The 107,418-nt window shown below is 40.6% G+C and overlaps 3 protein-coding genes across 3 annotated transcripts; 2 read left to right on the top strand and 1 right to left on the bottom strand.

Annotated features, from left to right (window-relative positions):
- Positions 1-20,026: 20,026 nt before the first annotated feature.
- LOC310960188 (sphingosine kinase 1-like) lies at positions 20,027-58,541 on the top strand (the record flags this gene model as incomplete). The annotated part of the gene is made up of 5 exons (XM_083931812.1): positions 20,027-20,456; positions 36,333-36,482; positions 48,594-48,688; positions 50,064-50,179; positions 55,108-58,541. The coding sequence occupies 5 exons, from the start codon at positions 20,027-20,029 to the stop codon at positions 55,985-55,987; spliced, it is 1,671 nt and encodes a 556-aa protein (XP_083787938.1). The 3' UTR covers positions 55,988-58,541.
- Positions 58,542-62,449: 3,908 nt separating this feature from the next.
- ube2o (ubiquitin-conjugating enzyme E2O) lies at positions 62,450-99,938 on the bottom strand. The gene is made up of 22 exons (XM_083921802.1): positions 99,507-99,938; positions 82,228-82,287; positions 81,711-81,821; positions 80,506-80,603; positions 80,265-80,328; positions 78,829-78,972; positions 78,609-78,718; positions 78,346-78,496; positions 77,914-77,971; positions 76,380-76,548; positions 74,543-74,698; positions 73,493-73,647; positions 72,709-72,821; positions 72,386-72,514; positions 71,086-71,175; positions 70,672-70,996; positions 68,969-69,333; positions 68,663-68,843; positions 68,300-68,436; positions 67,333-67,536; positions 66,695-66,752; positions 62,450-66,107 (listed from the first exon to the last, which is right to left on the bottom strand). Exons 1-22 carry the CDS (start codon positions 99,927-99,929, stop codon positions 65,287-65,289), a joined length of 4,122 nt encoding a protein of 1,373 aa, XP_083777928.1. The 5' UTR covers positions 99,930-99,938; the 3' UTR covers positions 62,450-65,286.
- A 3,373-nt stretch (positions 99,939-103,311) lies between these two features.
- aanat1 (arylalkylamine N-acetyltransferase 1) lies at positions 103,312-106,454 on the top strand (the record flags this gene model as incomplete). Its single annotated transcript, XM_083933686.1, has 3 exons — positions 103,312-103,459; positions 104,091-104,245; positions 106,149-106,454. 3 exons carry the CDS (start codon positions 103,312-103,314, stop codon positions 106,452-106,454), a joined length of 609 nt encoding a protein of 202 aa, XP_083789812.1.
- Between the last annotated feature and the right edge of the window lie 964 nt (positions 106,455-107,418).

The following is a 107,418-nucleotide window of genomic DNA, read 5'->3' as shown; positions in this document are numbered from 1 at the left end:
GCTTGTTTTCTCCCCACTGCAGTCAATACTAAGTCATTTAGACAGTCTGTTATGTGTTCTTTGTACAATGCCCCTGGGTATTGTCCAGCAGATCGCTCAAAGCCACTGCTCCTTTCCTTCTAATCTCCAAACTGTGCTGATCTGTAATAGCTCCATTACTGTACGTCTTTGTATGTTTTACAAAATGAAATCATGCCTTACTTGAGTTTAAATAATAACAGTAAAGTCTGATCGGCTTGTAAGATATTGAGCTTGTTAGTTTTATACATTTCCTTATATATCGTATGACCCTATTTGTGTGGAACATCATGTAATGAAAAGAAAATCAATACATGAAAAGACTTTGACAGCAGAGCTTCTCCCTGTAGGGCAGGTGATCTGCAGCTCCTTGATGCTTTCTGATAGAGTTCATGTTAAACTGACATAAAAATCTGTACTAATTAATGTATTAATTAACTTTTTAATGAACTCATTAACACAGACGCATTACATTAACAGTCATTATGAAGCACCCTGCTGTGCTGCTCACAGTAAATCTAACAGAAAGAACTTGTCTCAAGCTGTGTGTGCATTTTTTATTAATCTGGAAAGTAAATATCCAAAACAAACTTAATAACGAATAAACAGCCAGCTGTCATGTTATTCATCAGATGATTTGGCTACCACATCTTTCCAAATAACCACAAAGCCACAGAGGATCTTTCGAGTATTTTTCCAGGCGTTAATGTGTCTGCCTGCGGACATTGTTTAGCTTCAAAACTGTGCAAGATGCAGTCACGAAAGGCTACAGGTGTGTAGTTGGGCTCAGAATGATGGTTGAGTTCGAAGATGGTGGCGTGGTCTGATTAATGGCGCCAGAAGCAGGGGGGCAGAAAATAGGGAAGGGGCCAACAACGCTTTTGCTGTATGATTTCTCTGACTTTTACAATATGTCCGTTAACATGGAGTCAGGAAAGCTGGGATTATTTTAAGCATGTGCCCTTGGTTCTAACCATGGTTTGGGGTTTCTGATCATAATAATAATGATCATAACGTCTGTTCAATGTCTGGCTTCACAGTTGGGTGTGGTTAGCTGCACTGCAGGCTGTAGCATCTTTCTACTACATGTGGAAATTGTTTTTCTAATGGGTTTCGACTGACCTGCACACTTACTTTCTTACTCCCGTTGGCCTCTCTCATCAAAAGCATATAGTCCTGAGGATGGATGACGCAATTCTGACAGTCAACAACGATGGTTCAGAGTCCTACTCAGTGACACACGAACATGATGATTTATAGGGGCTTGAAACTCAACCCTGCCGCCTACAAATGCCTGCATGTTTATAGTTTAGTGGCAGTGTGCAGTGCAGGAAGTAGAGTAAGTTGGCAAGACATGTTTTGAACAAACGACCCACCAACTCAACTGTCTTCTGATATTGATTCAAATGTTGTCAAACTTTTCCTTCTTCTTTTGACATGAACTAACAAATGACTTCATACCATGCAATGACCATAAACAAAGTACACACTAAGTTACGATTCATATGAAGCTTTTAAACAAAAAAACAAACAGATACATTTTTACAGTCTTTGGATCAATAGAAAAACAAGTCTTTGTAAACCAAGATGTTGTAAAAACCAAGGTGTTTTACCTGTACTTTTAAATGAATGCAATGAAATGAGATTTAAATGAATAGAAACGCAGATGTTTCCAAATGCAACATTTTCGATATGACTGTCGATGAAAATACAAAAGTTATTGGAAGTTATCGCCAAACTCTCATTGGTGCACGAGGAACCACATTTTCACCTTTTTCCAACATTACCACACCCACTTCAAACCAGAGAGAAGCAAAGACAATAAGGACAAATACAGAAACCCCTCATGTAAAAGAAAATAGTGAAAATAGTATACTCATACAGTACAACCTCATCAGCCACGATAAGAAGCTGATTGAGAAAATAAGCGTAAGGGTCTGTAATTTTATTTTATTTAGGGTTCCTTCGAATATCTGCCCAGAATGTGTCTGTGTCTTCAAGGCTAAATCTGTGCTGTTGATCAATGAGACCTGAAAAACAAAAAAGAAACCTGTGAGACATCCAGTAAGGCTGAGCACTTCCTGTAGCCTGCTTAATATTTCTAAAATATGAGACTACTCTCTTGGCTCTGAGGTGCTGTGATCAAAGGTGCCAAATCCAATTCCGCTTCGCAATATCTCTCTCTGAATGATGAAACACTTGTCGCGCTCTCTCTCTCGTTTCCACACAGATGTGGGTTGCAGATGTGGAAGGTGTCCTCGGGTCCCTGGCGAGACAGCTGGTGAGTCTTCTTTTAAAGGATACTGATTAATATTATTGGTCAATTATCTACAAACTGGATATGATATTTAAATGATGCTTGTGTATTTGATTGTTCATAGCCCATTGTGAGCAGTGGAGTGTCAAAATAACTTTCCTTCTCCTGTTCCCAGAACGCTTCCCTGGAGAAATATCCTCGTTGCAAAAGTGGAAACAGCCCAGAGTGTCGTCCCTATTTGAACGACAGCAGGTCTCTCCACGGTCAACCGGCTGATCCACAGAGGCGGCTTTAGATGCTCTTAAAGTGGTCATATCATGTTCATTATAGGATCATTCTTGTACTTTGAGTTTCGGCTAGAACATGTTTACATACCTTGATATTCAAAAGCTCATTATTTTATATACATACTATACATATCTTCCACATATGTGCTCCATCTCTCTGCACCATTATTGCAGCCAAGGAAAGACTATAGTTGTGACATCACAACCGTTCAAAAGTCCTGGCGGCTCATTTAGAGGCACATTCTAAATACGGGCTGTGTGCATTTCTCTGTCGATTGAGTGTTTTGATACTTTAACAGTATTTATTCAGCACCTCAACTTGCTTTTTAATTATAAAAAAAGACAGAAATATCAATCTTTACAATATGGGACCTTTAAGCCTTACTTGAAGGCAGAACTCAAGACAAATCACACAATCAGACAGGCTTTAAACTGCTTCTATTGATTGATTGATTGAGTCCGGGCAAACTAGGGATGTCACCAGAGATCAGTTGCCTACAGTACTGTGATTTGTGTCATGCACTAAAATTGCAACACATATTTGCTTGAACCCAGTTTTCTTAGCAAACCTGACCGCTCCAGCAATAATCTCTCTTCTTAAGCTGTTGTTTGACATTCAGGAGAGGAACTTAATTTCACACCCGAGTGTATCACTACACTCAACTGTCCTACAAGCGATGAAAAGTAGTTTCCAACTTGAAGTTCTCCTAGAACGACTGCTAACTTTTTGTCATTACTCTGCCTACCAGACCAAAAAATAAACAAGTGTTTTCCGTGATGTTTACGGCGTGTTACGTCTTGATTTGAAGGAGAAACCCATGCCCAGAACAAAACCAAGCTTCCAGGGATTCTTTTATACCATTTGACATTTTACTCTCTGCATGAGGACTCTCTAGAATATCGAATGATGCCTGAATCATATACAGTAATGATTTAGCCCTACATATGTACAGATGATTTTCATCTTTTTATAAGCTGGACCATTTCCTTTGCCGACAAATGAGATCTTGTTATTTCCTCTCTGATTACATAAATGATTGAATCCTTGTTGATATTATTATATGGTTTGTTTTCCTGTTTGTTGTCCCGTGGCTACCAGTGTGCATTCAATTTATGTCCCACTGGGACCAACAGGCCACAGTGTTATTTTGAAAAGGGGCCAAAACCACCACAGTGGCAGGGAAAAGACAGTGTTGTGCATCTACTCTATTGCGGACTCTGTTATCGTAAATGTCTCTGTTTGCCATTGTGACAACTGTGTACCAAATCCCTCCAGCCGTGGTGCACTACTGAGAGGGCTAATGTGCCTAATATGTCCCCAGGAACATCGCCTCTGCCAAGCGTGCACTCTGAATCCGCCTGTGTAATCAACAGGACATGAATATCTGCCGATAGTGGCGGCAGCGCTTCCATATCTCACTGCTGCCTCCTGCCCTGATGAGCCCGTCTGACTCAAATTACAAGGTGAAAGTGGGGCTTTTGTAGAGCAGCTTGGGTAATGAGTGTGGTCTTCCTGCACGCTCTGGCAGACCATGGCAGTTAATCTAATGATGGGAGAGAGAGCCATGATTCCTAATGGCCACAGAGAGACAGAAGCATAGAGCTAGGGACTGATGGAGACTTACACAGAGCCCCTTTTTCATCCCCAATCAGTGGGACACACTTGTACTGCAGACTTAATCATATCTCCACTAGACTTTGAGATTCAATATAGAAAAAACCTGGAGGAATCAAAGTCAAACAGAGGGGAACTTATTGGTTCTTGTGAAGCTGATTGTTGTTGCGTTGTTGAATATGGCAGTAAAAGGATGCAGGGCATTTAGACATCAAGTCAATATTGTGACCTGTTTTGAAGCTATTTGTCATGAATCACAGTAGCCTGCAGGCTTTGCTTAATGCACTGTTTGTGTACATGTTATTATACCATAAAGCACGGCTCAGAAATTATGTTCAACCACAGGCCAGTTTTTTCAACGTACTGTATTCACGATTAGGCATAACAGCAACACTAACCGACAGATGTTTTCAGTATGTTTTGTTTCTTTTACATTTAAGAATAAATTAATCTTATAACGGAATAACAGTTATAAAACGATTCATCTTTGGTTTGTATCTGAGGGGCAGATTTAATTTCTCCAATTAGCAAGTGAATGCAGCAGCTTAAGTTATAATGTATATTCTGTGTTGCACTACAAGTTTGGAGATAAAGTGATGTAGGCTAAATGACATGAGCGGTCTGGTTTAGTTATGGTTAAATGAACGTACAGTTGTTTATGTTGTTGAATAGAAACGATTCTAAGAGCCCTTTAACACCTACATTGTTTTATCTGGATTTTTGGATTTTTTAGCTTGATACGGAAAGAGGTCTCTGGATTAAACTGAGCCATGGTTCATTTCTATTGTAAACATTTTTTTGTATTGTTCAGACTTGGGACCAATTACAAGAAGTTCTGGCAGGTTATCCTTAGCACCGGGAAAAGTGAAAAACAATGCCACGAAACAAAATAAGTCACAGAATCACATATGGAGAGTAGGTGTTAAATGACATTTGAGGAATTTTTTTGGAAGAAATTTGGAAAATCACAAAAATTCTGACCCAGAATTCTCTCTACAAGAGCACATGATCCTCAAACCAATCAATGTCAAGTAGGGAGACGTAGCTCATGTTGGTGACATGATGTAGTTATGTCATGCATAGTTCTTTCATGTGCTTGTATTATTGCAATTTTGATTTTGTCCTGATGATGGAGATGATAAGTCAGTCACTACTATTATTACTACTCATCCTGAGGGACACATGAACCAAATTTCACACCAACCCATTCAATAGTTGTTGAGATATAACACAAAACCACAAATGTGAACCTCTTGTGGCTCTACAGGAAAAGCCAAGGGATCACCATTTCATGGAAATCCATTCAATAGTTGTTGAGATATTCAAGTCTCGACCAACAGACAGACAGATATTGCCGTCCCAAGAGCCATGACAGAAGCATGACTAAAACAGCATAATATTTCTATCATTACCCATAGTCACTGTGAGATAATCATTAAGTGTTAATTAATTACATAGTGACTTGGTAAGCAACAAGAATTAACGATACATCCTGCATTAATTAATCCATGAATCGTGCAGTAACTGAGTATCACAGTAACACATTTTAATGGTATACAACACATGCAGGTGTAAGGTGAATGCATTTAATGCTGCACATTAAATTTTGATCTTAATTTGATATTCAGTAATTAAATGATTGAGCATATTTGTTTCACATATTTACTATGAATGAATAATGAGTTGTTGTCACAGCTCATCTTTACAGTGTAACCACATGTGCACACAACTTCTACTTTACTGGGAGAAGACCATTTGTGGTCACAGTCTGGTCATGAATGTGTGTGTGTGTGTGTGTGTGTGTGTGTGTGTGTGTGTGTGTGTGTGTGTGTGTGTGTGTGTGTGTGTGTGTGTGTGTGTGTGTGTGTTGTGTGTGTGTGTGTGTGTGTGTGCGTTTGAAAATGCCTGCAAATAAATGTGCTTCTGGGGTAATCCACAAAGTGATGAGAACATCTCATAATCAGCAGCATGTTGATACAGCGAGCAGAAGCCTCCTGCAGTGAGAGCAAAAGTCTGATAAGATGCCACTCACAGCAATTAGCACACAGTAGCAACAATAACTCTCCTCAAAACTCGCCTACACACACTCTTTCTCTCCTTCACTGCCGTTTTATAGGTGGGTTTTTTTCAAAGGGCTTGAGTGGGTGCTACTGGAGAGGTTGTGAGAATGGCAAGGTGGCCCCTCAGCCGGCATAATACAGTTTGCTTGTTCTCTTCTCTCAGCCCCATCAGGGTGCCACTTCAGGGTATGAGCAGCAACATACAGATGAGCTTCTGTATTAGGTCACGTATGAGCATCATGAGAGCTGAACCTGTGATTGACACCGTGATGGAAGAAATGAGATGATGGAGAACCACAGCAGTGAGCGGCCCGATAGCAGACATTGCCATACGTAACTGATGATGAGTTAAAAGACTCAGCAGACAAACCAAATGTAACTCATAAAAAAAAACAGAGCTTAGTAATAATAATAATAATAAACTTTATTTACCTTTCAAAATACAGTTACAAAGCGCTTTACGATAAGTACAGTTTTTAGAAAAGACTTAAAGTGTAATTCCGGCGTAAAATCATCTCATGGTCTATTTCGGCACTTACGTAAATCAAATAAGCCATCGAGACAGTTTTTTTGGTGTATTATTAACAGAGAAATCCTGGAGAGTCGCTAACAGACGGACATAGCTAACACTGATTAGCTCGGGGCAGTACGGTGAAGGCATTAAAGCGGCTTTTTTAACCACTAATACTGCTCAAAATTACACCAAACCTCTGCAGTAGCATGATAAGAGTCCCTACACAGAAAACAAAGCACCAATGGGCTCCTTCCTTTAGAATTGCATTTGGTAATCGACTTGAATGGACTTTACTATGAAAGGAGCTGGTAGTAGGTAAGTCTTTCAAAACACTCTTTTAACTCTGGGCTAGCTAACTGTGTTGTTGTAGCTTTGTTTTATGTGTAGGGACTCTTATCATGCTACTGCTGAGGTTTGGTGTGATTTTGAGCAGTATTAGTGGTTAAAAAGCTGTTTTAATGCCTTCACCGTACTGCCCCAAGCTAATCAGTGTTAGCCACGTCCATCTGTTAGCGCCTCTCCAGGATTTCTATGTTAATAGATGTTACACACACGAAAGACCATGGGATGATATCGCGCCGGAATTACACTTTTAGAGAAAACACAGACTCAGGCAGCCTTATTTCCTCGGGCGGGTTGTTCCAGGGCCTCAGGGCCATGATTGTAAAAGCTCTGTCCCCATATATATACTTTCATTTGAAAGTGTATGTGCAGAGGTTTGACTGCTGCCTGCCAACAGCTCTATAACACACACGAATGAATCTCAGTGAACGCACCCTCAGGACATGGCAGTAATGCCCACTGGCCGAAGCATTTCTACAACAACATTTCAAGAGTAACATGGACTCCCTCTAATCAAGTCAGGCAAGTGGCTTCACTCATTTTGCAAGACTGAATATCACCCCTGTGACACAGTGCTCATACCATCATGCTAATCCAGTTGCCTCTGTTAAAATCCCCCGCAACCATGCTCCAACAACCAGGCCACGAGAATGGAGGTGACCTAATAAACCACGTCCACATATAATGATGAGTGATTCCCCCACTGCAGAGGGAGAGACCTGGGCTTTCCCCTGTCTGTTCGTCTTGGCATATCTTCGCTTCAGAAAGTGACTCAGGCCGTTGGATGCTCACTGGCTGACGGGCGTCAGCTGAGTTGGGTTAAAGAGGGCCCGGTGGGCTCTTCAAGTAGCTTCTGCTCCCCTGGTTTTGTCAAGATGCTGGACTTGATCCCTCTGGTTGAGTTGCAGGTGAAACTAACTTCTAAAAAGAGAGATGCTCTCTTAATATCACCAGTGACTCAAAAATAAATACATTAAAACATAATGGCAACATTGGCTTGCTAAAATTCCAATATGCAACATAAATAAAGCTGAAACAATTAGTCAACTAACAGATAAGTTGGTTGAAGGAAAATTAATTTGCAAAATGTTTTCCAATCAATCAATCAACCAATTTTTCCTAAACAAAGTTGAAGTTAAATGAATGAATGCTCTGCAGAATCACAAACGGCTTTTTTTTTCTTTTTACTATTTTCTGACTTTTCTTTAGTTATAATTTGAGCTTGTTTTTTTTTTTATAAAATTTTACAGTGATTTTACAGAGACAGAGAGTAGTAAGTACTTCCTGGAGTCCTGACAACACTGTGAAGTTGCCAGGCAACCACAGAGACCTTAATGTGCCCGCCTAAGAAATAGTCCAGCATATATCCCCACGTGAAAAAGGAATTGTCTTTGCACTTGTAAAGACTAAAAAAAGAGAGACCTTTAGAAGAGCTGGTAAGCAGGTTTTGTGACCATGAACAGAGCCTGGCTAGCGTTTCCACTCTTTATGCTTAACTAAGCTAATCAGACACTGGTCATGGTTTTAAAAGCAAACATGAGCTTGCCCCCCACCAGGGGTTTGTAAAACAAATGATTGATGTCCTTTTTTGAAATCCCATTTTCAGTTTTCACAGTAGTGAAAGTAGAGGATAGAGAGGGATTTGCGCAGTGATACAAAGTGGTAATTCTCCTCACAGCATCCGGGCAGCCTCAACTTTATTAGTTTCAAATGATAAATTATCACAATAAGTAGCTGTGTATTTCTCACGATATCACCATCATTTCAGAGCTCCAAATGTTTCATTGTTTTCCAGCGAGAGACAGGTTTGCATAACACTTATACAATAATGGCAACGCCTTGACAAAAGGGGATGGGAATCTGAAGAAACAGAGCAGAATTAAGGGGCAAGTGAAGGAGAGCCAGGCAGACAGGCAAACCTTTTCTGCAAGCAGACGGGGAATCTGTCATGTCGGATACCAATGCTAACAAAATGCTGAGGCATATGACATTCCTTCCTCCCACTCAGTTATCAGTGTGTGTGTGTGTGTGTGTGTGTGTGTGTGTGTGTGTGTGTGTGTGTGTGTGTGTGTGTGCGTGTGCGTGTGTGTGTGTGTGTGTGAAGGGTGTGGGCTGCTAATAGGGCAGAGGCAGCCTCAGTGAGTGTTATATAAGCAATAATTGAGTTAATGTATTGACTGTATTGATATGCACTAAGTTGACATCTGCGCTACATTACCCTAACACGGATAATGGTCGGTTATCAGTTATTAAGCTTGTGTCAATGGTCTCATGTTCAGAAACCAGATGGCGAGGGATGCCAGTTGATGGCAATTACTGCAAACTGGGGCATGTATGCAGTGAAAACAAGGTTGTTTTCATCACCCTTTTGAGATGAAGCCTCTCAGAACTGTATAAGCGCATATGGGGAGTGACAGCACTGTGTCTTCATCCCATGAAAAACACCATATGCAAGGACGGCCCTCTTCCCCCTCTTCAAGGCCAGGCAGCAATAGAGCTCACAGCTGGAGAATGGTGGAAGTGAGGATCTACTGTCTCCATTCATTGGCTCCTATCCCGCTCCTCAGCTGTGCCATTTTCAATCAATAGCTTTTAGGAAATCAGCATCTACCCTGCAGTTTGAAATGAAAGGCCTCTTTTGTTGTGAAGCCCATAGTGTGTATAATGATCTCAAGCTGAAGAAACATGCAGGTTTTTTTTCAGAGGCATTTTCTCCCCCGTTGCAGCAAATTACATAATGTGTTCATGTTCAAAGTAAAGCCGGAATGGCTTTCGGGGAGATAACTGCATTCACAGCCAAAGTAGGAATTAAGGTGATGCCTACCTATCTTCTGGTGCGAAGTGGATGAAAATCAGCGCGTTTTTGCAGCAGTGTGGCACAAGACATGCATGTGAATGAGATTGTCTCGTTTCCCCTCTGGCTCCAGGTGTTTACTGGGACCACTAATTCCCATCTGCATATATGCTTACCTCCTCCTCCCACTCCTCCTGTTTCCCCCTTGTGGACCACGTGCCGGTGCCTGAAGCAGAACAAGAACGCAAGAATGACTTTGATTTGTAGGAGAAGTCAGACAACTTCTTTATTATATTTTCCCAAGGCGATATACTCCTCAGATACATCACTGTTGCAATTATGAAGATGAAGTAAGCTGGAAGTAATGGATTTTATAGTGGCACTGTTGAATATAATATATGAAGAAGAAAGAAAATGTGAAGGTAGGGATGCAGTGCATGTCGTGCCAGTTCTGGAAAATAAACAAATCCTTTACTCAGAGAATTATGTCCGTGAAGTAAAACATAATGTAAGGTTAAGACACAATAACAGCTTGACAGCCCTCATCCCCTCCTTGAAGAGCTGTGGCACATGGGCAGCTCATTCAGCCGCCACTTCGTCTCACCCAGGTGCAAAAATGAGCGCTTCAGGCGCTCCTTTGTACCTGCTGCCATCCGACTGTACGACAGCACTGTGAGGCACGGACTATGACAACACACACTGAGCCAATTTCTCCACACGAAACATTCGACTGTTGGATCTCAGATGGTCTGCCGGACTGATTATTGTTATATACCTCCATACTGATGATATTTTTTATTGTTCTTTTCTGTATTATACATTTCTGTAACATACATTCCTGTACCATAATAATACTATAACATGCTAACATAATCTATTGATTACTGCACTGTATTAACAGAGAGTTAAATGACTTAGTCCTATCATATATCAGTCTGTGAACAGTGGTTACATAAACCTGCTACCTCGGCAGCTGTTAATCACATCACTGTCACTGTTTCAGCTACAATCACTTTAACATGTCACTTGTGTAGTTTGTAGTTTCTATTTTAGTTAATGTACCTGTTATCATGTATGCCTGTTACTTCTACAAGTATGGTATATCGTATGTATTCTTGAAACATTTATTCTTCTGTCGTGGAAGAAGAAGGGGGTCCCTATGGTCAAACAGTCAGTGGCTTAATAAGTTGATTTATGCACTTATTGTTGTATTTTTATGTTTGTTTTTTGCTGCCGTTGGGTCGTGTGAGTGAAGTGAGTGAGTGAATGTAACTAAGTATATCGACTCAAGTGTAATTTTGCAATACTTGTAGTTTACGTGAGTGAACACTACATCTCAGAGGGAAATATTGTACTTTTTACTGCACTACATTTATCTGACAGTTTTATTCTCTCGTTACATCACTGATTTAGAATATTAGTACAAATGTTAAATCAACTAATACGTTAGAATATTATAGGTTAAGATAAGCAGCAGTATATAAAGTAGAACTATTAACAGAGTATTTGTACATCGTGATTTTGTTACTTTAAGTAAAATATCTGAGAAGCCTACTTCTTCCACCACTGTGAGCTACGAGGGTTGACTGCAGATAATGGATCCTTCATGTTTCTTGTCTTTTTGTTATTCTCTTTTAAACAAACTACAAATGACACTTCATAATATGTCCCTTTTTCAAGAAACACATTTGTTTATTTTTCAATCATACTGCATGCACTTCAACCTTATACTATAACATGTAAATTATCACACGTTTGGAGTAACGTAACAACTGAAATGCGGGGAAGTTAAGTTAAGTATAAAGTCTCAAAATAGAAGTCATTTTTTACTGTATTGCTTGCTGTTAGGTTACTCTGAACAAACAGTGAGCAAAAAGGTTTGAGTAACCCAACAGCAACCTTTATTGTGAAAATTAAACTGCAGACTGAGGTGCACTAATGGACGTCTTTTATATGATATTTGTACAAGCAGAAGTGGAAAGTAACTGGCATGGTAATCATCAGCTGCCTCTTTCTGAATCCAACAACGCCATCTGTTGTTTGAATAAAGTAACTGCTCCGCTCTGCAGATGTGCTGAATGAGTGAATCTTCACTTCCAGTTGTTCTTGAATACGGTACGGAGGGAGAGGAAGGGTAAAGAAGAAGGCACAAAACACTTCACGGAGCCCACAGGTTTGCTGCTCTCACAAACTTATTGTAACTTATTTTACCAACACAGTAACTATACAAAACCTGTAGACATGATGTTATAAATGGTAAATGGACTTATTTAGCGCCTTTCTAGTCTTCTGACTACTCAAGGCACTTTCACACTTCTTGTCACATTCACCCATTCACACTGATGGCAGTGGACATCTACATACCATTTAATCTAATCATTCACATCACATTTACACACCCATGCGCAGCACGGGGAGCAATTTGGGGTTCAGTGTCTTGCCCAAGGACACTTCGACATGTGGACCGGGGGAGCTGGGGATCAAACCGCCAAACGTCGTTGGAGGATGACCCACTCAATCACTGAGCCACAGCCGCCCAGTAGGATAAATAGTGTGGTCTCACATTAAAAAACATGTTTTGACTACTTTATTATTGTGAGCCATCATATTTTAATTTGTACGTGAACAAAATGTTTAGACAACAAAAAGCAAAGTTATTTCTAAGATCAATAGAATAATGACTACATGCTGCATATCACATTCTTCATGGACATTATATGTCATCCTTAAATAAAGAAAATGATTCAGTATATACAAAAGAGAACCAATGACTTTGTGTAGATACAAACAATTAGTACTATACATAAATTATGATACTTGCTTGCAGGATCTGTGTAAATGAAGGAAACCTACCGAAGCAAAGCTTTACAGAGTCAACACAAAGTTTATTTATTTTGGCCATGAAGATTGAATTCTCCACAATGTGATGATGGGATGCATAAAACATGCATACATATATTAACCGTCATGTACTGTATGGTGAGATGGTAGCAGTGGTATATTCATACATATTTAAAGTAGAAACTGTTGTGATTGGTTCTGGACAGTCTCTCTCTCTCCTCTTTAATCGTTGTGTTTTTGTCTCCCTCTGTCGGTGTTTTTCTGTATGTGCTTTCTTTCTGTTTTCTGGTTTGAGTTTGTGTCCTGGCAGGTGATTCTTGTTGGCACTAATCACCTGCCACTCTGTATGTCAACCCGGTACTGAGCCTCACTCAGTGCCGGATCATACCTTCTACCTACCCTGATGTCTCCCTGTGTACCTGTTCCTCTTGTGTCCATTCATCTCGTCAGTTTGTATCTAGTTCTTCGTGTTTTTCCTTTGTGTTAGTGCACCTTTTTGTAAATAAGTTTTATTAAATTTGTTAATACCGTCTCCTGAGTTCCGTGTCTGCATTTGGGTTCCCTCCTCCGTGTATTCTCCGTCGTCACACATGACAGAAACACTACAATGAAAAAATACTCCATTACAATTCATGCATTCAAAGAAGAAAAATGAATAGTATCATAAAATATACTTGGACGGACCACTATATACAGTATCTACTGGGTAGTTTAATGTATAACAACATCATCATGTTTTTCATTTATGGAAATACTCAAAATTGTGCTTACTGGTCACTATTCATGGATTTTGGGATTTACTGAAAAGCATTTGTTCTGTGGAGTTTATATTTCTCTCAATCATTCTTCATTCATCCACAGTTGCTCAACACACAAGAGAGAAGTAGAAAAATGAGCTAAAATAAGAACGGTATAAAAAACAAGAAAGTAAAACCATGAATCGCTGTAAATGCTCGTTAACAAATCAATCAATCTGTTTTCTCCATTTGCAGTCGTCCTACTGGAGTGTGTGCGCAGACTTTCACTGATGTATTCAATGACACAGAGACAAGGAATGGCACATTTTTAATCACTCTTTTCTTTGCTTGATTAAATTAATTAAAGTGCATTTGTATGCATGTAAAGAATCTAATTAAATACCGCGGGCTACACTTTGCCTCCAGTCCTTTTAGATCATTTGTTGCTGCAGTTTTTGCTGAACGTTTGTGCAGGGAAAACCCATTAGTGAAGGGTTTCTGAAAAATGGCATTTGTTCATTCTTAATGTACGGATTTAATATGTTGTTATATCCAAGCATGCAAATACAGAACATTTATTATATGGATTATGTACAGGTGTTTGAAGTGAAATAAAGTATAACTTAAACTTACTCAGAATCAAGTACTCCTCATGTAAGTATACTAATATACACTTAGCAAAATTTAAGTACACGGAATAACCAATTATAGTTTTTTTATATAGTATGCTTTAACAAAGTACACTGAAAAACAGTTTAAGATAAACTCATATTAACGTACACTTGTTGTAATACTTAAATACACTTATGTATACTTAATGAAGTATAAAGCATGCTAATAGTGAATTAAAAATGACTTGAATATAAGAATATTTTTCATAAATTCACTTAATTACCGCATAAGTATTTGCAATTTAGTATACTTTTTAAAAGTGTACTTACACTACACGCTTACAATAAAATGCACCTTTTACTTTTTTCAAGTATACTGAAATACTACTTTAAGTATTTCAAAATGAGTACATTTACTTTTATTACATTGAAGTCTAACATAACGTCATCTGTTTTGAAGTCCGCTTTTTAAAAGTAAATGTTAAATATATTTTAAATTATTAATTAAATGAAAGTAATTATACTTGGAATAAACTTTGCATACATAACTTTTAATTTTAAATTAAAATACACTATGATTCCTTTATTGGTGCTGCTTGTATTAAAATTGAATAAATATCTCCTGGTTTGGTTGCTTGGCGTTGTCTTTTCTTTTTAGCGTGCAACTTCTGCATAAACTATTTTACACTCAACTCAAAATCTCACCCCTTTGTTTTGTAAATAATTGTATTTTTAAGAAATTGTTTCATTTTTAACTCCCACACCGTTTTGTCTGAACCATGAGCCAGTTCACGTCACTATTTTGTCAAGAAAGAATATTTAGAGAGCATACACAGCATATAATAAATACAACAGTAAATACAGACTATAGACTATTTTTTTGTTTTACAGTCTGAAATGATAAAACATAAAAATGTATATTTTCCAGCATGATTTACACATTTTGCTTTACAACAGTCAAGTCTTTTTTTTCAAAATTTCTGAAAATTAATAAAAATGAAAAACTAGAATAGCATTGTTGGAAAAGTGAGGAGTCCCCAGATTTAATACTTTGTGGAGGCACCTTTTGTTTTAATTACAGCCATCAGTCTGTTTGGATATGTCTCTACCAGCTTTGTGCAGCTAGACTGGGAAATATTTCCCCATTCTTCCTGCAGAACTGTTCGAGTTCAGTCAGATTCTGTGGTGAGCGTTGATGGACTGCACTCTTCAGGTCCATCTACAGATGTTCTGTAGGATTCAGGTCAGGGCTCTGACTGGGCCACTCTAGGACATTCACCTTTCTCTCCTTTAGCCACTGTGTTGTTTTTATGGCGGTGTGTTTTGGGTCGTTGTCATGCTGCAGGTGAACCAGCTGCGCATTTTCAAGTGTCTAACAGAGGGCCGCAGGTTTTCCTCAAAAACGTGAGTGTACTTGGCAGCATCCATTTTCCCTTCAATCCTGACCAATTGCCCAGTCCCTGCTGAAGAGAAACAAGACCACAACACATGCCTCACTGTAGGGATGGTGTGTTTCGGGTGGTGTGCTGTGTTTGGTTTCTGCCAAACATAGCGCTTGGAGTTCAGCCCAAAAAGTTAAATTTTGATCTCATCTGACCATAAAACCCTTTGCCACATGGCATCAGGATCTCCAATATGTTTTTTTTACAAGTGTGACATTTTTCAGAAGAGGCCTCTTTCTTGCCACCCTGCCATACATGTGGAACTACATGAAGACTACACAGATCAACCATTATCAACCTCTGCCATTAAGACTTGTAACTCCTTCAAGGCCACCGTGGTCTTCCAGTTTGGAGGGGTTGCCTGAACGGTACTATAATATAATATAATATTTAAAGCCTTTGAAATCATTTTATATCCTTCTCCTAACTTGTGCCTATCCACAACTTTATCCCAGAGCTCCTTTGAAAGCATCTTTCCAACCATGGTGAATTATTTGAGTTACCCTACTAGGGGTGAAATCCTCAAGGAACAGCTGATTTCATTCTGAAGTAAAATCAAATCCACCACATCTGATGTCAGGTGGAGGCCAATTAACTTGGTTTGTAATCTGAAAGGTGATGAGAATCTTTATAATGGTTATTCTAAAGGGACTGAGCACTTTTCCAACAATGCTTTTCTAGTTTTTCATTTTGTATTAATTTTCAGAAATGTTGAAAAAAACAATTTTACTGAAATGTTGTAAAGCAAAATGTGTAAATCACGCTGGAGAAATTTTAGAAATAGTCACTCTTTGGTGTTTTATAGCCTGGAATGATAACACATAATATATATATATATATATATATATATATATTTATATATATATATATATATATATATATATTATATTATACATAATATATATATATATATATATATATATATATATATATATATATATATATATATATATTTATATATATATATATATATATATATATATATATTATATTATACATAATATATATATATATATATATATATATATATATATATTATATTATACATAATATATATATATATATATATATATATATATATATATATATTTATATATATATATATATATTTTTTTTTTATATATATATATATATATATATATATATATATATTTATATATATATATATTTTATGTGTTATCATTCCAGATTATAAAACACCAAAGAGTGACTATTTCAAAAGGGTGTCATGACTTTCTATAGGCACCGTACATTGATAGATGCAACAAACTACAAAGTAAAGCAGTTGACAAACTTTAATGAAAAGGCCTTCTACACAGAAGAGGTGTTGACATTTCACAGTAAGAACAGTACAGCTGTAAATAATAAAATGAAGGAAAGCTGCATTATATTTGCCTCATTGCCTGGGTCCTCGTATTGTACATGCGGGCCCACTGTCACACTGTCAGTGGTGGAAGAAGTACTGAGAGCTTTTAATGGGGCAAAGTAGTAATACCACACTGTATAAATACTCTGTTACAAGTAAAGGTCCTGCATTTATAATGTATCTTAGTAAAGGTAAAAAAATAAATAAAAAAAAAATAAAATATATATATATATATATATATATATATATATATATATATATATATATATATATATATATATATATATCAGCATCAAATATTATTTAAAGTACACAAAGTAAAAGTATTCATTATGCAGAATGGCCCATTTCAGAATATTAAAAATATCTGTGTATTATATATTCTTCATGTGGGGCTGCATTTATTTCCTTTATACCTTATATAAAGTATATGTAGCTTAATCCGTAACAATATATGTAATTTCATTGTTGATAATAGTTTTAATTTATAATCTGAATCCTGAATGTAACTATTAGATAAAGTTACCAAATAAATATACTGGAGTAAAAAGTACATTTCTTCTGAAATGTAGTGCAGAAGTATAAAGAATCGGTAGCATAAAGTGGAAATACTCAAGTAAAGTACACGTACCTCACAATTGTACTTAAGTGCAGTACTTGAGTAAATGTACTTAGTTACTTTCCACCACTGCACACTCACCTGACTGATTGGATTCATGAAAAGAGCAGATCAATTGTTAAACTTAAATATTATCAATTAGACCGCTGTGACCCCACATCTCACTCTCTCTGTCTTCATCCACTTATAAACAACAGTTACATAGCGTCTCCTCAGTCAGTTTCCTGTGTAGAATATCATGTTAATATAGCCTAGTGAAGAGTTAATTATTGCAAAATTATTTTTATTCTAACGCTTTTGATTATGAAGTTTGCAACCTTGCCTTTCCCTGACTGCACCACCAGGGCGCAGCATCCCGCTTCTGTTTAACGAGCAAAACTATTGAACAGCAAAGTTCAACATGAACTGAGAGATGAGTCAAGTCACCAGACACCCACAACAACTCAGAGGAAGCGGGCGGTTATGAGTCGACCTTAAAAATAAAAGCAGGAATTGATTCATTGCTGTATTACGTCAGAAAATAAACTCAGTGCACTGATGGTGACCAGGTCAAAGTGGGGACCTTAAAAGCTCAAGGGCTTACTGTGTATCAGCTGGTTTCTGCTTATTTAATTTAAATTTGTTTGGGAACATGCACCACCTAATTACAATATCTAATATAAATATATATAACTAATTCAACTCCATGTTTGCCACCATAATTATTATATTTGCCATGTTCTGTCACCCTGGCTCTGCCTGTTTCTTGTTGTACTGCTGTATTAACTGCCATATTTGTACGCCATATTCACATTGCTTTAGCTATCACTATAGTCACTGTTACTTTTGTGGTTGCTTGCACCTCTGGAAGTGTCTCTTTGTCTGTTTTTTTCTCTCTCTGTACATATGTCTGTCTTTTCTCTCTTTCTCTCTTCCTCCCCAACCGGTCAACACAGATGTCCGTCCTCCATAGAGCTGGGTCTGTCTGACGTTCCTGCCTGTTAAAGGGAAGGTTTTCACTGTGTACGCAAGGGGGGATTGTTGGGTTTATGTAAATCACAAATAAGTCATAGAGTGTGGTCTTTACCTACTCTGTAAAGTGTCCTGAGATAACTTTTGTTATGATTTGGCACTGTAAATAAAATTGAATTTAATTATATATAGATTGCATAGAAAGTGGGATGATTGGTAAGACATAACAACCATGCATCAGAGCTTGGCGATACACCAAAATTAGACCTACTGTCTTCTTTTCTATTTACTTTATAAAACTATGGCAAATTCAAAGGCTTCTCCATTCATTTTTCGTGGGCCAAACAGTTGTCACATGTGAATATAAATATAAATGAACAGGCATTTTCATGAAAAGAACAAATAAATACAAATAAAATAAAAATATATATAGGCCTATTCAATTTCATTTACACTGAGTAGGCCTACATTCAGAGGCGCTACTTGCCAGCAGGCAAGGCAGGCAACTGCTTGGGGCCCCAGGCCGGTCCCTGAGAGCTGGCAAACTTTAAACTACCCGTAGCTTCCAGGAGACCAGAGTCTGTTTGAGCCTCCGGCAAATTACACCATAAAGCAAGTATTGCGGAGGAGTTTGACTGACAGTTACAGTTACAGCTAAGTAAACATGAAAGTTAGCTTAACAATCAAGGGTAAACATAGCCATGTTGGTGTGCATTTTAATGCCGTTGAACTACTTCTGCGACAAAAAAACCAAGTGCCAGCCTTCAGTAGCTGCACCGAACAACAGACAACGCTGGCAACCCTGCAATGTTGGCAGCTATTGGCTGGTACAATGTTAACAGAATGTGACAGAAAGTCACAGTCAAACCTGTCAAAAAAATGTTTAAATATTAATTCAGACTACATATATTTTAATGTAAAAGCAATACTTTCATTCTGTACCCCTATAAACACCCAGTGGGCGTATTTTTCTTTTAAATACAGCTTTTAATAAAGATTCTACATGTTCAACCTTTAATATGTTTGAATTACAAGATTTGTTTAATGTTTATATTCATATTTTCAAAATGACTAACTTTGAAAATAACTAAAATGTGGACTTTTGGAATAAAAAAAGATTACATCTGGTAGTTTTTTTTGTTGGTGTCAGATTTTTTATAAAAAAAAAATAACGGTGTTGAACGCTGGTTCGAGGGGCCCCCTGTGAATTTTTGCCCAGGGCCCCAACATACTCTAGAATCCCCTCTGCCACCATGTTCATGTTTTTTAATTGCAGAATAAAAAACTCCACTTTGGATTGCAAACATACCTAAATTCTTCGAAAAATAACATGACTTCAGTGTCCTCAATGGCAGCAAAACACACCGTGTGGAGCAAACCTTGGAACAAAGCTCTTACTTTGAAATATAACCGGATGTGGTGGGTTGAATTCCGTCTCCTTGACGCCGGTCCGGGCAGCAGCAGGCTGTCAGTGGCAGGTTAGTCTCCACTCTGCTCGCACCATCCAGGCGGGCGGCTATAATGTGACAGAGCGGCCGCTGACCTGTCCTGGACCCCCCGCGTCCGCTCAGGATGGAGCAGAGGAGAGCTGAACCGGACCGCAACACCACCACCACCAGCAATCCGGTTTCGTTGTACGGGGAATTCACGGTGACCGGTAACCGAAAAGTCAGGTGTGCTGTGAGCCTGACAGAGAGGGACTTCATCATCCAGAGGCTCACTTCGGCAGGTGTCGGGCGGAACAAGGTGGTGCTCAGCCTGAAGGACTGCGTCGGTTGCCGGGCATACCGGGAAGATGACAACGCGGACCCGGCAGCTTACTTGTCGGTGTACTTCTACCCGCTCAGACGCCGCTGGATGAGCTCCGGGGTCTCCCGGCAGAGAGCGGAGCAGGGCTTTCGTCTCTCCGCGCTCCAGGACCCGCGAGCTAACCTGGAGGAGGCGGAGAAGTGGGCTCGCGCTGTCCGAGAACGCTCTGCACGGCAACAGTATCTACGAGACGGTGAGTGTTCGTTAGCAACAGCAGCAAAAGTTACTGTGACTGTTACTGTCACTGACTCCACACAGAAACACTCAGCGGCGGATTAATGCAGTCAGGGGCCCCTAGGCTACTGATTGTGTGGGGCCCCCACATTATTAATCATGCTTTATCAGAAAAAAACAAGCTAGAACAGAGGAAGAGTCCGCAACCTTGAAAAATCCTTTAGTAGATCTCGGTCCCGTTGTTAGGTATTAGTTTATTCAAAAGGGGACAGTGCAATTTCATAAAACAAATGATTACACATAGTTAAAAAAGATAGAATTAGCCAGAAGGCTAGTTGTCATCTGACTGTAGTCCCCTGGCCATGATGTGAAGGGCAATAACAATTACAATTTAAAAAAGAAGAAAAGAGAAGAAAAACTAAAAAAGCACAAGATACATGTACAATATAATACAAAAAAAATATGCAAACACTTACTATATACTTACTATACAATTAAGAAAAAATAGAACATCACAACATAACATTTTATCATAACGTCAAAACATCACAACAGGCTTATCTTTCAGTCATTGCTTTTCTTTTCCGTGCAAAACAGTTTTTTGTAAGTTCAGTAATTCAAAATTCATTGCAGTTCATTGCATGTAGTACAGATAAACAAGTGAATCCATTCTTATTACATGCAGCATGTGGATAAATAAGACAGGCGTAAGAGTTACATAAAAGGTTTAGCAACAAACAAACTAAAAACTAAAAAAACAAACAAAGGGAAATAAAAAATTCATATGCAATGTGTTTCTTTGTAATATGGCATTAATATACTACAGATAATAGTATGAACAAGAATTGTGTCACCGTCTTTTTTCTTCAGAAAAGGGGCTTAATACACGTTTGATAACCTATATTTGAGTATAACATGTTTATTTAAACTGTTGCTTTCTTCTTTGTCATTTTATTTAGAGGATTTTGTATATGTGTTAAATTATCTATTAAATACTAGGAAGTGAGGGAATGTTTTTAAATATCTGTTTTTATGAATACAAAATTCCCCAATACGTATAATCACCACATACACCATGTAAGTTTCTTCTGAATTTCCCCTTGTGGTGCCAAAAGTAATTTCATCAGTTTAAAACTCTGTCCAGAAATTGTTAACCAGTTTTTCACCACTACCCAGAAACTCTACATAACTAAACAGGTACTAAAGGTATTTGTTGTGGTTTCAATTACCCCTGCACACCTGGGGCGCCAAGGATGCAGCCTAGAGCAGCCTGTGCATTATACAGTTACGATTAATTATGTCAACAAAACTATGTAATCTGAGGCAAAGTAGATACCAAAATCACCTTATTATGAGGCTACATATCTGCACGTTTTCCAGATTCTCCCACTGTATTGATTATTAAGTGGTTTGTGGTTACTTTATTATATAAAAGCGTGCCATAACAGCACAATATATACTGAAGTAATACATTCTAGACCCCCAGTTCTGACATATAGCTCTTTTTATTTATTTACTGCTTATACTGCACTGTAAATGCCTTTGATATTCCTGGTTTTATTTTATATTTTTATATTATTTGCTTCTATTTATTTTTTATAATTATGTGTGTCATTTTATATCTAAATGTCATTGTAGACGTGTTTCTTCCCAATGCTTTTAATGTTTTTCGTATAGCACTTTGAATGACCTTGTTGTTGAAAGATGCTATACAAATAAACTTGCCTTGCCTCCTATAACATTGGGCCTTAAGCAGGTGTTTAAAACTCAGATGATCATTTTACCATAGCAGGCTGAAGGGATGTTTAGCTTGACTTTACCAAAATCCAAAATGTATCTTCAGAACTGATAAGCTAGAGTAATCAAACATATATTTAGTCTATAAAAAGTCATAAAATATTCCAAAAGCCGAAGGTTTTCAGTTGATTATCACATACGACAAAGAAAAGCAGCAACTTACCACAAATGAGAAGCTGGGACCTAAACTAGAGTTGGGCGATAATTAAATATGAGAATGAATCCTCTTTCAATGGAATAAATATTGTTATTAAATAATATACAGTTAGGCTGTTCAAACTGATAATAACAAGCACACACAAACTCTGAGAAAATGTGTTCATTTTGAACTATAGTACTTAATAAAATACTGGAAAACTGAGAAAATGCTTGGTACTCGATTAGAACTTAATTAAAGTATTTAATTCACACACAAGTATAAACAGACTTTAACATGTGGTTATTTCATATAGACAATTTATTTACTGAATAGAAAACATGCTGTATCATGATATATTGTTGTCATGGATATGAAATGACTTATATTGGGATATCAGAGTTGTTGATTATCTGACGATGGTTTTATAGATTAATCCTTTCATCTCAACTGTTTCATTAGTCACTAGTGACCTGTAAGGAGAGGTCCCGTGGCTTTGACCTATAGGTGCTACTTTGAAAATGTAATTATATTATAAAAATAGGGGTGATATTGAAACACAAAATCTGTTGATCACAAAATCTGTTGATCACCACATATTTTCTTTTATTTCATGAATGTCTAATACTGATAAAATTGAAGGTAGAAATACTATTGAGTTGCAGTTACAGTCATTTAAAAAAAAAAAACAGTTTTACCTCCATTTAATCGTCATATCTTTTGACCTGGTTCCAGCCTTTGTCTTTTATCAGTTTCAATCATCTGCTTTAACTGGGTAAAAAGCAAAAGAATTGTCCAATTCATTTTCACTTAACTTACATTTTAAGGCGTGGGGATTTTCCCTGGTTTGTCTACTATCAGTTTGCCCTAAAGCTGTTTAAATAGCTATTTGAAGGCTATTCTTTGCCTTTTTTCTGTACACAACTGGTTTCTTGTCATTTTTTAAGATCTGCCTAAAGGCAACTGGTCTGTTACCTTTAACATGTTCCTTAAATGGATACTGACTGGTATGAGTCACATTTCAGAATCATTATTCGAACAAATCCTTTTTTGTATAAAACAGACTTAAAAAACATGAGAATACTGCTATTGAGTTCACATGATGCCAGACATGACTTGAGGTATATCCTGTATAGAACCTGATTCTTATCTCTTATCTGTCACAAGATAGCTTTACCTCTAACCTACTCATTATATAAATAAAACAATAGGACTGGGTTTGTATGGAGAGTCACGTTACAGTAACGTCAGTCAGCAAACAAACCATTTAACATAAAAGACACATTAGAAACATTAAACCGAGTTCATGTAATGCCAAGAGGTATAATCACTCCAGTTGGAACGATAAGTTATCTCTCCTTATTTGTCCTCCTCTCCAAGCTGTAGCTCTATGAAGAAAAAACATAAAATGCATTTTTTTTTCCCTCAAACAAACTTTACTTTTCCTCCAAGCGGGCGCGATATCACAGTACTCTGTGACCCAGATACTGGAGCATTCCCCCATTTGCACAAATGTATTTTTAACGAGACGAAATATGCCGCAATTCTGTACTGTCTGTCATTGTCAGAAGAGGAAAGAACAAACTTTTAGCAACTCAAGACAGTATCATTTGCCTTTTAACATATTGTGAGTCCACTGCCTGGAAGTTAACCTGAGACAGTGACTGAACAAGTTTTCTACCTTGGGAAAGGGAACCGAATACGAGTGTCTCTTTCTTTGGCTTCACTTGCTCTGTAGTCATGTAATACAACTCTACCTCCTCCCAGTTTATCCGCAGTATTTTTGCTGACACTATTTCATTTCCTGCCCATTGTAATTTTTGTAACAATGGCTCCTTCATTTCATACAGTTACAGGATTCTCATTTCTATCAAACGATTGTTTTGCTTACCTTATTTTTCCAGAAATTGATGACTGTCGCCAGCAGATTTTATGAGCTAAGCTAAGTAGCTGATTAACGTCAGCTCCATGAGTTGTTTTAAACCTTAGCTGACTTGTACTGTTGAACTGTACGATTTATTTGATGATGAAAAAAATCATTAGTTACAGCCCTACTGAAAACTTGTGGGTCATATTTTAAGGAGAGCTGGCAGTCCAGACGTTATTGACCAAATGTTCATTTATTATTGTGACTGTATGGAGGTTCAGATTCAATCAGAACCAGATGTGTTGAGCAAAAATACGGGCTATTATCCAACTGTAAGTCTACCTGCCCAAGTGTCACATTTCCGAGCATTTTTGTGGTCAGTAGCACTAATTTCAAACCCCGTTCAGGCCTCAGGGGTCGGTGGTATCTCTGGAATGTGACGACAGGATTCCTGTCTAATAAGCAGTCAACGGTGAGTTACTCCTTACGCCAGAGACCTTATGAACCATATTTAATCATGTTCAGAAGCTCTGCATCAGAACCATTAGTCCAAATGAGGTCAGTGCCTCCTGTCTCTGTCAATATTGGTGCAATGTGTCATTGGCTTGACTTCTGGTGTCCTCGCACAATTATAATTATTGTATCCATCTCTTTTCTCTGGATTCATTTACCTCTGACAGGTAGACAGTGTTATATCAAAAAGGCAAACTCACTTCTTTTCATTTTTCCTTTAATATTAGGCCATTCTTGTATATTGTTCTTTAATGTCCTTGTTCCATGTCTGTTTATATTCCTATTCCTGTTTTGCTAAGAACTAGAATAAAGTGTTTATCGAAGGAAAAAGACCATTCTTGCATATATAATGATCAATACAAACAGGTTTTTATTGTGTTTGCACATTCGCAGGTTGCCCAGCTTTACCTCTCTGTGCTAACAGCTGATACTATTAAACTGTATGGCAAAAGGATCGATCCAGTCGTGTTCATGGCATCAATACTAGTTTGCATGACAATGAACATTTCCTCAAGTCTATTAAGACAACAAGCTGTTAGCGGGCACCTTTGCAATTTTTTGTATTTGATGCAGTTGTTGATAGAGCTGTCTGAGAGTTTTACTAGTTTGTTTTCTTTGTCTTTCTATAATGATTAGGCCTTTGTGGAATGCAACAGAAGTAGTGAGGTGACATGAGGCGGCACTAGTTATTTGCGTATCAGGGCGCTGACTAAAGACCCTAATAAACAAAAATAAATGTCTGCTTTGACAATTCAGACAGTTCAGATGCATTGCCAAGAATCTCCTTAATAGTATTGATCTGACATTGTCAATACATGGATTCAATTCAGCTGTGGACAGAATTCTCATCAAAATAAGTCAGGTGATGGCAGCAGGCAGATGATGCCTTACTTGTATTGATTAAATCAATCCATCTGTGTTGTTGGCTTGAACACTTCGGAGCTGCTGTCCAATGACAATGAGTGACAACACATTACTAGGGCTGGACCCGAATATACTGCGAAAATACTTTGCAGTCCTTCTTTTTTTGCTAAATGTAGGCTAAATGAATGCCTTTAAACCAAAAGACACATGTTGTGCATCTCAGCCGAGAACAGAGAAATGTCCTTCCTGAGTCATGCTCAGCTTTGAATGTTTGAATATAATGCGGTGTTTAGGACAGCCCTACACAATACCAACTTAATTCTTCAGGGTTACCTGTAATTTATCTGGTCTAGCACACAACACTGTCACCCAGCAGCACAGCATATTTTCAAGAATCTGTATCTGGGTCAAACACAGTAACATTCTCAATGCGTAGCACCACTACACCACCTCTATTACTATGCTGATGTGTAGCCACAGTGACACGAGTAAATGCTCGGCTGTCTAGTAGGTTGATGAATTCAGTAGCCGTGTGATGAGGATTAATGAATCTATGAATTAGAATCCATTTAAAATGCTACTATAGCTGATGAGATTAAGTTTGACACTTTATAACTGTGTCAGGGGAACTTTATCACCACAGGGAACATGATTTGTGTTAATGGACTATAAGTGAATAAGGCTGTTGGTAAAAGTGTGAAACCATGGAAACGGCAGTGATGGAAAGTCAGATGAGAAGCACCTTAGTCGACACTCTCAGGGGGGATCGCTGTTGCTCCTTTTAGCAGCAAAATCCAGGACTCTCAGCAAGCCAACGCTATTACTAATACATTACCCCTGGCTGAGAGACAGAGTTGGGATGGTTTGTATGCTCTGTTAAACACAATTTCATAGATGGAAGCAAAAGAAGAGGTTAATTATGTGATAATTTGATGCCTTTTTTACATTAAAAGGGAGCCTGCCCTAACCTCAATGACAAATTTGCTCATTGGATATCGAAAGAAAAGTAATCCACAAAAGTTTGTATATCTTACGAAATATGACGTTCTATTTAATTGCGAAAACCACTGGGTCATTTGTGAGATCCAGATAGGTGAAAGCATAACTTTTGTATGTTTGTTTTACAGAAGTCAGAAAGCAGAAGGCAGTGTCATCATTGGTTATTTGAGAATGCCTTTCCATTAAATGCACAGTTAGTTGGACAGCCTGTTGTTCTTCACCAAGAAGGTAATCTGAACCACACCTACATATTGCAAAACACATTTTGAGAAGGCGAGGTAGTAAAGGACGCTCAAACGAATGGCCAGTCTCCACACAGGCCCACAGATTATGAACTGTAGGAACATGCTGGATTATTGTTAACCGTTTTTGTGAAATTATTTCCCGAATGCCGAGTGGTTGTGATGCTGTTTTTATGGCAAAAGGTGACTTTTGTGAAATTGTTTTGTGAATTCTGCATACATCTTCACACTCTTTATGTTGCAGTTTGTACCTAAGTTTTCTATTTCAGCACACTTTCAATCAAAAACGCCAAATCATTTGATGGTTACAGCCTCTCACATGCAAGACTTTTTTGCTTTTTCTTTCTTGACTTTATAGTTAACAGAATATCTTTAGATTTGGGACTGTTCAAACAAAACGAGACATTTGAAGATATCACCTTGGTTTCTAAGACATTGTGAGAGACATTTTTCATCGACTTTGTGACTGTGAAATCATTGTAAACCACTTAACCACAGTCATTTTCTATCACACACATTTAAATGAAAACACTGACTCACTGTAAGCTGATTTTCCCGTTGGACTTCCCATTTGGGTATTGTTGTACGTGTGAACATACTCACTGTTACGTATTTTCTCATACAGTATGATCAGCATGTTTTCAGAGCTATAGTGTGTCTTTGTGGGTGTGCGAAGATGAAAAGCATGAATAAGCAAAAATAAGGTGCTGATCTTGACAATGACCTCATTTAAAAGAGGATCTTCTTTTCAAATGTGTGAAGCTGATGAACCGTGTGACTGATCCATCCAGTATCACACCCTTGTGATTAATCAGTCTTGAATGGACAAGAATGATGAAACTTCCTGAGAAACCACATTTCATTCATAACAAGTTGTCCCTTTTGCTGCTATAGTTGTAACTGAAAAAAAAAAGATCTGATATTATTTGGTGATAATAAGTATGTCAACACAGTCCCATATGTGTTTTTGTCTGGGATATTATAGGCTTTTGTGTGTGGTCAGACAGTAGTGGCAGCAGCAGTCCTCTCCCTGAGGACTCCTCCTCATTGGATACACGCTGCGATGGAGCTTGATGTGCTGTCGAGCCCTCTGATTCAGCGTCTCTGGAGCTTTCTCGGGCTTGGGGGGCTCACAGCAGCTCTGTGTCTGTAATGACAGTGTCCTGCCCACTCTTACCACGAGCAAATCTAAATGATGGAGTATACTGGTGATATCTGGCAAAATACACTCCAACGTAAACCCCATCAAATAGAATATGGTAGAATATTTACATCTCAAACTGGGGGAGGACTCTCTGTGCATTATACCACCAGGCATAAAAAGCATTTGGTGCTAACCCAGTTTGCTATTCTCAGACACGGCCTCTGGAGTCATTCTGTGATATGCCGACAACAACAACAACCACTAATTGACCATTCATCCTACAGAGCAGCTGGTTCACCTCAGATATAGTCTGTCTTTGCCTGGTAGAAGAACATGTGGTCGTGGGTTTTTTTTATGGTGGGAAGTCCATTTCCTCCGTACGCTAGCACGCAGCACATTAGCAGTTGTTTTTATTTTACAGTTTGCAGTAACGTCATGTTTTGCTCTCGTTTCCTACATGTATGTTTTTATTTAAAACTGACTAATAGATGCAGAAAGGGACCATACTGTACAATCAGAAGTACAGAGTAACTGAGCTTAATTAAAAATGTTAGCTGCAGTTCCCAATAAAAGAAAAGCTTAAACTAAACATTAAATTAGCGGCTATGCAACCGAGTGACTTGCGGAAAGTTTGTTTTCATGCAGCAACCTAACGTCCTCTCCTCAATCCGACCCTGCAGCCTAAAATACCCACATGGGAGAGACAGACAATGGTTGAATCCTCTCTATGCTTTTCTCTGTACACTATATGCATCCCTTTATTATAACAATGCAGGGGACACGGTATATAGACAAGTGGTTGACAGACAGTGCAGGGTGATTTTAATAAAAACCTCAATGCCGTAAACTCGCTGCCTTTCCTAATATAGATCTACAGCGAGCTAACCACTGCCACCACCGCCTTCTCCTCCTTCCACACCCTTTGTGGTTCTTGCTCAGCAGAAAAAAAAGGGCTCTGTGCTCGAGCAGCTTCCCCTCTTTGATTTACAGACAGTATTACGGACAGGAGACATGCCCTCACTGCACCTAATGTTACTGCAGTGAGGCTGTTTAGGTAAACAAGGTTTCCTGGTGTAAAGGTACAGTCTGTGATTCAACTGTGAGTGAAAGCACAGTCCCACCACTAAACATCAAAATACAGGATTGGAGAATAATATCAATCACTATCATATTGATTGACGGGTCTTTTAATACAGCTTTTTAATGTTTGCTGATACATGGGATTTTTAAATCAGTAGGATTTGTTGAACAGCAATAAAACATGCTCACACAGAAATTCAAACCAAATTCTCAACTGTATTTGAATGACTATTTGAATTACTAGTATCTGAATTACTGTCTCCTTAATTAGCAGACCTTTATCGTGACAACGTCATTATTTATAGGACAAGAATGAAGGGGGGGAAATGGTGCATCATGTGTCTCATGGAATAGTTTTAATTACCCATTACCTGTTTGTTTTCTGCTAATGTACAACACTGGATTTATACAGCAGTGAAAGACACATTCTGATGTTTTACTTAAGTAAATTAATCAGTCAATCAAAACACCAACACAATTTTTATCAGCAGAATGTACTTAAAGTATTAAAAGTAAAAGTGCTTATTGTGCGGACAAAATATTTAAATTACTTATTCTACTTTATATTCTCTACTTTGTTAGGTGGTTTAATCTGTAGCAGTGTCATTTATATAGCGATCATACATTGTGTATGTAAAATCTGCATAGTAACTGTAGCTGTCAAATATAAGCAGTTGTGTAAAAAGTACATCTTCCTCTTAAATGCTGTGAAGTCGAAGTACAAAATGGCATATAAATGCGCAGACCTTGAACTTTTTTGTGCTGTCAGTGGACTTTGAATACAGAAAAGCACCATATAAATAAACGTTGTGTCATATAACCAAATTAAAACTACTCACATTCTGATACCATTCATGTGCATGCAGTAATAAGAATATAGATACATTTCAGTGACTTGCGGTTTGGTCGGAGACATACCTTTACGCTCCAAATAAAACTGTATTGTGTTGAATCTCTAAATTGCTGTCATGAGGTTACAGCTGGTATGTAGTTAACTACAGTCGGTTTAGAGCCTGAACAGTGCGCTACCATCCAATGAAATGTCACTTCTGCAAAACAAAGGAATTTTAGAAATTCAGGACAGCCGGCTGAATCCATTTAAAAGATGACAAGGATGCAACTTAAAATTATCTTCCAACAGTTTGTTATGTTGGGCAATATTTAAACATACTTAATAGTTATAGTTTGTGTGTTTACACATTGTTTCATTGCTATTTTGTTTGTTTGTTTCTTAACACAAGATTACAGACTACTGCACATGTTTGTGAGAGAGAATCTGGCTTTTGCCCTCAGCTGCCCTGGGACAAAGCTAACATTTAGTAGATTGTGATTGGACATATCTGTCATATTACAAGGGGAGGGGAGGGGAGGGTATACTGTAAGTACCAGGTCAAAAACATGTTTATCCATTAATCCCTTTAATGTGGAAACTGGATTCTCTCCTAATGGGTGTTTGTGACGGCTTAGAGCCCACATCAATGAGACACAAACCTGCTGGTGGGTACAGTAGGTGACATGGATGGGGTCCTCTGTCATCATGCTCCAGGTCTGTTTTTATATGAGAAAAAAATATACATATTTCTTAGTCTAATATCCATGCCCTGCTGTTATTGGTTGACATTTATGCTAGCATGAAGCGGGACACGTACTCATGCTGCTTTCAAGCTATGTGGGCAAAAAGGGCGGAACAGTAGCACCTCCCGTGATACTGACTTGGGAGTGTTCATTATTCCAAGATTGTGCAAGTGTAGTCACGCCTTTCAAATAGTGTAGATTTTTTCCTTTGTTTTGTTACTTGGAGCGGTTTTGTTACAGCTGCCCTGTGTAAACCAGGCTCTGTTAAGATTGTTACTGAACAAACAAATGCGTTGAATACATTTCCTTCCTTAAACATTTCCAAAGCATTGTTTGCATTCACGTTTACTAGCTTGTCGTTTTCTTCTTCATTCCCTTTGCACGTTGCTACGCTTCTTGGCGCGTTATCGCCATCAGTGAGAAACTACCGTCAGGAGTATGTATTGCATCTCAAAGAACAAAGAAAACAGGGCCTCTCTCACAGAGATGTTGATCCATAAGCCCTACTGGAGGTCCAAAACTCAAAGAAGAGATGTCTTTCAAAATTATATCTTGCACAAAAGGCCACTGATGTACCAGTTTGGTTGGTTTGTACTCCGTCAAAGAAGCCCATTGTCCAGGAAGGATTCACTTTTTGTTGATTTAATTTCCAGTTCGAAAGCAAACAAACATTTCATGTTGCCTCTCTCTCGCTCTGGTAAAAAAAAAAAAGAAAACAAGTCCCTTCTGGTGCATTACCTGACACTAACACACATGCTACTTTTATTAGTACCGAACAAGTGGTTAGTGCCTCTAGTGCCCACAAAAATAAATACAAAATAACCAATAATAATTCAATAATCAAACTAATGAATTGGCTCCTACAGATACCGATCCAGTTATTTCGAACCAGTATCGGTATCTTATATTAAGATCGGTGCATCCCTAAATGAAACACACTTCCAAAACAAAGCGTGTCCTGATGTTTCCTCTCTCCCTCTAAATCCCCAGAGACACTACATCTGGACTGAGTGCGGCCGGTCCCATCTGAGTCGCAAATTTATGCCGGCAGAGTGGTGTTGTGTGGGCTCAGCTAAGTGAGATAAAAGACACTTTTTTAAAATCAAGATTGCTACTTAATTCCTTAATGGCAGATGGTAAATGCTTCGTCATGCTTCACTGCTGACGGGGGCGCTGATTTATGGGAGGTTGAGTGAGACACCAGAACGACTGACTGATGTATGCACAGTCATCACAATGAGTCAGTCGACAGGCAACGATGACGCTTTTGATAGTCAGAGGGGCCATGTAGGGTCATGGATAAGGTGGATGCAAAAGGCTGAGTAATGTTTGCTTTTAACCCTCATTTTATGTAAAATGTATGGGCATTAATTAAGAGAAATGTTGTGGAAGTAGAATCATATCTATATTTATAAATATGATATGATTATATTCTGTCCTATTTTATGGTGCTGAAAATTTCAACCAACCCTTTTTTTCAACACTTTCAACGAAAAAGAGAAAGATTTACATTTGAAGTTTCTAGTTAAACCATCATCTCTGTGTCTGCTTAATAATACCTGACATCCTGCTGAATGTACTGAATAACAGTTGTCAGACAAAGCTGTCTCTTCTCAGACGCCATATGCACCAGATAGCTATTATAGGGAATGTGTCGGCTCCTGGGTTTTTCCCTTTTTTATTTGGGCTGTCATTTCCTCTTGCAAATACCTCAGTAGTGATTATTCCATTAAGATCTGGGACAGTTCCCATGCTCTTGGTTTTGAAGTGAGCAGATGAGACGTCTGTGATCCCAAATCAAGCAAGTGAATGTAGTCGAGATGCAGAGCAGTGTTGTTTTTCATCTTTTTCCGCATGATTTACTCAGGCTGCAGTAGCGCCGTTTACTTAATCGCTTCCTCAAAGAGAGAAATTGACTTTGTTCTGTAATTGTTTTTGCCTGCTTAAGCTCTTTGTCATAATGTGTGATTCAGTTAACAAACTGATAACGTAACAGACTGTTTTGACTACAAGACAGGACAAAAAGATGTGTCTTTGACCTCATATGTTCATCAATAGCAAAGTACTGTTAGTCGACTAATCTGCAGTTTTGGTTTTATTTGACTAAGAGTTCTTTAGTCAGTGAGGCACTTTAATGCTTTTAAACTGAATGAGTTATTTCTGAGAAAAGGATGAGCACATCTCTGATAAACACGAGATTTAAAGTGGTGCTTTTGCATTATTCATTGTGATTCATTGTGGCAATCCTTCTTTAGACCTGATCAGATCAGTCTACTAAGAATTTCTTTAATACAGGAAGGCCCTGTCATCACTCGACAATCAGGATTACTCCCCATTCCTATACAATCGATCAAACATGATCTGCTTTCATAAACCACCAATCCTCAATGAGGAAAATGCCTTAAAGTCTCCTTCCACTCCAAAATGTGTTTTTCTTATTAAACTAAATTGACTTGTATCTATGCGTCACATATCTGTGTCAGAAGAGAGTGAAAACACACTGTACCATCGTAGCAGATATTATTGTATGTATGTTTAACAACGTCTGCAGACTGAGTCTAGAGGCTCAAACATTTATGGCTGAATCCCTCCGATGTTTCCTTTAATGGAGAAAATAAACCAGCAGTGAAACTACTGCTGCAGTCTCGTTCACCTAAATAATATCATTCATAGTAGAGTATCTTCACATACTTTAAAACGTGTCAGGAGGGGGACTTCCACTACATCCACTACAGAGGGTCCAGCTTGTTGGATAAAGGGTAATTATAGATTTCTGTTGATTTGAGTGGGCCTAATTAGACGCATGTCACACTTTGGCTCCGTGCCGCGACGTCGCTGCAGCCGAGCTAATGACAGAGGAGGAAACCCGGAGCGTGGACAGACAGAGATGAGTTGATAGATAGTGACCTCTGGAATGTTTTGAGAAGGGGAGGGGTGGCACACAGGAAGTGGCATGGGGTTGGATTTAACAAGGTCTGCGTGGGTGTCAGGGCACACAGACAGCCAGGTCGGGACCTTCAGTGCCAGCTGTCATGCCAGCTGATTCATGAGGGCACTTCTGTAGCTTTCCCTCAGGAGTCGTTATGATTTGGAGAAACACCATAGAAATATTCAGAGAAAGTGTCCGCGCCTTTTTTAAACCTTCCAAAAGAAATGGGAATTTGCCAAACTCCAGTGACGGGTGAATAAAAAAAAAAGAAGCTGTGTGACTTGTTTCACTGCATTCCAGTAGTATCACTGGGACTCCACAGGAAGTGCCGTATCCATTAAAACCAAACCTGCCAGTCAGGTTTTGAACCAGTTTGATTGGCTCGTCTCTGCACTTCGGCTGTTCTCACCATCATTTTTCAGCTGTCAGACTTGTTTGGATGGTTTCGCTCCCTCCTCGCTCACAGCGTTTTGATCCTTTCAAAAAATAAAAAAAATAAAAATACAGCAGACAGCAAAACAAAGTGGACTGATCTCACTGCGGGGCTTCTTTCTATCCGACTGCTTTAGTGAAACCTTTTGTTCTGTGTATCTGTCGAAAAGGCGAGACATAGAAAGCAGTCTTACCGGAGCGTGCCGTTTCTACAACAGAGAGCAATCTTTACCTACTTGTAAAGTTGTCCCACAGCTGCAGCATGTCAAATGTGGCAGATTTTTTTTTTTACCCTCACACTTCTCGCTCTTTTTATTTGACTTATCTCCCCGCTGAGACGTTACAACAACAACAACAACAACAACAAAAGTAGTTTTAAGGGCGACACGGGAAAAGGAGAGAAAATTCACAAGTAATTTGCTTCCGATTTGTAGGGAGGTAAAGGAAAAAAACTTTTTGGTATAGGAGTTGATTGACCGGAAAAAATTAGCACCTTCCAAATACAGGATAAATGTTGGCTGTGGCAGGGAAAAATTACAAGTCACAAAACTTTAACCCCCTCAACATGAGCACAGTTTTATCATCATTCTCTTCCATCATATCTGTATTTATGTCAGTTCTCCCCATCTTGTCTCATATACCGTATATTAATCTTAAGAGCCAAAACCAGCTTCTTCCAGTTCCTCCCTTCTTTAAGGAGGCCGAAAAAAAGATGTGTGTTTGTGTGTGTGTGTGTGTGTGTGTGTGTGTGTGCGTGTGCGTGCGTGCGTGCGTGCGTGCGTGTGTGTGTGTGTGTGTGTGTGTGTTTTACCCTCTGAAATCTGTTTGATCCCTAAGATATTTTGAACACTACTTTGCATTAACCCTGCAGTTCAAATGTTGCCAAAGATGCTGCTACTTCTGCACTCGTCCTTCTTTAGATGCAAACAGTGTGGGATTCATTTTTTGTATTTGCGTGCGTGTGAGATGGTGTGCAGCTGACCTTTGTTTCGACTTGTATACACAAATATCCTGTCAAGTCTATGCACATTGGCAGCTTTTCTAAAGACAAGATAAAACTGCACCTGGGTTGCAGATTGCTGCACGAATGAGTCCTAAAACCTGGAAATAAGTTTTGCAGACAATAGGTTTTTGGAATGGAAATAAGGTCTGTGGTTCACACAAGCATAAGAGATTTTCTCATTATGTTTCACGATATCAGATACGTCAGTATTAGAAAGCATTTTCTAACAACTGGCTAAATGAGACTGAACATCATCACGCCAAACGTAAAAACAGTTGGAAACAAGTGTTGGTGTTGCCTGCGATCGTGGTGTTTTTTTTTTATAGTTTGTACTTCTGATGACTGAATTGCATGATTCAAAAATCATAAAAGTGGTGTTCATTTGTGAGATTATTTTGCTGAAAAAAAACACACAAGTTTCATAAACTTTTGTTTGCCACAGAGCTTATTTTCTACACTAATATTTCATCTCTGCAGCGCTCTATTGCAACATTAAATATGATAACCACAGCTCCTGGCAGGTGGACACGGGACCTTTGTTGTGTGTCATAACTGTTGATAACAATATCAGAGGGTCAGAAGTGATCCCACATAGTGGTCACATGATCACACTGCAGAACAAAAACACCCAAATGTGCCATTAATTGACATTATCTCAGGAGGTAAAATGCTGTAAATGTGCGTACAACATACAAATAGACAGTGTGTGCTCTGTGACACGCTGTATATTAGTGTGAGTCTTTCCATTGCAGTAGACAGTTCATGGTTCTTCTGGTAGAATATATTCAGCATTTCAGCCCCCATAATGATTGTGCTCCTCTAACTTCTCCTTAACAGGAGCCTCGCCAAAGTCTGTAAGGGGAGATAAGGGTCCAATTTGTGAGTTCATCTCCAAACATCCCAGTACACAGATTCCCATGTCCCCCTAGTGTCTTTCTGTAGGGAACCTGTTTTGTTTTTTTCAACATAAAAGAAAAAGATAATTTCTGTAACTGAGATAAGGGAATACAATAATCAACAGGTTTTCACAGGAGATGACTTGATATCTCACCTCTGTAAGGATGTAAAAGAGTACACATGCATGACAAAGACTGAAGACACAAACGTACAGTTTTCACCGCAGTGCAGTAAGATGAAAGTAATTACTCCTAGTTTTGTGTCTTTGTATCTAAATGTATTCATCAAAGTACCACAAAATCAAGGAATGAAAATATATATATTTTGAGTTTAAGGTTTCCAAAGCCTTACTGCCTTGATTTAAAAATAAGGTTTTGTGTTGTAGAGGAGTGACCTCGTCTCCTCTGTCCTCTGCAGGGGTGCTGATGAACGTGCTGTCTCGTCCGAGCCGGATGATGCTGCTGGTGAACCCACAGAGCGGGAAAGGACAAGCGCTTACCCTCTACAACAATCACATCCAACGAATGCTCAATGAAGCAGGAGTCACACACACTCTGGTCATCACCGGTGAGTCGAAAATGAACTTTTATGCATTTATAAGCCCAGAGTCTGCTCTCACTCTTTGAGTTTGTGCACTGCAGACTGAACTAGTGGTTAGTCAGTCCATCTGTGAAGGCCAGGTTCAGTTCCCTATGTGTCCTATCATGTTCCAGTGTCGTTGAGCAAGATATTTATTTCAGCAAAAGCCACAATAACAACAGCACAATTCTCTCTCTCTCTCTCTCTCTCTCTCACACTCTCTCTCTGGGGACCCTGCACAAGTTTAAATCCTCTTCGTGTTTTCATGCTGTCACCATCATTATGCTGATCAACTGCCTCTGACCCATATGCATGCAAATCTGTTATGTAATAAATATGCGTACACACAGTAAGACACACATATGGATAAAGACACGTCCATGATAAACACGCACATTCGCACAAAATCCTCTTTGGCCATGATTTGATTTGACAGTCTGGATGCATCCATAATCTACACTGGGTGGTAATGATTATATAGTGCATCATATTTGACTCAGTCACTCATCCCACACTGCATCATGCTCTCGGCCCCATCGTTTCAGTAAGTTGCTGGAATTTCCCCTCGTCTTGGTTTGTTCATAAATCAGTAAAGTGTCAGATAAGATAAGTCTTTTATCACTGTGTGAGGTGCACAGACAGAGGGAAGAGGGCAGAGAGAAATCATCTTACTCGTACTGTGCTGTGAAAAAAACCCACTTTTTTTGATTTCCTTTTGTTATGTACTTTCAAACAAGTTAATCCCGGAGAATACATAAGAATATATTTAATCCCCAAGTCTACATTGAAAAGAGCATTACTACTAAAAGGGACTTTGGAGACCGCAGTGATAGACAGTCCCTTCAACAGATAACACTGATAAATTAAAGCTTTGACTCTAATTTCTCCCAAAATGGCCTCAGTAGTATTAGATTTGTTTTTTTACATGCAGTGTAGTACAGTAATTTCTAATTAAGATCCACCGCATGAGAAACTAAGCTATTAACATTTACTGGACTCAGATGATCAGCTGGATTATAGATGAATCCGTAATGTTTTTAATTACTAGTACATTATTACATCCTCTGTATTAGAGATGTAATAATGTACTAGTAATTAGAGACGTTTTAAATTTCCATTTATTCGAGCACATATATTCAATCATTATACAATACTTGATTACTCACAAAAAAAGAATAGGAAAGTAGGGTCCCAAATAAGTGTTTGATAATGTTGTGATGTCATCCACCACAGGGATATAAATAGTAGCCTACTATGTAGTGAGTAACCTTTCGTAGATGTAGCCATCTTGCTTCCTTTTCCGTTTTTGGCCGTTTGTAACTGAAACACTGATAACTCGGGAGTGACGTCGTTCCCAGCTCCGAATTCTGAGGTAAATGGAACGCACCATAACAGAAGTCCTTGATACGTTGAACTAATACTTGTGTCTGAATCAAATACTCGAGTACCTGGCCCATTGTTTACTCTGTACTGTGAGAGCGTGGTCAAACACTTACAGCCCAGAGATGCTCTCCATCTATACTGTTGACAAGTTGAGCAGTGTGTCGGGTCACATTTGTCCACTTGACAAGCCGATCCCTCCGACTTAATTACTTTAATAAATATATTTTGAGTCCACACTTTATCACCTTTTCATCGTAAATCTTTTGAAAAGTTTGCATCACTTTCTAAGTTGTAAATAGTAATAAAGCATAAATAGTAATGTTGAAAAATCCCTTTTAGCTTTCTAGGTCATCTGGAAGATCTATCCAAACGGGCTTTTCAACGTCTGCTGCAACAACATCTGATTCTTTTAATGAAAACGTACAAACATCTACCATGATTAATTAATGCTGAGAAAACTGTGACTTGCAACCGAAACATCACCCAATCCTGAACGTGTGATCATCTGTGATGAAATATGAGTGAACAGAGAGTCCATACTATAGATTGAGACATGGTAGCTGCTGTCTTAACTGTGCAAAGCTGATTCAATGATCAAACATAAAATGACACAAGCACTTAATGTACCTTTAATGAGCCAGACCTGCTGCCGTGTTCAGATGGCTCATGTTTGAATGATCACTTTACATCTGCATGTGATCACACGTTTCTTTCTGGCAGGTGCTTCTTCATCTGACCCAGGCAACAGCATCAATATACTCTAATCTCTCCCTGGTTGCAATTACAATTAATAATGCAGGAAAAAGTATGAGTGGGATGAAACTTTAATCAGAATGGAGTTCATCGGCTCCAATGAAAGATATTTTTATATCTATATCTCTGACTGCCACTACTTGCTACTTTTAAAACATAGCATATTTGTGATGATCGTAAACTAAACAGATCTTTTCTTTCTTAATGCTCTTTTGATACAATGGTAGTAACAAATAGAAAAGCTGTCAGCTGGAAGGTTGTCATATACTGTATATCCCAGCATTTCAAAGAACCAACAGGAGAAGAAGCTAAAGTGTGCCTTACAACTTGCATACAGTGTAGATCTGCTCCAGGTCCCTTTTCCCTTCAACTTGAAGAAGCCAAAACATTTCCACACTCTTCCTTTAAGTCAGGGGGTAGTGCACGGTTGCTCATACTCAGCCATCCTCACCAAAACTCAAGAAGTAGCCTAGCTTATTACATACACATACATACAATGTGACGCGTATGTTTACGTCCGTTACGTTTCACCATCCAGTTGGTTCAGCCATAAGGAACGTACGGTACAGCCCGGTCTTACAAAACTGTGACAGGTGAATATTACAGTACAATGAACGGGTACATACGAGTGAAAAAAAACACAAAATACATTTTCACTTCTCTTTTCTTTTTGTATTAAAGATTTATTATTTCTAAAGTAGGGTACAAACTATGCAAACCAGTGCATATTTTACTTTTTAAAAGTGAAAATCAAAAATATATTCTGTTTTAAATATCACAATTAGATTTTTAAAGCAAATTAAATAAATAAATAAAACAAATACAGAAAATATATTCAAAAACTAGGGCTTTGTTCCCATTCTGTTTTATTCAGCATGTATTCGTATACAAGCAGAAGCTGAGATCTCTGCACAGTGAGCCCTGCTGTCGAACCGTTCACAGGTTCACAGTTTCAGTTTTGGCGACCAGGGTTGCAAATCCGCTCGTCAGCATGGTTTGGCCTCTTAGTAACTTTTTCCACTCAGGCAGCGGAGACCGGGGCTTCTCACTCTGGTGTCGCTGCATCATTTTGGTTGAGCTGTTTGTCTCCTTCATCACTCTGACGCAATATTTGCACATTGGGCCTCATTCACCGACTGTTCTCGAGAAGAAATGTCTTCTTACATCCCACTTACGCAGTTCTCACAAAGATTCTGACATTCACCAATGTTTTCTTACGCGCTTACATGTTTGTGCAAAACAGATGGTTGCTGCATTTTTTTAAGATTATGCAGTTGTATAATATTGAATGATTGCAATTACAATCATACTTTTAGCTTTTATAGTATTTCTTAATAATTATTTTCTTTCTTTAAATAAGCAATATGATTTTTTAAATTAAATATATACTACAGAAAGTAGGTCTGTTTTTTGTTCTGATTTTAAGGCTTTTTTAGTCTTTTATGAAAAGTACAGCTGAAGAGGGACAGAGAAAAGGGATGAGGGAGCAGACAACATGGCAAGAACCCTCGATGCAGCAGTAAGAATAAAACCTCTGCATCTGGGGTGAGCTACAGCTATGGACAATACCACAGACTAGATTTTTTTATGTACAGTATGTCTCTCCACTTTCTATTGAGGCATTCTTGACTCGATTCTCTCAACTTTTCTTTTCCATGTCTGCGTGTGGCTGTTTGCGCTAGGCTCTGTCGGGGCATTTACCTGCTAATTAGGATCATTTAGCACATGCTTTCAACTTACGAGGAAATGGGACTCATCATTATAAGAACAGAGGTAGAAACAGTTCAGGGGTTTAAGAACAAGAATCCGACGTAGACTTTTCTTCTGACTTTTTTTAAGAACAAATTTTTGAAAAAACTCTAGATATTGGTGAATGAGGCTCGCTGGTTTTGTCTGGTCTGGGTAAGGCCAAAATGCTGCTGCACCTCCGATTTAAAACAGGCTGGTGCGTCCTCAATTTTGGCATCTTCTCCTGCTGCAGCCACCGCCCTCTTTTCACCGCTGTCTACTGATGCGCCAAGTCGAAAGTAGATGACTGCCATTCACTGTTTAATCATATTCTGTCATCTTGCCGATATGAATCGTCACATTTGTATCGTGGATTTACTGTCTTGGAGAGTATCGTTACAGGAGATCATCAAGTCAGAAATTGGGTTTTAAATTTCTGATTATTGACTTTTCTGCATGGAAACAATCTATCAAGGGAGTTTCATGCAACTAAGAAATCCATTATTTCCCTCCATCCCTAAATATGAGACAACCCTCTTTCATCTTCCTCAGATTCTCAGTATCTCTGTGAATAGGACTTCATGTTAACCATTAGCTAAGCCATGATTTGACAAGCGTTGTTTGGAGTAAGCCTTTAGCAAACAGCTGGGACAAGTTTCATGATAATATGTGTTCATATCCATCTTGTGTATCATTGCGAACGGCTGGAATTCTCTTGTATGCGGATGTTAACAAAAGTGGACATACTCATTATTGGATCTGTTCGTGTAGCAGCTGTGAGCACTGCCAGGGGTGGAGGACAGATGAAGGATGACTGCACTGCTGTGGGGGTGATGCAAGCCAAAGAGAGAGAGTCAGACAGACAGACAGAGAGAGAAACAGACAGGCAGACAGAGAGAGAGAGTTTGAGGGTTTACTAGTGAGTATCTGCACGTGTGTCTATGTGGTAGTAAAGGCGACACACTGATTCCTCTCAGGCAGTCTCCCTTGTTACTCAGACTTCCTAAGATGTCTGTCACACAGTAGTAATTAAACAACAGCAACATGCAACATCGTCTTCCTTTCATGCTCGGACTCATCTTCTCTACACAAATTAACCAGAGGAGACAGATTATCCCCTTGAACAACTTCTCCATGCTGCTCTTTTATTTCTCTGGCAGTCTTTTGTTCTCACTATTATAGCAACAATCCATATGCTCACTTAAAGAACGTCATGACTCATTTAACAAGGTACCTCACAACACAACACAACAGGGATCTTTGAAAAAACATAGATTTTACAAAATAAGGACAAGAAGCTATTAATAAATATATATATATAACTATAGTGGCTCAAACCAGCAGAGAGTAATAACTTTTCTGAGAAACTTGACCTTAAAATAAAAAAGGGGGATCTATTGGTAGGAATGGAATATAATAATAATAAGTATGTTTTCTTTTGTGTATAATTACCTGAAAATAAGACTTGTGTTTTCAGTAGCTTATAATGAGCAGTTTATATCTACATGAGGAATCCGCCATTTGTTTCTACAGTAGCCCAGAATAAACAAACCAAACACTGGCTCTAGATAAGCCCATTAGCATGCTGATGAAAGTGCAGGGCTGCAGGAGTTGAAAGATGAGGGCATTTTCATGAATGTCCTAGGGAAAGATGATATCTCTATCAAATGTACGGTAGTGTCCAACATTTTTGATGCTTTACTAATACTGGGGGCCAAATGTTATCTCTGCTTCTGCTGCTTTTGGTACATTACTGCATTGAGACAGACCTGTCCCCTGTTTTGAATGATGTACTGTAAAGTATTGGTTTATCCTCAGGTTAAAATCTTACTCCAGGTTAAATCACTTCTGCATTTTGTAGAGCCGTCCCTGTACTGCAGACACGTCTTTCCCCTATGACTCTGTAACCCAAAAGCAATGATTTCCAGGGTTTAATGTGGTTGTTACCACTTCATATAATTGCTGCTCGGTGTAAATATACTTTCTAAAGTTGAACTATATCTTGACTGTTGCTCAGTTTTGGTACTTTTTTTCCCACTGGCAGACCACAAAAATATTTCCCATGTTTAAACTCTTGTTAGCTAAAGGTTGCTCAGGCGTGGCTGGGAAGTGTCTGTCAGCGCTTGTAGCCATCGGTACGACCCGACAGTGTCTCTGGATCTGTCATGAGGTGTGCTTCTAGCTGTCTGTCGAGCTTCACACAGGGAAAACATTGTGTGGTGGTGATTTTGGTTGCATGACTTTACAACATTTAAGAAAGGGCTGATACAGTAAACTTAAAAGTGAGTTGCAATGAGGCTGTGAAAACATGTACACAAGTTTGACTGATGTCATCAACTAAAACACATGTGACAGGCTGTAAACTTACCATTTTGCTTTTGCAAACATAGCAAATACAGACAGTCTATTTACAGTTTAATAGCCTCTGATGTTCATCTGATGTACTTTCTCAAATATGTTTTAAGACGAGAAAAATTGGGGGCAAACAGAAGATCTCAAAAGTCATTAAAAATGTCAGTGTAAAATGTAGCACAGTCCCAGTTGAAGGGCTCCCTTATGTGTGTGTGTGTGTGTGTGTGTGTGTGTGTGTGTGTGTGTGTGTGTGTGAGTTCAAATGTGTGTGTTGATCTGTGAGGCTACGCCCTCAGGCACCTCCCAGAAGCTGAGTTGTCACAGTGTTTATACTGACACACAAATACACATATGTATATACACACATTCACATCTATCACACACACACACACACACACACACACATACACACACACACACACACACACACACACACACACACACACACACACACACACACACACACACAAACACACAAAGGTGTTGCTTGTATACCGGATGGGGATCTGCTGACATTTAGGTGGAGCAGTGCTGCAGTTATTAGACTGTTGTTCGTAGAGAGTCATCTGCAGTCAGGAAGTGTCTGACAGCAGGGTGGAGATTCATCTTCAGTGGGATGATACAAGGTTAGCATGAGGACAGAGCTTTTCGTTACCTTACATGCACCTAAATCATCATGACAGAAGCGTTTGAAATCTGACTGTGAAAAGTATCGCTTAACAGATCTTCACAGCCAATTTCAGCTCATCCAAATAAATAATAATGTCGCTCCATCCGTAAACAACAACCGTCTGCTAAATGTTAACTTGTGTCCACTGCCCCCCAAGTGGCTAAGAAATTAGCAATTTTAAACAATATGCTCATGCTAAATATACTATACATTAAAGTGTAATTCCTGCATGCTTGCATTCCATGCTTTTTCTGCATAAATATACATCAAACAAACCATTGAGACAGTTTTTTTTCGTTGATCAACTATTAATAGAGAAATCCCGGGCAGTCGCTAACAGCCAGACATGGCTAACACTGAGTAGCTCAAGACGGCGGCTGAACGAGCCAGAGGGGCTTATTTTAACCACTAATATTGCTGAAAATAACACCAAGCCTTTGCAGTAGCATGATAAAAGTCTCTACACATAAAACAATGCACCAGCAATGTAGTTAGCAAACCCAGAGTTTATTAAAAAAATACTGTTTTACAATGCTACAAGTCTTAGCAGCCGACTACATCCGTATTGAGAGGCAGTACAAGTTATCGAATGCACTGGAGTTCAGTTCAAGAAAGAAAGTATTGAACTCAACTCCAGTGCATTCGGTAATCAATAAGTGGTTAAAAAAAAAATCTGTTTTGGATGGTTCAGCGCACCGCCCAAGCTACTCAGTGTTAGCCATTTCTGGCTATTAGCAACTGTCCAGGATTTGTCTGTTTATAAGTGATCAACAAAAAAACTGTCTGGCTTATTTGATGTATATTCATGCCGAAAATGACCAGGAAATGCAAGAATGCTGGAATAACACTTTGGAATAGTAGTTGGTCATCGCAATGCTGAGTTCACACCAAGCAAATGTTCTACTACAACATTTCTGTCTCAGCTTGTCCCGGCTCCCGGTGAGTGGTAGTTTCATAACTGGTGTCGAAATCTCCTAAATATTTACTGTATCTAGCAAGTCGCTCATCGGCTGCTTTAATCTGGTTTAGCAGATTAGTATGGACCTGAAATAAACAGATATTGCTGTGATTTAATTGCACAAAACAGATCAAAGGATGCCGAAATGAATACTTAATGATGCCGATTTGTAAAGAATCTGAATTCATGCTTTGTCACGTCAGTAAGACGACAAGCAAGCTCTTAAAACAATTGTTTTTCTGAATGGAGTTCAGGATTATGCTATGCAGGATGCATGGATTTCTCGAGTTAAAAATATGTTCAACGCATAATTGGTATCTTTGCTTTGACTTTGTGTGTAATGACATACGGACACGCGAAAACATCTCTTTGTATTTGGTGTGAACACCCTTCACATACTTCATAATATGACTCCACTTGTAAGAAATTCAGGTTATGATATGAAACTTCCACGGTAGTGATAGACACCAATATTTGCGTTTTTATCTGTATCACACGATGCAGGCTGCTGTGTTCACCGATAGTTTTTTCCCATCAATATTTACAGACAGGCGTCCACAGGCAGCTCCGTGCTACTGGAGACGCTGTTTTTAAGTTCAATAAATGTTCTTTTTTTTTTTTAAATTGAGACTTTTAACAATGGTTGTGTTAATCATTTCAAATCGTTTATCATTGCGTAATTTTTATGATGTAAAGTGACGGAGCAAAAGTAGTATCGGCTCCAAATATCGGCCCGAGAAAATTAGCAGTCCTTATCGGACACCGACTAAGTCTGATGAAAAGAAAAATGGTATTGGCATCGGTCAGAAAAAAATCCACATCGGTCGATCCCTATCCCAGAGTATCAGGTAGTGAAATTAAGTTTGTTTCCACCAAGATGACATTCTCTTTAAGTCAAAACTTTTAACTATACTTTGATGGCTACTTTGCACATTCTGACTGCAGCTAACAATCTGATTACTTGATTGATTGTTTGCTCCAAGCACGTCACACTATTAATAAAAATCAACATAAATTAAAAGACCTCCAGTGCCAAATATGTTTACCCCGTACAAAATCAGAAGATGTTACAGTGCTGGTCCAGGATGCCCCCTAGTGGTTACCATACCATAATCCTCACACTGATCCACAGTTTTACTCATCCCCATTGGAGCTTACTCATCTCTGTATCCTTCAAAAGGACATTTTGAAAACACGCACCACAGCTCAGGCTGTGACCAGAGGCCAGTAGAGATCTGCATCACTGTAACGAGTTAGGCCCAATCCACTGCATCTACCCACAAAGACAAACTCGCTTGCACTCCTCTCTCGACATAACCATAAAAATCATCATGAGCACCGGGTGACTTAGCTCCACCCCTGAAATTTGTTTTCTCTCACTGCTTCGTTTTGCCATTATCAATCTGCCTGACAAGGGGAGTTGCATACTAAAACTGCTCTCCTCCCACCACACTGCAGTGTCCCTGCTCTACGGCTTCGGTGCTGTTGGGTCCTTTCAGTCCTCTTTAGTTCACAGACTCTGCATAGATAAGAAAATGTGATGTGACTGGACTGATAAGGAGGAATTGATTCTGCAGAGTTTAGGGAAGAAGAGAGGCAGAGAAATCAGATCCTTCTCAAGGGAACAGTGTGTGTGTGTGTGTGTGTGTGTGTGTGTGTGTGTGTGTGTGTGTGTGTGTGTGTGTGTGTGTGTGTGTGTGTGTGTGTGTGTGTGTGTGTGTGTGTGTGTGTGTGTGTGTGTGTGTGTGTGTGTGTGTGTGTGTGTGTGTGTGTGTGTGTGTGTGTGTGTGTGTGTGTGTGTGTGTGTGTTAGTGTAGAACAAGGTACACGAAGGAGACACAAAAGAGGACGACTGGTTTTCAGCTCCCTGAAAACTCTCGAAAAAACGGGATGATTTTTGGGCCCGTGAAAATGTAATCATCTAAAGTTTTTCCCATCAAATTAAAGTTCAGTGTTGGTCCATTCGATTATTCTATTGTAGCTGCCTCAACAAATATACACTATATGTATTGATCAGTACTCTACTGCAGCTAATAGCTTTGTTCGGGCAGATCTACTGTATCTTTGAGTTACAGTGTGGCCTGATGTCTGGCTTTGTCCCTCCCTTTAACAAACGGCGTGCTATGGTTCTCCCGATGTTGATCCGTTCTTCTGACACGGCCATCTTCAGTCTGAGTTTATTTGCAACATCTGTTAACCCTGCAGCAGCATGCATCAGTGACAACGGTTCAAAGTTTCACCACACCATCCACATACACTTTTTTAAGTCAATTCCCTCCCGTCACTATTTTGCAGAGGCATTTTCCTTGTGCTTAGTGCTGCCCAAGAAGATTGTTAATGATTTCACGAAATGCAAACAAGCCAGAGCATTATTTTGGCAAAGCCAGAGTACTTTCTACTACTTTCTGTCTAGGTTTTCTGTAGCTGAAATGTCTTCGTTCGCTGAAATGATCAGGGTGACCACTGCTGCTGTCTTACTGTGCTATGATAGTTCAGCTGTCCATCAGGAACCTGTTAGTCTAAACGTTTTTGTTGCTCAAATTTTACATTTTTTAACGTAATTCGTGTCTGCATATAATATTGAATACCATCAATGTATCATAGATAAGAATGGTGACTGTTTGTGAAAATGAAAGTGAAAGAAAAGGATGGAGAAAGGAGATGAAGAGCAGAAAGGGTTGCTGAGCCCTCAGCAGGAGAAAGAAGAGGAGAGAGTTGTGACTGAAGTTGTGACAGTCCGTTGCGCGTCGCTGACTTTGCTTCACACCTCACGGCACTCTTCCTGCCCTTTCACCTACAGACAGAGGACAGGGAAACTGAAAGAGAAACACAGACAGACAGAGGGAGAGATGTACGTATCCTCAACACACACTCAAAACAGACAGGGATACTTAAAAAGAAAAAGCGTGAAACAGTGATGTGGAGAAAGTGACAGGTTTAGTTCTCCTTTCAAAGGTCAAGATATTTTGGTCTGCAATTTCCTGATGATGTCGAGTTCCTGGAAGAAACTGTGGGTAACAGGAAACTGTTTTTCTTTATTAATTCATTATTGGGTATTTTATTCCTCATATGGGCTGAACTGTATTCTTGCCTGTCCAGAGTAGAAAACCATCTAGGTCAGGGATGCTCAACTTGCTTTTCTAAATAACAAACAAAATACATTTTTAACTTTTAGACATTTGTTTAAATCACTTATTTTATAATAGAAAAATCCAGTCGCAGCAGCGGCGGATGGTCCAGGTGTTTGTAGGGTGTTTGTAGGATTTGAGGACATTAACGGCTTAGCCCAGACCGCTGTCAGGGGCTCTGTGGTATCCTCCGCTGGCACTTTTTATCTGATAAACAAGCTTGATTTTCATGTTTTTTTAATGCACTCTGAAACCATATTTACATTAAAAGTTCAAAAAAAATTCAGTGTGAATACATTTTTTTTCATTGTGAATTAGAAAATGATCAGCGGGCCATAACTTGGGTATCACTCAAGCAATTAATTGCACTTAATTAATTGAAAGTGCACTAATTGAAGACTCTATAGTAAGTACTTAAGTTCTTTCCAGGAAACTTTCAGGAGCTATAAAATGGTTCATTACTGTAAAACTAGTCTCGCTTGCTTTGGATGTACAGTGCTGAGATAAAGCCTTACTAAAAGCTGCCCAACACCATTGTGATTGGTTTAAAAAAAAAAAAAGAAGAAGAAACAAACAAAAGCATTTTTCCCGCTATCCCTGAATGATAAGCGATGCAGTCTGGCTATGCGAGAATACAGTAAATGCCATGACAGCCAGATAATAATGTTGAGGAAACCTAAATGATTACTTCACCTGTGCTTTTCACATTAACTTTTCTGTGTTTTTCTTTACCTATATTTTAATATATTTAATCAGGCCTTGTGCAGAAGGCGCTACAATGTCTCAAAAAGATCCTTTTGTGTCATCCACCTCAAGAGGAAGCCATCACACTAATTTTACGGAGTGCTCCTGGGTAATTGAGATGCTCCGATCTAATTGGCAGTGTGGTAGACACTTCATCTAAGACCATATATCAGCTTTCCCGCCCAGGGTGATTCTTTAATTTGGCTAATGAAGGGAAAAAGGAAAGAAGATTACGAGGAGAACTAGCCTCTTTGGTTACCGGAGATCTCTTCTTCCCTCTTTTGGAAGGAAGGAAGCTGACAGGACACCTTTTTCTTTTACTTTCTAGATTTCTTATAATGTGTGTGTGTGTGTGTGTGTGTGTGTGTGTGTGTGTTTTGCAGAGCGGCCGAACCATGCCCGAGAACTGGTGAAGGAGGCCGACCTGTCGCAGTGGGACGCTTTAGTCATCATGTCCGGTGATGGACTTCTGTTTGAGGTAGAGAGAGACACGTGTTCACTATATTCATGCTTTCCATTAGTGTAGGACACTAAAAGTCCTTACACACTCCTGTGATCATCATTTGTATTGATTTAAAAGCTTCTCACCACTGTCCTCAGCCTGTTATGTCCTGACCGAACTCAAGCAGTCTTTGTCATCGCTGTTCTTGACATCACTGATATTTGATATATGCTACACAGAAAGCATTTTCTATCATTAAGAACTGAATATCTTTGTGTTTGGACTGTTGATCGACCATAAAAAGCAATCACTGTGAAGATTTTATAATTGTGGCAGGCAATTTTCACAGTTTTCTGATATTTTATTGACCAAACAATAAATCAATGCAGCCTTACATATAACTATTTTGGATAAATATGATTTATATGCATTAACTAGCCTTCTGCTAATGTGGCATCACTGGTTATAGTTACAGACTGGTGGTTACAGCTCAACTAATGTGTGAAACCTCAAACATGTAGGCCTACAGGTTATATTTACCTCACAGGTCGTCACCCACCCGCCCAGATGTTAATTCAAAGTGTATACTATGCACTACAAACTCAACATGTACACTAGCTCAACATAATATAATAATAATATTAATGAACAGTAGTAGGCCAATGCAACTTTTCAGATGCACTGAGCTGTAATTGGCACGTCACTTGCTGACAGAAGATGTGTTACCATGGTAACTTGTGCCAACATCAGCTCTTCCGGCATCGCCACATAATGCTGTCTTGTCTGGAGTGACAAAATCGCTGATTTTTAATATGTAAAACAAAAGCGTTATTGTCATTACGGAGCTGCCTTGGTTGCTGTTATAAACGTTGAAGCATAGACTGTATAAATAAAGGACGGAGCATTTCCTTCTGGGTCTGGTCCCTCAACTCGATCCAATCATACTATATATGACCTAAACATACAGACGAGAATGTTTTTTTGTACCAGGCCTTAAGTAGGTTTAATTATGCTCTAATATGAAACCTGCTCCTAGTGGACACTCGGAGAACTGCAGTTTTTGGCACTTCCTTATAAGATCAACCAGGAAGAAGAAGAAGAAGAAGAAGAAGAAGAATTACTTTATTTATCCCGCAAGGGGAAATTGAATTTTTTCAATTCAGAAGTCGCTGTGGTGACGTAACTACAACATTGCATTGTGAGTTATTTATGGTGGCCTAGTGTCCAGTGTTTTCACTCTGTAATATTTAACCAGAAACACAGAAACAGTATGCAACTCATGTGCTATTGCTTTTCATACTACATAAATGTCACCCATTGTTTTAGTCCACTAAACAGCATGTTAGTATGTAATGTCTGTTTCTTTTTGTCCACAATCAGTAATCAAAACTTTATTTTCTGTGTCTATCAGGTGATAAATGGTCTGCTGGAAAGACCGGACTGGGAGGAGGCCGTCCGGACCCCACTGGGCATCCTTCCTGGTGGATCAGGCAACGCCTTGGCTGCATCCATACATCACTACTCTGGGTGAGCCACATGAAGCATAAACCATAAATGTTGGTCCGCCCCCGCACTGTAGAAAAACATCAGTCTGGGTATGACACTGATTCTCGCATGGCTGCACACACGGACACAGCTTTTATGACCGGGGGAAGCTTCAATGATCGATCAGTTAGTCGACAGACAGAATGTCAGTCTGCAACTATTTTGATAACCTTAATAATAAGACTTAAGTCGTTTTTCAAGCAAAACTTAGTTGCTTGTTCCAGCCACCTAAATGTTTAATGGGATATTTTTTGTCATACATGATAGTAAATCTGAATATCTTTGGGCTTTGGACTGTTGCTTGAGTGAATCAAGATGTGACATTTAATAGACTTAATGATTAATCAATTAATCAGGAAAATAATTGGCAGCTTTATCAATAATGAAAATAACGGGTAACTGTAGATAAAAACATTAAAAGTGTTGAAGATACATTGTTGCATTATTCGTTATCGTGACTAACTCACCTCTTAGAGCTCCACAGAAACCAGTCTCACCAGTTAGGTCACATATTTGAGCAATATATCACTCCAGGTGTGGTGCTGTGTTTCATTTGGGTGCGTAAACATAGTGTGCAGTTTATACGACATGCAAATGAATCAAGTTTAAATCAGATCATTCAATTTATTTGAATGATTTAAGGATGTACAGTTTCCTCACCAGACTCTCCAACTTCAACAAACAAACCATACAACAAATCAAAATCACAAAATACATACAATGGGGTAGCTTCAGAACAAATCATGTGATCGGTGCTCCAAAAATATCATCTTACACTTACACTAAACTAATGCAGCTGTCAATAAAAGGGGCTCTGTCCATTTGTGTTTGTGTGCAGAATGATACAGATAATCGGCTGCATGTAAAGACCATATCCTGTACAGTAGAACTGATGGTAAACAGTATCAAAAAATTAGTCTTAATACTTGATTTATTCTGAAATATTGTTATTTTTTTATTGTTCAGAATTTGACAGAATATCATCTGTTGCTGTACCACTTCTGTACTGTACTGTTTTTTCCTATTGTAAACCGTTAGTCGAATAGTGAACTGTCTTGTGTTCTGTTTTGTGACTTAAATACTCTGCCCTTTATACTCCGAAGTCACCTGTGTCCTGTGGGGAATTTAAAAACCTCATGAGGTGCTTTGAGGCACTTTCTTGAAAGCTGCTCCAACTGCTGTTGTGGGTCACATTAAGCTTTATCTTGCCCTTTTACTATTTTATTTATTTTGTAATCTGTCAGGTTGCGACTTTTACGTAAGCCTTTGTGCTGCTGTTTTGGGTTTATTTCTCGTCGGGATTCCCGACTAAATAAAGGATAGATTAAAAAAAAAAAAAGTCACAATAAAATGAATCTAAACAAAACACCTTACACTGATGCTTCTGTCTTCACCAAACAGCCACATTCATTCATGACTTCAACTGCATCTGCCGATCAGCTTCTCGTCAAACAATGGTCTTGCAGCTAGAGCGGCAGCAACAATGAGAGGAAGGGACCAGACTCTGTATTGTTTACTCTCCTCCCACACTCCCGGGGCATCCAGAAAATCTCTCTCTCTGGTTGCTTTGCTGCAGCGGCCCTGGCCAGAGTGTATTTGGTATTATTCCCAGCTGAATGTAGGGTTCACTGGGGCTACGTGGATCAAACGAGTGACAACTAGAATGTATCTGGTATTATGCAATGTAGTGAACAGGTTCGCTGAGTGAGGCTTTAATCTGTTTCTGTACACAAACATAATGAGCACGGGCTGAAACATCATCTGTGACACAGCATTGTGACACTTTGATGTGAGTGAGAGTCGCCCTCCACTGGTGGTTCACTGCAAAAACACCCCATGGATAGGATCTGGAAATAAAGAGCTTATTTATTATTTAGTTATTTCTTCAAAGCAGACTGTTTCTAATAGAGATGGGTGGCTCTGCTGTCGGAGTCCTGCATCGCCTTGTCAGGTTTCCATACTCAATAATGACCGACTCGCTCTACATTATCCCTGTTACCTGTTGTTGCGGCTGTTATCACAATAGTCACGTCTGCAGGTCCCGCAGGATGAATTGTGATGTTTTGGGGATCCCTACATTTGTTTTGTTTTGTTTATTTCACACCAGACCACAGCAATCAGACAAAACAAACTACAGACACCAACATACAATTCCCATCAGCCTCAGCTGTACTTTGTGTTTTGTGCTAATTAGCTAATGTTAGCATTCTAACACACTTCTAGACTTAAACACTGTGTAGTGTAGTAGTGTAAAATAAGACTTCTCCAGCTCCCCTTGTCTCTGTTTTCAGACTTTAGAAAATCTATACTGTGACAGGAGAGAGAGAGAGAGAGAGAGAGAGAGAGAGAGAGAGGAGAGAGAGAGAGAGAGAGAGAGAGAGAGAGAGAGAGAGAGAGAGAGAGAGAGAGAGAGAGAGAGAGAGAGAGAGAGAGAGAGAGAGAGAGAGAGAGAGAGAGAGAGAGAGAGAGAGAGAGAGAGAGATGAGAGAGAGAGAGAGGAGAGAGAGAGATCCTATTGTCTGTAGAGTGTACAGTGGCATACTTAAAGCTGGGGTAGGCAGTTTTGTTGGAAAGGCTAAATAAATGCCTGAATATGAAAATGCAGCCCTCCTCCTGCAGCTCTCCGCTTTCTGCAGTAACCTTCACAGGCACTAGTCATTCATTTCAATCATCCTGTTTCAGTTCTGTGAGAATTACTGTGTTTTCTTTGCAAGCTTGTGAGCCTGTAAAGCTCTTTTACAGAAAACTTGACACACAAACTTGAATTAGCTGCAGCTGTGAGCCTCTCCAGGTGAGCAGAAGGATAAACTGTGAACGTTTTATCTCCATCTCTTTGCCGACAATGACACGTTTTATTGCATTTATTTGTCAGACTCTCTTTCAGACTCTTTTTGACATATCTCTTAGTTCTGGGTTTGTTAGCAGTGCAGGCATTCGTCGCAATGCTGGGGAAGCAACTTTTTCTACAGGATTTTCCAGCGTTGAATCAATCTTTCACCATCTGATGAAATGATGCATTTATAGAACAGCCAATAGGAACTCTCTCTCTCTCTCTCTGAAATGACCTGTGATTGGCCAAAGTCCCCGTCACAGGATAGATTTTGAAAACAAAACCAAGAGGAGGTGCAGAAGTCTATTTTTCTCTCAGAGCACTAGAAGTACAACATGCTGAAAGGTTTTTATGGAGATTATTATGCCTTTAAGCAAGCCTACAGGACTCTTCACCACTGACACTCAGGAGGCGAGTTGTAAATCTTGTTATTTCTTGACCTTTTTACCAGGCAATGATTAGAAAGAAACAGAAATGTAGAGGAGACTGTTTGGATAGTCGGACTGGTGAATAAATTCAGGACGATGAATATGGAGATATCTGCCAGTAGGCTCCACTGAGACATCCAGGCATCACTGTAATTGGCTGCGGGTGGCAGCAGCAGGCAAATGTGTGTGTGTGTGTGTGTGTGTGTGTGTGTGTGTGTGTGTGTGTGTGTGTGTGTGTGTGTGTGTGTGTGTGTGTGTGTGTGTGTGTGTGTGTGTGTGTGTGTGTGTGTGTGTGTGTGTGTGTGTGTGTGTGTGTGTGTGTGTGTGTGTGTGTGTGTGTGTGTGTGTGTGTGTGTGTGTGTGTGTGTGTGTGTGTGTGTGTGTGTGTGTGAGCATGACCTTCCACCCCTGTCTCCATTCACCCAGATGGGGTTGTCTTTGTTGTCTGACTGGCCTGTCATCTCTGAAGGCCCATTAGCTGATTCTGTCCCACCTCCCAGATTTGTCCCCGAGCCTCCTGGTTTTAACCCTCACCCCCCCCCCCCCCACACACACACACACACACACACTCCCCGACTCACCCACTCCCTTCATAGCTCCATTGGTCTCCACTGTCCTCATCTACCTCTTCTTTTTCCTGTGTGTTTACGATCACACAATAAGGTCATCCCATTATTGTATAACGGTCCTCTTTTAGCTCATTCCTCAAAACACACGCGAACCTCGACCCACTTCCTAACCCAAAAACATTAAGTGCACCTTCCTATTTTTATTTTGCTGTCTGCTGCCATTTTTTCCTTCCCGATACCAGAACTTTTTGCATCTGCCGATTCAGAGTACCAATTCGATTGGGTGAAAATACATAAAGTTATTTATTTTTTATCTGCTGTAAACTGCTAAACCTCTTTTTTTCTTTTTTTTTTTTGTAAATTAAATGGTTCTTTTGGGCTGTCGATTGGACAAAATAGGTTATTCAAATGATAATGTAACCTATTTTCGGACATTTTCATTAATGGAAACATTAGTCGATAATGAAATCATTGTCCGTAGCCAGGTGACCATCTGTGGACCCGATGCATCGCTGCCCTCTAACTGACCTTTTCACCGTTCAAGTAGAGCTGCGGCCGCCATCTTAAAGACAAACACTCCTACTTCTAAGTCTAGAAACTATAAACACGACCTGTCACACAGTCAAGTGCATTCGGTCATAAATATCGACTAAAAGCACCCTGAAGTGGTGGATATTTGTTTTCTTTAGAAATCAAGCTTCACTTCACTACATGTGAACATGTTAATCGAGCATCTTATAACTATTGGTTGCGTATATCTGTCCATCTGTGTAGGTGTCTGTAGGTCAATCAATAGAGAAGAGTGTAATTTACCATTTCAGTACCAAAATAATACTTTGTTTCTGCTACAAAGCTCAGTCAACCATATGGATAAGCTTCTTTTTATTCCGCCTTTATTTAACGAAGGATCTCTTGAAATAAATTGTCTCTAACAAAAGAGACCTGTCCAAAAAACGTTCAAGGGACAGAGCACAACTTTCAATCTCTGTAGTTCAGATATATCTTGAAGGAATGATAAGATGAACCTCTGGGATTGTTAGTTGTTTCCTGTTGTGACTAACTCTCAGCTCTTCGTTCCTCCAGAGCCTCTCCGGTGTTCAGTGAGGAGCTCCTGGTCAGCTGTGGTTTCCTGCTCTGCCAGAGACTCGTGGCCCGCATGGACCTGGTCTCCATCCATCTCTCCTCCAGCCCTCGTCTCTTCTCCTTCCTCTCCATGGCCTGGGGCTTCGTGGCGGACGTGGACATAGAGAGCGAGAAGTACCGTCACGTCGGGGCCGCCCGGTTCACTGTTGGCACTTTGGTGCGGCTGGCTTCTCTCCGCATCTACAAGGGCAAGCTGTCGTACCTGCCCGCCCCAGAGGACTACGGAAAGGAGGAGGGTTTAGGAAATAACACGACGCTGCACTGCAACAATCAAGCTCCCTCCTTGGCTCCGGCCTCTCGACCGTCCAGAGACTCTCCCTGCCAGAACACCTTGCAAAACTCCTGCCACTCCAACAACTCCCTCAAAGTGAGGAGGATGGAGAGCACACCTTCTCGGGGTACCACCAAAGCCGTTGGCGGCCCGCCTGACTCCCTGCTGCTGCCTCTGGACCAGACGTTGCCCAGCGACTGGGTGGTGGTGCAGGAGGAAGACTTTGTCCTCATGCTGGCCATGTACCAGTCCCACCTGGCTGAGGACCTGTTCGCAGCTCCACACGCCACCTCGGATGACGGTGTCATCCACCTTTCCTACGTCACAGCAGGGATATCACGCACCTCGCTGCTGAAGCTGTTCCTGGCTATGGAGAAGGGTGCCCACCTGGCTACTAACTGTCAACATTTAGTGCACACTAAGGTGCGGGCGCTCAGACTGGAGCCGTATTCACCCAAAGGAATAATAACAGTAGATGGAGAAGTGGTGGAATACGGGCCGGTGCAAGCGGAGATACACAGAGGCCTGGGGAGATTAATCACTGGATGAAACAGCTTTCATCTCTGCTGTTAAAGGCTCAATAAACACATTTTTAGTATTTCAAATTAAAAATGTACAGGGGCAAAGCAATGAATGTAAGACTCATTCGCTGCAGCGTTAGCTTCTCATCGGTACAAAGAAAACTGTTTCAGTAGGAAATCATGCGATATTACGATAAACACAAGTGCCACGTAAGGAGACCCAAGTGTTTATTTGTTTTGAAATTAATTATTAATAAATGCAGAAAAGCTGCATAATACAACCATGAAATTATAAAAAAACCTAAAACATTTTTTAAGTTGTTCCTTCATCCAACTTCTTTTCACAATAAGAGCATTTATGACAGGTGCTTTTTGAAGTCAAACTGTTCTTTTTCCTTGTTTGTTTTTAGTCTTCATCCTTCAATCAAGGAGAACAGGGCTGAGTCACGTCTGTGATTGGCCGCTGCTTCGGTCTGTTTAAGTGGACAGCCAATCACATGTGATTAACACGTGACTGAGAGACAAAGCACGAGTACCAAATAGCTTTTTTCTCTATACTTTTAGTACTTACTGTTACTGCATGCAGTATGCAAACACTTGGGACATATTACGTCTTCGTAACATAGCATCTTGAACGTTGACCCTCCTGCTAATATATGCTGTGCAAAGGACTGTGGGTCAGAATAGCCAGAAGAGCATGCTGGCTTAAATCTTTTTAGTAGGGGGGGAAGTCAAGGGGAAAGACTTTCTTACAAGTCCTGATGATCATAAAAATAAAAAATAACGCATCAATTTACGGATCTAACTAATACAGACACACGTTTCATCAAGCTGAGGTGTTAGCCTCAGAGTAGACCCATCACCATCTCTGGAAGCTCTTTTTGTTTATTTCTGCGTGGAGTTTATTTCTTCTCTGTTCAGAAGCCGACGTATCAACTTGAATTACGGCATCTTCTGCAGCAGCAAAGGGTTGGATTTATGTCGTGCGTGCGTGTGCGCGTGTGCGCGTGTGCGTGTGTGTGTGTGTGTGTGTGTGTGCGTGTGTGTGTGTGTGTGTGTGTTGTAGTAAATGTGAGGGGAAAGGGTGATCAGGCTTTGTGACTGTTTATTAAACACAGAGAGCCTCAAACACTCACATCAGTAAATATATTATTTACTGTTGATATTCTAAGACAGCAGAGATTTGTAATGTTAAATGATAACGTAACAGAACCTTTCCATCGGTCATGGGGTCCTGGTGGTCAGTTCATTTGTAGTTCCAGTGTCTTGAATAATTTTTGTTTCTTTCTTGTCTCAATATTTGTGTTTTCATTTCACAAATTCATCAACAGCCGCTGCTCCTTAGCGTTGAAAGGAGCCAGTTGAGGTGGTTCGGGCATCTAGTAAGGATGCCACCTGGGCGCCTCCCTAGGGAGGTGTTCCAGGCACGTCCAGCTGGGAGGAGGCCTCGGGTAAGACCCAGGACTAGGTGGAGAGATTATATCTCCATGCTGGCCTGGGAACGCCTCGGGATCTCCCAGTTAGAGCTGGTTAATGTGGCCCGGGAAAGGGAAGTTTGGGGTCCCCTGCTAAAGCTGCTGCCCCAGCGACCCAACCCCGGATAAGAGTTTGAAGATGAGATGAGATGAGATTAGAAATTCATCAATAATTACTAGTAACTGGTTTTATTCGAACAGGTTTTGACACAGATCACCGGAGTTTTGTTTTTGTTCTCAAAGCTTTGAAAGTTGACAGACTTCACTGTCTGTAGTTTCTATATTTGCCAGGAAAGAGATGTTTCTTCTGGAATTTAAAAAGAAAACATTGAAAACTAACACAAACTAAGTATAATTGATCACCTTATTTGTACCAATGCAGAAATCTTAGAATACAGAGATTAAAACCTGCTCAAATAAAACCAAAACTATCTGCGTGACTTGATAGGACTAGAGGTCCCAGAGGAAATACTGTGCTGGTTTTGTTTTGTAATGTGGGTGAACTGACTCTTTTCCACCTGTTTGGTGCTGATTCGTCCCGTTCATGTGAATGAGTTTACTGGTACGGCTTCAGAAATCATTAACTGAAGTAGAAAAGAACGAGCCAGGAAAGAGGTGCTCCAGAAAAAAGTTTAAACTACAACATCACAGTCTGCAGCGCTCTGGTCCCGCACGGCCGAGTGATGTGTTTTTAGTGGCTCAGCGTGCTCTGAAGCTGCATCCCTCCATCCCAACACACCACTCTTCTATCTCCTCTGCTTTTATCCATTCATCCACTGCTTTACATACTGCAGTCCCAGGCCTGAGTGTTATTCACACACACACACACACACACAGCGCCCATGGGAGGTTTGTTAATGATCGTCACCTCGGTGTCCTTACGGTTGAGCTTCAAGTCACACAGAGGAAATGACTGAGGCGTTAGCCTACACGGGCAGTGAAGTCAGGATTTTTTTTTGAATGTGTTTTGAGATCCAAATTGTTTCGTTCATTTGACAAAAATCAGACGTGGACGCAAAGAAATCTGGTTTGAAATCAGTCAAAGCGACATGAACTCTGAGTGGCCTTAAGCAAGGGTTTCAGTAGGTTAAAACAGCTCATCGGTGAGTGTAGGGAGTAAATGGAGAGGGCAGGGAGGAGGAGGAGGGGAGGGGGGAGAGATATCAACTTGTTAAATGCTGCATGAGGTAGGAGGAGTTGTTACCTACAGGGAGCTCTTATTCTTCTTCCTCAGCAGGAGAAATCATTTGGGAGCATTAGGAAACCGTCCTGACGCTGAGAGGAAGAGAGGAGGACGTGTTTCAGTTAATTTCACGTCAAGGCGAACACGCACGCACGCACGCACGCACACACACACACACACACACACACACACACACACACACACACACACACACACACACACACACACACACACACACACACACACACACACACACACACACACACACACACACACACACACACACACACACACACACACACACAATCAAACCATTTACTGAAGTTTGTCATTTTAAACATGAATAAGATGTGTTTTTGTTTTAAGCATGCCACGTTTACTGTAAAGAGTTGACATGTCAAAGACCAAAATTAATTTATTCCAAAGGGATATTCTTTTATAAGTGTTTTTGCACAATGCATCGTTCCGAAGCCTTCACGGGACATGGAGGTTGATTTTTAGTAATTTAGTTGGTTTAAATTATGTTTACTGAAGGAACTCAGCTGACGAGCTGCAGGCACATACGATGGAAACTTGAAGATGAGCTTGTTCCACTTTGCTTCTGCTGTCGTTTTGGGGGACAAATGTTGTCTGTAGCATTGATTAATGGACATACTCACAGCGTCTCCTAACCTTTTCGGCTCGTGATCCCTTAAAATAAAACTAGTATGTCTACTTACAAGTGCAACCAAGGAAAGAAAATATTTATAAACATTTTAGGGGCCTTAAGATGTAAAATTATCCAGTCATTAATGAAACAAAACATACATTTTGTGCTGTTTTTTCTTGGTTGGGAACCACAGATCTAATATATAAAATAACAATAATCTTTCCTTACACCACAGAGTGCTACCGACCACTTCATACATTTTATTTTCTATGCAAAGTGAGGTTTCTTGTGAGTGATGCAGTGGCCCCTTTTACTGTCTGATGTGCCTTGATTGTGCTGCCTCCTGGTGGTTTGAACACAGTGGTGCATTCACTGGTTTCTCATCTGAAATTCAGTTTGTTTTCTCATCAACATTTAAAAAAAACAAACTCTGATATGCCCGAGGAACGGACATATTGGACACACTGATGATAGTGACACATCTGTCCTTATGTCAGAGAAATAAGTGTAATTGTGGCTCAGTGACTTAAGAAACTGTTAATATTGTTGCCATGGTGCCGCCTCTTCATCAATTCTTCTGGGGAGATCTTGAAATCTTGAGTTTCTCATTGAGTTTCTCTCTGTTTGTGATCGAGTTGAATCAGACGGATGAAGTTTGAGATGATGAAGGACCTCATGTGCGTTGTGCGGATGAAACAAACTGTAGATTGAAGTTTACGTCTGTACCTGCTGCTTCTCAACTGTCGTGTGTCTAAATGTTTATGGCGAAGGGAACATAGTTGTTTTTTTGTTTTTTTCCTGGCACACTGAAGATGAAATGTTTGATTCTTTATTCACAGAGAGATCTATTTTTCCATTAGACAAATGTCTGTAATTTTTCTATTATCAAATCAAACATTCTGCTGGAGTGTTTTTGACTGGAGAAATAAAATAAACGTTGACAAACATTCTGTCTGGGTGTGATTTGGTTTGAGAAACACTAACTGTTGTCACTGGTGTGTGTATGTGTGTGTGAGTGAGTGAGTGAGTGAGTGAGTGAGTGAGTGAGTGAGTGTGTGTGTGTGTGTGTGTGTGTGTGTGTGTGTGTGTGTGTGTGTGTGTGTAAAAAAAAGAAGAAGTCAACACACATCGTGCCTTTGAACATGACAGGATGGAGGGCTCTGGGAGAACAGGCTCTCCTGCAGTTACATCTGACCATTTTCCGCCAAAGAGGCCGCAAGAAACAAGGTATCTGAATTAAAGCGGCACCTGAGCTAAGACGATGAATAAAAAAAAAACACCACTTATATTCAGCACTTTACAGATCGGCTTATTTGAAGCTACCACACTCACTTAATAACTTGCTCTCCTGGTTTGGACCCTAAGTGTTGAAAGCACTTATAACAAGTCACTTTGGACAAAAGCGTCAGATAAATGTTGTGTCATGAAGTACATCTTTAGAGCTGAAATGTGTCACTTTGTCAAATTTGCGTTGAAACTCACTGAGACAGACGGTGTGTGAGAAATCCTCTCTGCGTTTCCTAATGGCATCTGAGTGTTCACCAAAATACAGTTTTTAATGTTTTAAAAGACACCTCCCTTTGGTTTTTAGTGAGAAGAATTTTAAATATATAAATAATTTGGTGTTTTTTTCAGTGGCATAATTTAAACAAACTGGCACTTTAAGGGTTAACGTTTTCAAAATGAATATTTGATCATTATGATCAGGGCTGATGTTGATTAAAATGTAACTTAGTGAACTACTTAATACTTTTATGGCATTGTTTGACATAAATGGATGCAGAACTGTTAAAATTGATGTCTAACTGCTGTCAAACAGTACTTAAACAGGAGGAAATATTGTGTTTTTGGGGGACTATTTCCAGCTGTGGATTAATACACATTTGATAGCTTGTACCAGCAGGTCAGATGTAGGAAAAATAAAATAAACGTGTGTGTGTGTGCGGCTGCACAGGAACAACTTCTTCATAGGATCAATTAAGTCTCATGTCACTTGTTAACTAATAATAAAGAAAAATGGAGAATACCATAACAGCTAACAGGGATCCAAATAAATATAAACCACAATGTTACTATGGTACTGCTTGCAAAGTTTAATACATCACTATACATTTGTTTTAATGCAACAAAAGTAAACCATTAAAAAATGAAATCATAGGTACAATACACACTCCGCATTTTGTACATCTATGCCCCCAAGCACCCACGTGACTCGTTAGAACTCAGGTTTGTGTTAAATATATACTGTATGTATTTATATATTTCAATATAGTCATGACATCTGTACAGAGGGAATCAGGCTACAAATCATAACTTTATTAGTTCTTGTTTTTTTAATAATAATAATAATCATAATAATAATAATAACAGGCCACTGTGGAAATGTCGACATCGTACAGTCAAGTCGTTTGTAGCCCGTTCAAAAGGCTTAAAGCAACATGTTACATGCTTTGGCTGTAAGACAAACTTCTCGCAGTAATTATAATAGTAATAATAATAACAATGGTTTAAATTTGAATATACACACATACACAGAAAATTGTACATCATGTGCTTGATATCCTGCCAGATTTTTGCTTTGAGATCTAGTCGGATAGCTTCACATTTTCTGTTTCTGCGACTAATGACGGATGAGAAAGATGGAGCAGTAACGTCACCTCTCGCCTCGGTAAACAGGGTTCATACTCGTCAACGAGAACTGTGAAGGTGACACTTTACAAACAGCAGCAAGTGGTGGTGTGTGGGGGGGCAAGAAAGCAATCAAGGCTACATGCTACAGCTACAGCAGCCAGTGAAGAAGACGACACATCCTCCTCTGTCGCATTAAAGGCAACAAAATAATGATGGCAAAGTCAGATCCAAGGAAGAGGACAATAGTGAGAAAGCAAGACAAAATACCCTCATTCATGACCTTTATTTTCTTAAGTCTCTTGGCTCAAAGCTTTTATCCTCGGCCATCACTCGTAGTTTCACAATGTGCTCTCTCATTCAGAAAACACTCTTCAGCATCTTTGTTCAAGTAAAATACCAGACAGCCAGCGCACTCTCTCATTTATTTCACAGATTATAGCAAGCACAAGGGGGTTCGTCTGACTGTATTATAATCATAATAAATGTTATTACAATAAAAATCATAATATCTTGAAAGAAAAGAGCATAATGCTAAAGGTGGAATGCGTTTTTTAAAAAAAGGATGTAAACAACTGCTCTTATTTCCCCAGGAAGCACGATTTGGACCCAAAGGTGAGCTTCATTTCTTTCACAGTTAAGTTTCGTGGTAACCCGTTCAATGAAACCTAGATTTGGTTCATCCAGATTGAATATCTGACATGTAGGGAAAGATAAGAAGATCGCAGAGAGGAAATATCAGCTTGCCTGCGTGCTGTAATTTGTGTAATTGTCTCTGGTCAGCGGGATCAGCAGTCGCCAGGGAAAAACCAGAAAACAGAAAATAATAACGAATCAAGCAAAAATAATTAGAAGCGTCAACAAACCTTCAGCAGCACACTTACTGTAGTTTGTATTCTGATGTTATTAAACTCTGCACGCGCAATTTGGAGAGGAGAAATAAGAAGACAGCGATGGCCGCAGTGTGAGGGAAGGGACGGTGCACCCAAAAGCACATCTGTTTCCTTTTTACCTGTTGTACTATTTGTCTAGATCGTTTGAGATATCAGCCATAGAGATGTATGCCTTCTCTTGAATATAATGGAACTAGGTTGTACTCAGGTTGCGGTGCTCAAAGCTCCAAAAAAATACAAACAGCAATGTCTCTCTTTTCCAGGAATCATGACCCGGTGACTCAGGATAATCCACAGACCTGTTGTGAGCAGTTTCATGTAGAGACTATTTTCTTTCTATTGAACTACACTCTCTGACCGTATCACCGCACCGAAGGAAGTGAGGACGAGAGGCTTGCGCTCGCGACAGTGTGGGATGTAAACATTATGTAGCTCGATGGGCTTTGGAGAGCCTCTCGTCCGTGAGCTCGCTTCCTCCTGTGATGCGATATGGTTTGCAGGTTTAGTTCGGTGGAAAGAACCAGTTCCTAAATTAAAGTGCTCACAATCAGGTCTGTGGATTATCTCGAGTAACCGGGACATGATGAGTTTTTCAAATGTATTTCTTTGGCTTTAGCACCACAAGCCGAGTGCCATCTTAGTTCTATTATATTGGAGAGAAGCAAAACACCTCTCCGGTCGATATCTCCAACAGTGAGAAACTCACTTCAAAAAGATTGATAAATACCACAACATGAAAGAAGACAAATATGTATTTTTGATTTTGGGCTGAGCTGTCCCTTTAAGAACTGATCAGAGATCTAAACTATTAAGGAGGAAAACATCAGAGCAGGTTTTAGTGGTTTTCAGTGTGTGCCTGGGCCGGTCTATGTTAATGACACGAGCAGCTCTGTACACAATGATCTGAGATTATTAACAACAATTCAAGTAAGGCAACATGTCGACATGAGATGACGGAATGGATGCTGTATGTTTTGTTTTTTCTCTGAATTTCTTCTTTAAATTGTGTGATTTGCATGTGATGTGGGTTTACCTCCATCACAGAAAAGTGGAGCATTGTGGGTAAAGCGCCGCTCTGGAAACCTGCACCTCAGCCCCCGCGAGTAAAAACAACTTCAAATGCGTCAAAAAACACCAAAGCACGAGTTTGATTTTGCTAAAGTCTACGGAAAGAGAATCAGAACTTCTGAATAGAGGCTGCAGCTCTGTTAAGCTTCTACTAGAGCACACGCACGCACGCACACACTCACACACACAGACACACACCTTCATATGGAGCGGCCTAACTGTCGTCCTGTGCCTGGCTGGCTTCTCTACACACCAAACAGCTGCAGCAGTCTGACCTCCAGAGGTGATTCGTATGTAAACTTTGTCACTCTGTGTTTGCTGCGTGGTTCAGTGCGGGTGATTGGCGAATGAAAAATACCAGCGGGTACATTAAAGTGGAAGAAGTGGTGAAGCTTTTGTGGTTGGCAGTTTTTTTTTAACCGACATTCTACTTGAATATTTTGTGTTTGTGGACAGAGAGAATTTGGCAGAAAAGCGTTCAACCGGTGATTTCTATTTAAAAAGAATCCTCCTGTTCGGTTTATTTATACGGCGTCACCTCTCCCAAGACCAGATTGTCTGTTTGTTTGTGGTAGTGCAGGATGGTACAGCGATAGTATCAATAGTGCTACAGATAGCCAGGAGAGCTGGGCTTTGCAGTTTTCCAGCCATCTTTGACCTCGTTCAAAATGCAGCAACGATCACGAGTCTGCTTGACATTTTTCAGGCTGATTTGAGCGGAGAGTGGTTTGTCCGGCAGATTCTCGCCCATGTGACGGATGGTGCTGGAGGCTAGGTGGATGAAGGAGGGTGGAAAAGGGTTCATGGCACTGATTTTTCATCTCATTCGGTCCTTTTGTTTTGCATTCACACCCTCTTTCCGCTGAAGTCCAGCTGAGGACCAAAAAGAGAAACGGCCTCAGGTGAAAGCTCCTTGTGTTTACCTGCGTCCGTGAATAGATGAGGGTTTCCTGTGTGACGGGGGGTAGCTCCCAAAAGGTTTGTGCAAATGGGTGAGCGCATGTAAGGTCCACCCCTCTCTATCCATCACACTCATCTGAAGAGACACTGAAGGAGAACAAAGACATTGTCAAGTCGCATCCAAAACCTAAAACCTGCTCACTCTCCGGATCAAAAAGGTGCCGTTCTCCTGCAGCGGTGGTTTGATCCAGAGGGTTTATGGGGGTGGGAAAGGCAGAACATTGTGGAGTTTGGGGGCAAACGGAGCAGGACAGACTAGGAAATGGAGGACAAAAATGTGGGCAGTGTTGGGGGCACAGTGCAGCTCTGGACAAGGGGTACAGAAGATATATATTGTCGGCCCCCACCCCCCAGACAACAAGTAATGGATCCTCCTCTACAGCTTTAGGCGGATGAAAAGGTAGAATAGAGAGAGGGAGGAAAAGAACAGGGAACAGTGCAGAGGTGGGTTGGGGAACGGAGGGGAGGCACTTACTTGTCCTCTGTGTGCTCAGGGATGGCAGCGGCGGCCAGCGCAGCTCGGTACTGCAGGAGCACACCTCTGACGCTCTTCACAAACCCCTTAGAGAGCGGGAAGAGTGGAAAGCCGATGTCCGGGTAGCCGCTACCCTCTGGGAGGAAACTCCGGTAGCTCTTTCTTCGTTTCTTTGGTCGCACCACCGGCTGGCTTCCTGTGGAGCCCACGGCTCCCCCGCTAACCGGGGCTGAACCTGATTCTGAAGTCCCACCGCGGACAACGGAGCCAGCAACGGCAGAGCCACTCTTGTTTTCACCACCCATAGAGGTCACGCCCTGGGCGCTGTCGCAGTGTGAGTGCTGGCTCAGCTCCTGCTGAGAAGCTGCTGTAGTGGAGGGACTCAGCCCTGAATCCTCCAGCTCCTCCTCCATAATACTGGTGACTCCGGTTCCTGTGACCCCCTCCTCCCCAAGCTTACTGGGGGTGCTGTGAGCCACCAGCACAGGCCCTTGCTCATCCAGAGGCTCCACAAATGAAGGTCGGTCTTTTGCGTGCGGCGCCCTGGAGGACACGTGTGCCGCCCTCTCAGCGCCGTCGTTCAGCTCGAGCCACGCATCCAGACGATGGACGAGCCGCCAGCCGTTAGAAACAAAGTGCTCCTGGATCTCCTGTTTAAAGAAGTCGATGGGATTCTGGAGGAGCTGCGTCATCGACTGCACCATCTTGATCAGGGCCATCTCGTTATAGCAGCGGCTGTTCTCGTATCCTTCCTGTAGGCCTCGGTCGCTGTCGAAGCCAGCCTCGTTATAGTACGGCTCATTGACGAGGATAAGGCCTGCAGAAAGAGACGTGCACGTGCAAAGTTCAATGTAAAATAAAAACATAAGGCAAACAAGTACCAGTAGGTTCAGAGTGGTTATTTCACTGTGTGGTGGAGAACATTTGAACCAAATCCTGGTGAGGGGTAACGAACACGCACTTGAGTGAAGACTGAATTATACAATTAAAGTCACTTTTTTACAACTCTGAGCCAGCGGGATACAGATTTGGTTCGAGGTAATAAGTGAATTATCTGTTCCCAGTTTTTCTGGCAAACTGCAGATGGGTTTTATAGAAGTGGTGTAATGTGTGTGTGTGAGGCAGAGGAGTTGAGAGAGTGTGTGTGTGACGCTGCACTTGGAGCCCATCTGAGCAAATGAACACATGAATAAAACATTTTTGTGCTGCAAAGAAGAGAGAATCAGAATCAGAATCTGCTTTATTCACCATGTATGTGCAAACATACAAGGAATTTGACTCTGGATGTTTTCTCTCCTCTGTGTACACAATACCCAGAAAAATACAAAAAACACAGAAAAATACAAAACAAAAATAAACCATAGAGATAGAAGGGTGTGTGTGTGTGTGTGTACACGCTCTTACCTTGTATGGAGATTAGGACTTGCAGCAGACTGGACTTGCTGGTCCACCTCTCAGTGCCCTGTGAATCACATCACCACAATTCAGGAGACATTTATGAGAAAAACACCAGAAGGTCTCTAAATTGAATGATGAAAATGTTATCGATTCATTTTTTATTTCAAGGCCTGCCTTACTTTGTTAATGTCTTTTACTTTATTAGTATGTATGGTATAACAGTGTGGAATATGTTTGCCCAACCCTGTAAATCCCATAAAAAGATTTTGAAAAGAAAGGAGTCTTCAAATGTCTTGTTTTGTCTGAACAACAGTCTTAAACCCAAATATATTCAGTTTACAATCTATAAAACCGACACAAGCAGCCAATCCAGCTAGATTTATTTTGTGTCAATTGTCTTATTGATTTATATATGTTGGTGTGTAGCACCCTACCACACAACACAACTACACTTACCATCATTGCAAATAACTTGTGAAATGTGTGAAGTGTGGTTGAAAAGAGCAAGTTTAAATCTCTTCAGCGAGGCTCTACTTCATCACGTGTTTCTTTAATCACAAGTCAACAGGTTGTTTTTGTCTGTCCAAACTTAAGTCAGTAACAGATCACACGGTACATACATTAACCTATAAAACAGCACTCACCTTGCCGATCCAGGTGCCCAGCAGGCTGACGCAGACCTTGCCGTTGTCGTAGAGGTTGGGATTGAGGCGTCCACTGCACTGCGACAGGTAGCGAAACAGAGGCGGCACAGCCGGGTAGATGTTGGGCAGCTGGATGTCAAACAGGAACAGACCGTCCTCGTAGGGCGTACGAGTCGGCCCTTTGATCAGAGCTGAGAACAGGTCCTGTGTCGAAGAAAGCAAACACATTTTTGAACATCTTTTTATCATGTATGACGTCATTGTAACCTAAAGGAGGATATGATCAGACAGGAGAATAAAGCAGTCCGTCACAGTTCAAATAAAAGAAGGAGAGGAGGACTAGCAGCTTCTGTCTGAAGGTTATTCATTAGTTTTTAAGTATCAACACTCTGTTTCCCATAAACCCCAGCTGCTTTCTTCGTTGTTTTGAAGACAAAGAAAAAAGGCTCATAATTTATAACAAATGGGCGTAGAAAAAGGGCAATAAGACTTTGAGCCTGAGTAATGATGCTTATGATTCATTTCAGCCTCTGTTGTTGTAAATCACCCGTATCTGTGACGAACGGCATTCATGCAGTGAATTCTGACCGGACAGATGATGTCTATTTAATGGTAGATTCTGGTTTCTAAAGTCCATTTCCCACACACAGTTGGACTGGATATTAAACAGCTTTTAACCCTGCAGCTCTCTGGTACCAATGTCTGAGTAATGTTCGCTCAATTGAGCCCATGTCTGAATAGAGGAGCTCTAAAGTGGGCATGTTGATGAAGTTTCTATCAGGCGGCTCGTGCAAAACCAGAAAAAAACAAAAATCCAAGGGTGATGAAGACAGGCGATTTCCAGCAGATTTTCCAACAATAGAAACTGGACCTGCCAGTATTTGAAATAGAAGGAGCACTCTCGTTTTAAAGTTGAATCAGCATATCATTTATTTCCAAAATGGTTCCTTAATAACATGAAACCCACCATGCGATCTTCGAATGTTTTGACCATGATGCCGTCCGGCAGTGATGTTGCAAGGAGACACATTTCCTTCCTCACTGTGCTGAAGAACTTCTTTGCCTCTGCTGGCTGAAACTCCATTTTCTTAAATGAGTGTGTGTCTGAAAAAAAAAGTTAAAAGTTTAAATAGAAAGAGAGGACATGCAGATGGTGACAGAACAGCAATACAGAAAGATTTAGAAGTACAGTCTGTGTGGGCAGGGAGTGTGAGTGAGTGTGAGTGAGTGTGTGTGTGTGTGTGTGTGTGTGTGTGTGTGTGTGTGTGTGTGTGTGTGTACAAAATGGAAATGGGACGCAGACTTATGTTGTCTGAGTGACATGTCTCACCTGGTGCCCACTCCAGCACAGAGAACACCTCTCCCTTGGCACTGGTGAAAGTGACACCTGGCTTGCCACCACTCTGTTGGCACAGCACCGGTGTGTCGCTGAGAAACTCGCTGGGCCATTCTTGTCCACCCACTGGCGTCTGCGGCTCCTGCTGGGGCTTTTCCTCTCCAGCTCTCTCTACCTGAACAGTCAAAGACCGGCAGGTAAGACATAACCTAATGCTGCATCATATTACTATTTATTTAACGGAACACGCCGTGCAAGTTTAAGAAACTCTGCCACGTTGTAGACGCATTAACCAACTACCTCTGTCCCTGCCGCGCCGCTCCCCCCTGCCTCCACCACAGCCTCCATCTTCTCTTCCTCCACGATGGCCACGTTGTCCAGAGTCTTCCTCAGGTTCTCCTGCAGCTTCTTGATGTCGTCCAGGAAACGCTTCTCCTTGGTCGGTTTCTCCGGGGCCGCAGGAGTCAGTGAACTCGCTACATTAGTTGCAGAAGCAGGTTCGGCGAAGGTCGGGGAGGTCGGAGATCCTCCGGTCCAGAGCTGCTCCACAGTCATGTTCTTCAGGCTCTCCAGGATCTTCAAGGCCTCTTTCAACTCCCTGTAGCCCCGAGAGGCACAGTCTTTACTGGGCTTCTCCGCTCCATTCACTGCTCCTGGAGTGGTTCCTAAGCAGGAGGAAATTTTAAGTGTATAACAAATTCTTGCAAGTATAATTCAAGATATGTCAAACAGGACACAGGTAGAATGTTTTTTCTCTAATGGGAATGCATCAAATGTCTGAATCCCCATTCAGATGAAACAACAATGATGCTCTATGGTTATATCAGGCTTTGGATACTGGGATACTTGTTGGTAGAATTCACTCATTGTTGGTTTTTGTCTTTTCATGACGTGATTTGTTGACATTAAAAAAAATAGATATCACCAAACCAAACCTAAGTAATGACATCAACGCCTGGAAAAGTTTCTATTTTCTCAGGTTTATGATCTGTCTGTCTGTCTGTCTGTCTGTCTGTCTGTCTGTCTGTCTGTCTGTCTGTCTGTCTGTCTGTCTGTCTGTCTGTCTGTCTGTCTGTCTGTCTGTCTGTCTGTCTGTCTGTCTGTCTGTGGGGCTCTTCAATGTCTTTGAGTGGGCGTTCATTTGTTGTATTTTCTTTTGGAATTGTTGCATTGTCTTCTTGTTTTCTACATAATGAACTTGTTTCTGTGTGCCATTTAATACAAAGCACTTTAAGTTTAATTGTAATAAATTTTGCATATAAATAAAATGTTCTTGGTTTGTACAGATTTCAACTAGAAACTGAAGTCGGTAAATTTCCGTGAACATGTGGTGGAAACTAGAGGATGCCACTTGCAGCATACAGAGAGGGCTCAGAGAAGACAGGAACAGAAGGTGGAGGTAGAGATATATTACTTTTTAACAGATCGTCTGTCTCATTACAGGGTCGATATGGTGACAGTTTCAGCAAAATATGACAAAGAATTTGCATAGATAGTTACCGACTTCCACCCAACGTGTGGGGCAAAAAGCCTTTAAAGGACAAAATATCATACGAGTGGGTGCGGCAGTAGCTCAGTCCATAGGTGACTTGGCTGGGAACCGGAGGGTCCCTGTGTGGACCATGAATGGAGCGTGGACTGGTGGCTGGAGAGGTGCCAGTTCATCTCCTGGGCACTGCCGATGTGCTGTTGAGCAAGGCACTGAACCACCAACTGCTCGGGGCGCCTGTCACTGGCAGCCCCCTCGCTCTAACATCTCTCCATTAGTTGCATGTATATAGGTCCTGTCTGTGCGTGTGTGTGTATTTCGGGCCTTTGTGTGTTTAAAATGAAAAAAATAGAGTGAAAATTGAACTTCCCCATTGCGGAACGAATAAAGGAATTCTTCTTCTTCTAAGGAGAAAGATTTATGTTGTACTGTGGAGTTTAAACTATTCCCTTGAAACCAACCAATAATATAAATGTTACAAAATACAAATACAAATACAAAATAAGCTCCCTACCTCCTCCAGAAGCGGGACTAGCAGCAGCAACAGACGCTTCTCCCTCCTCTCCAGGGGCTCCTTTAGTGGGGCTGGTGACCCCGTCTTTGTTGCCCTCTTGAGGGGGGATGATGAACGCCGTGGAGCTGGTCGGGGTGGGTGTCGGGGTTGTTGTGTCGATGACATCGGCGTTGTTGACGTGGCTGTCGTCCTCGGTGGTGAGGCCGTTATCCGTCTCCCAGCTGTCGCTCTCGTCCTCCCACTCCTCGGTGGACAAGACACTGCTCGTCTCCTCCACCGAGTCGTAGTCGGTCTCCTCGATCTCAGACTCCACGTTGTAGAGGTGCTGTGTGCGTGATCACGAGTAGTCAGTCAGCAACAGACTTCTTACTTCTACTGTCAAAAAAGTACATTTAATTAAGGATACATTTTTACCTGTGGAAGGACAATGGTCATGGAGTTATCCGCCCACACCACCTCCACTTTGCTGCTCACATCCACCCTGGAAACCTGGCCGACCGACGTCTGAGGGAAAGTACAACACACAACACAAAATGAAAACAAGGCTAAACATGTCTGAGAGAATATTGTGATTATGTATAATACAAATAGAAATCGACATGACTTTTCTTTACTTGCAGACTCTACAGTAAGCAGTGGTTGTTATTACTCCATTATATGAAACTATTGGATGCAGGGAGCATACTTTTGATTTTCTTAAAGTTTTTTCCAGGAGAAGCGCTAGAGCAAGTGCTTTACTCGTTGGATTATGAAATAGTTTGAGGGTAAGTTGACATTTTACCCTGAGGGTGGAGCAGGAGAAAAGCTCATCGAGTGTCTCAAACAGAGGGATTTTCTTTTTAGAAGCATGCATGTGTTCCCAGTGGGGCTGGGCGATGTTGCCAAAAAATAAAATCCCAAACTTTCACAGTTTCACCAGGCTTCATTTGTAAAATACAAGTAAATAAAAGATTGCTTTATTATCTTAAACAAAAAGAAATGAATAAAGTGCAAAATTAGCATTCCTTCTTATAAAATAAAAGTGTCTCACTGCCTCTAGGGAGGAAAAAAATGTATAGCATCTCTGAATAAAAACAATTTTGCAAACAAAACCAAACTTATTTGCATAAAAAAGAAAAAACAAAAAAAGAAAGAAAAATGAATGGAGCAGAGGGGACGGGGGCCGAGAGAGAGCAGTAGACTTCTGTTTTGACCCAAGTTAAAAGGTAAAAATCTATTTTTATTTTTTAAACACTGTCCAAACAAATTAATCTGATTTTAATTTAAAATCAATTAATCTCCCCACCCTAGTTCCCACTATGTTTCCTGCTGATCCAAATGTTTGCAGAGTAAAACTTTAAACGCTCAGGTGCCAGTTTATTAGGTACACCAAGCGAAAACGAATGCAGTCTGATACATCTGTCCATCACATCCATCATCTGCCACCGTTTGTCCCTGACGGCGTCGCCGGGGGCCGAAGCCCTGGACAGTCCTGTAATAAACCGGATTCATACACCTTTTCCAAGGTCAAATTCAAACACTTTTCAAGGTCCATTTTCAAGCTTTACTTCACCTTACAGCTGTGCTCAATTTCACATTTCTACAAATACATAGCGTAAACATTGAAAATGATTATTTCAATTGAATGTTTTTCCCACCCCGTATATGTCAATGAGGGTAGACTGAAGATGAAAGACAGACAGGTCATAGGACAAAGGTATTTCATCGTCCTCACCTCATTTTCACAGTCGTTGTGTCCGTTCTCTGAGTTCCATATTCTGATGACAATGTCGGTGGTGCGGAAGTGGAAATCAGGGTGATCCGCAATGTCATACACACTGACATCCTCCTCCATTCCGAAAACCTGGAATAAAGCAAAACAAGAATACCAGGCCTATTTAACTGCTACTATGAAGTCAAATCATCACATATTGTACAGCAGCCTGGTGTCCCAACATACCACCACCTGCTAACAGTATATGAAGGAGTGTAGTCGGGGCCATCCCATAATACTACCAATTTTTCAATTCTCTCTTTCATCTTGTTTTCCGGACTGACCTCCACGTCATCGCTGCTGGAGTTGAGTTTGATCCACTTGACAACACATGTTCTGCCCTTGTGATCACCAGACTGGATCACACCGTACACACCCGGGTCCTGGAGGGCTTGGGCTGAGAGAACACACGCACACACATACGCACACAGTTTAGAGAGCAAAACAAAGAACAATTGAATCCTGAATATGCAGAGATTTATAACTCAAATTAATTTGTTCTAAAGAAAATGGAAACTGTAACGTCCCAGCCCTGTTTTCACTCCACTTCAGACACACACACTCTGCACTGTTTCAGCAAATGTCCTAGATACTGTAGGTACAAGGTGGCAGAGTGGAGTGGCCTATATAAAAACAATCACAGTCCACAGGGACAGAAGTCTGACACACGCTGCATCTTCATTGGTCTAAAGAAGTTAAATGGAACAAAGGAAAATAAAACTTAATTCATTCTTTAAAAAGGTCCCATATTTTTTTTACAGGTACATTGCTTGGATTTAGGGTTTTTACTAGAATTTACAAGCTTGAATGTTGAAACACTCGTAATACTGTCCGTCTGAAAATAACTGTATTCACCCTCTGTCTGAGACGCTCTTTTAAAGGTTGGTTAAAGGCACAGTTTCTGAAAACAGGCTGTGTGAATTTCTCTGTGGATTGAGAGTTTTGATACTTTCACAGTATTTCTATAGCTTCTCCACCTGCTGTATGATAATAAAAAAAAGACATGGTATTCTATTTTTTTACAATATTAGAACATTAAAACATTTAAAACAAACTGATTGTCCTTACGTCGTTTGTCTACTACGAAGTCCCCGGGACAAAACTCATGGCTGTCGAGGTGCTGGATGGGGATGAGGTCATTCGATCGGATCCCCTTCTCCACCCGCCCATCCTTCCACATCACGTCAGCTGTGGTCTTTGTGGATACAACTTCCACTGCAACCCTGCACAAACACACAAGGGTAAATGTTAACTTAAACTTTAAAACGCATGGTTACCAACTCTTCACTCATCACAAAAGCAAAGCTACTGTATAATACGTATTTCGGCTACTTTTTTGCCCCCCTCTTCCTATCCTGCCCTTATTTACTGTATCAATTATCTCCACTGAGCTACAACATTCATCTCCTCTCTTGGCAGGTTGGGGCAAGCATTGGTCTTCCCGCTCATCCTTCCTTTTCTCTAGTTCTTAGTTCTTCCTCTCATCAGTCTGCAGAGCAGAATCATGTTACAATAACTAATCTGTCGCTATTATCTCAGGAAAGAGGTTTTCAAAGTGACAGTTGGAAAGTTTCTTTCTTATTTGGAAAACACAAGTCTTATTGGCGACTGAACGACAAAGAACAGAGCGTCTGCAGTGTTGCGGTTAGTTGTGGTGAAATAAAACAAGCAAGAGAGAGCGTTAAATCTGTGTTGTATACTGAGGATGAGTGTGACAGTGTGCGGTTGAGGAAATGACACCGTCAGTCTTCTGTCCTGAAAGACTTTGTGTGTGAGGCTGCTGTCGAGCTCCGGTGTCACCGGAGAGACACACAAACACACTGTTGTCTGTTTTCAGGGGTAAACAGCTGTTGGTTGCTTTAACAGTCGGTAACAACTGATGTCATCGGCCTTATTTGTAAACCAAATTCCCGATACAATTGTGAGGGGCCTTATAGATCAACAAAATGTCAAAGTTGTTCCCCAGACACTAGATCAGTTACGCAGTCAACACAGTGGTCTGATGAGTCACTGAATCCTCAGACAGCAATAAACAAAGAGTGTATGAAAATAACTAAGACACAATGGAGAAGGAAAAGGACAAAAATGCTTAAGTTTTGTTTATTGCCATTAACCCACCGGTCGCCAGGTTTGAACTCGCGGGAAAACTTGGTCCTCTTCTTCTTGTGTTTCCTTTTCAGGTTACGGATTGAGAGTGGGATGCTCTTCTTACGGTTGGTTCCCAAACCGCCGCTCTGAGAAGAGGCCGTGGAGCTGGCTGATGACGTTAGAGAGCTGCAACCAGAAGTTTAGTCACAAGTTAACGTCTCCTTTAGCCATAGAAACTGTACATCCTTACATACACAGAATAGTTTTCCTCTCATAAACTGGTCCGCAAAAGTCTGAAAATAGTGGAAAAAAAGTCCAAAAAATATTTAATTTTTAAAAAATTGCAGAATGACCTACAAGAACACCTGCAAGCCTTCACCTTTGAGAAGCTAAAACCTGATAATTGTAGTTGCTTTTGCCACCTAAACTGATTGATTTTCTGTCAATCAACTAATTGATTAATTGACTCACTGTTAACGCTTATATTTACAGCGCTGGAGTATCTTTTCTGCTTTGCATCGTCAGTAGCGGTGACTTGCCAGGCACATGCCACATATATGGTAGAAGAATCTGATTAGGCTTAACTCGCCGGTGCAGCATGTAAACTACCTTTAAGGTACATCCACATGATCAAAAAAACAAAGTATGCGGCTTCATCGTCCAGGTGACAACGCCATGGGGGGTGTTTTCAAATCTTCCCACTCTGGGAAAAGGTACGAATCAAAAACCGTTTTCAGGTTCCGATAACTGCGTGTGGATGGTCGACCAAAACAATACAAAAGTTGTGCGGTTACAGGAAAACGTGTCTCCGTGTGGATGGCCCTAAACCTGTCTGGTCTCATTTAATATTAGTCTGTAATCCGATACCTGGAAAAGTGTAAGGAAATGACTATCAAACCAAATGCACCATCCTCTCCAATAGCCAGTAATGGCCAGTGGGTAGACATGAGGCCAGCAACCTTGATCTATAAAAACTGCTAAATGCTACTGAAATGGCTACAAAAGAAACTTCAAAGTCTGGAAGAGAAGTGAGTGGAGTATCTTTTAGAGCGTGCAGATTCAGCTTTCTGGTCATTTTTGAGGCAGAAAGGACTAATTGTATGTATGTGTTTGACGCGTATGCTCCACCAGTCGAGCTCCCAGAGCGCCCCCACAGACTTAGAAACTAGAGACTGAGCTAAAATGACAAAACGCATTTCTGTCACTTATACTTGAGGGGATATATTTCAATATTTCAGTAGTAAAAAGTGTGATCAAACATAAACCTAATAATAAAGTGTGTGTGTTACAGTCTCATGTCTTTCTCTCTCTATCATACACAAACACACCGATTTCATTCGGAACAAGTGAATCTGCTTCATTAATACTGCAAACCAAACTTATCAACAATAAGAGACGTAACCTGCACATTTGCAGGGTCATTCGGATGGGTAAATTACACCAGGCAGAATAATCTGTGGTAATTACTGCAAGCCTGGTGTAGAGAGGTCATTTGACTTTCTTCTCATGCTAAAGCAATGTCACTAACTCTTCCAAATGTAAGTCTTAACGCCAGAGTAGCACTTTCATTCACATGGAGAAAACACACTGAGAACGAGGGACACGACAGATGTGTCCACCCTGGGAACTTACCTATGAAGCTCTGTAATAGTAATTGTTGCGTTACTGGTTTGCATTATATTACCTGAAAGTCTACTGATCCATTAGTCAATCGACAGAAAAATTAGCTGCAACTAATTTTCCAATAAAACATATTCACTGAAAAATGATTCTTCTCTTCGTCATATACTGTGTCTGCCGCTGGGTCTTTATCAGTTCTTTCCGCACTTCAACACATTTAAAACAAACAAGCATTTAGTTAACAGACCTGGTATCGTCAGTGTCTTCTGCAGCCTCATCGTCAGCGTCCTGCTCCCCGTGTTCAGCCGAGGGGTCGCTGGTGTTCTGGGAGTCCGGAGCGTTCTGGACGGGCACAACAGGGCCGTTGTTGTTGTTGTTGGGATGAGACGAGTCCGTCTGCTCGGATTTTTGCTCCCCTGGTGAGAGATAACACAGCGGTACACATTAGGGTTTCAATTTAAGGGATGGGTGGATGAATGCTTTTAAAAAAACTTAAAGAAATATATGATTTTCACTTCTGAATTATTTTATCAGTCTCTGTGGTGAATCAAAGAAAGCTAAAAGCTTGTAGTCTGAGCACTTAAGGCTTTTATTTTGATATGGCTTTACGGAGAGAGAAACACACTCATCTATTTTTCCTGGATCTTGCAGACAGATGCAGTGCTTCCTGAGCTAAAAGTGTGCTGCACTTCAGTATGAATTCTAATTAGTCTGCTTCCTCTGTGCGAAGCCCCATTTGTGGAAAGGACTGCTGATGTCTCACAGGACCTTTAAATCATTCTGACACTTAGTTCTCAGCTACTTTAGGGAAAATATAAGCAAGAAATAATGCTCACCTATCTGACAATGATAGATTATTGTGTGTGTGTGTGTGTGTGTGTGTGTGTGTGTGTGTGTGTGTGTGTGTGTGTGTGTGTGTGTGTGTGTGTGTGTGTGTGAAGTTGTGAAATAAGAGAAAGTATATTTTATGCTTAGCTTTACATACTGTATATGTTAATTTAAACGCACAATATTAATTTTTCTGCCGCTTCTCCGGCTTAAGATTCCTTCAGTGAGGAGGTTCCTTCATCATTCATCATAAAGTTTTTACCGGGAGTTGAATTAGCTGCAGAGGTCTTCTCCACTCCAAAACAAGCGGACCGGGTCAATAAAACCGGTAAAAACACGTAAAAAGACGTCCCAGAGGGGCTGCGAGCTGTGCGGCTGCTAACGTTGGCTCAGCTCATTTCTCTGATAACTTAAGGTTCAGATTTTCGAATTTTTCATCAACATAAATAGTGTTAAAAATGAAAATTGTTGGAACATTTGGGATAATGTAAGTACACAACTCAAAAACATATACATAGGTATTTTAATGCGTAAAAGTTACATATCATTCCTTTAAAACTCCAATTCATTTACTCTCACTTCTGTCTTGCTGCTGTCGTAATATGTTTTTGGCTAAACGATAAAGTTTGATGACTGGAAAGATTAATTGGAGATTAACCAGATCAAACCATCTTAAACTACCCAACCGCTGCTGGATGTTTGAGTCGGATAGGTTAAAAGAATCTGAACCTAAAAAAATGTGAAAAGAAGAATCTTTTTAAAAAAATGTGTAAGTCCAGGTAACATTAAAATGATAATTTGTGTTGTAGTGTTGAAATACTGACAATATCAGAGAGCTGCAGTGTGTGTGTGTGTGTGTGTGTGTGTGTGTGTGTGTGTGTGTGTGTGTGTGTGTGTGCGTGCTGTATGTCCCTCTGGATATTGTGTTTTCTTTGCAGAGTGTTGTTCGGCACCTTGTGTATCGACATTCTCCGTCTTCTTCCCTGAATCCTTCTTGAACATCCTTTTCAACTGTAGCACACACACACGCACGCGCACGCACACACACATACGCACACACACACACACACACAGACAGAGAGAGAGACAGAGAGAGACAGACAGAGTTTTAAAGATGATCAAAAATGCCTCGCCCTTAACAAGTACTGACTGTCTCTGTGATACCACGGGGTATCCAACATTCAAGGAAAACTTTCTTAAAATACACGGAGCACCGCGTTCCTCCCGTTCATTAACTTCTTGTGTAAAACAGGTGAAGCTCCTGAGGGGAGAACAGGCTGGATCCTCCTACATTCTTACAAGAGGTAACGAGTTCTTCATATAGTGTAAAACAGCACAATAAAACCTATACTACATTTGAAAAAGTTAACACATTTCAGCCTCACCTTTCTGGCCATGGGGTCTTCGGGCAGAACAGGGGCACCCTCGGGTCCTTCGCAGGTGATGCGTGTGGCATCACCCTTAGCAGGAAAAACATATAGGGCCCTCTCTCCCAGCTGCCTCTGGGTGTGGTCGTAATATCCCAGACGCCTCACCCTAAAGCCAACCAGCGCAGTAAAATTACCCCGCGGGCAACAAAAGTTTGTTCAGTTTGTTCTGTAGACACAAATCTGTATCTGGACACAGGGAAGAACATTCACTGACTGACCTGCAGAGATCTTCCTGTGTGATGGTGGAGGGAGGTGGATAGACGCTGTCAGAACCTTTGGGAGAGTAGCTCTTTGTGATCCACGTCACCTTCAGTTCGACCACTTTAACCTGACGACAGCATCATGACAATTAAGAAATAAAATACACAATTAACTGTAAAACCCCCATTTATTCTCCAACACAGCTGGTCATTAAAAAAGAAATCCTCATCTTCTCACCTCTTCTACCACCACCCTGAACTTGCACTTCCTGCTGAGGACTGGTTTGACCCCCGACAGCCACTGTACGTTAGAGAAGACTTTGGCCGGACCAATCAGGACCTGGCCTGGGTAGAAACCATACGCCTCGTCGAAGAACAGACCCTGGAGAGAGATCACAGTAATAAGGATACAACTAAAGAACTGGGAACATGATACATTTTCTTCATGAATTTATTTTAGACATGTCAAAAGAAAATACATTAAATAATAATAATAAAAATTAATAACAATAAAAAAATTGGTTCACAAAATAATAAGAAAATAGAAATAAATAAAGCATGTTACAACATAAATTCAATTAAGCAACACTGACAGTACTGAAAAGGTAAAATAACTAATAACTAAAAATTAATGTTTACAAAATGAAAACACTTTTTAAGTCTAAAAAATTCATTCATAAGCAGTGAAAAGGACATGTTGCACTGCGAACCTGTCAAGAACTAAAAATGGACGTTTAACTGAAGTCTAAAATGCAGTGCATTTGATCCTTTGTTTTCCCAGATATAGAAAAAAAGACTGTATGGTTTTGCTCACCACAGCGGCTACGATGCATACAGTCTTGTGGTGTGATGAAGTAGAGTATAGTTAAAAAATAAATAAATGCATACAATGGGGAAAGATTTTTTCTTTTGGTATAGTTATCACCTTAAAAAGCTAATTTATGCTCCCATTTCATGCTTTAATAGTGACGTACATCATCGCTGTTTTCATGCTTTCAAGCGTCCTTAACGTTGGAATGGGCGTTGAGAAAAACATCCTCTAGAGGGCGTGTATCAGATTCAAAAGTTACTCCAATAAAGTTAATAAACGTTGTGACGATGGAGAAAATAACGATCCTGCGTCTGTTAGAAGGAGGCAGGTCTGTGAGACACTAAATACATCCTGGAGTGTGGACGGATAATTCCAGACATTGGTTTCACGAAATGAGAGAAATTGACGACAAATGTCACTTTCAGTATTTCAGGATGTCCATCAGGGCTTTCCAGGACTCGCTCGCTCCTGCTATTCATGGCACCTTTTTGCGTACAATGCCCGACATTGCAACCACGACTTCCGGTGGTACTGCAACATTTGGTCCGTATCGGTGCACATCCGCAAGCTTGTGCATACGTGCAGAAACACGGACGAAATGTACGCAGATTACAGACAAACGGCTCCAGCCTTATCCGTATGTGTAACCAACGTAGAGCGTAATTGAGCCATAAGGGTGCTGGTGTTGGTACTGGTGTTATAGTTTGAACTATACCCAGCCCTAATTACATTACATTCACTAACAAATAAGAACTTTTTACAGACTATGAAGCCTTTTGTAAAGGGATCTGACCACTGACTAACAGCTGCTCTGTTCAGGTGGATGTACCTGAGGTGACAGATAAGAGCTCATGGCTACGTACCGAGTCACTGACATGTGGACAGACGTCGTAAAGCTTTGCACCATCCTCCACACTCATGGAGCACCTGAGAGAGAGAGAGAGAGAGAGAGAGAGAGAGAGAGTGAGAGAGAGTGAGAGAGTGAGAGAGTGAGAGAGTGAGAGAGTGAGAGAGAGACACAGAGAATGGTTTATTCTGGCACTGATGAATGTCTTACTAACATACTCACAGTACACACTGTCCAATCTCACACACACAGTCTACCTGGCTCCATTGGAGAGCTTGAGGATGATGTGATTAGTCAGGTCGTACACTTTCCCCAGCCAGAAGTCGTAGGCAATGTAGTCCCCGTACATGAAAGACTAGGAAAGAATCGCAATGACAATAACAAAATTATCTGTTTTATATTTTATCAAAGTATCACCTGTAACAGTATGAGGGTGCACGGTGATCACTTGCAGCTTTGTGTCATTTTCTATGTGTTTTTCACTGAAAGTTTATCGTTGCTAATACCAAATTTCTAGACCAACATTATTATCAACAACAACTGAAGTGAATCATCTGGTACCAAATTTAGTTTGGTATACAAAGTATACTGCGAGATTGATCACTTTGTGTTGATCATTTATTCAAACATTAGATTATCCAATAAAAACACACTTCTCACCTGTATTAAACAACAGTCCATGCAATGACATGCCATATTTTAATCATCTTAGTCGCTGACTACAAAGATTTTTGTTACTTTGACTCGTCTCCTGTCTGTATAGAGTGCTGCAGGGATGATCTATTTTTTAGGCCAACCTGGAAGTTAGCATCACCCTGGTTCTCTCAAAAAAAAGGATTTTTCCATTGGATTTTGGATTATTGCAGAAAATAAACTCTGCGGCAAACACAAGTTTCTGATACTTACTTACCGCTAGCTTCCAACTTGTAATTTTGCTTGTTTTAAAATGATAAATCTACAAGTTAGAAAGCTTCCAAGAGCATGAGAATAAACATTACAGGGCTGTAAAGGTGGACGAGTGAGTTGATGAGGTTCTGTGTTTGGCGGCTTGATGTCATGTAATGTTCCTGTAACCTCTGTAGTCTCATTTAGGTTGTTTTGTTAACAACCACATTTTTAAAGAGCATAAAAGCTTCAAAATTCACATGTGGAGTACTTACTGATGCATTTTATCTTGTAGAACAAAATGTGAAAATCTCTTTAAGCCTGTGCAGACCTTATTTCAGGCATCTAACAAAAAAACATTTAAAAAAAAACATGGACTTCTAAACGAGGGATCCGGTTTTTATTTCTTTTCAGATTTTAGGACTCATGCAGCTCTCTACACAGGTGTGCACATATCCCTTTGTATGCATGGGTAGAAACATAATTAGTTTAAATTACAAAGTTCTTTAGAGGAAATTAGGGAGCTTTAATTGTTTTAGGAGGCCCTGCGTATGAGTCTTCAGGTAAAATGTCTTACCCAGATGTGCTGCAGGTCTTTGCTGTTAACTGGATACAGAACACAGTTTGTTCCCACTAGTTTCACTGCACACTCGATGTCAATGTTGGTCACAATACCACACTGGTTGTCCTGTAATGCAACAAACACAAGTTCTGTATATCATCATATCAGTTATCATCACAGCTACAGTATGCTGCTCATCGACAGGAACACTTGCTCATAGGTAAACAAGCATCAGTGGATCGACAGCAAGTGAACGGGACAACACTTAAAGAACAAGTGTTGCATTTGTATTCAGGGTCGCTGCACTGCTTTAACACAGAAAGACTCCTCCTAGACCCTTTTACAAGTGTCAACCTGCAATAATATTCCAGTCATGTCTGAAGCAGCAAACGGAACAGAGCGGTGAGCAGTGACTTGACTGACAAAGAGAGAGACTTGATTGAAAGAAAGCTAGAAAATAACATGAGAGAATGAGAGAGGTGAAGGGAAAATGGAGCGCTATAGATAAGAAACAAGAAAAAAAATCACTCACATTAGAATTGTTTCGTCGCACAATGTCTCTGATGACGATGGATCGATCTTCAAGTTTCAACTGTAACAGAAAAGAGCAAAGTTTAGAAAATGGTGAAATCTCACACCGACTGAAAGTAAATCCTTATAACAGCAGAGGAGAGGTCTTCACATCAACGAACCTGTGATGAACCCTGGAGGAGAAGAGCTTCGAAAATGGACCAACTACACATAAATCACATTCACACTTAGACTGTGAACACATTACTGATATGATTCGCCACAGCCTTGTCTTGTAGGCTGCAACATGCACAGTCAGCAGAGATGTAACACCCCCTGAGACTCAGAGCAGATTCAATTATCTTGCCATCCAAAAAGAGACACATTTCACTGCGCTGGCCAGCATAAGCCTCTAGTGTGAGAACGCTGGAAGACTCAGCAAACATATTGTCACTATCAATTATTAATCAACACGTTGAAATAAAAATAGGACTTGTAAAACGACATGTTCTGCGAAACCCACAGCGTGAAGGACAGATGGAGCCAAAACAGCATTAATCCAGAACGACAGGCCTGGAGCGACACAGGGTAGAAAACAAGAGCCGCTGGGCTAAACTTGGCACAAACTCAGCCCCCAGAGTTGCAGCCGGAAACATTGTTCCCTGCTACATTACGCTGTAGCACTGTGCCTGTTAATGGTCATTTAGTCCGAAAATAGCCCTGCATCAAATTGCAGTTTTGTGGGGCCATGTTGCTGCAGTCACTAGTGAGTAGGGTTGCTATAAAAATCGATACTCTGAAAAAAATCAATACTAAAATTTAGTATAAGATTAGAAACTAACTTGCAAAAGTATCAATACTTTTGCCGTCAACAGTGTAACCTCCACCTCCTCCAGTTGACTCATAATGTCACCCAGACAGAAGCTACAGCTCATCATATTTCTGCGAATGATTGAATCCAAACATGAAGAGTCTTATTCTGCTTTTATTAGGAGAATGTATTCACATATCAAAGCATTTTTATGCATTTTATTGACTGGTGACCAAATAAAAATTTTAGACTTTGGTCCATGAGCTACAGACGACCACAATCAGTTTTTAATCAATAATTATTCTTGTGGCATTGGCTAAGTTAGCGTTCAGCTCAATTTGTCTTGAGCTCATACTGTGTACATCATTATCATATATATATTACATGATGCATAAACGTAATCATTTGTAATAAGAAGTTTCTCTACTGTCCCAGACACTGTATCTTTGTGTCCCAGGTGGTCTTTGTATAGTTGGGACGTCCATAATTTCAAGCCCTGTGTGTGTGTGTGTGTGTGTGTGTGTGTGTGTGTGTGTGTGTGTGTGTGTGTGTGTGTGTGTGTGTGTGTGTGTGTGTGTGTGTGTGTGTGTGTGTGTGTGTGTGTGTGTGTGTGTGTGTGTGTGTGTGTGTGTGTGTGTGTGTGTGTGTGTGTGTGTGTGTGTGTGTGTGTGTGTGTGTGTGTGTGTGTGTGTGTGTGTGTGTGTGTGTGTGTGTGAGAGAGAGAGAGAGAGAGAGATTGGGGGGGATACGATGGGTCGCCATGTTCCTTTGTAATTAAAAAGCAGCCTGTCTGCTCCTCACATCTCTGTTGCTGGGGGTTAGAGCACACACACACACACACTCACACACTCACACACTCACACACTCACACACTCACACACTCACACACTCACACACTCACACACTCACACACTCACACACTCACACACTCACACACTCACACACTCACACACTCCTGTCTCCTGTCTCCTGTCTCCTGTAAGCTGAGAGAAGCTCACAAGCACTAAACATTTTTTTCTTTTACACATACACAGCTCTTCTTCGTTAATATTCTCCCAGTGCATCATGCTGCAGTGCGCTACTGTGGTAACTGATTTCCTCACCAGTTCCAAAACAGGGTGTTTAAAATCATTTACCCCACTGTAAGAGTGAGCTGTGACGGCAACACAACGGCTTAGGTCAGACTGCTGAAGACCACAGCAAGAACTCTGCTCCCATTATGACCGTAAGAAATTCTGGCACACAGCAGCGTGTCCCTGCAGTGGGAGTGATTTTTCTCCAGGAAGAGACTAAAGAGAGGAGGGAGGAGAGAGCTCTCTCACTGATCACAGTGATATGATGCTGAAGAAAAGAAATATGCTTCACCTTCCATCACAGTTTGTTATAGCAAGGTATTCCTTGAGATGACAGCACTAATATGTAGGGGTGACCCCGAATAATCGACTATTCGTCTATTTGCTCCGAGGAGCCTGATTCGACTGCCAATCGCGAGTCAAATCGTTGCAAAATGCACAAAATGCGCAAAATGGATTATTCCATTCTGGCTCTGCGGGTGCTGAATGTCTGATTTTACATATAGATGCTTGGTTTCTCCCAATAAACCATGATAAATAGCCTGTTTGGGTATAAATATGAGTCAATTAATAAATACTGGTGCTTAAAATGTGAAAATATCTCATGTGCTTTTAATCTTTCTCCTTAGTGTGCGGGGAATAACCCCCTCCTCCTCTTATACTAAGTTGTACTATCCGAGATCAGGCACTGTCAGAGCGCATCTTGGCTGGGCTTTAAAACTATCATGGCGTCAGAAATACACCAGTCTGCTAGTGTTTAATCATCAGCATCATTTCATTTGAATATTTGCCCATTTGTTGTTTTTCATTATAGACGTTCAATCCGACACAGTCTGACACAGCGCCGTGAAAGTGAAAGTGAAACTACAATTACAGTTAGAACAACAGAAATCACATCTCTCAGTGACCCTCTACCTGACACGCGTGCACTGGACTCACAAGCACCCGCCGCTGTCTGCTTCATGTCATGGCTCGCCACCCCGGATCGGAGGGTTTTTCATGAGCAAAAAAAGAACAAACTGATTCGACGACTACAGGCAAGACGGGACGAATCAGATTCGACTGCGAATATGTTTAGTCTGGGACACCCCTACTCATAAGCTGCTTCAACAAGTGACTGCTGAGTGAGTGAGCACATTCGTGTTACCCTTGTTTTAATCATGTTCAGGATATCAGAAACCTGTCCATTTATATCACTGCATATATATATAGATATGTATATCTATATATATATATATATATATAGATATACATACATACATACATATTTCCTGTTTTCTGTGTATTTGTATTAAAAATAAATAAATACATGTCTATGGTTTGTATTATTTCTGGTAAGTTGTACTGGCCCCAAATGAACGGAGTCTGTAACTTATGAATGAAACGTAATCTGTCATTTGTCTCTGGTTTAATTCGTTTATCGATGTATTTATCACTCACCTTAAATTTGCCTTGAACATCTGAAGCAAAGAAACTTCATTACTGGTGTCAGGCTTTCATTTTGGCATGGAAATTGTCATTACACTGTTTATCCCATTTTTTCCTTTATTGACTTTAAAAACAACTAATGTAACTTTGTACACCTGCCAATATGGTCGACCAAATATTTTTATCCCAGTATTTCTGGCTGTTTCATAGTATATCACGGTAAAAATTCTTCTGCGTGATTTGACTTTATTATAGGTTGGTAGTGGTTTATTCTACTGTCGGAGTACACATAATATAAAAACATGCAGTGTAATTCTGTGAATGTGAAATTATAAGAGTAACACACTGTTGTGTGTTGTTAAAGAGTAAGTTGTGCGTTGTCATTGGTATGGCGGTATAAGAAATATTAACATCATACAGGAAAATTAAACCCGAGCACTAGTAAACACTGGATAAAATGTTTACATGCCACAGTATTAGGGTTCATCAAAAACCAGTGTACGGTTTATGTAGGTTTCTGAAACCAAATATTCTGTTTACATACACGAACATATACCATGTGGTTTGTTTAGAGTTCATGCAAATGCCAAATAACAATAGAGGTCATCGCATAGTAAAGCCTGTAAATGAAGCACACGCCTGTTGTCTGCAGAGGGAGGCTTCTCTTCACATGGAGTTCACAATTACTCATTAAAACATGTACACCCAGAGGCACATACCGCATCAACGTACGTACAAACAGGTAAAAAGTAACAAACACGTACTGCACAATGATCAGAAAACTAGACAGCTAGGCTACAACAAAGAAGCTCGCTGTAGCTATGGCTCGTGTTGTGATGATGAGAAGTGAGGCGGGAAGGTGTTGGTGGACAGTCAGGCAACAAAAGAAGACATGCCTGTGTGCACAAAGGGATATGTGTGTGAACTTGTACAGCTATCTTTGTGAGGATCACTGTTAGATTTTCCCAAAAGAGTGTAAAATGAGGACCTCATTTTTTGGGGGGTTGATGGAGTTAAAACTTGGTTTTAAGGTTCAGGTCTGAATTCTGTTTAGGGTAAAAGTCAGGGTAAGGCATTTAGTTGAAAATGGTTAAGATTAGAGTAAGGAGCTAGGGAATGCATTATGTCAATATTTGTCCTCACAAAGACATACGTGCAAGAATGTGTGTGTGTGTGTGTGTGTGTGTGTGTGTGTGTGGCACATAGCTCTGAGGAGAAGACAACCTTGGCGGCCTCTCTCTCCGGGTTGATAAGGTAGAAGGGACCAGATTGATTACAGGAATCGATGGAGGACAGCATTTGCTTTGACTTCCCGGCCTGATTAACACAAGTCATTATTCAGGTGCCGTACAGGGAGGAGTAAAAGGGGGAGAAAGAGACACCGCAGAGGACTGCAGCTCTGTGCCACGCCTGCTCTCCACTCTGACAGACAGTTTTCTATACCAGGCCTTCTCATCTTTCAGTTTCATCTCCATACTAACAAGCCATCTGATCCAAAAAAACACAAAAGGAAGTCAAATAAACACAAGTGGGTTCAGTAGTAATACGTACAGTGAAAACATACTGTATTTCCACACACACAGACACACACACACGCATGCACACACAAAATTCCACCCACAGATTCAGTTAAAAATCGATCTGTGAAAATGAAGGTGCAGTCATCGTACAGCGCTACATCCCACCTCAGCCTTCAGCCTCAGGCAAATCTCAATTCTGCTACATCATTAGAGTTTTGGAGAGCGTTTATTATAATTCACCGTTCTCCAGGAGGAGGAGAACCGACATTTATGAACAGGAGCCTTCTGGATCTACATCCTTTAGTCTGTGGATTCACGGTGGAGCTTAAAGAAAAAGCTTGGGAAATATGCGCTTTCCCTCCTGCAATTATTTTAACACTACATTTTTTTCGGTGGATATTGTGTAGTTTTTTATGGAAATAAAAATAACTATGATGAAACTATGTACTACTGCTATTTCTAATGTAAATTGATCTGTAGTTTTGAGTACAATGAGCTGAAGAGTGCCAACATGCAGCCCTTTAAATTGACTGGCTGATTAGACCTCTGCTCAGGTCCAAGTAAATCAGAACTATATTGTTCTATATTGTTAATAAATGTGCACAAAAAATATAAGGCTGAGGAGTCCAGCAGTATGCAAGATTAGCTGCAGACAGAAACACACACACATGCACAAGGCTAACGTCCGGCGGATAAAAATATAAGATAATGTAAAATATAATGTCCTAGCCACCTTGGTAGATATGACAATAAACAACTGAATCATCAATCAATCCTCACGCCCTGATACTTGCTGCTGCCGGAGAGTGTTGTCTGACTGAATGCTATTGATTCAGACGCACAGGAAGGGAACACAGCTCTATTAAAAAGATAGCAGGTACGGGGCCTTTTACCCTCGGAGACCACAAGGGAATGACAAGCGGACTAAGGGCACACAGATTCATCAATAGAGCAGTGTAGCTTCAGACATGAAATGAAAAAAGCACCAAAAAGCAAGAAGAAAAGATACAGGTGAGAGTAAAGGCTGCAGGACACAGAGAACTGTACATGAGAAGGAGGGAAGGGAGCGTAAACAAGCAGAATATGAAATGAGAGAGGCAGTCACAGAGAGGCAGATAATATAAGATGAGGACAGAGAGGAGGGATAGAGAACACTCGAGAGTCAATCACGGAGATGGAAAAAGTCTGATGGAGAAGATGGTTGTGGGGAGGAGGGTGTAGGCAGTGTGTTTTAGGGACAAAATGAAGATGAGCAGCGAACTAGGCACAGAGGAAGCAGCAGCAGCAACCAGCCCAACAAGTGGGAGGTCGAGACGGTTCCCTGGAGAGAGACAGAAAGAGTGAGGAAACAAGAAAAGCAAGAGCCCGAAATAGAATAGAGCATGGCAAACGCAGCAGATAGTGAGATAGAAAAAAAAGGGGGGAGGAAGTAAGGAGGGTGGAGAGAGAGAGCAGACAGTCTCCCACTGGGCATGGCTAATACAGCAGAGGAAAAAAGGGAGGATGAGACGATGAGCGAGAGAGGGAGGAAAGAGGGCTGGTAGGATAGACGCAGGCTCCAGCAACTAGGCAAGTCACTCCAGAGAGGGTGTGTGTGTGTGTGTGTGTGTGTGTGTGTGTGTGTGTGTGTGTGTGTGTGTGTGTGTGTGTGGCAGAGAAAAGAGAGGATCAAATGAGATCCATTATCTCAGGGCAGGAGCTGGACGACCATCCAGTCAGCGGCACATTACGTCAACATTCTCCAAACACACACTGGCTCGCTGGGACACTGAGGGAGGGGGGAGGAGTGAGGAGATGAGCAGGGGGGGAGGAGGAGGAGAAGGAGAGGAGGTTAACAGGATGGGTTAAGGAGGGGAGGAAAGAGCAGGAAAGAGGGAGGAAGCAGAATGAAAGCAGGGTAAGGAAGAAATAAAAAAGAAGGGGTGAGGGTGGAAGATAAACCTGAACTGCAGGGAGGGACGATCATGTTGTGTCCCTGTCGTATCATTTTTACTGTAAATACAAGCTGCTAAGTGGTAACCAGAAAGTGGTACCACTAGGGAATTTATTTTCAGGCTTGAATTTGTCCAATATGATGCAGCAGATGTGTATCAATCAACGAAGGTAGCCAATGTAAAATAATCAGTGACCAATAATAAGTAACATTAATAAAGATATGTTTTCAGTATAGCCCGGTGCAGGTTACTGTGGAGGCAGGAACTACGGCCCAGAAGGTAAAAATAGACAGACTAATATACAGAGATTAATTTCAGAGTACTCCATGAGGGGGGGTGCATGCATTAGTCGTCAAGACTTTGACCCTTTCTGAGGTTGTTGGTTCCCGTCAAATACGATCAAACAATAGCAATGCAGCACTGGAGCAGGAGCTGCTTGTCTGAAACCTGTATGTTTGTGCGTTTCCTGCGCCTGCCTGGCACCTGCTCAAAGCCACAACCAAGGACCTGCAAAGCGCTGTTGGGTAGGCCTTGTCAGCAACCTCGTATCCCTGATTACACAAACGTCTGCCAGCCTACCTCGAGCACCTGCAGACGGCTCCTGAACAAGCGGCGCTGGAGGATGACGCATCGACAATCACAGCCTCATCTGAGGGTGTTACTGTGGTAAACATGGAGCAGAACGTACAGTTTTAAAGGTCCAGTATTATGCTAACTAGCAGGTTCATGCTTGTATTTTGGGTTTCTACTAGAGCATGTTTACATGCTTCAATCTTCAAAAAACACATTATATCCTTCCTATCTTATACCTGTATTAACTCTCTTTAAAATGCTCCGTTTTAGTGTCAGTCTCTTTAAGCATCCCTCCGAAAAAGGCGCAGTCTGCTCTGAATGATCGGCGTTTCTTTTGGCATCTCTGCAGGATCATTGCAGCCAAGGAACGACGGCAGTGTAGCGGCACTTTCTACCTATATATAGTGTAGTTGTGATGGCTCGTTTAAAAGAAAAGAGGAATGTCCAAAGCTGTCTGAGGTTTCTGAGAATTGTAAACATGCAATCATGTAGAGACAGAATTTACATGCTGTCGTGTAAATAAGATAAATAACATAAGGCTATTTAGTATGTTTACTAAAAGGACAAGGTATAGAGCTGTCTATAGGAAAGAGATCCTTAAATGAGTCCTGTTGTGATCTGACGCTATTCAGAAAATACAATTAACTTGACTTTCAAGGGGGCGCCCCCCTAACATAATGGTAGGGGAAACACTGATGTTAATAGTAATTTCTCAAGGAACGGCATGTGCAACGTTAATAAGAGATCAATATGATGATTTGAAAGAGAACAGTGTGCAAATTGAATGGGACAGAATAAATGGCTTAGGTGCTAAGTTAATTAGTGTGTGTGAACTGCATAAATAGAAAAAGTTAATGTGATCACTCAGGTCTGCTCAGTGGAGAACTGCTGTAGCTACCGCACACTAACTGTGTTTGTTCAAGTAGCACAAGGAGATACTATCTAAGTGAAGAGCTACAGGACACAAGCTAATGATACACACTTCTGTCGTGATTAATGGCCCTGGTTTGTTCCTAGATTTCTTTTTCTTATCCATATGATACTTTTAGGCAAACGCCATGCCTCTAAAAACCAATAATGCTTCCATTTGTATCTTAAAAGCATTATGGCAGTAAGATGATCTCTTTCTTGCAGATGAAATGCTTTTGGAAGGCCTGGATGAGAACGACAACAACGTCCGTGATCATGAGCAGAGGATGGCTAAGAAAGGAAAGGAAAGCTGTGTGAGGAAAGTGACTTGAATGTAATTCAGCAGTCAACCCTTTTAGGACAGATGTGTTTCTGTTCTGTAGGTCGGGGGGGTGCGACCAGACTGCCGTTGCTGGATGGATGAGGGCGACGGCAGGGCCAGCTTGACAGATGGGAGTCATCGTGGGGTCAGCGCATCCAGCACCTGCAGTGCTCCCCCTTCTTTTTTAACAGTCTCCCATTTATTATCAGCAAATAACCTTTAAATCAAGGAAACAACTGCTTTATAAACACTGTCCAGGGCAGAAAAGACCATTTCACTGTTACAAGAGCAATAAAGTTACGTTGAATTGTTTTTGTTCACACAAATAATTAAATAGTGCCAAACATCCCTGACCTCTTCCTTGATGTGAGAGCACTCTTATTTCTGTATATCTATGTATTTAGGAAACATTGTGAAAATTCAATAAAGATATTCAATAAATTGAATAATGTTGGGAAAAAGGAAAAAAAAGTGCCAAACACATTGATGGCTCATGGATGACATCATGCTAAGGTTACAGGAAAGAGGTCGGGGGTCACACAACAAAGAGTATATACGGTAACCCTTCTGCTACAGCTGTCCAGGTTTGTTGGCTGTGTGCAGCTACTGTAGATACATACAAGCTTCCCTAAAGGACTGACTGACTGTGGTTGCCGTTACAATCTGACTAGCTGAGGAGGTGGTGTCTCTAAATATCAAAAACTATCAGGACAATAAAAGGTAAGGATAAAGGCAGTAAATCCCAGGAGTGTCCTTGTTCACTTCATAAAAGATCAGACTCAATGGGTTTTATTATTATCATTAATATTCTTTATATTCTCGTTCAAAAAAACAAATAAAATTGCCTTTCCATGTCTTACAGTATAACAGGGGCAACCAAATGTTATTTTCTAACAGTGGGGTCATGGACCCGCAAGAAGCCAAGCTGAATTTATTGAACACAAATCACAGCAATCTGACGGCGGCAGCATTCGGGAAAGTGCAGCTGTGGGACCGCACTTAAGTGCTGCCAACTTGAGGGCGCTGTAACAGGATGAAATAGTTTTGCTGCGAGCCAGAGGAGGCTGGGAATTTAAAATGGCTCAGAGAGCAGAAGGTGGGGATCTTACCATTTCAAGGACTAAAAGCCTGCACATTACCATAACAGCCATCTGGTACCAAACTGTCTGCCCATCCCATTACATCCTTCCCAGTCAAGGTTTATTATTTTATTTCACTTTCTCCTCATGACTTTGAGACCCATTCCTTACTTGTTTTTCCCTATATCTTTTCCATCCGCTTTATGCTCCTTTCACCCACTTTCTCCCTCTATTCACCGCGTCTCTCTCCGCAGTCGTGTCAGCAGCAGCGGTTAGTCCTCCTGCACCCTTCCTGTCATCATTATTACCACACCAGCTTCCTCCTCCCACTCCACCTGCTCCACCCCCACAGTCACAAAGGATGCTGCTTCCAGGGAGGAGCCCGTGGTCAGGCCCTCGCAGCTCACCTCGACCCCTGTGCCCTGACACCCGTCTTCTCAGAGCCTTCATTAAGGCACAAACAGAAGCTTCATCACCAAATCATGCATGCATAGAAAGAGCCATCTTACAATATGTTTGGGGGTCTCAGCAGTGCATTCATTGGTTTTGTTACCAAATGATTTATGGATTTAGGGATGCTGTTCCCTTGATGCATCCCGTTGCTATCTACCTGCTGCTGCAGTGCACTTCTGTCCTTGGAAGGAAATGTCAAGGCTGTGCTGCAGCAACAGGACTTTGTGTGTTTGGTAATGTTGACTGGGAACTGGGGCAGGCCCACAGCAGCCGGTGAGTTTTTCTTCAAACCACATTAGTTTTAGATTCGATTTTTAAAATCTCACCCTGTCAGCGAAATGAATTACTACATCACCCCCTTAGAAAAAAAACCCTCACAGACGAACGTTAAAATGAACCTTAAACACAAAAATCACCGGTTGGGAAGAAAATATCTAATTGGGTGCCATGGTAACCAAAGCCCTGTGATGCACAGGAGCACAGAAAATCCCTCACTACACAGGATGCATGTTAAAGAAGTCGTACCTCTGACTTCCCACACAGAATAACACAAACACATCAGGCCACAAATGTCAAGATGCAGTTCATCAACACCTTCGGCTGTTAAATGTTAGCCGACAAAGTCTCTGCACTCGTTTTTTAACTATTCATTAAAGGTCCCATATCATGCTCATTTTCTGGTTCATATTTGTATTTTGGGTTTCTACTAGAACATGTTCACATGCTTCAAAAATCTTTTTTTTTTTTTTTTCATACTGTCTGTATATACCTGTATTCACCCTCTGTCTGAAACGCTCTGTTTTAGTGGCCGCAGACACCCAGTAAACTGCCTATTCACAAACCTGGTGTGCCGGCTTGTGAACCTCCAGGCATTACGTTTTCTTCTTCTGTAACGTTAAATAGCAGCACACTGTAGCAGCACTTTCTACCTATATATATATAACATACAGTTGTTGTATAACTGTATAACTGTTACGTCTGTACAAGCCTATGGAAGCTCTGACGGTTCGCTTTTTCTGTGGATTGACAGTTTTGATATTTGACAGCACTTAGTCCACAGGCAAACAAAATAGGATAATTTTTTGATTTTTTTTAATCAACACCCTGCACACAGTGCTGGTACAGAAAAAGTCACTCAACCAATACACAGTTGATTTTCTTCCCAGTTGTTTCATCTGTGCAAGCTTAGGTTGAGATTCTGACTTTAGATTTGCCTTTTTTTTATAGCTTTGATACTTTTGATACTATCAAATGTTGATATTGTATTATCCTGAAACATGTGGTATTGAAAAGTATCAATACTTTTGACAAACTTACTGCTTTATAATCAAAAACCACATGGAAATCTCACTTTTTACAATATGGGTTATTTAACTTTTAATCATTCCTCTGCAAGAAATCTGAATCAAGTGCATTAAAAGTTAATTCATGTCTTCACTCTCTTCTGTAGTGTAAGGTGTAACCTAGGGTCAGTGTTTGAGTCGACAAAAGCAACAGAATTCCAGTAACCTGCACCTCCTGTTAGTATAGTTTTAAGGTCAGTCAGGAAAATGATCATCGTAATCCACAGTCCAAGTACTGAACTGATGATAAAGCAGAGACAGTGTCCTTGTCCTTACAGGATTATGTATGATTACTGTACAAAAGAGGTTCAGATGCATCAGGTGTCTTGCCTTTGCAGCAGAGGGTTAAGGTGAATCTGCAGTAAATCGTTTAAGTTAGAGAGAGTTATACAGTGGGCAAATGTTGGTAAATGATAACTATCCAATATCGGACAATAATAAGTGATACTTTCAATACACTAACAGCCCTGTATGCAGCCACTTTGCAATAACAAGCAGTGTCCCTGTTCTTACCTGCACTGAGATAAGGATCTAATCCCTGCAACCTCCTCCGGAGACAGTCATTAAGATTTCATAGGGTGCAAAAAATGTGATGTATTAGAGCGAAGTAGTGAGCTGCAGACATGCTCCCATTTCAAGGCTACTGCCCGAACTTCAGCTTGTCACGCGTAAGCAGGATTCAATGTTCAATGCTACAAATTTTAGACTTTACCAGCTTCCACTTTCTCACAAGCGCCCAATCAACAGATGTGAGAAGGAAGCGAGATGACTCAGGAACAGGCTATATGTTTAAGGAATTTTTTTTCCATTTACCCTATATTTATGGAGCAAGTGAGATTTACTAGGCCAGGGGTGGGCAATTCCGGTCCTGGAGAGCCACTGTCCTGCATGTTTTAGGTTTCTCCCTACCTTAACACACCTGAGTCTAACAATAATCAGACTGTGAGAAGCATCAGCTGTCAGGTGTGTTAGACTAGAGAAAAACCTAAAACATGAAGGACAGTGGCTCTCCAAGACCGGAATTGCCTACCCCTTTACTAGGCCAACGTGGCATTTTACTTTCCCTGGGCATATGTTTGAGCCCTGTTAAGAGGCTGCTAACCAAACTACTGTAGCCTGAGAGGCAATGGCCGAGTCCACAGAAGTGACCAAAAGATGGCAGCCACTATGGGTGGGCGATATGACGACATTAGATTGTGAAGGATTAGAACGCACTGACGATCTGCCAAAGCAGAGAGATCGTAGTATCGTCTGTAAGGCACATTCTGTCCACTGGTGTTCTTTTCTCTGCACAGACGCATCAGGTTTCAGCAAAGTCCCGCTATTGGCTAGTCCGCCTCATGCACTGCCCAAAAGACACGCCGATCAACCAATCATAGCGAAACTACAGGCTATGACGTGGCTTCCTCACCCCACATCCATTCTGATTCAGAGAGTAGCGGGAAGTCATGGCTGAAAATGTGAACAGCAACACAACTTGAATTACATCGTGTCCTGACAGCAAGCGAGTCTCAGACTATCGCGTCACATTGACGCTGTCTGTCCACACTAATTCACAGAATGTGTGGAACAAGCTGTAAAATAGGCGCCTAAAAAACTGTTAAATGTCCCATGCACCAGCGGACTCCTAATGTGTTTCACAAAGCGCAAGCGTAACTTCGCAGACGCCGCCTCGCCCAAAACTGCCACACACACACACACCACAGTGAAAGTCATTTTCTCAGAGCTTCTTCTGTAAGGACCAAGCTCCCACCACAGCCACTTCCTAGTTGATTCAATACAGAAGTGCCAAAAACTTGAGTTCTCCGAGTGGCCACTAGGAGTAGTTTGCACAAAGGAGCAGTTTCTCATTGACCCTCATGTTAAACAGGCCGTTTTCACAGCATAATTAAACCTATTCAAGGCCTGGAACAAATAATCCTCCTAGTCTGTATGTTTAGGTCGTATCTCCATGACAACACTGAGGAGGGTGAAACACAATCACATCATCTACATTGATAATAACAAAGTAATACTTTAATTTTGCAGAAAATCTGAGAGGAAATATTCTGAGTTTATTTATTTATTATTTATATAATACATATATGTAATTAGTTTATTTTAATGTATTATGTATTAAATTCACACAGGAGTATACACACCCACTGAATATTTAGTTATTTATTTATTGGATAACCATAAAACGTGCTATATTGTGATATATATCAAGATATTTATTGAGATATTAAATCATCTGCGTCGGGATGGAAGGTTTTGGTCGTATCATACAGCCCTATATTCTCGTACATCTTCTAGAAAATCTGGTGAACAATCCATGGTGTCATGAAATACAAAAGGTCCTTCTGGTGCCAAGAAGAAATAAAGAAAATGACATTTGATAAAGCAAATTTCAAGCAATTTTTAAACTCGTTGCTTAATGTTCATGCATTTATAGTAAATGACAAAAGAAAGAAACAAAGAAAACATTACACTACTCATTCATAATTTGTACCTAATGGCTGCGGCAATGTAAACCATCAAAATCCTAGCTTGGTGTGGAAATGCTGGTTTTCTAAGTGTGGCAGATTTAAGCATCAGTTTTCTCTGCACTGCTCTTTAGAGAAAACATTTTAACTGATGGGCCGACTGCAGAATAAATATAAGTCTAAATCTCATCGAAGTATTATCGCATATATTCAACTTTGCATACTGCAGGAAGTAAGTAATCATGAATTATTTATTAGAATCTTCACCACGCTCTCAGGACAGAGCCGGCTGAGACTGGGCTTGTGTTGCACGCAGATAAGCAAACAAGAAATGCCACACAAACAAACACACCCCACAACCAACCTACATAAGAATACTACAGCGTGAAATCCATACATGTGCACACTAGCACAAACTGGATCCTTTGGGGACGCTGATTTGCAATGACGCAGCATTAACAGTCCACGAGGAGTGTGAACATGGGCGTCATTGTTTAACGGCGCCTGTGTTGTGACAGAGGTTGAATGACACTCAGACCAGAACTTTACTCATTTAGCACAGAAGACAAAGCAAGGCCACAGTGGGCTCTAAAACAGGCTTCTTCTGGTCCCATCCTGTGTCTCTAAAACCAGCTTTTGTGAGCTTTTTTTCCAGACCGGTCCACTTTTAAACCCTGTGACCCCTTTACACAAAGCCCAGGAGAAATCTAGAGTTGCCCTGGAGAATATAGATGACAGCAGATTTCCCAAGATACACCAATTACAATTTCATTCGGTATTTGATAGTAGATTTAAAAAATATATATAAAAAAAGAGCGAGGGTGGTGTTCAATCAATAGATGTACACCCAACTGTGTCTGTCAGTGTAACAAGGCAGGGCGGTGGCGTCTTCTACCACCCTCAAATGACACCGTCTTTTGTACGGCCTTAATTATTTATGCCAAGACTGCACTGGCAAAACAATGGATTTGTGAAAAAAAATAAGTGCTACATCTAAAGAATGATCCTAAAAGCAGGCTAAATAAGTTAATGTATCATTCTCCATAAAAGTTTCAAATCCTGAATGGGTCTTTTGACATAATATCTATACCTTAATAACTCAGCATTAGTTCTTCTTCTTCTTCTTTGACTATTGCTGTGTGTTGGCTAAACAACCAAAATGTACGACCACCGTCACCAGCAATTGGTCAAAAAATGAGCCAAACATTCACTGGTTCCAGCCTCTCACATGTGAATATTTGCTGGTTTACTTAACTCGCGATTAGGGTTAAATTAATGTGTTTGGATTCTGGATTGTTGGTTGGAAGTGAAGGTGTCACCTTTGGTAAATGTTTGATATTTCATAGACTGAACAATTAATCAAGAGAATAAGAGGCTGATTAATTAAGAATGACAAATGTTCCACCCCAACACAGGTCTTGTGTTGTGCATGTAGCATGTTTTCTGGTAATTCAATAAATAAATCGTTTATATAAAACAACGCTATGGAAAAGCCTATTTTGTCTACTCCTGTGTGAAATCTATAAAATTAAAAGTACTGAGTATTTTATTATTTTATCAAGAACTTTAGTGCCAAATGAACATAAAGTGTTATCCAAATGATGTAAATCTAGCCAAAACAGTTCAGCCAGTTTTTTTTTCTTGCAATTGAAATGATATAGAAAAATATATCCGATATACATTTTAATATCATTTATATATTGCCATATCAGATTAGTTTCAGCCCAAGAAATTCTAAAATAATAAGACTACATTGGGACGGAGTGAAAAAAGTATGTGGATCAGAGCCGCAACTAATGATTCAAATAAAACCTTCAAATGTCTTGTTTTGTCTGATTTACCGCCCAAAATGAATGATTAATTTATTTATTTAAAACAGGAACAATGCAGAAAAAAACATTAATCTTGTAAAACAAGGAGATGCTTTGAGCCAGGTTATAGCAACAATTGCTAAAAAACTAACATATTTCATTAACAGTGCTATAAAACAGACTAAAGAAACTAATGCCCACGCTTAATAAACTGTAACCTGCAAATTATCGTCATTTTTACTCATAAAATGACAAACACAGATTAATGAATTACCAAAACAGCTTCCAGTTATTTCTTTGACCAATCAATTAATTCACAGACTGTTTCAGCCAAATATGGGTAAACACGGATTACAACTGCAGAACTGTGGCCATTGCTGGTAAAACTGACAACACATCACAAGCTGAATCCGATTTGCTTTCTTCTCCCTCTCCCCCTCTGTGTGTGTGTGTGTGTGTGTGTGTGTGTGTGTGTGTGTGTGTGTGTGTGTGTGTGTTAGCAGTCTGTCACTGAGAATGACGCCTCATACTCGTTTTGAAATACGAGGCAGGTGTATTTAAAATAAGCAAATGTAGATAATAACGCTGGTTCTGTCAAACATAGTGTTTGACAATGCTGGGTCTCTCAGACCAAGCCACACCCAGCTGAGGAACTACACGGAGTTATGGATGAGCTAATCCAGGGGTCTTTAATGTTTTTTAGGCCAAGGAGCCCTTAGCAGAAAGAAAGACGAAGCAGGGACCCCCTACAACAAATATTGTATTAAATTGGGTTGCATATTAAATTGAACTTAACAGCTAGTGACCTAAAGCCTATAACACAGCTTTTTATGGTGCATAAGATATTACAATGGTCATTATTTACATATTCATTTATGTAAACATCATATTTTAATGTCAAACATACATTATGAAAGCACATTGAATCCTTCAGCTGTGCATAGAACCCTTGGGGACTATAAGTCAGTTACATCTATCCTCAACGTTGTGTAAATTTATTTATTTACAAATGTATATTTGCTGATAAGACGTTGCATTCATGTTAATGTTTGATTTCATTCATATTTAAAAAAAAAAAAAAAAACATATCAAAGATTATCAAGCAATTTGGCGGACCCACTGCAGTATCTCTGAGGACCCCTCTGGGGGTCCCGGACCCCCTGTTGAAGATCTCTGCCCTAAATTAATAGGTGTAAGGTTCCTAGCAGTGTCCTGCACCTGCCAAACCCTGTATTTACACTGACAGACAGACAGAAAGCTGCTTCGTGTGTGTGTGTGTGATGCAGTCAGTGGAGCAGCCCGGTTCATCCTGACAGGACGAGCTAACCCGCTAACTAGCATGTGTGCTCCAATGCTAACCCAGCTAGGGTTCGCTATTCAGGGGGATTAGGTGAACCTTATCCCTGACAGGCTAGCAAGTCGACCCACCTCTTCCCAAAACACACACACACACACACACACACACACACACACACACACACACAGACAGACAGAGAGACACACACACACACTCCAGGCAGCCCTCCTGTCAGAAAGAATACCCGGGTGTCAGTGTAAACAGTGAACACATTAGCCGGTACCTTTGTCTCCCTGATGTCCTGCTTCCCTCCCTCAGGGTACCACTGGACGCGGACAAATCCCCTACAGACAGGCCGACTCGGGGTGTCCACAGCGCTTTCAGTGTCCGAACCACACGGGACTCGTCCCCCACCTCCTCCTCCTCCGCCGCCTCCTTCTCCTCTCCCTCCGCCGTCGTCGAGGTCCGAGTCTGAGTTGAACTCCTCCTCGCCGTGGATCATCCGTACGAGGCCAAACCGGACTGAGCCGCGATACCGCCCGGAGACCAGGTCGTGGGAGAAGAGCAGCCGCTGGGAGCCGTCCGCCGTGGGAGACAGAGCCACGGATGGAGGCTCCGAGCCCGGGCTGGCTGCGGGAGAGAGGCCCGGGGTCTGGGCTGCGTCCGCTGTGGCCGCCGCCGCATCCGCTGCTACGGGCTCCGCCATCGCTGCTGTTGTCAAGGGAGTGATGCTACGAGCGCGAGGATGACGGTGTAATGAAAAAATCTGTAACCTGGAAGCAGCGGAGTGCACGTGGTGTGCGTCGCTACGGAATGCTGCGTAAGTAGCGCAGTGTGTGGGCGCGTCATCACGCAGTGCCTCCCCTCACCACTGGGGGGCGGTGTGAGCAAGGGAGTTTATTTACCTTTATACAGTCTGTGGCACTGGCTCTCCAACTGTGGTGCTTATGAGGACTGGACACAAAACAAACAAAATAAAAATGAAATGCTTTTTAATTTGTTGATAATATGTTTTATTAATAATCTAAATATGTGAAGTAACTAATAGTTCAAGTTCAATTTTATTTATATAGCACAGCCAAAGAGAATTCATGTACAAGAAACAGGAAAACATGGATATCATCACATATACTCACACAAACATATGCACATACATGCACATACACATACGTGCATGGCTACAGTAGTCATAAACAACAGTGCATTATGTTATTATGTTAAATAATAGTAGCATTATTATGTTAAAAATGCACATAGACATTTTAAACAAAAACTAGGCTGGATCAGAAGTCCCTGTGGATCCGAAGGCCACCGAGGAAAAATGTGTTTTCTAATAATTAAAGTTACTAAATAAATGTAATGGAGTAAAAAGTACAATATTTCCTCAGTCAAAGTATAAAGTACAGTAAACCCACCTATCAGCCAGAAGCACACTGGAACAGAGTTTGGTATCTTTTATTTCAGAATAATGGTGTCTTGTAAGTCTGTTCGGGCAGGACATATTGTTTTTGCTTTACAGAATAATAAAAAGATGTAAGTTTACCCACTCCCTTCATGGTTACATACTCACTACCACCTCATCAACTACCACTACACCACTGGTCTCAGTGGTGGGACTTGAGAAGCCTGATATCTTCTGAGGTGGTACTTCATGTACAAAGTTTGAGTGTGACTTACCACCTCAGTTAAAATCTGGCCCTCTCAAGTCCCAACACTAAGACCAATGTTAAAATACAGCAGCGTAGGCCGACACTATCCAGCTGCAGACAGGAAGGTTTACTCCTAAACAGATCAGAGATCATTTATTGTTGACTGTCTTCAGCCACAGTCACGCTGTATGAAGATTAGCATCAGAACGGACCTGTCAGTGTTTTCAAACCACTCATTTTAACTTTGTTTACTCTCTTCCATCACAGTTTAGCTCGTAACTCATCAACGTGACTACGTAACAGGCTGTTATTGACACAAAAATATTATAGGAAATGCTGAATTTATTTTAAATTACAGTTCCCGGATCTTAAAAGTTTAAGTATTTTCTTAGTATTAATTTAGTAATGAATGTTTCCTTTTTTGGGGGGGGGATTCCTTCAAGTGCCACCACAGAGAGTCTGAGGACCACCAGGGGTACCAGCACCACAGTTTGAGAACCAGTGGAATAGACCTTTCAACAAGGTAATTCAAAGTGCTTTCAGTGGTGGAAAGTAAAAAAAGTAAATTTACTACTTAAGTGCATTTTGAGGTACTTATACTTTACTTGAGTAGTTCCCTTTTATGCTACTTTGTACTTTGACAGAGGAAATATTTTACTTTTTACTCTATAACATTTATTTAGTAACTTTAATTATTGGAAAACACATTTCTTCTCCTTGGCCTTTGGATCCACAGGGACTTCTGATCCAGCCTAGTTTTTGTTTAAAATGTCTATGAGCATTTTTAACACATTATTGCACTGTTGTTTATGTGGTGCACAACAGGTTCAACTGTGATTGTTATTGAATTAGTGAACACACAGTTATAGCCAAAATCATTACACATAAAAGGTCAACACAAATAATAATATGAATAATAATGATGATAATAATAATAATCAAAGAGGATTTAACTCATCCATGTGAGATACACCTTGAAACAATGTGCTTCTTTAAGATAAACATCCTGGAGAATCTCTTCAGTTTACTCCACATGATGACACTTTCCAAAATAAAAGAGTCGTTGAAAACTCATCAGCTATTTTCAGTATCTGTATAGAATAATGTTTTAAAGGAATATAATGTATTCTATGCATTTAGGAGACTTCCCACAACAAGTCACATCTTCATTCAATGTATCTGATTTATAAAGGTGTCATTGCGGTCTGTAACTGTCTCTGCACACTGACTCACTTAATCGGGCACGCTTTGTTTAATTATTATTAATTACATTGAATTTCTGTAAATCCATCTATCCTCCCAGGGGATTTAAACTATAAATAAGACACTTGTTTTACTTTTTGTCTTTAATTTGAGCTTGTGCTTTTTGTCTGTTTAGTTTAAATAAAGACCTGTTGACGGTCCTGGCAAAAACCTTGATCCAAAGAATATACAAAAACTTCTAATATATTAAAAAATATATAAAGTATTGTACCAGGAAAGAGCATCAGGCAATTTAAGCTCAGTGTTTATCTGGTGCTGGAGATTATTTTCAGCCTTGTGACCATTACAAGGAGTTTACCTGCTCTTTGTGTCAGTCTTACACTAATTGGACATACAAAAACACACGACAAGTGCAGTAAAGCTATCATTTCTGATTATTATAAAAACAAATATATCAGTTTCCCCTTGTGGAAAAGTTTAGTAAAGTTTGGTTAGAAAGGACAACAGCTGCAGCTTCTTGTAATTCTTAACATAACACAGCTTATTTAACACTGAAGAGGTAGCAAACAAATGGTAATCCTCTTACAAATCTGAAAAAAACAAGCCTGGAGAAAGTCGTGAACTCGACTTAAAGGGACAATGGAAAGTCTCCCTCTGAGAAATCACATGAAGAGTGGTAAGTCGAGTCCTTAAGATGGCCCAGTTAAGCAACACAATCTTCTCACTGTGACAACATGACATCAATGGTTAGCCTTCAGAAGAGCTCCTACCTTCTAAACATATCCATCTTCTCCTCTGTAACTCAGGTGAGGGACTTTATTGGCCGTCACACCTGAGGTTTCTCTGGATAACATCGTGGAAACATGAAACCTTCAACACATGATCAGTGAAATCCAAATCTGCTGCGGGTGTGATGGTGGCATGATGAGGATAATTCTCCACACATGGATATCCCCCCCTGACCCGGACTAAATATGGTTATTGTTAAACTCACTCACGGGGAATTGGAGGGTTTGGTCATCCAGCTCGCTTCAGGATTATAGTAACCAACCACTGCGGCTCACCGAGGGTATAAATACCGCCGGTGCGCCACTCTCCGCTCAGTCTTTACGCGCAGTCCCTTATTGTGCACTGATAGGATTCAGACGAGGAGATACTCGCGTTAAAGAAGTCGAGACAGTATCTTTCGCTTTACTTTACAACCTTTTGGAGAAAAGAAATAAATAAATAAGAGCCATGTCTGTAATGAGCGCAGTGCCGTTCATGAGGCCACTCCATATGCCCTCTCCGGTGTCGCGGGGCCGCAGACACACGCTGCCAGCCAGCGAGTTCCGCTCCCTCAGCCCGGAGGATGCCATCAGTGTGTTCGAGATTGAGAGAGAAGGTAAGCAGACTTTTTTTTAAAATACTTTTATACAGAATTACATCCCTTACTGTTGTCTGTCTCAGTAACTTCACGCGCAGTTACGCATACAGGAATGTTTCCTTTAACAGCAACAACATTTATTTGAATATTTTCACTCACACGTAAAAAAGTAAATAAAATAAAGATAAAGATACCTCCACTCGCTGATAAAACTTCTATGGGCATAATAGCCTCCATTATTAACACAATTAACTCCATTATTGTATCTTTTTTCCACATTTTACACTTAACACCTTTACACCGATACCTTTATGTGACTCACTACAAAATTAAAGGAAAACTCACCCTCAAAATGGACCTTTGTATATCAATTACTCACCCAGTGTTACCTTGACTTCTTAAAGAAAACTGTGCTTTTCTCGCATTTCTCCTTAATGAATGAAGTAAGAAGAATTGAAGTAATAGTGGCCCCTCTATTCAAGGTAACAGGTATTTGATATACAAATTATCATTTTGTGGTGAAGTATTCCTTTAAGTCAGTATGGTATTTACCTCTGTCCTATGTGAGCTCAGGTTTCATATAAGATAGCCAGTATAGTAGGGGACACTATGCAGGTTTCTTAAATGTCTACTTTGATCCTTCACACAGCCTTCATCTCAGTGTCCGGAGAGTGTCCTCTCCACCTGGACGAGGTGCGTCACTTCCTCACGCTGTGCCCTGAGCTGTCTCTTGGCTGGTTCGAGGAGGGACGTCTGGTGGCTTTTATCATTGGCTCACTGTGGGACCAGGAGAGGCTTACCACGGTAAGACGGAGGGGAGGACACCTGGACAGTGACTTTGGCAAGGGAAATACAAGACGAGGTTCAAAACAGATTAACAGAGGAGATTTTTGAAGATTTAAGGGAATATTTAGTCTATGGAAATTCAGTGGGTGAGGATTAAGGCTCCACAGATCAAGATTACCACTTGAAGAGACACCCATGCATATAGTCTTGAAGCTATATGTGTAAAAGAGTAATAGGAAAAAGTGTTAAAAAGTAATTAGGAATAAAGAAATATTAGGATAGAACATTATAAATACATGTAATTAAGCATTAGTTTGTGCTTTTTCAGTATATACAGATCTAAATGTAACAGTTGTAAGGCCAATGATAAACAGATCAGAGGTCACAGTGTGTCAAATTAAAATTCAAAAGCTCTAAAGATCTGTGTCAACACTTACTTCAGAAATCAGAACATAAAGGGACACTGTAGCGTTTTAAGTAATTTATAACCTCAAATCAACGTCTTCATTCATAAATAAGTCCTCGCTGGTGTTCAATTACCTCTGCCAACACTCTGACTCGAAGCAAACTATTTCTTACCTGTATTAACAAAGGACAGGTAAACTCTATGGAGGCTTCCATGTCCTTCTGGTCTATAAAAAAACCATGAACGGACATAAAGCACTATGTGGTACCGGTGAGGTTGAACGAGTTTTCGCTGAGAGCCAGCGTGTAATATCCGGCAAATCTGAAAGCCCGCACTGCACTTTTGTTCATAATGCAAGATCATACTTATGCCACGCCACAGGAGAAGGAAAAAGAGAATTAGAAAGGCAATGTGACCGGCAAATTCAACAAACCAGGGTAACATGGCAACATAATTAACCATCTCGCTCGAGGAGTAAATACTAATGCATGCTCACGCTAATGATTCAATGTAGTCTAAAGTTTGTTTGAAACTACGTACCTCATCACCCTAAAGAAAACTCGACGAGGTAGTATTGGATGACATGTTGTCATAGCTTCTTGGCACAAAGCGCCTACCGTATTTGCAACCAGGTTGCAACGCACGTTTGAAAAGGTGAGGTGCTAGAGAGTTTGAATGCAATATACAATTTTACCACAGGATGGGAGGAAAAACCTACGCATTGCTCCTTTTAAAGCGATGATTTGTAACTGAACAGTGGGGAGCCACAAGTGGTAATTATAGAATAATAGAAAATGCTAAAAGGTAGGGTAACAGTAGAAAAGAAACCTTCTTAATAGCATCAAATATCCTGAGTGTTACATTGAGCGACAGTATGTTTTAGTTGCTGCAAAATCAGTTTTTATCATGTCAGAGCAAGATAGTGTTCTTTATAATTTCAAAACTCACTGTCTCGCTTTAATCGTCCCACATTGTAAAAAAGAGAGATTTCCATGTCTATTTTGATTATAAAGCAGGTTGAGATGCTAATTCTGTGAAAGCATCAAAACGTTCATTATTAGTATTCAGGAACTGTGTCTTTAAACGAGCCGTCAGGACTTCTGTACGGTTGTGATGTCACAATTATACTATAAATAGGTAGAAAGTGCTTCTACAGAGCCGTAACAGTCATTCCCGTCAGTGCAGAGACCAGTAAAGGTTGACCAATCAGAGGAGACTCTGGGTTGGGGAGCTTTAGACAGGTGCTAAAATGGAGCGTTTCAGACACAGGGTGAATACAGGTATGTTCAGACAGACAGTACGAGAAAATACAAGTTTAAACCTGAAAATGAGCATAACATGGGACCTTTAAGACTAAAATAACATTTATTTCCTAACCAGCTCAACATACTCTTTTTCATTTGTCTTTTTCTCTTTGGTATCAAGTATTTGTAGTTTAAACTTGCCTTCCAAAGCCCTAAATGTTTCTCAAATATAGAGAGTTTACCTGTTCTGACACCGCTCTCTGTTTCCCAGGATGCCCTCACTCTCCATAAGCCTCACGGGACCACCGTCCACATCCACGTCCTGGCTGTCCACCGGACCTTCCGTCAGCAGGGCAAAGGCTCCATCCTGATGTGGCGCTACCTGCAGTACCTCCGCTGCCTGCCCTACGTCCGCCGCGCCGTGCTCATGTGTGAAGACTTCCTTGTTCCCTTCTACCGGAAGTCGGGTTTCAAGGTGCAGGGCCCCAGCGAGATCACTGTGGGGCCCCTCGTTTTTATCGAGATGTTGTACCCAGTCAGGGGCCACGCCTTCATGCGTCGTAACAGCGGTTGTTGAGGACAGAAGGTCTGCATTTACAGTTATGTGGATTCCCTCTGGCTATCAGTGGTGGGACCCCCGCCCCTCCTGGAAACAGAATTACGGGGACGTCGGCGCAGCTTTGACGCACGCAAGCCACCAGCGCAGTGATTGCGGCCTTCACTGTGAGCGAGACTTGTTCAGCAGGCGGTGAGGTGTGCGTTGTGACTGCGAGTCTGCAGACAGCCGAGAACAAAGAGCTGCCAACAACAGCTGGGAAAATGGTTCGGAAACTACAAATGTATTGATCTGTCATTTAATGTCAGTAAAAAAAAAAAAATCATTAGAGCAAAGTCCTGAAAGAATGTAAGCACTTATTTCAAATTTGTCTTTTTTGTATAAAACAATTTAATTTTGAAAAATGTATTATTGTATTCAATAGAACGCAGATGCCTTGTTTATTTCTTCGCCCTCTTTTTTTATATTTGTTATTTAACCAATCCAACAGCTTCTTCTGGCTCTCTATGAAGCTGAAAAAGGACCGTTTTAGTCAGTAAAAGCAGCATCTGACCATTATGAATGCATTCTGTTCTGTATAGTCTTGTTTTAAACAGCATGCCTTTCACAGCAGCATGGCAAGATTACAGTTTCTTACACTTTGTAAAGCTATGATGATGGCACGACTATAAAGTAATATGCCAAAGTAAACAGCTTCAAGGACTGGAATAAAAATACAAAGGGATATCAGCAATCATACATCAGTAATGAGTCAGCGTATTAACTTGAACATGCTTGTTTTATATTAAGGTTTGAGTGGTCCTGTCTGTCTCCATCAGCGACTGGTGTGTAAACATAAAATCACTAATGCAATAAGTACATTTAACTCCTAAATAAATGTGCTTCTCAAAATGTCTCCTGGATAGTTTCCTTTGCCTTTCCTCTTGTAGACCCTCACCAGCTCTGCCTCCCGAAGTCTTGAATCAAGATTTGTTTTTTTACAATG

The sequence above is a fragment of the Echiichthys vipera genome (assembly GCF_963691815.1).
Source record: "Echiichthys vipera genome assembly, chromosome: 2".
In the NCBI taxonomy this organism is placed as follows: domain Eukaryota; kingdom Metazoa; phylum Chordata; class Actinopteri; order Perciformes; family Trachinidae; genus Echiichthys; species Echiichthys vipera.
The sequence above is the reverse complement of the archived record's forward strand: the minus strand, read 5'-3'. Positions and strand labels throughout refer to the sequence as shown.

Excerpts from the sequence above, each read along its gene's own strand:
- ube2o (XM_083921802.1), bottom strand. The coding sequence starts at position 99,929 with ATGGCGGAGCCCGTAGCAGCGGATGCGGCGGCGGCCACAGCGGACGCA. Across the intron at positions 78,497-78,608 it reads ACACAGGAAGATCTCTGCAG|GGTGAGGCGTCTGGGATATT; the intron begins GTCAGTCAGTGA and ends GGTTGGCTTTAG. Across the intron at positions 67,537-68,299 it reads AAACATTCGAAGATCGCATG|GACCTGTTCTCAGCTCTGAT; the intron begins GTGGGTTTCATG and ends TCTTCGACACAG.